General features: G+C 38.2%; 2 protein-coding genes and 1 non-coding gene across 4 annotated transcripts; all 3 read left to right on the top strand.

Annotated features, from left to right (window-relative positions):
• The first annotated feature begins 23,324 nt into the window (after window positions 1-23,324).
• IPO7 (importin 7) lies at window positions 23,325-61,854 on the top strand. The gene is made up of 25 exons (XM_050896816.1): window positions 23,325-23,456; window positions 32,663-32,744; window positions 34,371-34,524; window positions 34,874-35,032; window positions 37,833-37,989; window positions 38,630-38,719; window positions 39,150-39,244; window positions 39,345-39,429; window positions 43,738-43,872; window positions 44,402-44,501; window positions 45,590-45,666; window positions 46,025-46,141; window positions 46,927-47,016; window positions 47,561-47,726; window positions 48,426-48,586; window positions 49,478-49,606; window positions 51,208-51,274; window positions 51,353-51,478; window positions 51,793-51,890; window positions 53,332-53,427; window positions 54,438-54,658; window positions 54,764-54,969; window positions 55,883-56,089; window positions 56,454-56,570; window positions 58,876-61,854. The coding sequence occupies exons 1-25, from the start codon at window positions 23,373-23,375 to the stop codon at window positions 58,971-58,973; spliced, it is 3,117 nt and encodes a 1,038-aa protein (XP_050752773.1). The 5' UTR covers window positions 23,325-23,372; the 3' UTR covers window positions 58,974-61,854.
• LOC127017467 (small nucleolar RNA SNORA23) lies at window positions 47,231-47,412 on the top strand. Its single transcript, XR_007766601.1, has one exon. It is a non-coding gene; the product is annotated as a small nucleolar RNA SNORA23 (small nucleolar RNA).
• A 2,875-nt stretch (window positions 61,855-64,729) lies between the features above and the next one.
• ZNF143 (zinc finger protein 143) lies at window positions 64,730-109,088 on the top strand. Of its 2 annotated transcripts, none has more exons than XM_050896824.1 (16): window positions 64,730-64,765; window positions 78,302-78,420; window positions 79,229-79,321; window positions 79,801-79,884; window positions 80,094-80,174; window positions 81,295-81,491; window positions 86,031-86,105; window positions 90,540-90,659; window positions 91,690-91,765; window positions 93,575-93,700; window positions 97,308-97,487; window positions 98,638-98,865; window positions 100,953-101,101; window positions 102,817-102,978; window positions 103,779-103,925; window positions 107,100-109,088. In XM_050896824.1, the coding sequence occupies exons 2-16, from the start codon at window positions 78,309-78,311 to the stop codon at window positions 107,181-107,183; spliced, it is 1,914 nt and encodes a 637-aa protein (XP_050752781.1). In that variant the 5' UTR covers window positions 64,730-64,765; window positions 78,302-78,308; the 3' UTR covers window positions 107,184-109,088. The 2 variants fall into 2 exon arrangements, with proteins under 2 accessions (XP_050752781.1, XP_050752780.1); XM_050896823.1 differs by having other exon boundaries at window positions 78,302-78,432.
• Window positions 109,089-113,129: the final 4,041 nt, after the last annotated feature.

Genomic DNA, 113,129 nt, shown 5'->3' with positions numbered 1-113,129 from the left:
GAAATGTGGCGGTGGGTTAGTGACGGTAAATACGGTAATGCCTCCTTTTGGGAACGGCCATATGGGTATATGCGGTAATCGGGCGTGCCCTCAACAGGGGTAAATACGGTGCGGGGTGGCCCCTCAGCGCGGCGGGGTGGCGGCGCCTCAGCCCGGCGTCCTCGGCCCCGGCTGGAAATAAAGGCCGATTGTGCCTGCGGGAAGCAGGATAAAGTCCGTTTGCCGGCTTGTTTTACTTCGGTAACGGCGTGAGGCGTGGGAGCGGCTTTACATCTGTGAACAGGGGTGAGAGCTTCCCTCAGAGAGAGGGCGGCGAGAGCCCCTCAGCGGGCCGTAGGGACGGTTGGGCCTCGCTCGCGCCCCGCCGCGGCGGCGGCTCTGGCGGCGGCCGGGCGGCTCTCGGGCGGGGCGGCGCTCACCGGGGCGCTGGAACAGCAGTGGGCTTTGAGGAAAAGGGGAAACCTTATTTGATTTTTACACTTAGGTTTTTAAGTTTTCCAGCCGGTTTGTTCCACTCTTTCGAGAAGAAAACTTCAGTGCGCTGTTTCAAATGAGCAGGATTGCTCTTTCCTGGGAAGAAAGAAAACTCCTCTAGCTGTCTCAGGATTTTCTTCACGTCTCTTTCTGTCAGTAAGAAGATTTGAAATCCCTCAGAGAAGCTAGAGCGTCATGTCCCAGTGTTCACAGATTCCTTGGCATTCAAGCCGAATCTGACCTCGAAGCACCTATTTCCTCATGCAGTCTTCTGGCAATAAGACATCTCTTAACCTTTCAACTCTCCCTACCAGCAAGAAGTGTTACAGTAAGTGTTCTCCAGAGAGAACACTCTGAAACCGTGCAGACAACACACGTTGCATAAGCTTCTGGGCAGACTTGTTGGCTGAGGGAGATAGTGTGTCACCCTCTCTCCCCTTTTCCAGCTGTATCTACTTATAAATCTGTAGCCCTTCCTCAGGGTCTTTTTCTAGAAAGTAAGCTCTCATGAGAGAGCTGGACACCGTTCTAAAATTTAACTTCAGCCTCATTTATCTGAATACTTTGGCTGCAACTACCTTTATACCATAACTAAACATATCTTTTAAAATTGCTTGTACAGATAAGTAATTTTATAGCAGTAGAATTTTACAGATTGTATTTCCTGAGATCATAGATCTTTATAAAGCAGTGAGGAAGATGCAGTTCAGCACACAGCAGACCTCTTAAAAGCATTGCTTTATTGCTACACTGTACAAAAACCACTTGTGTTACAGTGTGTCTACAGGAAGTTGATGATTCACTTCAGATCTAGTCTAATATGCTATTACACAAGTACAGCCCCTGCCAAATCCAGTGGGAGGAAATAATCCAAACTATAAATTGTGATCAGATTCCAAATAAAGCTTCAACTCATGAGCAGGTTCCACATGAAGTTTTTAATTTACTCAGAATTTCTTACGTTTAGAATCAAATTATTTAAAATTATTTCATTAAATCATGTAGTTCACTATTTTAATATTTTTAATTGATATTTCAGAAATGCTAGTGCCCTGAGGAGCCAGTCAGGTCTATGAACTTGTTGCTCTGGGCATTGGTGCCAGATGACAGAATCCTTTGTTTTTCAAACCCTTTCACTAGAAAATTGTACATACTAGCAAGATGGAAATTGCTGACACTGTAGCAGATACAGCATTTTTTCCCCTATTGTAAATGCACATCATGTTTGTCATCTCTCTGATTATCCTATTGCTTCTGGTACTCCAGGTAAAATGATTCAAACACTGGGACTTCTTTCTTGTCTGGATAACTTCTGACAAAACATCAAATAGATACTAAACTGAAGAATTTTGGAAGTAAAATTGCAAATCAGATTATTATGCAGAGAATTGTTTACCAAGTCATCCTGAAACAGAGGAGAAAAAGCATATACTGAAAGATATAAATAAAATATGTATCACAATTTAAAAGCTGTAGAGTAGATTCTAAATGCTGCAAGGGCTATCTCTTATTTTGCTGTAGTGCTTTGTACAGTGGGGCATGAATCCCACTTTAGCATGTTTGTTGTTCAGTAATCACTCAGAGCCAAGGAGTCGGGCAGAGAGCCTGCTTCAGTGGATGTCTGCCTTCTAATTAACCTGCTTTGTATTGTGTAGCTCCTCTGTGTTACCCAAATGCAGGTAACCTGACAACACAGGTTAGGCTAACGTCTGACTCTTGCTAAATTCTCTACATTTCCCACTGTCCAAGACACCACTGTAAGACGTACAACAAATAACTACAGCAATACAAATTTGTTCCACGTTTCTCCTTCTATTTAATACAAGCGCATGGCCTGCAGATGGTTCCCAGGACATTGATTCTGCAGTAATCTCCCAGTGTTAGTATTTGTCTCATTAAAAATAAAGAAGATAACTCTGTTATGGAGCTCCAGCTTTCTGAATTGCTGCCAGAGTGAAATTTAAGGATTCATTAACTAGATTACTTGGAAGTTGAAACATACTGCATAAGTGATATTTGTTAGACTAGTTTATCAGAAGACTCTTAGACTGTTTTATGCTGTTCTTGGTTCCCCTCGGGGGGGATAATGCTGTTGTGAATGTGTTGGCTATTTTACTAAACTTTGAAACTGTCAGTGGTGTTTAGTATCTGCTGACAGTTTAGTCACCTCTAAAGACGTCCACATCTAACAAAAAACAGCAGAACCTCTGCATTCACTCAGGAAAAAAAAGGGATATGTCTGGGGAATGTTCCTTAGGACTCACTCTGTAAATAAAATAACTCAGAACCTCTATTTAAAACATTAAATTAGTTTCATTTACTGGAAAGAAAGCAAAGAATGAAAAATACCACTATAAGCCACATCCCTTCATGTGTTCAGAGGAGAAAGGGTTTTGGTAACTGGAACTCGGTAAGTGATCAAGGAAATTTTCAACACATGGTTGAGATCAGCACTGCCAGAAACAGCTTCACTCCACAGCGTACTGAGAACGATAGCTGTGGACTGAAAATAGATTTACTCTCTTCAAGTATTAAGTATCCTCTATACATAATGTATAATTTCATAAACAACATAAAATCTCCTCTGTCTTTGGAGCTTCTTTCTAAGCCCCTCCTGACACGGAACATATGCTGCACAATACTTTGTTCAGCAGAGAAAGAACGAGAGAAGTGCTCTGGTCTCCAGTTGGAGTTTGCTCAGTGGCTTTACCAGTGGGAGCAGCACTCTGTACTTAGAGGCTATAGACTGAATGAGGCAAGTACCCGCAAGCTTTATATGAATTGGTTTTTGGAAAATATACCTTAAACTCAGATTATGAATTCTTTCAAATTATATGTGAACCAGAAGGAAAAATGCTTTTTTGACCTGCTGGAAAGAAACAAAATATATTGTCAATTACTAGCGTGGCAGCTAAGTGGTCAGCTGTATGAAGTCACTTCCTTCCGTGGGTGGTTGGATGGATCATTTTATTTTTATCAAATTGAAAGAACAGCACAAAATACTTGTATTTGCTTCTTTTTTAAATCACGCCTAGATGGACTGATGGAGCACGTGTCACATGGCTGAGTCATTGACACTGCCGATGCTTTGTAGACTGAGTCATGCTAATTGTCAGTAAGAGGAAGGAGGAAGAGAGACTGAGAGTGATCCTACTCCTGAGAGATTCTAGCTGAAAATTATCAAAAACGGGAGCATTAATCAATAAGTTAATCATACGTATAATTTCTCGAGGAGGAGAAGTGCAGATTTAGAACTCTTTTCTCCTGCTTTCTACTATTATTTTCTTCTTTCTGACGACCACGAAGAAAACTGCATTGTTTTAACATTTTCATGATGTATAAATATGGCAAGAAATTACTCTGTTCCAACTAACAGTTTAAACTTTAGAATAAAGCAGCTGATTTTGCTTTACACAGAACAGGGAGCTACTTTGCTGGCATCTGAGAGAGGCAGTAGCTTGCAAAAAGAAGTTGTAACAACCTGAAAGGCAGATGACACCAGAGCTCACCTCCCTGCCTGAGACCTTTCCCAGGAAAGTGATGGAGGGCCCAGCTGTAACATTGAGCTGGACAACCTGCCAGGTTCAGAGTGCCTGCTATTGCCTGTGCCCCCTCATAAGCCATCGCAGAGCCTGAACGCTGTTCCAGCAGAAGTGTGTGCAGAGATGGCACGATAGGTCACATCATTCCTTACGTTTCTTGAACAGGACTTTGCATAGGTGCTTTCTTCCTGGTAGTTCCTCCCTGGCCTGGTTAGGATTGGGGTGGACAAAACCTGAAGTTAATGAGCACTCAGCATATCGTCTCTGGTTGGTTTTGAGTCTGTCACGGCTCAGTGATGGTGCCTAGTTGTCTCTCAGCATGGGTGCTGGGTGTTGCATGCTGAGGTGACAGTGACTTCCCAAACACAACACTAATCCCAATGGAAGAGAAAGTACATTGCTTGAACCAGTTCAGAAAGGAGGGTAGCCAGACGCCTTGCTCTTGGAGCACAGATGTGGAAAAAAGCTGGCAAAGAAGAATCTGATACGGTCATTCTGAGGTAACTACAAGAGGTCTGTAGTATAGCAGTACATACATGCAATACCCAGGAGTCTGCTGGAGTAAGATTGCCTTTTCAAAAGTTTCGAACAAAATTATACTAGGAGATCCATTTTTAATCAACAAAGGAATTTGTGTTCTGTGGCAGATGCATTTTTTTATTCCACCTTTGCCTTAAAAAAGATTTACAGTCCAATGAAACCTTTATCTGCAGTGTGTTGACCAATGGAGTTACACCATTGTAATTCTCCAAGTTGTGCAGATGTTCTTGCTATATTAGAGAAAGATCTTTCCTCGGCTTCATTAATATCACTTGGGAAGGAAATCAAGACAGCAAAATAAAATATACAACTACACTGTGTTAAGGGAGAAGCAGCTGACCGAGCATTCACACATCGATCAAGGAGTCACACACACACCACCCGAGACTTTAACTGCTAGGACCGGAGTCCCTTCACAGCAGGCGACTCCACTGAGCCGACGGGTGCCCCTTTCGACTCCTCACACACACACACATACACACACGCACTCACCCTCGGGCGTTTCTTCCTCCCTCAGGGTCAACCCTAGGTTCCCCGAAGCAGAATCTCTAACCAAGGCCTTCAAAATAAAAAGCATAATTTATTCTCTCTATGGCGCACAAATCTCGACACCTCGAGCTGGGTGCACCTGGACAGGGACCCCAAACACTAAACTCCCTGGGCAATTATAGCCTTACAGTCTAAATTCCTGCCCCTCACACCATAGTCTGGTCCAATAGTAATATTTGGGTCTGGGGTCGTCTTCTCTCTCATTGGGTCCTTTTTCTCATCTCCAGGCTGGTTCTTCCTCTGTTCCTGTTTTTTTTTTTTGAGGCTAGTTGTTACTATGTCTCCTTTTCCTGGCTCAAAGTGGCTCTGGTGCTTTCCGAATCTTCTTATTCCTCCAATGAGGGAATAGGTCAACGTTAAACAAAAGCATTAAGCAAGCGATGAGTTCTGCTTCATCATGAATGACTGCTTTTAAGCAGCTAAACAAAGTCCTTAAAGCCCTCCAAAACATATTAACAGCCTCTATAACTTATATGCATTCCTGTGCTATTATAGCCTCACAATTTTATCCCATTATTGCCACGTGCTGTTTACGTCTCTCATGTAGTTCAGTTTTGCCACCTTCCACAACAACTGATGTAACTGGTAAACTAATGTGAAGTACACATGGCTTTAGTGATTTTTTAACTTTTTTTGTTTACCAACTTCAACGAATTTATTTGAAGATACTATCAGTATGGTATATGGACATTGTTCCAAAAAGTTGGCATTAATGTAATTAAAGCACATCTAAATTAATTTAGTTGTATAGATGCAATGTTCATATATAAACAAGCTTTAACAAAGTTAAGAATTTTTGAAAGAGTCCACTTCTCCCCAGTTCTCTTAAGTATGGTTTTGCTGGAGTATAATTAAAAATGCTTGAGTACTGTGTAAACTAAGCAATATCTGTCAGATATTAAATCTCTAACATTTATTTGATTGTCATTCTATCCAAATTCTAATTTAAACCAAATAAACCTATGTCATTTGCAAGGAAGGGGGTTTGTGTGTTTTGATGAGCTCATACTTCATATTTTCAGTAGTTATGATAAAGAGTTTGAGGATGTAACTGGTGAATAAGCATTTGCACAGGAGACAAGGTAGGATGTAATGCACTGATTAAAATGAATAGAAAAATGTCACCAACAAGTGAGATAAATAGAAATAAGCACATATTTATAGCTGGATAGCTCTGTTTGTGTGAATGAAAGATTAGAAATATCTTGGTGCCAGAAGGAGATTTAATGAAAGCTTTTATTTATAAAACTCAGTGCTCAAGGACGGACGCTGAAAAATTAATTAAACAGCAACTGAGAGCAAAACTTGTAAGCATTAAAATGAGTTGAATCTGAACTCCAGAATCATAAATGTTCAGATTTGTTTCTCTCCTGTTTGGTTTTTTTTTTTGTAGAAGGTATGTTTTTAACTCCTATTGTCCATATTATGTACAATTGTACATTTTATGTACATACTGTACATATGTACATACAACGCACTGTACACAGATTTATGTACAAATGTACAACATGCACATTTTTAATAGTATGTACCTGTTTTCATTACTGCTTAATTAATTAGAAACACAGTAAAATAGCTATGATGTTTCTATCCCAAAAGGTAAAAATAAAAGCCAGATTCTCAGTTCTGATGCAGCTCTTCTTCCTAATTAATAGTTCATAGATCACCTTAAATAGCCAGCTACATCTTTTTTTCTATTGCGTGTGCCAATGGTGTGCATGAAATGGGGAAAGAAACTTTTCTGGTTAGTCTGCTCACATCCTATATTTGAATGCAAGAAGACAGGAATTAAAGGTTATTTTGTCTTGCTGCAAATTAAGAGTGAAACATAGTCTGTAATAAGTTTATGCCATCCCAACTAAGGGTCATGAAAGCTCCATCAGGTTCTATAAATGTAGTACCAACCTTCAGAGGCCTTACTTCTGATTCTTCTGTGGTTTTTTCCCTAGACTCGGAAAGACTTTCTCTAAAAAGACAAAGCTTTTATTAAAAATACCTGGAAAAGAGGGCGTTCTCATCACAGTACAGGGAATCTCCAGTGTCCTCCTGACAGAAATAACTAACTTACTGTTTGTAACAGGAAGAGGCTGAACAGCTCCACCTCGCTCTGTCAATTACCTCATCCCGACTCTTAGGCTAGCCTACAGCATCTGAGTTCTGGGAACAGGCTCAGGCAGAAAATATGTTAAAGAGTTCAGCCACTGTCAGCTCTCTAAGATAGGTAGCAAGGGAAGTAAAAATATTTCCAAAGCAGGAGAATCCTCCTGGCACCTTATTCTTGCTCAGTGTCTCCTTCTTCAAAGCTCTCTGCAGGCACCTGTGAAGCACAGCACAACCCACACATAATGAAGCACAGTGCTGTAGGGGGAGGCCAACATGAGCAGCAGTCCAAATCACGGACAGATAAAAGGGAGACAGCGCAAGAGGAGACTGAGTATGTGGACCTGCAAGGAGAGTCCTTGCTCGACTCAGAAACAGCTGCGCAAGACTTCAGCCATGCAGCGCTTGTCCACAGTTGAGGTATTTATAATCTGGCATTTGTTACTTGTGATAACTATCACGTCTGTAAATTTCCATGTAGAGAATGTATATGCTCTTATTCTGGGCTACACCCATTAGTTGTGATTCATATTTAATACTAGGTTAGGATTAAATGTAATGATCAAATTTATAGCCTGTCTGCAGCTGAGTTTATACTAACATGGCTGAAAACTCAAATATTCCTTCTAAGGAGGATTATGTTCCTTCAAGGATTCCTTCTAATTTATAGCAATGAAGTAGCTGGACATACCTGTCTGCAGGGCAAAAATCTAAGTTATTCCATGCTGATAAAAACACTATCTTTACTCTGATGAAAGACCCATTTTAATTTCTCTTTAGATGCCATTACATACTTTTCAGACTGTTTTTACAGATTCTGCCTCTACAAATGTGGCATTGGAGTTTCAGCTCAGTTAAACTGAGGCTTAGGATATATACTGGGGTGTTGGCAGAAGTTTCAGTCTTTTGATTCTTGTTCTTGGGCACACAAATTCAAGAGGGAGGGGGTGAATAGTGAACCTGAGCAGGGACCTTTGATATCACTGAATCATACTCTTTCTATGTTTCTTTTTGCTGGTTTATTCTTTGTTGGACTAGTTCCTGAACTGCCTTACTGTCTGGCTGGCCACAGAGTTGTTCAAAAGTAACACCGGGAATGGTATACTGGCAGAAAAAAACACTCAGAAGTGGAGATTTCCAGTGCCCATTTAAACAGCCTGTGTCTGAGGCTTGTTCCATCCAGTCTCAACCCCATCATTTACTGTGACCTTTTTGTGGGCCATATCCCTGTTCCTGATGTAACCACATTGCAGTATCCAGCCATATGGGTCCGTAATATGCCTTATCCGGAAAGCCTGGGATTCATGTGAAGGTAACTCACAACGATTGTTGGTCTGGACAGCCAGCTTCAGGCCACCTCCCAGTACTGAACACATACTGGGGTGTGTAGCTTTGACAGTGTCTAATCTGCCTGAGTAACGACAGAAATTAATGCTGCAGAGTGCAATCAGGTGTTTTTAAGCTGCTTTTTCCACTATCCTCACAAAGGCCCAAGTGGAACCACCCGCTGGAACTCACCAAGACCTGGATGATCTCCTTTTGCTGCCAGGTTCTTAAAAAGTAGACAAAGGGTCAGATCATTTTAACTGTCTATTGACATTTCCTTTCTGCATTTTGCTTTCTCACTGTAAATAGGCTAAGCAGGTTACACTATCATAAAGAAAGCTTCCTTTTATTCTAATTTGTCCTGCATTAAGGTCCTAGCTCTGTCCCCTAATGCTAAGAAAGAAGCTAGACGAGAAAATGTGTTTAAAAAAAATAATTGAAATTAATAAGATACAAAGCAGAGAGTAAACACTGTGAAAGATAAAAAATGAGAACTTGTTGAGATCTGAACAGAAACCAGTTCAGCTTCCTCATTTATTCTACAGGTCTCTTGGAATGTCGTCTTTACACAACACGCCACTTGGTTACCTGAACTGGGTTACCAGCAGAAAGGGTATGTCAACAGCCAATTGCCTAATGGTATTGCAGAGTCAAATGGTTAAATTATCAGCAATCATCTTGCATGTTGCGTTCTGAGTGCAGTTTTAATCACCCTTTGGTGTTAAGTGGTTGTTGTGGTTTAACCCCAGCCAGCAACTAAGCAGTACACAGCCACTCGCTCACTCCCCCCCGGTGGGATGGGGGAGAGAACTGGAAGGGCAAAAGTGAGAAAACTCGTGGGTTGAGATAAAGACAGTTTAATAGGTAAAGCAAAAGCCACACGCACAAGCAAAGCAAAACAAGGAATTCATTCACCACGTCCCATCGGCAGGCAGGTGTTCAGCCATCTCCAGGAAAGCAGGGCTCCATCACGCATAACGGTTACTTGGGAAGACAAACGCCATCACTCCTTCTTCTTCCCCCAGCTTTATATGCTGAGCATGACGTCCCATGGTGTGGAATATCCCTTTGGTCAGTTGGGGTCAGCTGTCCCAGCTGTGTCCCCTCCCAACTTCTTGTGCACCCCCAGCCTGCTTGCTGGTGGGGTGAGGTGAGAAGCAGAAAAGGCCTTGACTCTGTGTAAGCACTGCTCAGCAGTAACTGAAACAGCCCTGTATTATCAACACTGTTTTCAGCACAAATCCAAACCATAGCCCCATACCAGCTACTGTGAAGAAAATTAACTCTATCCCAGCCAAAACCAGCACAGTGGTAAATGCATTTGGTTTGGAAAAGGAGGAGCAAATCAGCAGTACAGGCACATAGTTTTGAAAAACAGACCAATAAAGCATAAAATTAACACTTGCTTCAGTGTTAGGAAGGATTTGCATGTCTTCTCATTAATTACCTAAATAACAGAATTACCTTAAGCAATATGACCCAGATTATGGTAATCATGCCTGGCAAAGGAGAAATTATAAAGATGGAGCTTTTCAGAAATGCTGAGTATCTGACTTCTGACCTCAGCTCCTCTGAAATTCAGGCTCAGAATGTCTCAATGTAGCACTATGTCATATGGCACTGTGTTCCTAGGGTTTTATGTTCCGGGAATACGTTTCTCTCTTACCTACATAACTTGGTAAACAATGTTATGTCACACACGGGGAACGTGGTTCTGGTCTGATGGCAGAAGCAGCCTGTTTTATATGACACAAGGCCTTACACACCATACTGGGTAGTGCTATGAGTGACAGGGGCACTAGTTTACTCATCCTTCTTCCAACCCTTATGAAATCATCAGCTTGAAGTTCTGCTGCTTTTAGTGTTGCTTCTGAATCTATTCTCATCACCAATGTACCCGCAAATCGTAGCAGGTCAGATGATCAAAGCCGTTCACTGCTCATGCTCTGAGAGACAGTTGTTTTCATTGCTGAAGAGGATCATTGCAGAGACATTAACCTGAAAGCAAGCATGTACATGTGTGGGATAAGAAGGGAAGAATATGTAGTTCATCACACAGTCATACAAATGTAGAGGCTCTTTCTCCCGCTCACAATGGGCCATTTCTCACGGCATTGATACACAACGTACAGAGTGATCAAAAATGGCTGAAACTAGAGGCAGTGCCCCTGCTCAGGAGGGAAAGTGGATGATCTCAGAGTCTGTCAGAAAGCACCTGTTGTACAGAAATACTGCAGGAGAACGGTATGGTCAGGTAGCTGAAGGTTTATTTCTGCAGTTTTTCCCAATTTGCACTGGAAACCTGAATGAAGATTTTCAAAATTAAATGCACCTTACTTTTCAGAATTGATAATTTTCAGATTTAAATAGCCTGACCAGCAGTTATTTGCAGTCGTCAATGAACTGGTGGCTGATGGCCGGCAGGCAGAAGACTGCAGGTTGGTTGATCCTTTGCTTTATTTCCAGGTGTTGCTCAAGGGTCTCAGAAGATCTGATGAAAGAGGTCAGAGTTTCTACTTTGACTGAAAATTTCTTCTATCTTAGAGGAAGAAGAGAGGAAAACTCAGGGATCTTTGGAAGTGGAGACCAGACAGACAAAGATTTGGAAAAAAAAGACATAGTGGTTAGACACATGACTCAGGAAGAAAACGTGGAACAGTTCTGATAAGGAAAGGAAGATGGAGACGTATGTGCAGGTAATACGGGAGTGTAAAACAGATTGTAGAAGAAAGAAGGTTAAGAAAAAAGGAAAAGTAGGAAAACCTGGTATTACTTTTTCCAAAAAAAGCAAAACTTCTGGTGAAAAAGTTTAGAACTTCTAATTATTTCCCATATTGTAAGGAGTCCCTGCAACCTTCAGATAAATTGCATGAATTACATTTGAGATTAGGAGGGGAAAAGTTAATAGGATGATTTTTTTTTTTCCTGTTACGATGTGTTTCACAATTCACAATTTACGAATGCATAGTCTAATCAGAATATGTGCAAATGTCATGCCATATTTTCTTCTGGTTTGCTTTTTCTGTGAGATACAAAATGTCTGCAGTGAGAGTGCCCAGTATTTCTCCTGACCTGGCCTCTAAGGTCTAAATTCTTCCAGAAACTAACCGTTCGTAATGAGTGGGCCAATAACCAATCCGCAAGGAACAAGCCTTTCACCCTTGCTATATGCAACCACACACATAGTTTTTAAGAAATACATTCAGGTCATCATTAAACCAGTATTCTACAATGGAAAATAATTAAAATTCAGAGCAACATCAAAGGGGTCAGAATGTGTTTAATTGAAACATTTTAGAAAAGCTGCCAACATTCTGAGAAATGAATTGTTGTACGTGTGTATTCCTATGGGAAATTATTAAATTAATGGAAAAAGCTATAATATGACTGACAGCACTTACTATCATAATAAATGAGCATCACAGAGTCAGTTGTTAATCAGGATTAGAGATTAAATGGGAACAGTCTGATAAGTATAGACTGTTTTCACCTAAGGCAGTTCTGTGAAGGAAACCTCCTCATTTCAATCTTGAACATTATGCACCCAGTCCTAGACAAGTTTCGTGTCAAATAGCTTGACGGAATGCAGAAATCCAGATCTACAAATATCTGTGATAAGGAAATTTGCACACGTTTTCTACTGCACACAATACTAGTTCCTTTTTGCCTGTGGACAGACTACAGGATCAGCTTTTTAGCCCACTTCCCACAACAAAATAGGCCAAAGCCAATGACTGAAGAAAAGAAATGTGAGATGCTTGTGTAAGACATTATTAATTAATATGATGTAATAATTTCTGAATAAGCAAGGCTAGTACAGAGAAAATAAAAGGAATCCACAGGAAGACTGATAAGTGGTTTTATAAGAACTAAAAAAAGCTGGTATGCCATTATTCTGTAGAAATCCTTATTGTAGCTGAACCAGCATGTTTGCTTTTTTATGTGGAATTACTTGCTGTACTGGTGATACAATTTAATGCAAATCCATTAATAAACTTTCAGCTTGAATTAGCTGTAGCAATTCATTATTTTATCTTGTCAACCCAGCAGAAACATGAATGAAAATTAATTTCACATTCTGAAGCGAGGAATCCTGCTCAGGAAAGACCAGGAGTAGAACAGCAGAATGCTGGCAAGCAGGAACCAAGGTGTACGAGGAGCGCCCAGGGAGGAAGCTGACAGCTCTTTGTTATCCTGAGAACACGATGTTGCCCTGCATGCATCATTCACATGCGTTCAAAAGGTGAAATGAGGGGCAAGTGTCTTCCCCTTTGTTAGTCCACAAAACACATGGAAAGACACGGAGTCTTGTTCAGCCAAAGACATGGGCATTGGCAACACGGTTCTCGTGTTTCCACACACATTCCCTGCCTTGCTGTTGCAGCTACTGGAATTAGCATGCAGCAGTCATGAGGTGTGTTTGTCCCACAGGCCAGACTAACTGAGCTAATTTTAATCTAGCTGTTGGTTACTAAGAGCCTGGAAGCCACAGGAGCACAAATTTCTGGGCCAGCTCTGTACTAGCTCCGCTAGCCTCAGTCAAAGATAATGCTAATACATCTGGGCTGCTGCTCATGCAGAAGCTAACTAAGATAAAGCTATGTGTCCTATGTGTTTGTATGTCACAGGCAGACACCCAGCTGTAGCACATACACACCCCAGCTCACCCACCTATTATTCCACATAAACAGTTAGTGGTGCACCAACAGTCATCAAGAAACACATACATGTGCCCACAGGTAGAGTATAAAGTTGAATAATACCAATTCATCACTTGTTTTAATATCTGTATTTCTTTAGCAATTTACATACAGGTCAGAACGGGTCCTATGTTTACCCTTCCTCAGCATTATAACCACTGTTGTTAAATAAGAAAATACTAGTACTTAAAACAATATATCCCAACAGAAAACATATTCATCCCATTTGGAGAGCAATACTGAATTGTAAAGACTTGCAAAGAATAAACACTATGAGTCACCTAATAAAAGTGCTAATCAGATAACATCTAAAATGCAAGTAAAAGAAGGAAATTAAAATAATTTGGTCTTATAACAAAAAAATGTATTTTTAATACACTCAAATTCTGATATTTATCTTTGTTCTATCTAGGAAATAGACATCTCCACACATTTCAACCCTAATTTTGTTATTTGTTACTCTTTTAACATAAGCAGCTACCTAAGGCTTATGATCTATAGAGCCATTTCTAATAGAAAAGTAATTTGGTGAAGGAGTAAGGTACTTTTATGAAATTGTATTTATTTTTAAAATAAGTATCAAAAGTTGTGCTTCTCTTAGTATATCAGGAATCAAACAGAAAGGGGTAATATGTTTCTTTTAGTACTTGTAAGTAAACTTACCAGCTTATTTGCTGCTCACAAACTCTGTATCTAATCTTAGTTTTTCTCCCAGTCAGCTGTAAGCACTTCATTGCCTGCCTCTGGTATTTCTTTGATGCCTCTGTTATGCTTCCTCTCAAACAGACAGAGAATTCACCAAGCAACAGTGAGTCTCCTTTATTTGCAGTCAGACCCAAAGAAACGCACTTGGCCGTGTAGCTCCAATTCTTCACCTGCCCTGCATGGGGCCTCTGCTTTTAACACAGTTCTGATTATTTCAGCTATATATTCCATAAAGGAACCAAACTGGTTTTACGTTTTTCCTGCATAAAAGGCTTCTTTTCTATCTACCTGCTTCCCCTGTATTATGCAGAAATCTGGTAACTGTACTCTCCATATACTTTACTTTTCTAAAAGAAAAAATGTTTACATACCAAATGGGGAAGGGAGTAGAGACAATATACGTAATTGCCTGGCCTAAATTTTAATCTTAAAATTTTGGCATAGAATGGATTTTAAGGGTATCTGTTTGGCATTGGACAACTGTCATCCTGAACTTGCTATTTATGAAAATTAAAGAGGAAGGTTTTAAAAGGTTCAATTTAGTCTTTTATTTAAAGATAAACTATTATTCATTATATTGACTTAGTAGTATACATAACTGTCTCCTCAAGTTTAGAAAGGACAGAGGGAAAGGTAGATCTGAAAAGCTGGAAAAGTAAGAAAAAGGAATATTGTAGCATGCCAGCAAAAACAAAATATGTTTTCTTTTTTATAATAAATATATAATACATCCCAAATGTGCAATTAAGACTGTGGTCATCACTAGAGGTCAATCATATTTACTGATTTCTCATCCTTGGATGAATGTTACCACAGATATTTGATGTCATTCATATTGCATAGTCATAATAGACTTCTTGATCAACTTCATCCTTTTTACCTCTACCTCTTTTCTTATACCTTCTTTTCCTATATCACTTCCTTCTTTTCCACCTCTGATACTCTTTCCCTCTCTTTTCTCCTTTTGCTGCCTCCATATTCTTCTTCTTCTCTCCTCTCTCATATACATCCTCACTGCTACTGATGACATCCATGCTGCTCACCATCTGTGGAAAACTGCATAATCTAAATACCTACTGGCAATTTAAGGTGCTTGAAGGAAACCGAGCTTCCCAACATACTGGCTTGTGGTGTCACCTCACAGTAGCGTTAGGAACTGATGGCCAAGGGTGTGGGCAGCTCTGAGCACACCAGAGGCTCCTCACCATGGCCTTGACCACCCCTGGCTGCCTCACAGCCTCTCTGGCTGCCAGGACTCTAGAAATGCTTCATAGGCAATTATGTCTGCTGCTGAGGAGCCATGCTGGCATGCTTTCTAAACAGAGATGTGTTATGGAGGGAACTGCCTAGAATTGTACAGACTGGAATGAGTTAATAAACTGAATGCTATGTTCCTAGATTACTAAAATTCTTAATGTGTGTATGTAGTTCCTTGCAAATGAAAAGCTTTTCCTACCTGCTGAGAATTTGAGTGAATTTTTAATATAATAAAATCCTAGTCCTGTTCTACTGTACTGTCCTGTTCTACTGTACTGTCCTGGTTTTGGCTGGGATAGAGTTAATTTTCTTCTCAGCAGCTGGTACAGTGCTGTGTTTTGGATTTAGTGTGAGAACAATGTTGATAACACACTGATGTTTTAGCTGTTGCTCAGTAGCGCTTATCCTAAGTCAAGGATTTTTCAGTTTCCCATGCTCTGCCAGCAAGCAGGTGTGCAAGAACCTTGGAAGGAGCATAGCCAGGGCAGCTGACCCGAATGAGCCAAAGGGGTATTCCATACCATGGAACGTCATGCTCAGTATATAAACTGGGGGGAGCTGGCCAGGAGAGGCGGATCGCTGCTAGGGCATCAGTCAGCGGGTGGTGAGCAATTGCGTTATGCACCACTTGTCTTTTCTTGGGTTTTATTTCTTTTTCTTTTGTTATATTCCTTTTCATTACTACTACTATTATTATTATTGTATTTTATTATTAATATTGTTAGTAGTATATTTTATTTTACTTTAGTTATTAAACTGTTCTTATCTCAACCCATGAGTTTTACTTTTTTTTTCGATTCTCCTCCCCATCCCACTGGGAGTGGGGAGGAGTGAGCGAGTGGCTGCGTGGTGCTTAGTTGCTGGCTGGGGTTAAACCACGACATGTACTCATTGTTATTTAATCAATTTAAATGGAAACAAGATATGATTATAAAGACTAAAATTATTCTAAACAGGACTAATTGGAACTCTCTCTCTTATTAAATAGAAAGAAATATTATACTTTGATAAATGTACATATAGCTTGCATAAGCCTCACTTGAACACATATTTAATAATACAACTAAAGTTATAGCTTAAATATACTTTTTTACTCTTAGGAAGTTTCAGAAATTTTTGCCTGTTCCCCAGCTTGAACATTTTCACAGCTATTTCTGAACAATTTTAGTTTATGCTGCGTCTTGGCTGTAAAAACTGCATTAGAAAGCTTGTGTTTTAAAAATCAGCATCCACTTGAACGCTACTAAATCATGGATGCACATCCCTTATACTTAGATTTTCTATAAATTTGCTTCTTCAAAATTTAAAGTCTGCATTACATTTGATCCACAGGTGTCCATTTTAGGAACAATCATAAAAAATAAGATGAGCTTGGGGTCCTACTTAAGGAATGGTAAGGAAAGGACATACCTGTTTTTTTGCAAAAATAAAATAAAACCATGCCCATAATGCATATAAAGAGAAAACATTCTTGGAGAACACAGTGATCACAGTCATTATTCTGAGGACATGTTGTATTCACTTGCAGCAATTCTGTGATCTTCAGCATGAGTTTTCATTTCATAATAATATAGCACATTCCATTCAATGCATTTCTAACTTCTGTAGTTGTGCAACTGAATTAACATGAAAAGAGCATAAACTGTTAGTGCCATTTTAGTGCCGCAAGTACCAGTTACTATCTCCTGCTTATCTCTCCAGAGTGTCACACGTCCACCATTCTGCAGCTTTGTAAGTTTGGCATTTTCCCAAAGGGCCATGAAATTCAATGTTTTTGTGCACAGAATTCACCATTTTCTAGTGTCTGACATTCATTGTCTGTATCTATGTGCCACTGAGGCTTATTTGAAACTGCCTTTTTCTGTTTCATTTTGCCTGCATGAAGTGAAGTACATTTTTGCACAGTTTAGCAGGGGGTAGAGTTACAGAGCTGGACTCCGTATCGCAATAAGGGAAAGCTAAAAGCATAGCTGCATATACAAATATAAATGTACAAGCTGGAAAACAGTGCATGAGGGAGGAGGAGGCAAAACTGCTGTAGCTGCAGACACTCTTGCTCCACTGCCTGTTGCACAGAGCCTGAAGCAGGTTCTGGGCTGGGTTAGCTGGACTTCCACATTGTGGAAACGGAGCCTTCAGGAGCAGATAGATCTAATGTGAAAGCGAACAGCAAAAACCAAACCATCATGCAGTTTATGATCACATTATCTAGTCCAACATCCTGTATAGTACTGGTAATTCAAGTTTTATGCACATATTTTTTATTAAAGCCCTAATCTTGTCAGTTTGACTGAAGCACAGCTTGTGTTTTTACTAAAACGTATCTTCCAGAATGGCATCCAGTCTCAGTCAGAAAACATCGAGAGACAGAGGACTGATTACTGCCACTGGGAATTTGTTTCAGTGATTCTCTAGTTTCATCTGTTAGACATTTGATCCTGTTACATCTTTCTTCACTGAAAAGCTGTTCAGTACCCAGTATTTTCTTCTTGAGGAGATACTGTCGCTCTTTTTTCCCAGCTTGCTGCCCAGAGTTAACTGTTAAAAGTAAGAATGGATAAGGGATTCCTGCACCTTTGAAGAGGTATTTATAAAAAAAAAAGTTAGAAGTCCATTTTTTCTGAACTCAGAAGAATCATACATCAGAGTTTGTTGCCTTTTTTTTTTAAATAAACCATTGGTCTAAAATCTCTATAAAAGCTCTATCTCCTTGGCATTTACTCAGGACCTTAGTATCACTGGCTCTATTACAGTGACTGTTTCTTTGCTGCTTCATCTCAGCATTTCTACTCCTGCTGTTCCACTTGCATACACTTTCACCAGCCAATGACCAAATCTTGTTTTCAGCCTCTGTCCCCTGGGAAACCTGTTTGAATATGGGGTTTAGCATCTGCTCAAGTCTTGCCATCTGGCTGGAGGGGGTGGGGATGGCTTGTGCTTTTTTTTGGTGGGGTGGAGTGACTATTGAGCTCATGGCTACATAAAGGAGCGTAGTGGCTTCTTTACATCCTTCCTGAACAAAATTTCAGCAAAGTTTACCTTAGGGGTGAAGCCAACTCCCAGCTGACTAGGGGGGATTAAAGGGAGCTGTAGGGGTGAAGCCAACTCCCAGCTGACTAGGGGGGATTAAAGGGAGCTGTGCAACCACAGGATGGGCACGCTATGGCATCCTGCTCTCTCGGCTAGAGCCAACCTCAGAGCAGGGACTCCGTAACGAACCTCCCTTACGCTGCCCACTAAATCTCTGCTTTATCTCATCATAGTAGTGACATACAGTAATCAAGACTCTTCACAACTTTTGTCTTAAATCTAACTTGGACATTTCAAATAGGTCAATATGAAAAGAATAAACTCTTTTACCTTAAATAATTTTTGTGGCTATTTTATACAATCCAGTTTGTAAATACTTAAAAAACGTAAATGCTAGAGCTATTTTCTGGCAATGTAGCATCTGTCTCTCCAGCACAAGGGAGGGACAAATCACTTCCCCACTCCCCCTTTTCAGACCTCTGTTTTCAACTCAAAGATTGTACTAAGCCTTTTGCCACAACATCCTGCTGGGAGCTCATGTCAACCTGCATGCCCACGGTATCCCTGACAATCTTTTCAGTCTACAGAAACCTGCCTGCATTTTCTGTTCTTAAATGTATAACTTCACATTTGGCAGCATTAAAGTGCATTTCTGTTTGTTGTTCAGGTTACAAGCTTGTCCCATCCATATAGGACTGTTTTGCTAATCTTATGTCATCCTCACAATGATCTGCAGTGATTTTTATATTTATTTCAAAACTGCTTAAAGTATCAAATAGCAAAGAGTCGGCTAGTGGTATCAGTAGAAATCCAGTAGAAACCGGTCCCTTAAATAATCGCTCTTCACTTATCACCTTTTTACCGAGAACTGTAATTTAGCCAGTTCCCAATTCCTTCAATGTGTGCTCAGGGTTACAGCCTACTATGATATTTTAAAGCAAAGAAGTCTATTTATTCTGCACCATTTTCCCAGCCAAACTAGAGAACTCCTCAAACAATTAATCACCTTTTTTTGACGATTTTACACCAAATCATGTTGACTATCATCGGTTCTATTTTGTAGTTTCATATTGGGATCCCATTTGAGCTTTTTCTTTTAAGACCAGTATAAATAGTTATTTGCAAACTTTGCATATTGGCACAATATTTCTGTGCGTACTTTGTTCTTCCTATTGCCATCTTTGATTTAGCAGAAGTAGCTCCAGCATAGCTTTGGGTGCTGGTGATTCATCCACTCGCTCCATGTCCAAACTCCCTTTGGATTTGTGGCATTGGTACGTACCTTCACATGCAAGTATTTTTTTCCAAATCCTGGCTTGATATTTTGAATGCTGTTGATGCAGGAATACGCTGTCTTTGCATAGCTGGAGTCGATTTGGCTGCTGTCAAATCTGTTCTGGCAGAGAACAGCTGATAGCAGCATTTATCAGTTACTATCTTTTTTTGGAATATGTAGATAGCATAAAAATTTATGCAAAATTTTTTAGAAAGATCTGGTGAAAGCACCCAAACTTGACGAGGCTCAAGAAGAATCTCCGATAGCTGTGCTCCCTTTATACACAATTTTTGGCTTCTAGCTTTTCATTTACTGTAAATAGAATGGTACCCCAGAAAGGCATACATGCTAAGCAGTGCTCAGCAGTCAGCTCCAAGGGAGTATACTACTTTATTAAAGCTAACAAATATTGTCTTTGTTACTGTTCCAGCTTTCCAGGGAAAATATACATGACTGCTAAACCCAAGACAGTCTATGAGAGTATGTTTATCTTCAGGAGTATTTGTGACTGATTTGTATCCAATGTTCGAGGCCTGCGCAATACCACATCTGCCTTTTATGAGATAACTTGTGAAGCTCAGTTCTTCCACAGCGGCCTGAGGTTGTCTACAAAGTATTCATACACAACAGGGAACATTATCGGGCAGGTAATCTCTGCAGCACGTATACATTTTTTACTGTTCTGAGACCAAGAATTTGATGAGGCTTGTCTGGCTAAGGGACACATTTCTTTCCAACGTTAACTCTCGTGATTTGAAATTTGACTTAAAAATTGAATTCTTATATCAACTCATCTGTTGCATCTTGCAAGATATTTATTTATGCTTTGGTAGGATATTTTTTGCCTCCTTTGTTTGCTAAACAGTTTTGGCCAAAGTCTTCACTAATTGCTGTGCTGTAATGGCTAGGCTTAAAGTCTCTTTTGTCCTACTAGTACTATTCAAAGAAAGTATCTGACAGAAGTGGGTATATTTATTTAATCCTGACAAAATTTCAGTGTTCAAGATGCCACAGCTCACCAGTCTCTTGTACTCTGATGTCAGTTGTCATCTGTTAGGTTGCTCCACTCAAACTGCTAGTATGTCTGTTTTCTTTGATCTTTACTATTTCATCTCCCTCTTTAACACTAAACTACCCGTGGCAAATGTAATCCATCAACAAAATGTTCAGATTTGTGATAAATTCTTTTTTAACTTTATGGATGTTTCTTCTTAAAGCTGGTGTTCAGTCTACATGAAATGTCCATCTTGACTGAATCTTGCATTTATTAATTTCTGTGAATCATTTATGCAATTAATCCTGCTGTGAGGTTAGTTATTGTTATTACTTCTGGGCAAGCAAAGATGTGAATGCAAACATTCCTTGACATACAATGTTTTCTTTTCCAGAGTACTCAGACTGTGGACAATTGCTTACACATTCTTCTGCATAACTTTTTTTTGTCCTTCTCACTTTTGTATACAAATGGTAACAGCTCTGGCGATAAGCTTCTCCAGCCACAGCACCTCTGCTGACAATGGTTTGCATCCCGTTGTGTTTTTCTTTCCAGCATTTCGCATCTGTATATCTGACAAAGAGTATTATGTATGACCAGCACATCATGAGCCCTTTGTCCTTTGAAGTACTTATTTTCCTTTTTAGAGAACATATATTCTGTTTTATAAGTTGTTGGATCAGCTTAGCATCTATGTTCTCTCTGGTTAGAGGTGTTATTGCTTTGCTCCTTTGATACAAAGAGCATTGAGATTTGATCTTGTTATCTGTGCTGTGACACAAAAGCATGGAAAAGACTTTGTTGTAGCATTTTTTAATGGTATTGAATCTACAGCATTTCACCTTTTTTTACATTTTGGGCTACATCTAGAGTTGGAGTGTGACTGCAGATCTGGGCAACTTATAGAAGAACATCCTATGACATCATGTCCTGAAATTATTCTACATTGCCACTTGGGTCTTCTGGGTCCGTATGTCTCCTGGGCTTATTTAGAAAGCCAGTCGTTCACTGCTGCTTCGCCATTTAGTTTTATAAATGAGGCACTCATTTTCATACTTGCCATAAAAACAAACCAAACAAAAACATGTATGTAATGTAAATCACAGTTTTTAGCATTATGTAAAAAAAACCCACCAACCAACCAGTAGTAAGAGAAACTGAAAAATACAGTTTTCAGTCCAGCAACAATCGTGGAAAAGTTACTAATTTGGAAAATGTATATACAAAAGCAAGTCTGTTAAGCTGTTTCATATATGAAAAGACATTCTAGATAAACCTGACTAGTGCAGATTTTGCCAGCTGAGATGGTACTGGTTAGCCTGCCTTAGGCCATTCTCTGGGACAGTGGCCAACTGAGAGAGGATGGCCTTCAAAACCCAAGCTGGCTCCATCTATGTAACATCTATGTGTTGGGAATGGCCTGTGGCCCACGCTAACTCCATGTGTGGGAAATGTTTGCAAGACCACCAGCACAGTAGGATGGTAAATGGAATCAAGTTTTAACGTGGCATTTCCCGAAACTGTTTAACTTAACTAGTAAAGAGATAGTGTCCTTTATCAATTTCTAAATTGCATCACTTTCAATTTATATTATTTCCTATACATATTTGCATTTCTACTTTTCTATTTGATATGCAGTTTCTTTATTAATGTGCCTTCATTTCAGAGGTGTTGCAGGATGGGCTGTTTGTGAAACTTTTTTTCTTGATTGCATTATCTGACTGTTCAATCAACTCCTCTCACAAAAATAACTCGCAAAATTTCAAGTACATCACTGCATGTCATCCCCCAAATGAAGACATGACACTGAATGACTCTCTATACTACCGATTAAATTTTACAAATCACTATGCACCTAACCTATAAATAGTGTTATTTTATTGTGACTACTCATGTAAGTGAAATTACTCCAGTGCCTAAATGCTTGTAGGATAAAGCCTGCAGAAGTGACTTAACTTAGGCAGTCCAATTCTGATCTTGTGACTGAGTCAACCCCTCCAGAAATGACAGCTCTGCTTATACCGATTTTCTGACATATTTCTGACACATCGAGACTTTTTTTTTCTTTTTTGCTAAAACTAGCAGAACAAAACGCTGGATTTTCCCAAATGCTTCAGAACTGTTTCCACCCTGTGCCCACTATAAAGCAAGCGCCTTTAAAGGAAACCCATGCCTCCACGCATCCCTCCTTCCTCGCCAGCCATCCAAGTCGCTCCGAAAACGGAAAGCGTACGTGGTAAAAGGAGGGACTTTCGATAAAACAACGGGTTCCACTTAATCTTAACGCCGCTGATGAGTTCAGGGCAGTGCGTGTGCCGGCCTCCCCTGCCCGCAGAGGCCGGCAGCCCAGCCGCCGCAGCCAGCGGTGCCTACCGCAAGGCCGAGGTCGCCCTCAGGCCCTCTCCGCAGGCCAGCGCCGCTCCCCGGGGTGCCCCGAACACAACACGCCCCCCGAGGTGACAGGCCGGGCACCGAGCCCTCACACGGAGGGTGAACCAAGCGGCGGACCCTTCTCTCCGTCCCTTCCCTCCCCTCCCCTCAGCGTGCGGGGGCGGCGGGGCGGCCTCCCTACAAGTGCGCCTGCCGCCGGGCGCTTCGGTTTGGCGGGGCAGGCGGCGGTTGGGCGCGCGGCGGCGACCGTTGGGGTGGCCGCTAGACTACAGGTCCCGTGGCGCCCCGCGGCGCGGAGGCGGGGCGCGGGCGGCGGAAGGGGCGCCGCTCCCTGGCGGCGGCGGGGGGCAGCTCTATCCGGGCCTTTGGCGCTTTCCCTTCCTTTCGCGCCGGCGGCCGCTGCGAGGCGGCGGGTCCATGTGCGCACGGCGCGGCGCGGCCCCGGCCCCTGCCCTCCGCCTCCTCCTGTTCCCCCCGCCGCCGCCACCATGGACCCCAACACCATCATCGAGGCCCTGCGGGGTACCATGGATCCGGCGTTGCGGGAAGCCGCCGAGAGGCAGCTTAACGAGGTGAGGGGCCTGGGCCGGGGCCGCGGCCGCCGCGATACTGGAAAGCGGGGTGGGGTGGGGGGGACACGGCGTGGGCGGCGGGGTCGGGGCCGGCCTGTGTGAGGGGGAAGCGGGGCGGGGGCGGCGGGAAGGGGCCGAGGGCGCCGGGAGACGGGGCTGAGGGAGCGGGGGGCGGTTCCACACCCCCCCACCCGCTCTCTTAGCCCCGTCTCCCGGCGCCCTCGGCCCCTTCCCGCTGCCAGGCCCTGCCTGGTGTCACGGCGGCTGTAGGCCGGGCCCGGCCGCCCGACTCGCATTGTCCCCGGCACATGGCAGCGGGGCCTCTGGCCGGGGCCAGGCCAGGCTATGCCGTACCGGGCGGGGCTGCTCGAAGGAGGGGGGGGGGGTGTGTGTGTTTAGCGGCAGAAAGCGGTCGGCGTTGGAGAGGAGGCCCCCGTTGCCTTTACTGTCGGTAACAAATTATTTCCATTGTCTTCCTGCTCAGCCGAGGAAAGGGTAATCTATAGAGGGATGCTTAAAATCGTCGGTGGCGCAGGCTCCCGGTGGCTCAGCGGCTGGACCCAGTCCTGCCTGGGACTATCTAAGGGCGGTCTTTGGATGTGGAAGGCAGTAATTTGTCAACGGGAAAGAAGGTAGCAAGACCCCCATCACTTTATAAGTAGTGCAGCCTGTTAGCGTAAGAGTGGCCTGGGCTGAGTTCAGAAATAAATCTGATAGCCTGGCGTTATTTGGTGTTCGTACAAATTCTTTGGACTCCGAGTTCGGCAGTGCTGTCGAGGTAGGTGTGCTTTCTGGGTCTAGTATCGACATGTGCCCAAAAGACAGGGGAAGACAGGGTTCCCAACCCAGATATGCCATCCGCTTAGACTACATTCATGTGTCACATTGGGATATAACAAAACCAACAGGTCCTAGTTCCACAGGTTTCAATTTTGGAAGAAGGTTATATTTTTGTTCCGCTTAACTCCACCCGGTAGGTGAAAACTTTTCTTTATTGATGAGACACAGCCACGAGACTTTTAAACATTTGGAAAAAAAGGTTTTCTAGTGTTTCACTGAGAGAAAAGGTGATAGTTTGATGGAGGAGGTAAAGGATAAGCCTGTGTGGCAGCTCTTGAGGTGCCTTTAGTTGGCCTTTTCCGCAAACGTATTTCTTTGTTGCTCTTAAGCAGACTTTAGGCCTGACAAAATACATTTAATGCAACAGATGTTCAGCAGAGCTGAGATAAAGGTGGGCCAAATGTTCTGCTGGTGGTAGAGAAACTTTCAAAAACTAAAGGTGTAGCTTCTCATATTATTAAAAAGTGTAATTAGGCTGAATTCCTGCATGTCATTTAATAAATGAATGGCAAATAAATAGTAGGTGCATTTGAAATAGCTGTAAAACTACTCAACGTTTAATTGAGGTTTGTATAAAGTCATTGGTTGTCTTTTCCATATACTTTTGTAAAAAGTATTTTAGTGTTTCTTATTTCAACCAAAAATGAAAATAATGTAATTGCCTATAAAGACAGTAGTATATATGAAATCTTAAGCTGGCCCCAAAATGCAATTTTTTGTGTTCTATGCATGTCAATATCTATATAAATCTATTTTAGCGATTTTCTGCAGGTATTGAGTTGCTGAATGTGCAGGAAATTACGTTCTCTGCCAGTCGGGGTCTTCAGCAAATGGCTAACTCTGTTGCCTGAAGGATCATGCTCACCGGCAACTGGCTTTTGTTCACACCTTTGAATCAAAACATCATGGTCTATCATGTATTACACAAGTATTAAGTTGGTATAAAATCCAGATATCAGTGCTCCTTTAAAAACATCAGACATTATTGAACCAGTGTGTAAGAATTCTTTATTGTTGGAAATGTAGCCTTGCTGATCTTTCACAGACCTTTTGTGATAAAAATATTTGTTAAACTCTAAATCTGTGAGCACTTGTACATATATGTAGTTTTAGTCACATGCATCGTCTTGGTTTTGCATAGCTTTATTGAAGTCAGTTATGCATTTGCTTGCAGGATACTGGTCTAAATTTGTTAACCGTTAAGGCAATTGTGTTACCAGTTAATATTTTATTTCAGGTATGAGGGTCTCTTTCTCTGTAAAGATGAAATCATGCAGCAGTGAACGCTATTCTTGCATGCAGCCAGGCATACAAAAGTGTTTTTATAATTTAAGTTTAATAATTGTCCTTGGTTGACCTTTTAGTTTACCTTTAATTTGTCTGAAGTGCCTCTGTTGAGCTGATGAGACTGGTTTTCAGTAGTATGGTCATTTTACCTTATCAGAAAAGAACATGCTTCAGTCAGTAATTGATATTCCTAATTAATGGAAGAGTTAAGTATCTAGATCTGTCTTCATCATACCCTATCAATCAACAGAGTTTCCACTGACTGGAGAAGGGAACCGGAGTGTATGATTCTTGATTTGTCCAGGCTTTGTTATTTTTCCTTTGACCTTGGCTAAGTCATGAATTGTTGTATGCTTTATTTCTTCTTTCACTAAGTTTTATCAGGTTATATTGCCTGCACATAAAATGCTGTGAGAACTTTTAGAGTTGGGATATGCTAAAAAAAATGCAGGTATTTCAGTCTCTTTGGCTTTATTTCCTCACTGTGAAAATAAGTTATAGGGAATGATACCACTAGCTCTTGTGTCCAACAGCTTCTCATGTAATTTCCAGCTGATGATGTACCCTGAGGTGTTTGCCCATCTGTGTCCCTGTCTTAGAGGGAAAAGCTGTGTTTTACAAGGACTTAAAACCAGACTCTTCAAGTAAGCTACTGGAAAGCAGCAAGAAGACGTTGTTGCCTTTTGAAACAGTCTTTGTACTGCGTGTATAAAGTGTTTCCCAGAAATGGTGATGAAAATAGATATTTTTAACTAGGCAGCTATGGAATGACACTGAAAATAATACACAGTGTTGTTTCATCTTTTAATATCAACATATTTATAAAGGCGCAGTTGTAAGATAATACTTTCCTTGCAGGTTTCTTTGTAATTCCAGGGAATTTATAATTTAACTGCTATGTATGTCTTATAAGTATCCGAGATTAACCCTGGTGCGTATGACAGTGTGTATTAAGACATCTTTTTGGACTAACAACCCAATTTTTGTGTCTGAGAATGTTTTTAAAAAAAAAAAAGGCAATCCCCAATAACTTAATTTTTTTAAGTCAAAGCTTAACAGAGTTTGTTTAGGAAAATGTAATCCTGTTGCTCTACTTAAAAAGTGCCTTTCAGAAATTATGTTTCAGCTTTTTCATGTTCTAATATAAGTGACAGGGAAAGGAAAAATGCTTTAGCTTGTTGACTAGTCACCATAGCACACCGTCGGTTTAACAGAATGCAGTAGGGCCTAGTTCAGTGTCTTTTATTGCCTGCTTAATAGATACAAACGTCAGAACGATGGAATGATTAAATTAAATGATTGGACTCTTAACTACTGGGAGCTTTGGAGCGAAAAGTTGTCATAGGGGAAAAAGCAAGCTGCTTATTACGTGGTGCCTTTCACCTAGGAATTTCCAAATGCTGAAATGCTATGTTTTGGATACTTAGGGGTAGGTGTTTATAGTGTTACCCCATCTTTAATTTTTTTTAACCTTTTCTAACACGGTCTTCATGTATAACACCTACAGCTATATACTGTAGTGTGAGTAAGAACAAGAACAGAGCATGAGTTTCCTGGCTCTGATTATCAGATCATGGGTTCTCTTTTAAAGTTGTTAGTATGACATTTTACCGAGAGTACTTGATTATTTTCACTTCCCTTATCTTCCATCTATGTATTTTGGTGTGTGCTAGATGAGAGATGCTTTGGGAAAGGATGGTTTTAAACTGTATGTATCAAGGCTAGTCCAACACCAGAAATCCCCTTGGGGGCAGCAAGGAACCAAGGGAGCTTTGTCTTCATTAGGGAGAAGTTACGTTCTTGGTGCATATTAACCAATACAAGGTAAAATCCTAGCAGACAGGGTGACTTGCCACTTTCTCATGACTTAACAGGTAGTTACTGTGTGTGCTTAGCTAGCCTTTGCTAAAAGCACATTCCTTTTTCCTCTGCGAACAGAAGAGCAAATAGGCTTCAGAACTTGCAGACAGTATTCTGATGAAATGAGCATCAAGGATGTTTGCAAGATCTGATAAGTGTGTGTGTATTTTTTGTGGACCTTAAACTGGATTTACATATACACTGTAGATGCATAAGAGGTGGCAGAACTAGCTTGCAAAAACCTGTGGTCAGAATGACTTCCACACCTGCTGAGTTCTTAAAAAAGAATTGAAAGAGTGCTACAGGGCAGTTTGCTGATTCAGCATGGCCTTACAGTTCCTGACCTTACCTTTCTATAAAAAACCCCAACTGTTTCATCTCAGTGTAGTAGTTGTGTTCACCTAGTCCTGTTATGGTCTAGATCAAAAATTGCATGTACATTTTTTCAAAATGGGAATGGGGGAGATGTGTTGAATTTGTATTTTTTCAGCTCCTTTAAAAATGAATTGTAGCCTTTATTTAAATGTGTGCTACTTTGAATAACTATGTAAATAACCTAGGATTCTAGTTCAGCAACGTATAGTAAGTATTACCCTTCTGTTTTGCTTTTTTGATAACAATAAATGAGGTACCTATGGTGTGTCTGTTACGGTACGTTAAATTCTTAATGTCTAAGAATGCACGGAGGTCTTTACCTGAGATGAAGCTTCTTGTTTTTATCATTTAGTGGCATGCAGGCTTTGTGTGAGGCATGAATAATTATAGTATTAAAGAGGAATGTAACTGACTTTAGTGAGTATCATTACTGGGGAAAAAGTGCTTCTCTGTATCATAATTAACTGTTGATAGTTAATATGCCATGAACTGGTCTCTTTAATGTTAACTTCAAACTTCATTTGTATTTCAGATTATGTAGCTGGCATGACACTTCGAGAAAAGTGTGTTTTACCACATGGCTAACAAACTAACTCTGCTAGGAAAAACTGCGATGAAATATGCAAGAAGATTGTATGGTCTGGAACAGTGATTGATATTAACAGACAGTGGTGCAACGTTTGTGGTCTGATAGAATACATTCCTCAGCTAGTGAGGCTGCATAGCAAAGATTGCTCTTGGGAAAAGTCCCTGAATTCTTTGGCTCTTAGACAACAAAGTCATACTAGTGACACGGCATGTTGGAGGATTTGTAAGGGGGAAGGACTTGAGATGAGTTTTGGTTTTGTTTTTTTTAAAATGTTGAATTACATGTTGAGGAACAGACTTTGACTGTAACAACCATTTTTTTTCAGTTATCATTGTAGTTTTCTAAATATTTATTTTAAAAGGGTATTTGTAAACAAGGAGCAAGAGGATAAAAGACAAAGTTTTACTGATGTCAAAACTTTAAAGTCATAGAAATTGTTTCTGTTCTCCATGCAGTTTAGGGTATGTGGTAGCAACCATTGTGAAATCCTGACTTTAATTCTTGCATGCGGGAGCCATGGGACTTCTGCGTAGAATGACACGACTTGCCAGTGGCTTTCACTGAAGTGGCATCAGTGCATGCGATTCTTCTGGAGACTGAGGCGCGCATGGGCCAGCATAATCCTCTACATTCAGATAGCTCCCTGATAGACCTTTAATGAATCTTCATTTGAAGCTCACCTTTTGTATAGTGAAGTATTCTGGCTAATAGCATGCACTAAAACCAAAAGCTAGTATTTGTATAGAATAAGTACCTAAAATAGGTGTGGTTTTTTTGTTTGGTTGGGTTTTTTTAGCAGTGCTGTCAGCGAAGAGGAACATGATTCCTGAGAGGTAGCCATCTTTGAAGAGTAAAAATACTGAAGATTAAAATAGCTGAAATGGATGTGTGTTCAGTATTTTTTTAATGCTGTAGATACAAAATCGGCACCTATGTGGTGTCTTATTTTAAGTTCAGTTCTTTTTTCAGGGTGCCAATAAAACATTGTACGTTGTTTTTAATAGTAAAGCAAAACAAGGGAGCAAGTGACAGGTGATTGTAGTACGTGGGGCTTTATTTGACCATTCAGTACACACATGCCTTCATGTAGCTCTCCTTACTCCTCCCCACATTTCACTTTCTCTGGAATCACCTTCCTTTCAGTGGCATGGGGAGGGGGGCATTGTAAAGAGTTTGGAAGTCCTTTATGTTCCATAAAGAATGCATAGAAGTGTTAATGTAGCTCTGTGTGAATTTAGTTATGAACTGAATGGATTAAGAGGAGGCTTTGTTTGGAAAGTACAAGGTATTTTACTTATGCTACCTTGTATTAAAACCACAAATTATTTCTAGTCTGAATGTCTTTTTTGAACCAGTAAAGGTGATAAAGTAGCTAATCCTCATGGTTGCTTGGTGTCTGGTGCTTGAAATGTTAATAAGGAGGATACTTGTAAGATTTAAAAAAACAAGATAATGGTATAGATGTTTTGGTCCTATCCTTTAAAACTTGTTATAGTTCAAAGAATCCAGTGAAAACGTATTAATCCCACATACTAATATAATTGACATTTCTAGGGAGCTGCTGTCGCTTGCTATAGGTATAGGCTCAGTCTTGTTTTTTCTAATGAAGAAAAGATTATTCTTTGGTATTTTATTAAATTTCAGTGTGTGGCAGTTTTGTACACTGCTGTCTATTTTTTGTTGCTTTTTGCTTTTAAGACACAACATTTTTGTATTTAATTTGTTTTGTTATTCCCATTAGGTCCTTGATAGTTCTTAAGCAATTTCCGTATTTTTTTATTGAAATGGATAGTTTTTATTAAAAGGTTAGTTGTCATTTATTGTGAAAAATGGAAGGTAATCCTTCATATTTAAAATTATAGGATTAAATGCTTTTCAATTTCCAAACATGAAATACATTGCGAATTTTCACTATTGAAAAGGTAGCTGTTAAGTTTATCATAGTCATTGTGGAAAGACATCAGTTTGCACTTTTAAGTCCATTTTATGCAGACTGTAATAGGACCTTATTCGTAGGTGAGTTAAAGGTTATTGAAACTGAAAGCTTTCTTCAGCAAGTTCATAATAACACGTTTAAGTACAGGAGTACTTCCGCTGACATTAATGTTAGGCATATAATTGAATACTGTGCTGAATTAGGGTCTAATGTCATTTGGTGTGTGTTGCAGGGGAAGTGTGTCTATTAATGTTACTTAAAAAAAGAAGGAACTTAACAGACCGGAGCTGTAGTAGAAATTAATACCAACAAGTCAATTTTGGTTTGAATGTATTTATTCAACCATTACTTGACAGTTAAACACAAATACTTTTTTTCATTTGAAGGTGTATTTTCTTCTTCAGGACTTTGGGGCTATCAGAGGAATGTGGGTCAGAAAGATGCATGCTCATATTGCGGTGTCAATTACTCCCAATTCATCAAAATGCACTCTACAAATAAACATTTCGGTTGGACCAGATGCAGGTGTTGCTTCTGTGAGTTTTCTGTAGCCTGTAGATTTTTAGTGCACAGGATGAATATGTACAACAATGTTTTAACATTTTGGGGAGATTCTTAAGTTCATTCTTCATTTAAAATCAGTTTTAAATAACAGGAGATAGAAAACAAGCTACACTGATCAAATCTTAGTACAAATGCATGAACAAATGTCATGTCCCAGGCTGTCCCTTTTACACTTGTTTATACGCAAATGTATAGGAGATACTTGCTAGAGAAAGTTAAAGTTGGAGAGAAGAACTTGGTGCTGTAGGAATGAGCTGGGCAATGTTACACACTTAGGAGGAATGTTGACATCATTTCATACTGTCAAAAGAGCTTTTGGTCCTACTAAAAGAATAGAAAGATAATTTCTGATTATTTCACTTTGATATTAATTTCCCTGCTGCAGTAACTGAGACAATTGTTTGTTTTTGATAAATGGATAGTGTAATTTCAATGGTTTTCAAAGTATTAATTTATTTGCTTTATGTAGGGGAGTAATAACCTGAGTAACAAGTAGGTAAGAGGTGTTTTCCTAAGAACTTAACAAGTTAAGTTATGTAGGTCTATGCAGTTGTCTTTGATAGAAGTGCTGCAAAGAATGTATGAAACAATATTGACATGTAAGTGAAGATAAAGCAGAAATATATCTTGGCAATTTGAATCATGGAGTAAGTAGGTTAGAAGGGACCTCTGCAGGTCATCTGGTCCAGCCCCCCAAAGCAAAGCTGTTTCAAAGTTAGATGAGGTAGATCGAGACTTGTCCAATTGAGTTCTGAATATCTCAAAGGATGAGGTCCCACAGTCTCTGTGGACAGACTGTTCCAGACTTTGGCCACCCTTGTGAATTTTTTTTCCTTTTGTAAAATAGGAATTTCCCTCACTGTAGCTCATGTCCATTGACTCTTGACCTTGAGGAAAATGATGTTGTTTTCCAGTTATGAAAAGTAGACTTTTTTTTTAAAGGATTACAATTAACTTTTCCCAGCAAAATTCATTTAATGTCTTGAGTTTTTTGATGCTTAGGAAAGGTGGGTAAAGGATGCCATAATAAGGTTAGTGTCCTTGTATTGAAAATACAATATAGTATTTAGTGTATCAATGACATTTCTCATTATTGTAAGAAAAAACACATTTTGTTTTCTTTGTAAGTGAACTCTTGCAAATCCTTGCAAAGTTGTTACTGTGCAGATGTCACTCCATTTAGGTCTCCATACTGTTTGTTTGCTATTGTATAGTTACGCTGACAGTTGCTGCAGTAGTGCATAAATGGTCACTTGAAGTTGTTTTTTCAGAAAGATGAACTATGAGTTGGACAGGCTTGCTTAAGGCTGGGCTTAGTTTTAAAACATAGTTGCCATCTGTTTCTTAGATTATTTTATAATGAATTCATACCTTGTTACAGGTCACTGTAAACGTGCTGCGCTTGGGTTTTTCTGGCTATTCAGATATTCTTCTTCGAAGTAAATATTTGTTCTGAATGAAGAACATGTTTGGTGACTGTAAAAGGCTGATTCCTGAAGCCTGTTTAATGATTTCTTCAACTCTATTACCTTAAACGGTAGGGTTTTTCCTCCCCCATGCTGTCTTCAAAATACAGCAAGCATGAAACTTTGGAATGCTTTGGTTGATTAGCTGACTACTGTGAAACTGTCTGAATTGCTGGTATTCTATTGATGGCATTACATCATTATAAAGATATTGTAAAACCTAACGGGAGCGTTCTAAAACTTAACAAACTATCACTAAATATTGTTATTGGTTTTTTTCCCTCTACAGGCTCATAAGTCAGTGAACTTCGTTTCAACTCTGCTTCAGATCACTATGTCCGAGCAACTGGATTTACCAGTGAGACAGGCAGGCAAGTTTGCAAATCTTTTTTCATTGTATCTACTTCAATGGTGCATACACACAAGTACATATGCAGATGCTGTTCAAGAATTGTAATGGTTTTAATCTCAAATACTCAAAAGTTGGGAGTCGCTAGAATTACAGTCATCGTGAACTATATCTGGCACCATAGACTGTTAGAGAAGACAGAAAGAAAAGGTAGCTGGCTCTTCAGTGGTTGCTCCCCTTTAGTGAATAATGGTCTTTGGGGAAACAGAATGGTTTATGATGCTAGTACAGTTGGTCCAAGGAGGTAATTTAACGTTGTACTAGTAATGCTAATGTTTCTAAACATTTTAAGTGGAAGACAAATTGTCTTTTGGAACCCTGCTGATTTGCACATGAGCCATCAGTAAAACTGGATATTGAATATTAGTAACTCCAACCATCACCTTAAAGCCGCTATGATTACTTGATAGAGATTTCCAATACGATACTTCAGTGGTTTTTCTGACAGTTCAGGAAGTGTGATCTTGATCACTTATTTGGATCTTCCACATAGTAGACTATTCTAAGTTGTAGCATAAGCCTAAACTTGCGTTTTTATTTTATTTGGGATACCATTCAGATGATGACTCAAAAAAGTTACTGCTTAAGATGTATAACATGCAAAAAAGGGGGAGGTTTGAAAACAGCCTCTGAAAATTCACCCTCAGTGTAAGCCAATTAAAAACCAAAGCAGTCTGTAGAGAGTGGAGACAACTCATGCAACGTGTGGTTTACAAACAGGGCATGTTTTGCAAAGCAATTAATGGCATGATAAATCCCACTGAGGACAGATTGAAGTCTGCATCACTTCAGTCTTGTAATAGCACGTATCTGCTGAGTGTTTCTTACCTTTGCAGACCCTTTCAGAAACCCTTTGGTTTCTGAATCTTCAGAAGGTGCTCATGAAATTTGGGAAGGGAGGTTGCTTTATGGATTCGTCCATAGAATTAGATTAATAGTAACTTTGTTATTAGTTTGTCATTTGAGATTTCCTGTTACATTTTGTAAGTCCTTTTCTTTCCAAGTCCTGTAATCTATATTCTGCCACATAAGCAGTTTGGATTTGGTTGTCAAATTGTAAATGCAGGCATTTGTGCCAGCAGCCCGATTGCTACAAAGTGCTGTGGCCCGTAACCTAGGTATAAAGGAGCTCTGTTTCTCTTTAGTATTCACTCCTGTATCACAAACTTAATCCGATTTTTTTTTTTTTTTGCTTACAAGGGGTATTTTAGATAGTCATTAGTATTGATCAGCTTTTTTTAAATGAAAATACTGAGAAAATTATAAAGGATTTTTCAGAAGTTTGTTGCTAAAATGTTCCACAACTATTTATCTGTAGCACAGATACAAGCAATATGTTTAGTATTTTTATATGAAAACACTTTCTTTACAGAACTAAAAATACAGACATAAATGGGTAAAAGAGTCTCAACCTAGTAAATTATTAGGTTAATTTGCATGGTTTATGTATTTTGATTTACCTACTCAGAAGTGGTCAATGAATTAGTAATTTCAATCAGTTTTGCTGTAAAATGGATTTGTTTGCAAAATGCATGTTTGTTTTGCACTTTGAATGGCTGTCAGCTCATTTGCCACTTTTGTCTCACAGGGGTTATCTACTTGAAAAATATGATAACCCAGTATTGGCCAGATCGTGAAACTGCACCAGGAGAGATTTCACCTTACTCCATCCCAGAAGAAGATAGACACTGTATTCGTGAAAATATTGTAGAAGCCATTATTCACTCTCCTGAGCTGATTAGGTATGCAGTTTTAACCTGTTTATGAATTGGCTGTGATTTCTGACTGTTGGGTTTCTTTTTTTTTTTTGCACAGCTGAAGATCACCTACGTGCTAAGCATCATTGTCATACACTGTGTATCCTAAGCATGGAATTAATGTAGATGGAAAAACAGTTTTCAGCTTGTGCAGCATGTAGAAATTTAAAGTTCCTCAAATGGAGAATATTAAGCAGAAAGTGCAGAACCTAAACCTTCTAAACAAAACTTGAAATAAGTCTAAGTTTGGGCAATATTAGCTGTTTCAACACCATAAGAATATTATTAAAATAATAGTAGTAACTTATTTAATCATTGTGCATTTGATTTCTAGAGTACAGCTTACTACTTGCATTCACCATATTATCAAGCATGATTATCCTAGTCGCTGGACTGCAGTTGTGGAGAAAATTGGATTTTATCTTCAGTCTGACAACAGTGCTTGTTGGCTTGGAATTCTTCTTTGTCTTTATCAACTTGTGAAAAACTATGAGTAAGTTTTTTCTACCATATAGAACAGCAGAATTAATATATTTGTATGTATTTTCTGTATTCTGTATGTATATTGTAACCATGTAGAATTGCGTGTGGGATTGCGCAAAGGTGATAGAAATCTAGTTTTAGAAAATATACTTGAATACCTGCTATGCAGATATTGGCTCATATATCTTCTGCACTGAGAAATTACAGAAAAAATGCCTTCATTAAAGGTTTGAGATCAGAAAAAAGAGGGTGTTTTAAAGCCTTAATGTGGTAGCTGTTTTTTATGGATTGATAGCAGTAAGAGAGTCTGCTCAAAATTATGACTTTTGCAGAAAATGATTATTTATTTAAATCAGGTTTAGACTCTTAAACAATTTGTGCTCTAGGTATCAGTGACAGTAAACATATAAAGGTTTCAAAGTGTGAAATTTTGAAGGTCAGGAAGTTCAGAATTAGTTGACTGACTTTGATATGATCATTTTGATAGCCTCATCCAACCCATCATAGGAAATCTTTATCAAAGCCCACTGTTCTGTATGCAAGGCATTGGGCTAGGATACAGGTGAATGTTCTTTGCTCTGTGTCTGGTATATTATGCTCAGAGCTTTAAAGTTGAGGTTGCACTTTGAGAAGTTACGTGGAGCTTTGCTGCTGCTGGCGGCACGTAGGAAGCTCATTTGAGCTGGGTCAGAGAAAAGTGCAAACCTGGAGTCAGGGAGTTGTGGTAGTGGAACTGATGGAATCCACAACTTATTCTTTTGAAGCACTGTCATGCATAACGTTTTTGTTTCAGGTACTTGATTTAAAATGTCGCATTGAAAAATTTCACTGTCTAATTCCATGAATTTTATGTAAATTAGTGTAAAACACGTGAATATCAGTTTCTCAACAATCCTTTTTTACAGGAATGCTGTAAAGACCTTTGTAATCCCATGTTGGAGTTTTTTTGGTGGCTGAAAATTGCAAGTCCTGCCAGGAGAGGAGAATAATTTCTCATTGGATTTTCAATTTAAACCTCTTTAACCAAATATACAGCAGAGATCTGTGAGATATAAAACATGAAGTGTTCACTGGTAGTGTATTATGATTATAGCAGTCCTTGTTTAGGGAAGAATTTTGATATGAGCACAGTCATTGCGTGATTAACTAAGGTAACAGGTGTGTTCATAATCTTAGTTGATCAAACACTTTAGCTGAGGCTAGCACCTGCTCATACTTGTTTAGCTTTATGGTGAAGTCAACAAGGGTTGATTTCTCAAATCATGTAGGAATATGCATATTTCATTGTGTAACAATATGGGTGCAAGCAGGTCTCTAAAATTTGTTAAATTACTTATGTCAGTTTTTTGGGGGGAAAATCTGCGTAATGTTACGACTTTGATCAAGTTTTTACTGCTTGAGTTGTAGGAATATTTAGCTATTGAATTTTTTTTTCTTAATGTGGAAAGTAAATATCTTGGAGCTTTTCAACTTTTTTTTTTTTAACCTCCAAATCCAGCCAGCAAGATCAAATGGCTGCTCTTTGCATAGTCATTTTTTCTGGTCTTTTTCAATTGTGTCTTTTGCGGAAATTAGAAACTGAGTTTTCCTGAGCGACATTTAATCTTTATATTTAGGTTTCTATTTCAGAAAATATGTGGAAACTATATTATTGAACAGGATTTTGGAGCTCAGTGTTCTGTAGTAGTTTTTACAGAACATGCCATCTGGCAGCAGATTGAGTAGACTTTATCTTATATTTCTGCAAATTGGCACTGTTTTAGAGGCTGAGCATTGATATTTAATATTAGTGAAAAGTCTACCAAAAACGTATTAAAAAACCCCCACCAAACCAAAACCAAATCCTCCAACCCAAAAATTTCCCACAAAAGTCCAAGAGTATTATAGTATTAATTGCTTAATCAAGAAATAAAGCTGTACAGTCTTAAAGTGATATTTTACTTTGTTCTTATTGTCATCACCAGTATGGACAAGATCCTATTCTGCTGTAATAACTTTTGAGTCAATAAGGACTTTCTTCTTTGTAAGTTAGAAGTTGGGGGGAAGATTTCAAAATGCGGCTTCATTTCCTTTCAGGAATTCAGAAATGTTTTGAGAAAGGAAATGGAGCCTTGTTTTCAGCATAGGCAAACTGGTGGACTGTCACCAGCATGGGAAGGTCTGAGGCACTATTTCAAGGGGGGTTGCAATCGAAGACTGCTCAGAGTTGGCCACATAGCCTTGAAACCTACATTCTCTATCAAATTGTTAGATTTGGGCAAGTTAAATGGTAAGATGTGAGACACATGAATGGTAAACTGTGAGAGACTTCACAGTTTACTTTCTTCAATGTCAGTGAAGTAATCTAGCTTCTGGAAATACTTTGATAAATTGTGAACTCTGATAAATGTCTTTCTGGAATTTTACTGACTAGCCCAGCATCTGCCATTCTTGGCAATAAATGTGTACCTTTTGCTTGCAGTTTTTGTAGTGCTCTGATTGCTTTTCACTATAGTACCGGTGTGGCTGAACATGATGTAGTATTCAAAGTGAGTAAGTTGGCAGGAGTGCATTACCAGCAGAAAACTAATGTGAATATATAGTGGAGTAATGGACGCTCAGCGGTTTTCTAACATGCCTTTTAGCTGTAATGTTGTCTGGCTATAGCTTTATTTCAAATTCTGTAACAAGAAATGGCTAGGGTTTTTTTAAATCATATGTTGTCATGAACTGTAATATAACCTACTTGTGTCTACACTGGGGAAAGGTGGACTTTTAAAATTCAAAAGCTACCTGAGAGATCTACAAAACTAGTTTGTTCTTATCTAAAGGTACAAGAAACCAGAGGAGCGGAGTCCTTTGATAGCTGCAATGCAACATTTTCTACCAGTTCTGAAGGATAGTTTCATTCAGCTCTTGAATGATCCATCTGATCAGTCTGTCCTCATCCAGAAACAGATCTTCAAAATATTTTATGCCCTTGTCCAGGTAAAAAATAAACTTTGTATATACTTGATCAGTAATTTAATTTGAAGCATTATGCTTTTCCTTAAAATAGTAAATGACGGAAATATTAACAATATTAGATTACATCTGAATAATTTCCCTTACTACTCAACTGTGGTATGAATTGCAGGTTTTTAATATGCTTGATTGTGCTGTACTTTTACTTTTGTATAGTGCTATTCATGGTTGGCATTAGACAGAACTTATGCATGCCATCCTCTAAGGTAGAGTGTTTGCTAGAAAACCACTTAGAAAATCAGGTTTCTAATGACAGATTGTGGAGGCCAGCCTACAAAGAATTACCACTGTAAATGCAGCAGTTTGGAATATAACTGTTAATATGCTGTTAATTGCTTCAGAAATTAGTGTAACATCCATTTAAGTAGTGTCTTAGCATTGCATAAGCAGAATGAATTGGAATAAAGACCTCTAGCACCTTTGAGGATATTGAGGATATAGACTAGGTTGTGTTCTTTAGCCTGGTTTTCGAAGTCATTTGCTAATCTTTCATGGTAGCGAAGTGTGGACAAAGATTTGAAAGAGCTAAAATTCGAGCTGTAGAAGTAACGTTATTTTCAAATTGCTTTGTAATTTTTTTTTTTGCTTTGTTTTTTTAAATAAGTACACATTACCTTTGGAGTTGATAAATCAGCAAAACCTGACTGAATGGATAGAAATCCTGAAGACTGTTGTCGATAGGGATGTACCAGCTGTAAGTGGCTTTTGGCTATTTATGTCTTTAAGCTTAAATATTTTTCATTCATTAAAATGTTAAAAAGTTTAACTCTTTATTTCTGTATTTTTTCTCAATAGATGCCAAGAAAATAAATTTTTAAGCTAAATAGGATGTTTTAAACAGACTAGACAAATTTTGAAAATATATAGCTTGTATGGGAGTTCTGTTGTTTTCAAATTATAGCACAACTTATTTTGGCTTCTTGTTTCAAGAATTTGTTGACCATTTATGCAGAATGTATCATGGGATTTATTTTTAGCTATGCTGTACTTTATACTTCTATTAAGCTAGCAGTGCAAATGGCAGGTTAAAAGCAAAATATGCTGTATAGTTGTTCAAAACACATATAATTTGAACTCTTTGTGAATAGTTGGTAAATAATCTCTTTTTGCTTTTTTTCCTAAAGGAAACCCTTCAAGTTGATGAAGATGATAGACCTGAGTTGCCTTGGTGGAAATGCAAGAAGTGGGCTTTGCATATCTTAGCTAGACTTTTTGAGAGGTATTTTTTTCTTCTATTATTATTTTTAAAAAACCAAACAAATATTCAAGTCAATAATATTGCTGCACCCTTGAATTTGCATACTTGCTTCTAATTCTAGGTATGGAAGCCCTGGTAATGTTTCCAAGGAGTACAATGAGTTTGCTGAAGTGTTCCTCAAGGCATTCGCTGTTGGTGTTCAGCAAGTAAGAAGCACTGAATGTGGGGGGTATTAGGATAAGTTTAGAGTTAGTAGTGATTTCTTATTTCATTATTTTCTGAAAAGGCTTCTTACTCTTCTTCACAATTGTTTTTTAAGCACATTGGTATGAAAAGCACTGACGTCTGTGGATTAAAAGAAAAGAATGATTAAAAAAATATTAATTTGCCACGTAGGACAATCCACTGAAAATAGTCTATGCAGCATTGATAATCTGTAGAGTAAATAATCTCATATAACAAGCCCTCAGATGAGCTTTAGATAAATGCTATCAATTTTTCTTTTTCTGGACGAGATACGTATAATGTTTATGTGGTGTAGTTGACCTTACCTACCCTTTTAACTCTGATACAGTTCTTCTTTGACTCAAAGTCAGTAAATACTAAGCTTTCTAGCCTTTTGCAAAAGCCTGATCAAGCAGAGGCTCGCTTACAAACAGGTAAGTCTGATGGTCACTTTCCACTCATCTCCCTGTCTGGGGGTTGCCACTTCTGCAGGGTCTGTTATAGGCAAAACATCTTCTGGACTACAGCAGTTTCTAACCTGATATATTAATGTTATGCCAAACTATCCTTGATTTATCTTTATTGGAGTAACTTCATGATTCAGATAGTCCTACCACATGGCAACAACCTACAGGTTTTCTTGAAGGGACAGAATGGATTGGTGGGGCAGGAATTGTCATCTGCCTCTCTTATAGTGCATGTGTTTATAGTCAGTAATTTGAACTTTTTGAACTAGCAAGAAAATTCCCATGAATACTTGGAAATTCTTGGATCTGAGTCTCAGCTCCTGACTGTACTGCTGACTTCTGTTCTTTTGGAACAAGTTTATTTATTAAAAAAACTTCAAGTAGTTTTTGTAAAATTTCCTTGTATTGGCTCATAAATCTGTTTATATTAAGGTGATTAGGTTGTAAATGTAAACAGACTATTAATTTATGAAAAACTCAGGGAGCAGAATGTTTTCTTCAAAGCCTTTATTCTAATCAGGAGAAGAACAGTTCTTAGTTCAGTTTCAGTTTTCTTAGTTTTCATTCCTAATGAAATTATAGTGAATTACAGGATTTTAAAAGAGGAAAAGTGGGGAAAGTATCTCCTAAATGCATGTTTTTTGAAGGTCATCCAAAGTATTGAAAGGGAAAAGAACATTTGTCACATTGAGTGTTAGGAAACATATCCCAACATTCTACTCAGACAGGTGGAGTCAGCATCACCTTCTGAGGTGCTCATCTGTCACCTGTAGATGACATCAGACAGACAATTATTACATGTTCTTGAAGACCTTACTGGTTGCTTTCCATTTCCAAGATAGAATGAAGTTCTGACAAAAGACTGTATGGGCAAAAGAAGTCTTTGAAAAGATAAATTTAAACAGTTCATCAAAATACTTTGTGTTTTTTATTTACATTTTCTTTGAATCAAATTTGATCCTTACTGTTATTGCATCTAGGAAACACCAAGAATTCAAGTCTTTAAAGAAAATTGCTAAAAAGCAAGACTTCAAAATGCTTACAGTTTCTTCCTATACAATAATGTAACTTGTTTAAAAATACAGATTATTTTTAAGGTGCTGTCCTCTTATTTCTGTGCAGAAGATAAATCTTGGATGTGTGCTCAAGAAATTGAATCCTTCAGATAAATGTTATGGAAGATTTTTGAACAGGATATATTTCTTTACAAAAATTGGAAATCTGTGAAATACTGAAGATGACAAATTCTGATAATATGCTTCACTGAGTTCTTTTTACTCTCCAAAGTGTACGCACCCTTTTACTAAAGGAGTAATAGATAAATGTATGGTATGGGATTACAGGTTGTTCAAGTATAAACTTGAAACATACTGCTGATGTTATTCTCATAATTACTTTTCATTAATTATTCTTTTTATCTGCTCTGTATCTTCTTGTCACATGCATGTCACCAACCTAAAAAAAAAAAAATCCAGTATATTCGGCATTAGTTCTAGCTAAACTTTCTTAAGCTTGGCCAAAACAGGCTGAGCTGCCTAGCTGGAATACCTTGATCTTATCTCTTGTGTTAGCAGCTGTTTTGCTCAAGACATTTCTCATTTTGAAAGACCTGATGAGCCAGAAATAAGCCCTGGTTGAACACTACTGCCTGGTTGTTCCTTGGCACAGTTGCAGAATTTTCTTTATTTGCCCTGGAGCCTCCATCCCACATCCTGCTTTTCCTCACTCCAATTCTTAAACCTTTTGTTAATCTTTTTAGTTTCTTTACGTACTGCATCTGAATCATGAAACTGCTTAGATTTGTGAAGAGAGAGGACCAAAACACTTGTCCTAAGTAGCATGGCTGCAAAGACCATTTGTTAGGCCTCAGCTTTGTCTTCATTTCCAAAGACTATTCCCCCTCCCTTCATTGACTTTTGATGAATTTAGGCTTTTCTGTGTGCTGTCCTATTACATTGGAGAATCTCTCTGTCAAAAAAAAAAAAGAAACTTCAGATCCTTCTAAAATTCAAATACACCAGCAAAGTGGACCTTCTTGTATAAGCTTTTCCACAGAGAAGATTGTATTACTATGTTAAGTTCTAGTTTGCTGGAGAACCAGGATTACTACTTTTGCCTAGAACAAACAACCCCTACTTTATATTAAATCTTTCCTGAGCTGGCACCATGGTGTGACTTAGGCCATGGACCTTGTCTCAGATCCATGCATTATAAAAGTTCAGTATACGATGTTAATACAGTGATGGTCATTTCTTTGTTGCTTGTGTTGAAATTTATAAAGGAAGCCAATCTAGAATGTTATAGACTCTGTAAAACCGCAAGAAATCCCCGTCTGTTAGTTTCCCAGTTACTTCTGGAAAGACTATTTAAGGCATACCACCAAGGAAGTAAAATATGTTGCAGAGTTGTTTACATGTTTTAATCAATTTTGTTACCAGTTTGTTAGACTCTTTTTAATGATTAAAATGCTTCTTAATTGTTCTAACTTCAAGAAGCATGTTAGTCTACCGTGTAGTTGTGTTTTACTGATTTTGGAAGTTACAAACATCTTTCACTTAAGGTATTGTTTTTGCAGAGAATAATTTTCTCTTTTAGTTAATTCACAAGAGACTAGAAAGGAATTTTGACATATGTGTTCTTTGATAATCCTCGAAACAGCTGCAAGTCTGAACGTTTGCTCTCTTTTCCTTTCCTATCCTAAGTCAATATCTGATGCCACCAAAGCCTTGTACTCAGGTGAGGGTAACAACCAGTAATTTCCTTCTTAAGTCCAGGAGGCTTTTAAACATGAGCAGTTAAACTTTGAGGACTGATAATGCATCTAGAGCATAAAATCGTTTGTAAGGCTATGAATTTCATGGTGAATGAATGCATCCTCTCTAAACTCAAGTGCGAGGCATCTCCTTTGGGACAAATGCTTCAATGCTTGTGTAATATGTTATGAATGGAATTACTTTTCAGAATAATGAATCTCGTTTTCCCAAAATGTTTTCTTGGTGATATTACAGATTGATAGATATCTTTTCAGTTCCTTCAGTTTTGGATTTTTTTAAAAAGTTGTTTTATGTGAAGAATTAAATGAAACCCTGGAAATGGGATTTGTCATTTCTCTCCAGTTGGTGCTGCTGCTCTTGAAGGTGCAGTGTTGCCACTGACCTGGATTGGGCTACAAGGAAACCCCCTTGCATTACCAATACCAAACTTTCCAGTGAGCTGGAATTTAATTACTAGTAATGGTCCCATGTCCATTTCATGTCCTTATTCATGGAGAGCCATGGACTTCAAGAAACGTAAATCCCTGTGAATAGTTCTGAATGCCACCTCAGGAGAAGAATTGAGGCCAGAAGGCCAAAGGGAGAGGCTGGTTCATCAATGTTCGTACACATACATTCTTCATACAGCGTCATTACTGTAAGGTTGCACATAGGCAAGAATAAGTAGACTGTGTGAGTGTAGGGAATTTTACTAATCCAGTCTTTGGGCATGAATTTCTGCCCCCAAAGAGTGGCAAGATGGAATAATAAACCTCGGAGGGAAAGGTCCCCTGGGCTATGTTGGTGATGAATTAGCATGTATGTTTTGTCTTGTTAAAGGATTGTATTTTTAAAAGATGTGCAGCACCTGATATGAGCCGCAAATTGCCTTATAAAATTAACAAGGACATTTAGTAGAAGGATTAGTCAGTACCCATTTTAGTCTAATGAATAAACAGGGGGGTTTTGTTCAGTTTAGGAGGGTTCTTATGTAGGATTGTGAGGGTAGAATTCTGGTTAAAGTGGTCTGTGCTCAGTATAAACTATTGACAAGATCTGATTTTTCTAGGTGTTGCTGAAGGTGTTGTATCAATACAAGGAAAAGCAGTACATGGCTCCTAGAGTTCTGCAGCAAACACTGAATTACATCAATCAAGGAGTGTCACATGCAGTCACCTGGAAGAATCTGAAGCCTCATATTCAAGTAAACCATTTTCGGGGTTTAATACTTAAATCACTCATTAGTACATTAGTCTGTTGTATGTTGTTTCTAGCCTGGCTAGAAACAAGTTTTAGGGACCTCTGTTATAAATTGCTGGTGGAAAGAGTTTAAGCGTGTTTGGTGAAGGTTACCTTGATACATGAGCAAAGCTAGCTAATTGCTTTTTTGCTGTCAGTCCTTTGTGCTTTAATATATTAAAGATTACAGTTTAACACAGCAGCACAACAAATTTGGAGATGGTGTTAACTACTGGATTTATGGCATTGAATCATCTCCACATACCATTATCGAAAGCAAATGTAATAGCTTGTGCTGTATTGTAGCTCTACCTTAAGTTAGAAGATCCCTTTTTTGTAAGGTAGCACATAAAATCCACTATGTCCAAATACTTTTAGAATGTTACCATATTGTATGAGAAGTGACAAGATGGACAAGATCTGTGAAATACAGGACAGAGTATAGAGATTGATTTAGTAGTGCTAGCCTGTTTTCAACTTTTTTTTTATTGCAGGGAATTATCCAAGATGTTATTTTTCCATTGATGTGCTATACAGATGCTGATGAAGAGCTTTGGCAAGAAGATCCATATGAATATATTCGCATGAAATTTGGTGAGAATTTGAAATCTACTCATGTTAAAATATGACTTCACACAAAGATGGGTTTTTTGTAGTTTTTTGTGAAAATAGATGGCTTTAATCTTTAAAAGGGGGGAAAAAAAGATAAAAACAGTTTGTATTACCCAAATAATATAACTTCATATAGTTAACTTTTGGATATACTGGTGGAAATGACAGATAACGTATGACAGTCAACAGTGACACAGGTGTTGCTGCACTTGAAAAAGTAGCTAATTTTGACAGTTACAAAGTTTTTGTTACAAGTCAAACAGTCCAGGTCTTGCTAACAATAATTTGATAAGTGTAATGTTCCTAAAAGTTTATGCTTTACAACAGCTAATATTTCAGGCCCTGGAGTTTTTACAGTCTTAAGGAATTTCACACATGGCACAGTTCAGAACAGATCTACCGTAATGGTAAATGAAACATTATGAAGTAAGCCTAGCATTCCAGACTTGTCTAATTTCACCTCCTGTGGCTTGCTACTTAGTTGTTGGGGTTTACTGTAAGTCTATGCAGTCCTTTCAGGCTGGGGAAGAAAGAAGACACTTGAGAATTCCTGAACAAATTCTTCCCTCCACTAGGACTTTTATTCCTTTTTACAAGGAATCTTGATGGGTTTGGGAGTTTCTTATCCCTCAGGTCAGAGGCAGATCTGTAAACAGTACAGGTATTATACAAGGCTTTGATAATCCTCTTCGGCAGTGAAGTAAGAAACTGAGCATTTTTAACTCAATCAATTATGAATGCTTGCCTGTACAGCGAATAACATATCTCAGAAATTGACTGCTGTGTCTGCTTCTGCTGTTACAAAAGATTTATCTTAAAAATAAGAAAGACATACAATTTCAAATTAAACATGTAGAGCCAGTGGTCATGAAAAAGGTGAAACATAGTGTATCGGGAATCTCCAGTCATATTTGGTCTTGAATATCTGCGGTAAGAAAGCATGATTAATCACCTAAGAAAAAAAGGAAAATTGTTGCTCTTTTGTTTCATATTAAATCATTAGATTACATTAGGATCATGAACTGTAGTAAAGGACCAAAATTTATAGCTGTTATTTGTTTACTTAATAGATGTATTTGAAGACTTCATTTCTCCAACAACTGCTGCTCAGACGTTATTGTTTACATCATGTAGTAAAAGGAAAGAGGTAAGTGATTCAAGGATTTTGCTTAAGTACATTAGCTAAATTTAGTTTATAGTCTCCATTTGCTGAAAGAACTACTAATAAAAGTTTTACTTTTCTGCTGTCTGTCATATTGTAGTACACTAAAATTTATCATTGCTCTCGACTTTATTTTGCACTGGTCTCTTTGTGATTTTTCTATTTGCCGATTCCCCTAGGACCCATCTATCAAGAACGTTGTGTGTTTATAACAAAGACATAAAACATTATCCAAATTCCAGACTTGGAGCAGATGATTAGAGATTTAAGCATTTCAGAGCACTGAGAATGGTACCTGAGACGATTGATTGAAATACTTTGACTAACCTTACATGTAATCTAGGTCTTGCAGAAGACAATGGGCTTTTGTTATCAGATCCTTACGGAGCCAAATGCTGACCCTCGTAAGAAAGATGGTGCTTTACATATGATCGGTTCTTTGGCTGAAATTCTCCTAAAAGTAAGCATAACATATCTGGTGGTTCTTTTGGTTCTTTTTTTTTCCTCCTTTCCTTTCTTTCAGATGTAGTGTCTTAGAAGAAATGGGAATAGCTCTTTGAGTTTACAAGCTTTTGATTCACTGCCAGTTTTTTTTAAAGCTGTTAAACTTAATTGTTTTGGTTTTGTTGTCAGCTTAATTACACAAGTTTTATTAGGTCATGTTCAAGTTCAGATTATTGTTTTAAGTTCCTTTAAGTTCTCTGCTTCTAGTAAGAATTGCTACACCATTTCCTCTGCTACACTTAACTACATTCCCTTTTTTTGTGGAAGGAAGGAAAAAAATCCATCCAGTGAGAGGCTGTTGATTTAATGAGATCTTTTCTGTGTATAGAAGAGAGGAAATAAAGTGAAATTAGCAACCTTGCTCAATTAGAATGGTAGCAAAAAAGATGCAGGGCATGGACTTGTATTTGGACCACAGCTCTGAAGTTTCCCTGACCGCTTTTGGGTTCGATACCAGACTAGTGTACTGGCAAGCAAAAGGTGTCTCTAGGAGTCAAAAAATGACAGGAAAAAACATGTCACTATTTTGACTGAAAATTATAAAAGTCCATGTAGGATCCAGGTTTAATTACTAATATGGGATTTCATTGTCGCTTAACGGACTTTAATAAAGGGGGAAGTTAAAAGTCTGAGGGTTTTGTTATGCTGTTCACACTTTTATATGTGATGATTTTTACTGGATTAGAAATGCATTTTTATACAAAGTTTTAAGCTGATGTGTTTCTATTCATATTCTGACAGAAGAAGATATATAAAGATCAGATGGAATATATGTTGCAGAATCATGTGTTCCCTCTCTTCAGCAGTGAGCTGGGTTACATGAGAGCACGGGTAAGAAAGTTTAAGATTTCTTGTTAAGACAATAAGTGTTACTGTACACTGTCTGTTCCAACTGAAGAGTTCAGGAATATTCTTTAAATTTTTCCCTCTAACAAATGCACTCCTTTCAGCACCTTTTCTGGAATAAATTGTATGCTTATTTAAGAGATTACTATCAGTCTTTATGTGTGATTATAGATAGTTACTGTGTAGTTTTAAAATGGCTGCAGAACTGTGTGCATAGTTTTCCATCTGTGTCTGGTGGTATAGTCTATTTGTGTTTTGCATTTAGACTGTACTGCTCACACAAAATCTGCGGCCAAAGAGGAACTTGAGATCATAGTACTGGTCTAGTGATGTCTGAAAGACAAGCCTCCCACTGGCCAGCCTCCACACTCTCAAACATCTTCATCTGTTAAAAAGTTTTCCAGTATCTTCATTCAACAGTAGTTGTACTTCAGATTTAATAATTTGTGTAGGTTATGGGTATATGAGTAGTCAATAATCCTGCTTGTAGGTTTTGTAACTCTAAATTTGTTAAATGTCTTTTTTTCAGGCTTGTTGGGTTCTTCATTATTTTTGTGAAGTCAAATTTAAGAGTGACCAGAATCTCCAGACAGCCTTAGAACTCACAAGACGGTGTCTGATAGATGATAGGGAAATGCCTGTGAAAGTGGAAGCTGCAATAGCACTGCAAGTTCTGATAAGTAATCAAGAGAAAGGTAGCCATCTTTTCTTAAAGCTACAGCAAGCTTTAATGAAATGGGCATTAATATCGTGATGTTCAGGGAGACTTGTTCTCTTCTTTCCTGATGTTAATTTACTTCTTGCAATTGCAATTTTTAATCATTTATTGTAATTTTCCAGCTGGAAAATTTTGTATTTTTTATAAATAACATTATCATAATTTCATGGTACAATAAATCCAGTTTTACAGCACGTAATCATTGAATCAGAAATACAGTGGCAATATAAGCATATCTGTCTCAGGATACATTCATTCATGTTAAAATTTATTTTTTTAAAAAAGTTGTCTTTATCCTGGTAGGCTTTACACTGGTTAGTATTCCTGAAGCTGGCATAAAAGCCACAAAGCAAACATAAATTCTATATCAGGTACTTTAGCTAATTTGACAAAAATGCGTAGGCACCCATTCCTGTTCAATTAAAATTTGCATTGATAAGTAATCTTGCATTCCATAAAGACTGTATAACTCTGGTTTTCATACTTCAGTTGTGATCCTTTCGGTATACATTTATTAAAAAAATTGTTCTGAATGTTAGTATTGCTATAATGATTTATACTACCCATGGTTTTGGCATATTAATGCCAAAGCACTAAACATTATATATTGGCTCTCTTATACTGATACTGTAGTTTTGTAAGAATGTCAATTCAAATATTTCCACTTGTTTTACAGCTAAAGAATATATTACTCCATTCATTAGACCTGTAATGCAAGCTTTACTTCATATTATAAGAGAGACTGAAAATGATGATCTTACGAATGTGATTCAGAAGATGATTTGTGAATATAGTGAAGAAGTTACCCCAATTGCAGTAGAAATGACACAGCATTTGGTAAGACTTTCTGGTGACTTAGGAAGATGTTTAATATGTGAAATACTGGTATTTAAAATTAAGATAGTTGTCCATCAATCGATAGCTGTTGTTACTCCAGTCTGCTTGAGTGCATTTGAGACAAGTAATTTTCTTGTACATTTACACTGTTTTTTCTCAAAAGTGGCTTCATAACTTGAACTAAATGGAAATTTCTAAGAATGATTACAGAAATGTTTGAGAAATCTTTGTACGTATTTTCTCCTGATAGTGTTGTTAATGACTTTTGGTAGCACATTTTAGGTAGTCTCTACAATGCGATGTAGGTTTTCTGTTTTAAAATGGGAAATTAAAAGAGCAGATTTTTAATAAAAAATACGGTGTGAAAATAATGTTATGTTGTATGTAATGTGAAAATAAAACTGAATCCGCAGGAGAAATTCACAGCTTGCATGGCCATATCTAGCAAGTTGTAGTAATGGTTTCAAAAGCAGAGGTCAGCTCAGTGCTTCCCTATTAAAGGCCCTTGCCTTGGAGTTAAAACTAAATTGTTTGCGTGTCCTCTCTGGGAATGCCTGCAAAGTGGTCCAGTCTAGTTCAGCTACCAATTAAACCTTGTGTCAGAAAAACTTACTCGTAGAAAATGTATTCTTTTGCATGGAAAGCAATGTCATTTATATCTTTCTATTCACGAATGGATACAGGATGACAGCTCAAATGGCTTAACATTCAAATTTTATCAATCTTGAAAACAAACTCTGGAATGGAGCAGTCACCTTCTAATATTCATACATGTTTTCTTAGCAGAAGCCCTCCTTAAATTGTGTAGAATGACTTGCACAATTGTTCTTCATCTCCAAGCATGTCCTCATTAAATGACATATTTATGGGTTGTTTTGCTATTACATGCAGGCAATGACATTTAACCAGGTGATCCAGACTGGACCAGATGAAGAGGGCAGTGATGACAAAGCAGTGACAGCAATGGGAATCTTGAATACTATTGATACGCTTCTCAGTGTAGTTGAAGATCACAAGGAAGTAAGTAAAAATTACTTTAAAGCTAATATGTGTTGTCTAAGACACTGAAAGTCTTTTGTAGTTCCAGTGTTCCTGACATTGTTATCTTAAAAACTGTCCTTTCAGCTAAAAATATCTTAAAACGGAAAACAGTGAAGTACTTACCATGCAACAAAGTTGTAACAGTGGGTCACATTTCTAACACAATACATGTAATAATAGAGCATAAATGTTGCCACAGTATTTCCCATAAGAATCCAGGTTCTTGTTCAGATAGGTGGAAGCAACTTGTCTCTAACAGATGGAACTGTCAGCTCAGCTGGAAAAACCCATCTGATTTGATGAGGTCTGTCTTTCAAAGAAAATAGATAAAACTTCAGTTAGCTTTGAACATTGACTCTCCTGACATAGTTTGCTCTCTGCAACAGAATCAATGTCTGTGAATACAGCTGTTGTGGCTATGCTAAATGGTAGGGTTTTTTACCTGCCTAATCTGCACTGTAGAATTCTCCAGCGTGGTGATAACTTTTGTTATTTAGTTTTGTTGTACTGAATGAACTAACTTCTGTCCAGCGTAAAGCTTGTTCAAAAGATGCTATTGCTGATTAAAATCCTTCTTGACAAAGTCAGCTACTGTTTTTTGATAAATACATTATAGCTTTTTAGTGACTGAACAGTTCAGTAATAAATTCTACTCTCAGGGCTCTGAAGATTTTACTAAGGAAACAGCATACGAATTCTGAATGCCCAAGGGCGGAGTCCAGTGTTGCCATGCAATAAGCCAAGGACCAGTTCGGCTCATTTACTTGTTGCTAAAGCTGCTCAGCAAGCTTTTCATGTACTTGTTTTTGTCAGCAAATTCTTGCTATCTAAATGAAAAGTTTGTGTAACAATATGCTAGTTTTGAGGAACTCAGTTGTAAAACATTGATCAGTAACATTTATATTTAGAGACATCTCACACAGCATGACCAGTGTTCCAAGAGATAAGGTATTTAGCTGGTTAGTTTCAAATCCTGTTCTGCATAGCTAAGACCAGAAAGTCAACCCTTATTTGTCCCTATGCAAGGTAAGTGCCCTAAACAGGTTAATGACTGTTTTGTTAGTGTTCCATGGACTAATAAATGCTAATTGGGAAGAGCGTCTGAATCTGTAGACCAGCATTTAGACTGATTGTCCACATACCATATGAACATCCTAAGCTAGGTTTGGGAGGTGGTTTGGTATTTGTTTGGTTTTGGTTTTTGAAATGTCACTTTTCCGAAACAGGCAACTTCCATTGCTTACCCCTTTGATATATACATTTACTTATTGTGTTTTAACGGAACTGAACCGTTGCATAGGGTTACTGTCAGGCTTTTCTTTTTAAAGGATACCCTATAATGAGATTCTTCTAATATTCAAAGAATATTCCAAAAACATCTCATATTAAAAGCTATCTTACAAATCTTTAGCGAAGAGTGCTGCTTTTATACATTTAGTGCTCTAAAATGTGAGAAATTTTGAATTGTTTTTAGAAGACTATGTTGTACAAATAGAAACTGCTTTGAGTAATTTTATTTTAAAATGTGTTTAATTTCAACTCCAAAGTATTGAAAACAGTCATAAATCTCCTTTTTTCAGATTACCCAGCAGCTGGAAGGGATCTGTTTGCAAGTGATTGGAACAGTTTTGCAGCAGCATGTATTAGGTATCTGTACTTTTGTTGGCTTATTTTTTTAAGTGTATGGGATTGGCATTAAGTTTACCTAGATTCTGTTTGTTTTAGAGTTCTATGAGGAGATCTTTTCCTTGGCTCATAGTCTGACCTGTCAACAAGTTTCTGCACAAATGTGGCAGCTTCTTCCTCTTGTTTTTGAAGTCTTTCAGCAGGATGGCTTTGATTATTTTACTGGTAAGTAACACAATTAAATCAGAAAGCCAAATGGCTTCACATACATGATTTCAACCATACAATGAATTGCATTTTGATTGAAATGTTAGGAGAACACTGAACTGAGATTATGCTTGAAGTGTTTTATTCTGCTGTTGCTGCAACCAGACTTGTTTTGGATGCAAAGGCATCCATGACTAGATGCACGCTTATCTTGACAAACTTTAAGTGAGAACTATAATTAACTTATTAATACATAGATTTCAACCTGATTTTAACAGCTCGTCTAATAAAACATGCAAACAATATCTGTGATCATTCTTCTTTTAATACAGACATGATGCCTCTCTTGCACAATTATGTTACTGTTGATACAGATACACTTCTGTCAGACACAAAATATCTTGAAATGATCTACAGTATGTGCAAGAAGGTAAGTAGATTCCTTTGTGATAACAAAACCTGTGATCTCTGAAGTAATACACTGTTAAACTGGGTACTTTTTTCCACAACAGCAGACGGTGAAACTGGAGAATTTTGACATCTGCTTTTAAACCATTATGCTATTTAACATCCTCTGTGATTCCACAAATTACTTAAGTTATTGCAGAGAAATTTAAAGAGGTTGCATCAAATTTCAGATGCATGCTTTTGCTAAAAGGGAAAAATAAATCATACACAACAAAAGCAGATTAAACAACCCGGGTTTTGTGCACGCATGTTTTGTGTAATACACTTTGTGCATACGGGCATGCAAAACGCGTATGCATACTGCAAAAGGTAGATGGTTTCTTTTTTCTGAGGTTTGTAGCCTCACTATGGCTAGGATACCACATACCATATGTATGCTAAAGGTCTTAAATCTGTTAGCTGTAACAAGTGGAGTAGGGATGGAAAGTAGAGGGATAGGAATAGGAAATTATTTTCCCAAGTTCATGCCAAGTCAGTGATGAAAGCTAGAAGCAGAATGCAGTTGTTCTGACTCAGTCCAGTCCCTTTTGGGCAGTGTTTCTGTACTTAACTTAGCTTGTCAGCCCCTGTGTATTATAGGTAGCTGCCAACTGGGCTTTCTGTATCCAATCAATATGTAGAATGCAAAGCTTTCCAGAATGTTAGCCCTATGTGAGGAAATGAATATTTCTTTATAAGATGGTGTTAACATTTTATAATCTCTAATAGTAATCTGTGGGGATTTCAGTTTTCCACTTCTGGATATCATGTGTTGTGTCTATATAAGAACTATGGTGAACTGTCAGCTGCCCTGCCCATGGTATTTCCTGAATAATTCTTCTGAAGGTGTTTAAATACTATAGTGAATAACTGTTGCCAGCCTTTATTTGAAAACAAGTTGCAACCAGCCTGATTAGGCTGATTGTAAATACTTGAACATTTTTTATATAGAAAAAAGGAAATTAGCCTTTTATAACCTCTTAGTGATGAGTGTTTTATTAGCTGAGCACAGTGAATCTTTAACACAAGTTTTAGGTGTTGCATGGTCTCCCACTGGATATCCCAAATTTGTAAATATAATTTTTACAAAATTCAGTACATGAATGCGTAAGAAAGTTTCTTGTTTTGTGTATGGAAATAAACCTTTGCAAAATGGCAGCTGATGCTTATACAGTTGTTGTAAGCTTTGCGTCCGTAGAGTTATTGAATATTTGTACATGTAGATTAATTTTACCCGCATTCAGCAATGTTTCAGTCTCTAGTTGTGATACTGAGCCATTGCTCTAGATTTGGCTGCTTCACTGATGGATGTTTATGCTAGCATTGTAATAAGTGGGTAAATTTATATCAGCTTTTCAAAGCAAAGCAGTATATAGAAAATACTTCTTGAAGGGATATCATCAACAGTAATTGTTATTTTTCAGGTCCTTACAGGAGTTGCTGGAGAAGATGCAGAATGTCATGCAGCAAAACTGTTAGAAGTAATTATTCTTCAGTGTAAAGGGCGTGGCATTGATCAGGTTGGTAACAACTTTGGTTGCCATAACTAATATTTTTAAAAGATTTTATTCTCAAATATGAATTGATTATGTATTAACATGAGTTCTGTTCTGAGAAATTTGTGTAGTGTGACTAATAATTCTGTCTTCTACTTCAATGTTACTCAGTTAACAGCACTGCAGAGATAGTTATTGCACACTTTGTCTCCAGAATTTAGGACACTGCAAAACTCAAGTGTTTTCGTGAATCTGGAAGAGTACTGTTTTAGGAGCATCTTGGTTCTGAAAGTTGATTAATTATATTCTAAGTTAATTCTAGTGAATATTTCATGAAAATTATTCAATCTGTCAAGTTAATAGCCTTGAAATAAATAAGAATGAAAATGAAGTTCCTAGAATCCCAATTAATGTCATAGAGGAACCAGGGACTTCATTATGCACATATGGAAGTTGGAATTTGAGAGATGAATTTGTGTGCTTCCACTGTGTACATGACAAGCACTGTATAATAGCTGTTTAAACATTTTGTGCATGCTTTTTAATACTTGCAGATATGGTCCCTGGAAACTTTAATTTTTAATTTATTTGAAAGAAAATCTTCTATAGCGAATTTTTTTTTTCAGTGTGGCATCTCTGAAGAGACTACTCCTTTGAATAGCTGTTTTCTTGGAATGTTAGTAATATCTCTTGACTTTGTTGTGGATATTAAAAAAGACTAAGTTGATTTTTCTGGACTTTCTAGTGCACACATTTTCTCTATTTTTCATTTTTAAAACACAAGATTCTAGAACCAGGAATTACATCTGCTGTGCATGTCACAAAATCCATGTGCTTGGAGTAGATTAAATCTTTTCACCTTTTCATTTCATCTTTGTATATGACTTCTGCTGGCAATTAAAAATTATTTCCATTTTATACCCTCTGTATTTATGCGCCAGACTGGTTTTATGCCATTTCTCAACTTCAGTGTGAAATACAGAACTACAAAATTTATCTTGATCACTAAATTTGTAATGGTTCTCACTCTTCAGTGTATCCCCTTATTTGTGGAAGCTGCGTTAGAGAGATTGACCAGAGAAGTGAAAACAAGTGAACTGCGAACAATGTGCCTCCAGGTTGCCATAGCTGCTTTGTATTACAATCCTCATTTACTATTAAATACATTGGAAAATCTTCGTTTTCCCAATAATGTGGAGCCTGTCACTAATCACTTCATAACACAGTGGCTTAATGACGTGGACTGTTTCTTGGGGTAAGTGTTTCTAATTTTGAAGATTATTCTCTGTGATACACCTCTATATTACCTGCTTGTAAATCATAACAAAACTTGTGACTTTTTTACCCTTTTGTTTTGTAGACTTCATGATAGAAAGATGTGTGTGCTTGGTTTGTGTGCTCTTATTGATCTGGAGCAAATACCACAGGTTTTAAATCAAGTTGCTGGCCAGATCCTGCCAGCTTTTATCCTTTTATTTAATGGATTGAAAAGAGCATATGCCTGTCATGCAGAGCATGAAAATGACAGCGATGATGATGATGAAGCTGAAGAAGATGAGGAAACAGGTACGGAAACTGAAACATTGCTGTTACTTTGTATTTTTCATTTTTTCTGATGGAGATGCTGAGTTCCTTTATGGAATTCTTCAGGGTTCCCTAATTCCAAAAATCAAAAGCTACAGTAGAACACTGGACATCTTTTAACAACTTTCCAGCATATCTGACTTACTTTCCAGTCCCTCTTAAACTAACTTCCTAGGCTGAGTTTCTTCAAAGTTACATCAAGCTAGCTTTTGTGTGTGGATGCTGTCATTGCTGAAAGGAGTTATTACTGGGGCATGTTTCCCATTTGAGTGAGGGGTAAGAGTCAGTAGAAGGAGTTTTCCAGGAATCCTTCTAATCCATTGTACAGTTTGGGCTATATATTACAAACTGTCCCATGAGCTGGAACAGTTTTCTACGCTCAAAGGAATATCTGTTGGCTTTCATCTGTCTTAAAGCCTAGTTTCTTTTTGATCTCTGCTGTTGAATTCTGGACTCTCCAGACTATTTTCATTATACACCATTCATACTATTACGTTTTGTATTTCTCAAGCATTCTTTTCAACAGCCCTTTTGAATGCACCTTTAAAAGTGTTTTCATCATTATTTAAAACTTTCTTTGGAGCACAAATATTGCTTTGCTTAGTTTTATCACGTGCTGTTCCAAACTATCTGTATATACCTTTTTCTACATACATTTTTATGACAATGAAATTTTCCTTCCCCACTTACACAGTTGGTGTGAGGGACAAGTGTCTGGGGGGGGGGCGGGGGAAGACCATGGCACTAGGAGAGGAGTTAAATGAGCTTCCCCCTTTCTAGTCTGTACTACACTGTTATCAGTTCCATTGCCTGTTTTGCATAATCAGCCATCTTCCTAAAGAGTTGTTCTTACTGTTCTTGAGACGAACTTTTTTGTGTGTGATATTTAACTCAGAGGAATTGGGGAGTGATGAAGATGACATTGATGAAGATGGTCAAGAATATCTAGAAATTCTAGCAAAACAGGCAGGTGAAGATGGAGATGATGAAGACTGGGAAGAAGATGATGCTGAAGAGACTGCTTTGGAAGGCTATTCCACAATTATTGATGATGAAGACAACCCTATTGATGAATATCAGATATTTAAAACAATTTTTCAGAGTAAGTAAATTTATTTCTTTTCCTGGCCCACAAGTTGTATTTTAACTTAATTTTAGTGTATACCATTGTAAACCAGAACCTGTTGAAAGCTTCCAAACAGGCTTTCCGATATGCGCTTTGAACAGGTTCTTTCTTTGGAAAGGGGAAGCTGTCAGTAAACTTCTAGAGCAGGGGGAGATGCTTAAATGAATTTATGGTGGGAGGGAGGAGGTCAGAGGTTGTATTAGTGTTTTTAAATGTCTTGAATTAATGTAACACTAACAGAATATTACTCTGATTAGAATGGTAGTGAGTTAGTAAGCTTTGAGTTACAGAACATTTTAATGAACGCTTTCCTTTTGCTTATGTTTTCTTTCTCTTGCAGCAATTCAGAATCGTAACCCTGTGTGGTACCAAGCTTTGACACAGGGTCTTAATGAAGAACAAAGAAAACAATTGCAGGACATAGCAACTCTGGCAGATCAGAGGCGGGCAGCACATGGTATTTTTCCCCCTTTATACCACTAATTGCTGCTTTTGCTGTTTGAATGCTGTTTATGTGCTCAAGAAGCATAATACAGAAAATGCCTATAATTCAAGCCTGATAATGTCTTCATCAAAGCAGGGTTGGTTTACACTCCAGAGATGTTTGAAATCTCTTAAGATTGTCGGGTCACAAAGCCTCAATTCACAAATTGTATGGCATACCACAGGTGTAAGGAATGATAGAAACATCTTAATGAAATGGCCAAGTAAATAAAAGCATATTTGTCATAATTGCTTGGATTTGAAAACAATTTATTTGATTACCTGAAGGTGGATGAACTCCAGGTATGGTAACAAACACATTAAGTGGCTGATAAATTATTTCCTGATGTGACCTAGTCCAGCTGGGATAGACAGTGATTCTATGGGTGGGAAAATACTGAATTATGGAAGTACTATCCATCTGTAAAGCTACATCATTAAGCCTATTAAATATTTCAGATTGTTATTCTTCAATACAGATAATACAGATTTAAAAATATAGGGAAGTGAGCAGATCTTCAGTTTTCTTCTTTTGTTTTGCAAGTTTTCCCAGGTGTTTGAGAATAAGCCGATATAGATCACTTTCTGAAGTCAAGGCTGAATTTTGAGTGATCAGTCCAGTCTCGTATCCTGCATCTTATTGAGCAATTACTACAAGATGTTTCAAAGTGGAAGTTCAGAAACCTTTCAATAAAAAGACTGGGGTAGTAAGAATGCACATTTTATAAGTAGTTTTTGTCAGAAAACAGCCTAAATTACCTCACAAAGCTTGTAAGCGTCCAGAATGATCCACTTTCAATGATTGTAAAATACAGTTCCACTGTGACCCTGTCAAGCACTAGACATCATACTGATGAGGTTACATACTACTTGTGCATTTGTTTTAAAAAGAATGTTTGGAGTTTTTTCAGCTGCTTATTCATAGAGCAAGTTAGGTTCAGATTGTGAAGTTTAACTTAAGCAACTAGATCCTTACAGTAAAATCTTGCAGACTATTGGAGCATACGGATGCTCCATGTAGGCTACTTACCACACATGGGGACATCCTGCTAGAAGGATTTGGAATATAATTATCTCTCATTAATGTAGCTAAGAAGAATTTCCATAAGCTAAGAGATTTGTTGTCTGTGCACTATGGAGCCGGGAGGGAACAAAGTGATGCTCCCCAGGTCATGTTCTCCCCCCGTCCTTCATCAGCCATGGCAACATTTTTCTGGCCTGTTTCCAAAGAAACAGAGACAAAATGCAGATCCTCTAGATAATACGAGCTGTCCTGTATTCCCAGAAAGAGGGAGATTGCAACTATTTTGAGGTAGGAGAAAGCTCTTAGACTGGAAATAAGACATTAATAAGCATTGTTATCTTAAGCTGGGAATAATGTAAACCGTTTTCTGCATTATCTAGATTGTAGTAAAGGTAGACAGAAATACACATTTCTATGTGTAGATAGAAATGTATAGATGGAAATACACATTTCTATCTGCTCTTTACCAACCTAATTTTCAGTTGTCCATGTATTAGAGCTTGTAAAAACCAGTCTTAAGTAATCTTTGAAGGACAGAATATGCAGCTAGTAAAACCAGACAGCTTAACTATCACTTTTAGTTACAGCAATGGATATGTGGACCTCAGATGCCTAAAGATCTTAAGGTTTGGTTGAAAATGAAAAGTGAGACTGGTAGTTTTCTCTCAGAATTATGTTACAAGGTCTAGTAACCTAAACTCTAATTAAATTATCTGCTTGGGTATGGGGGGGAAATGTGTGTATACTAAAAGGTATGTTTCTGGTGTTTCAGTGGCTATTTCTGCTTATATTGTTGAATTGAGATAGGAACACTGAAAATTTAGCTAATATCTGTGTACTGCTTTTCTGTACATGTGCTCTGTTATTGATTTGACTGAAAAGTCTATTAATGTTAATCAGAAAGAATTGGGTGCCTGTTAGCAAGTTTAGAAGTCCAGCATTCATTCAGGTCCTGTTTCTGAAATGTGAAAATTACATACTCGTGTCCAAAAGCTAAAGTGTGGGCTTTTTAAAATATAAATTAATTTAAGCATAGCTATAACAATATTGAGAAATTAAAATAAATAAATAATTCGTCCATCTGTTGTTTGGGGCTTGGCACATTTCCACTTTGTAGGTGCTGATTACTTTCTTGGGTAACCCCAGGTTAAATCTGTGTCTGAGAGACTCAAAATGGTCAGTCACAAAATCTTAATCTGTCTTCCCCCCCCCCCCGCACTAAAATATCTTCCTTCTGTTTTTTGTTTTGTTTTAGAATCCAAAATGATTGAAAAGCATGGAGGATACAAATTCAATGCTCCAGTTGTGCCAACTTCATTTAATTTTGGAGGCCCTGCCCCAGGAATGAATTGAATTATCACTTTTCCTGCTACTGTGTGATTGTAGTGAAGAGCTTGTGTTCCTCCCAATAGTGGTTCCAGAACTGGTTCATGTTATCTACAACTCACTCTAAACTAATTGATAAATAGATTGGACAAAAGCCCCAGAAGTGGGACCTGATCATGCAACCTAATACTGGAAAGCAAACCAGAGGTCTTTTTGAAGATAGGAAGAATCTGAATTTAAAGCTTCAAATGACACACTTTGGAAATCGGAAATCAAGAGGGGATGTCATGAAGGCAGCTTTTCTTTTTCTGAGGAAAAAAAATAGGCATGGGCTGCAGGACTATTTAAAATGTCTCATTTACAGTGCAAGCTAGAAGGCAGACTTAATTTTTACACCTGTGGCGGTATGAGTATTTGCCCAATTTATTTCCCTTTTCTCCCTTCCTATTGGGTGTCTATTCTTTTAATGTAAATAAGATAAGGTAATCAGATAGCCTTACTTAATCTTCATCATTTCCATTTATCAAGATTGTTCATATGTAGAATATTGGACACTTAATGTAGCACTACATAACTGATAAATCTGTAAATGAATTAGCACTTTCATATTGAAACAAGCCTGCTAGCCTATGTACAAAAATAGCAAAATGTTTGCTGTTTATAAAAAATAAAAATAAAAAACAAGGGATGTATTGGGGAAAATAATTTCGAGTTATTAATTTAAAATGAACTAGCAGTTTTGTACCTGGTGACTTTGTGGTGCAGTCACCTCTGGTTGTGACTTGAATTCGGTTATGTAAAAAGGGGTTAGTGATATTTCATTGCTGCTAAAAAAAAAAAAATAGCAACACCCTCTGTGTCCTTTGTTTTTCTTAAAGATCTCACTGTACAAGGTGAAATTTGGATACAAATGTGTACTGTAAGCACTGAGGAAAAACTTATCTTCTCTAAAGCAGGTAAATAAGATGTGAAGTTCTGCTCTTAAGAGTCAACTGAACTATGTGGATGAAACATCTATATATGCAATCTATTAAAAAGACAACAATTTAATTTGGCTAATCTGGGCTACAATCTATGAATGCAATTGTTTCCCCTAATTTTGCAAAATATTCTTTTTCCAGCACATGTAGTGCAGGTGCACTACTCTTGCATTTCATTCCCCCTCTTTTTGCACTCCTAGCATTAGTGTGTGCTGTTGTCTGCCTGATCCAGACAGTGTATTTGAAGTTTTGCCAATCTTTCATTTCTGAAGCCACAATTTTCTTCCTTCAAAGTTGCTATAGTAACTAGTATTTTAGCTGGAGAGGCAAAATACAGTTCCCTCTGGGACCACTATCAAAACCACTGTTTGAAGAAGCCAGCAGGGAGATGCTGTGAATGGGTTGGCTTAAACGCCCCCTTTTTCTTTTCTAAAAGCAAAAATCCATAGGTTTTTGATCTTGCCTTGAGATCATTGGTGTCAGGTCTTTTAAATCAAATGTTTGTTCTTTTTTTTTTTCTTTTGGCTGTTTTTATATAAAAATGTCACCTGCTGTTACAATTGATATTAAACAAGCTACCTTAATTTAATGTAAGCCTCCAAAATTTAAATACAGGTTAAAAATAAACTGAGTTTATATCTGTAAAAAAGAAATGCACATATATATATTATGATACTCAAAATGCAGTCTTCAGAAAATTGGTTTGTGTGGTGTGGTTTTTTGCATCAGCAGAGTAGCAGGAATTCGTGGTTTGGGGTTTCCTTGATGAGCTGACCAGCACCATGCTCTGCCTTCCATTTGTTGCACAACTGCTAGCGCTTCTCTGGGCAGGTGTAATGGGTTTTTCCAGTCACTTCTCTCTGGTCTGCCTGTCTTTGGCAAATACAATTACCTGCGCACAGAGTGCTAATGTGAGAGACTGAGCCAGGACTATAATGCCACGTTGCCCTAGCCAAATACCAAAGGGATACTTTAAAAGCAAATTCTGGACTTAAAAAGGATGGATATTGCACCTGATGTGAAAAAGTCTAAAAAATTAAGCCTTGAATCAGAGTAGCCATTATAGTAGTGGTATGAGAACCACGTAGTACTTTTGAATCTTTAGCTGACTGGCCAAGTACATATAGCAGAACTGGTTTGTTGTGGGGTTTTTTGAATGTGTAACTCATGAGCATGTACCATGTGTACTCCGGCCTCAAGATAATCTCTAGACAAGGTTTTATTTTTGTAGAAAAAGGTGACAGACATAATTACAGCACGCCTTTTCCTGTGCATTCCTTGACCTTGAAAAATGCCCAGTTTAACATAAATCATGTCTGAACATCTGCTTGTTGGGTATCTGCTTATCTTGTTACGCATCCCAAAAAATTTAAGAGAACCTTTTAGGACAGATGAGACGCTTTTGCCTCATGGCAGAATACATGACAGAGCAGCAGTGACAAGGCTCTATATACAAAGCAGATGAAAAAAATGAGGGGAAAATAACCAATTTAGTGCCATTGTCATTTCTGGAACAGTTATATTTTTCAAGTCACAAGTCAAGGGAAGAATTTTATCTTGGTGTGAGGAATACAGTCTTACTTCAAGGGTGCTTTTATGTGTCGCTAGACTGGGTAGCAAGGAGCATCTTTTTTAAGAATGGATCTAGAACTTTGCTTTCCTTTGCTCCAAGAAATGTATTTATATAAATTGCAAAACAATTTTGCATTGTTGTTGGTGGTGATAGCGCATTTTGTGATGCAATATATCAATTTCAGTGATACACTTATGTCAAATTTAAAATTGATCTTCCTCCTAGAACTTGCACTTATCCATTCCATTTTCAAGGATAATGCAACTCTAAAGGAAGAGCTGCGAAATTTAAAGCCTCTGTTTTTTCTATTATGGAAGATCTCCTTGGATTAATAAACATCTAAAGCAAATCCTTATCTTCACTTATTTCAGTGTGGTGTCTTGAATGTAGCTGTATTCTTACAGTACTTGGGAGTCCTGTTCTAGTTACATAGCTCTAAGGTTTGTATTTTCCTTTCTAAAATACTTCTTCAAGCAGAAATGTTAGGCACAACCACAGTTCTCTTAACTGTGTTAAATACAAAAGGGTTATGTCATAACACTATTTTTAAAAATGTTGACATACTGGGTAAATTTAATACCCTTTTTTCCTAAATCACTATCTTAAAGTAATTATTAATAGGTGTCAGCATCGTACAGCAAAGCTCTGTTCAAATCTCTTGTAGCCTAGAATTACTACTGCAAGATTCAAGAAGTCTGCAGTGGATTAATTACAGAATACCCAACAATAAACATGCAGATGGTTTTAATTGTGCCTAGTAATGGATACCTCATAAGTTTTATGGGTGGTTGTATTTTTCTAAGGGAAATTTCCGCCTCATGCGACTATCAGTTCTTGACGAGTAGAAACATCATGAAGCTTCTCAGCACATTTTATCTTTGCACATTTCTGTCAAGTTCCCTTTCAGTCCTTCTTCGTACGTACTTTCTCTTGCTAACCATTTTCGTTTCCTGGGCCTGAATTTGTCCCCCTGTAACTCCCTTGAGATGCTGCTCAGAAACTGCAAGCACTTTGTATTTAAGCAGTTCATACACTTGCTGATGCTGTGTGTGTATTCAACACCAAGACACATGGATGCATCCTTCTCTGGAGTTTCAGCAGTGGGACTGATGCTCGCTAATGGCTCCAAGCAGCACAGCCGAGGGGATGGCTGTGGTCCCGGTGGAAGGACGTGGTTCCAAAGTCAGTATTAGTGGCCACTTAGACCCAGCGTTGTCTACACATGGGTTTTGATTTAACAGACATGGCCAAGATCCGGTAATGCCGGTCCAAACTTTGTATGCTGGTTAAGACTTTACCAGTCTTCCATGACTTCAGCTACTAATTAAGTTTCTATCTTTGGTATATGATCAGCAGTGGAAGAACACTGCTTCTGAAAATCTATGCAGAAGTGGGCATTTTGTTTAATTTAAAAAATATAGTTGGGAAGAGCACTACAGTTCTGCATTTCTGCTCAATCCACTATTCAAGTTTTAACCTGAATGCAGTAGTAAAAAGAAAAGAAAAAAAGGTTTATCAAAATTTGAGAAAAGCTTGGAAGGTCCAAGGCTCTCTATATTATGCTGTTATGGACTATAAAAGCAAGAGTTGAGTTCCTTGAGCCGAGTTTTTCTCTTCCCTGTGCTCTGTGGGACTTTCCACAAACCCAGAACCAGGAACGTGGAAGAGCTTCGTTTGTCTGGTGGCGTGGCACCGATTATAAATTACTTTGCAATCAATACATAGTTTATTTAGCTTTAATGGTGTCATTGGTTTGTGTATTTCTGCTTTTTGTAACCAGATATTCTTGGATGTTGATGCTTGAAACAGCACTTCAGAATGGGAAATCCTGAGTTGTAGGATTTGACAGATGTTAACAAGTAATCTATTAACATAAAGGCGTTGGTAAACCCAAAATAGTTTTATGTTGGGTATTTCACAGTTACTGTACCTCAAATCAAACTGATGGCTGTAATTTGTATTTTGCATGAAAATTTCCAATTAAGAAAGAAGGAAAACTTGAAACTAAGAAAGGAAAATTACTCTGTATTAGGCCTGTTTGGGAATAAGCTATTTTTGGCTGTTTGTATGACTGCAAGAATTTACAACTGTAATTCCAGAGTTTCAGCCAAAAAACTTAAATGCTTTTGTATGTCATGTTCAGAAAGGTCAAGTAAGCCCTAAAGAGCTGGGCTTGCTGTTCTGTCAATGGTGATAGCTTATGTTAACTGCACAGTTGGGTTTTCCTGAAAAATCATCTGCCGAATTAACTGGAATACCCTTTAATTGCCTGTGGAGTTGTTGTTGGACTATTACACGTTTCTATACCTAGAAATCACCTAAGGATGAATATTCTCAAGCACACCTTTAAGAAGAGAGTCCTTATCCGCAAGAGCTGGGCTAAAATGGCAGCAGAATAAAACGCACCTCGAGGCTGGGGAAGGGCAGGGTGCTCGCTCCCCCCAGCCCTGCCCCGAGCGGCCCCTCCGCAAGGGCACCGCGCCCCGGCACCCTTCCAGCGGCCTCCCTCCCTCCGGCTCCCGCACCACCAAGGGACGGAACCCCGCGCACCGCCTGCCGCGGGCCCGCCCGCCTCCGCGGGGATGGCGGCTCCCCGGGCTCAGCAGGACGTGCCGGGGCTGTCTGTGGGGCCCGCGACGGCGGGGCCGGAGCCCGCGGGCAGGCCGCGGCCGAGCCAGGAGTCCCTCCCCGCTGGTGCCCGGCGGCCCAGCTCCAGGCGCCCGCCTCCTCGGGCCGCGCCGCTCCGTCCCCGCCGCGGGGGGCCGGCCGCAATGCCAGGGGCAGCCGCCTCAGGGCGCGCCCAGCCCCCCGCGCTCCCCTCCCTCGTTTCCTCCCTCCCTGCGGCCCCCGTCGAGGGGCCCGCGGAGTCCCCGAGCGCCGCTGCCACCGGGCACCCTCCCCGGGGAAGGAAATGGCGCCCGCTTCCCTCACTCCCCCGCTGACGCACAGGCGCCTCGCTCCCCGCGGTACAAAATGGCGGCGGTGGCAGCCCCGAACCCAGCATAACCGAGACGCCATGAAGCTGCGGGGCGGGGCCGCGGGTGCCTAGCCAATGGGCATTGGCGCGGGGCCTGGAGGCGGCCAATGGTGAGCGGAGGCGGTGACGCGCGGCGCGGCGCGCCCAATGGGAGCGGTGGTAGCGGGGGGCGCGAGGCCCGCCCGCGCGGCTCGGGGCGGTTCTGAGGCGGGCGGGCGCTGAGGCGGCCGTTTCCTGTCCTGGTGCATGGTGGTCGGACGGAGGAATTGTTGGAAAATTTCTCGGCGAGGTTAGTATATAAATGTGTTTTTACCCAGTGTGCCTTATTCTAACCACCGCCATCTCCGGCTGGGGCCGCCGCGCCGGGCCGCCGGGCCGGGCCTCGCCCTCCGCGCCGCGCGCAGGGAGGCGGCGAGGGGCAGCGAGCGGGGGCAGGCGGGCAGCGCCGGCACCGACCGACACGAATAAAGCCGCGGCTCCGCCGCCCGCCCGCTCCGCGCGGCCCGGCCCCTCCCCCTCCCGCCGGGCCTGCCCGCCGGCATCCTGCACCACGGGGCATGCTGGGCCGGGCATCGGCCGCGCTCCCCGCCGCCCCCTCCCCGCCCCGGGCGGCGCCCCGGCCCTCGGGGGGCCCTGAGCGCCCCGGCCGGGCCCGCGCCGGCCGCGCCCTCGCGGGCCCGGGCGCGGGGGCGCCCGTTAGCCGCTGCGTCACGGGCGGGGGCTGCCGGCGGCGGGCGCGCTCTCCGCGCGGGCGGGCGGGGGGGCGGCGGCGGGCAGCGCTGCGGGCGGGGGGGGGGGGGATCCTGGCGCGCTCCGTGCCCTGCTCCTGCCCCGGGGCGCCCGGCGGTCGCTGCTGGCGCTCGCCGTGTATAAATCGGGGGTTCAATGTATTTTTACATTTTCTTTTCTTTTTTTTTTTTAACGTGATATTTACATTTTGACGGAGGGCGAGCTTCCAAAGCGGCATTAAAACAATTGCCTTCAGAGCTCTCTCGGCCTAACGTGCGGCTTGATACGCGCGTGTTTGGGAAGAAATAATTCGCTATTCTTGCACTAAGTTGCTTATTTTTAACGCTGCTGTATTGTAGTGCCATGAGCGCGGCTGTTGCCGTGCTAACACAGGAGAAGGTCTTTGCACGGAGCTTGTGAAATCATCTATTTTAGTTTGTCTCTTTCAGCTCACCAAAATACCATGCAAAATCATTTTAACTGTTTTACAGCTTGCTCTCTTTTGTTTCCTTCAGCTTTTCTTGTCTAGAACTTATAATAGAACAGGATAATGAGAAGCTACTTCTCTAGAAAAATTACCTGCAATAACGCAAAGATTTTTTTTAATTTTCTGAGAAGTTCTTATTTGCGGTGCTTGTTTGTCAAAAAATGACATGACTTTCATGCAAGTTAAATTTTCTGTTAAGCCTAAGGTTGAGCAGCTCCAGTTATGCATAAACTTTCTTAAGGGTTTGTTTTGAACTGTCAAAGAATTACATTTGACATTATATGCAGAGTGATACCAGTACTTTTAAGGAATGTTATTCCTGTTTCCAGTGATACAGAAACTTCAACCTTACAGTCTTTCAAAGAAAACATTTGTCATACAGTTTTCTCAAGGTTCTGCTTCAGGTGTTGTATATCTGTTATGCCTTAGAGGACTACATACCAGATATTTCTGTTGTAGCTTCAAGGTGGTCGTACTTGAAAAATTAAATTTGTTTGTCCTTAACTAGTAGCTTTTTAAGAGAAATAGTATGTGCATAGTATATTTTAGCTTCTTTGTGTAAGTGTATTTGCCATACAGCTTTAGAATGGCAGAGTACAACATAAACATGTTTTCATGGCTTGTTTCTTTGTATTTCATGCATTAAAGTCTTGAGCTTTCAAGCTGTATATATGTCAGAAGCTATTCATCTGAATCACTGCAGAAAATGAAACTCCGGAATACGTAGTCAAATAATAGATGGTTGTTTTGGTAATAGATTGCAGCTTAAATGAGATGTAAAAATAAACATTTTAAACAGTTTTGAGAAATGTATTTCAAATTGATTGCATAATTTACATAAACTGTTCTCATTATTGTAATGAAATAACATTTCATTTCTAGTATCCTATCTGAGGAAGAGTTATTTTGCCCTATATTAAAGGCTCAAATAAAGCAAATGCTTAAGCAAGTGTAAAAGTTTCTTTAGCTAGAAAGTCACACGGGCTTCACTCTGTCTTCATGCCTGCGTAGCATTTGATGCTTAAACATCAAAATACTTCTGTCGTGAGCTGGCAATCCCTTTTCTCAGTGGAGATGGGCACAGCGGTAATAAAGCGATGAATATTCCCTGGTAACGGGTGCCAAAATTAGGCTGTAACTTTGTCTCTAGAATATCTCAAATTATGCACTGCTTCAGCTCAGCAGAGTGCTGCTGGCCCACATTTTGTTGTCCTGTACTATCCAGGAGAAGGGAATTGGTAGGAGTTTGAGTAGTGAACAGGGTCTAAGCAGCAGGCTGCTGCTGCCGTGCCCGCTCACAGCTGTGCTTCTGGAGTGCGGACTGCCTTCTCAGCTACAGTCCTGTTGGATGTGCAGAGGGATTAGGCTGCGGGCTCCTCAGCTTAAGTTTGGTGGTGGTAATGGTCTCTCCCTGGACACCATCTTTTCTGGGCATTCCTTAAAACATCGTGGTGGGGGGGTGTATTCTTGCAGACTTATGTATTGGCCTTAATGTATGGGGTTTGTTTTAAAGCTAAAAAGATGACAGTTTTGAACTGGGTTGCTTCTCTTATAGTGTAATTTGGCTTCATTTAGAGTGTGGGATGTTGATCTTTCCTTGCTGTTGCATGTAAGTCTTGGCCTTAAGACTTTTGGATTAAAACGTGCTTAGCATAGGTGGAGTCTTTGAGAAACACTGTTATTAAATGCTGAGGAGTCTTTAGTTGGCACGTGTGAAACTATTTGTTTTCCAAAGCGTAGGGCTCAGCTGAATTTGGATGAGTTTCCACACACAAAGTGAACAGCACATCCCTGATAATCAGGGCAATTCCTCCAGTTTCAAGGATTGTAATGGACAGAATGCAAATACTCACGAGGAAGATCTAACTTGTGTCAGTGCTTTTGTAGTCCAATTCCTTCATTACTCTTTTCCTGTCTGCATTTTGACTTGTACCCTCTTCCTTGATCATCCCCATGGTTTCTGCTTCCCACACTATCTTTTGTAACTCCTGCTGCCTCTGACGTGTACTTACATACCATAGCATCCCAGGCCAACCTTTGTTTGCCTTTCCTTGCCACTGGCTTTTTTCCTGTATTGTCACATCTCTTGCACATTTCTACAGCTCAACAGCATGCTTTCTGCTCTTTCTGCATTAATAGGTGGGCAGTTTGTTTTTTCATCTGTTCTGTGCTGCAAGGAAATTGGTGCACCTGGTAAAGAGAGCATGAACTGGGTAGCCTATTCCTGTGCCTTGTGCCACAGAAGATCCCAAAAGACTGAAGGAAGGTTTCTGCTTAGCTTATGGATCCCTAAGATGGATCGTGATCCGAACAGATGGATCCTCTTCTGGAATCTGAGAATTCAGCTCTGAAATGCAAGTTCCTGTAAATAGCGGTGTGCATAGGTATTGTTCTGAGGATGGAGTGAGGAATCTGAGGGAGGTGCCTGTCCACGGACACCACGTTTCTGGGGGAGGAGGGGAAGGAAGCCTTAGGACCCATCATGGCACAAGGGGTTTATGGGGTTCTGCCTGTACCTTAAGTCTGTAACTTGATCTGCTCTTAGTTGTATTTCCTTAAGGAAATATGGTTTTGGTCCTCTCACTCTGTGCTCTGCGCATCAGGAATTCTTGATCAGTTACTCAGAAATGGAATTGGACTAAATTAGTGAATGCTTCTAGTGACTTGGTCTGCTAAAATTTTCTGTGTTAAACTGTTTTTTTTATTGTATAATGGGATTGTACTTTGCTCCACCAAGATAACACTTGTTAAACAAATGAAGTTCTCAGTTTTGAAGGGAATTTACAGTTCCAGCAAGTTCTGTGATACTCAGAGTTGACATCAGAGTTACACTTACAACTACTCAGCACTTCCCTCAGTCTGTATTTTATTGTCTGCTGAATGTTTTCCTCTGTATACACTTCTTGAGGGGAAAATTGTGTTATCTGCTTAATGCTCTTGGACTTCATTTCTGATGACAGACTTCTCCAGAACTGGAAGATGGGTCTGTATTTGCAAGTTAGTTGGTGTTGCGCATATCTTAAGTATATTCATACTGAGCTAACATGGTATTACAGAGTTTCTTAGAATATATTTAGATGTACTGTTTTTCAATTTACATTTGTCATCTGGTTTTTGGCAGTTCAGGGTAAAGGTTGGCAATTCAGTAGGCTGTCGGTTCCTGAAATACAAGTATAGACTGAAACACTGCTGTTAACTGTCATGGCTAATACTGATACATCTGTAATGTAGTTATCAGATTACTAATTAACTCATAACCACACAAAACAACCCACTCAAAATTCCCTGTTTTGTTGGCAGTCTCAGCAGATTTGCAGGATTTGAAGGGGCACAGCCAGGTTTAATTGTTTTGGTGATGTAAATTAGACACTTTTGTGATTTCTTGACAATTAAGAGAGTTAGCAGTCTGTTTGACATGAAAGTAAAACATTGATAGAAATAGTTGGTCTCAATTTCTTTCAGATTTTTAGCCCTTAAGTATTCCCCTGTTCACCAGATGTGCCTTATTTTATTTAAAACACTCGCCGATACAACCGGAGGTTTTATGTTTTAAGGATTAAGTAGTCTCCTGAAGCGCTTCAGAAGTTAACTGTATCTTTTTTTTTTTCTTCTTAAAAACTGCAGATAAGCATCACTGCTCGTTTCTAGGAGTCGTTTGAATACAATCCTGACATGCATCATCTGAATGCCTTCTTTATATAGCCAGTATTTTGTATATATATACTTGATGGTAAAAACAAACCCCAAAAGCCAGTAGTTTTAAAAACACATAGGTTCTTTAGTTAAGTGTTTTAAGTCTGTTTCTCACTTTGTGACTTCCAAGGGGAAAATCCACTTGGAATGAAATCTAGTGCTTTATCTCACTAACGTGTGCTGAAAAATTATTTAAAGGTGGGGGGTGGGGGGGGGTCAGCTTTGTTAATCATGTTCTAAGTTTTTCAAGTATAAAACAGAAAACTAGATGACTTACCATATGTTCAGCTTTTTTCTGATCTCTGGCCCAACATTCAGTTTCTGTCCGTGCACATTATAATTATTTATCCTTTTTTTGACTAGTAAAACAAAAATAATTTATTACCAGTTAGTCTGCAATAAAGAAATGGGTTTTTTTTTAGAGAAGAAGGTATGCCTGAGCGTTGATAATACAAGTTTGGCCGGGAGAGAAGAAACGTGTCTTAACTTTGAGAAAGGAACACCATCTGAGTTGAGAGAAACTTGCTGGCTTGTTTTGGTAGGCGAGTTACGTTGTTCCTGTCGCAGTACACCTGCAAGCCATTCCATGCACACACACAAGTATTCCGAATGATGCATAGGTGTTTTCAGTCATATTGAATTTGATGTTTTGGTACAGATTATATGGCCCTTTCTCATGCTAAACCTATATGGCAGCGTACTAAGAACTGTCTCATTAGTGCATTGATCATTGACCAGGTGCATTAGTATACTTTTTTGTATATTAATAAAGCTTTCAGAATCCTGGTCTCTGTACCTCTGCAAACAGTGCTGTATGGATCTCAGTTGCTTGTTACCTTCCGTGCGGGATTTTTGGAATTGGATCTCTCGGAAGACTCCCAAGCCTGTTTCAAATCTCTGGCTCAGGAAGCTGTGCTGGTCATTGGGGTAGTTACTTCGAAGCAGTGCTGTTGTAATAGTGCCGCCCAAGGCAAATGTGATCATTGAACTAAGCACGTGCTGCTTGTCCCAGAGCTGCAGCATGAGTTTAATTAGCTTTCTGTCAGCACTGCTGAAAGTTAATATACTGATGAAACTACTCTGACCTCCATTGATTCAACAGTACTTTCTTCTCTAATATGTTCAAGAAACATGCGAAGTTAGCAGTCATATTTGGGATCAACCTGAGTCTTCTCCAGATGTGTAGGACTTCTTGGTGGGTGGCTTTCTGATCTCCCTGTGTTTTTTTAAGTGCTATACATTTGAAAATCATAGCATCCTTGGCACTCCCACAGTGTGAAACTGCACACATATGCATAATCTCGTCATATTAAAGATTTGTAAACATTCTTTATTTGCACTGGTTAATCCAATTTTTTTTTTTTTATGAAATGCAAGTGTCGATCTCTGACAATACTTTTTAACATTCATGATTTGTAGACGGGATTCACAGTGTAAACTGAATGTATAGTGATGACTTTAGGGGGAAAAAGACTGCTGGAACATAAAGTAATTATGTGAGGCTAAATGTGGTTCTCACTGCTCACACTGAAGTCAGAAGGGTTGTGCTTGGTTATGGCAGTGATAAATTTCATCTTGCATTTATATGTTATTTCTGAAGAGATACCAAACTGGCAGTGAGTTAATCTTGAACTGCGTTATAATCAAGCTGTATCTCTGGTGGAACAGAAAGGTTGAAATACTGCAAAAAGACTAAACAGGAGCCTTCAGTTTGACTGCAAACCTCTGCTTTGGGCAACATGAGTCTCTGCAAGTTAGCTGTGCTGCCACTCGGAGTGTATACGTCATGCTTATGCAGTTGACAGTGCTGTCAGTCTTGATTAGGTTCTTCTCCAGGGCCAGGGTTAGAGCCCGTGGTCCATAAATCACAACACTTCTTTGCTATCTAGAAAATAATTGTGTAATCTGCTATTAAATTGCATATCTTACCCCTCTTATCTGAATCCAACTATTGTTACCAGATTCTTTAGTCGAGGTTTTTGTTCTGTATTGCAGCCTTGTTTCCATTTTATACAGGATGATTAATGTGGTGGAAATTGCTGTTTAATTATGTTTTGCTTGCCTTTACAAGAGAGTGGAAAAAATACAGTAAAAGAAGTTAAGATTATAGGAGAAAGCATGTAGAAATTTAGAAATGCCTAACATTAAGTAGTTTGTTACATTTATTCACTAAAAGTCAATCTGAGTGATTATAGCATGAAATCAATGTTTCAGTGCAGTGGTAAAATTCTGAAAAAGGTAAGGGCTGTTGATGAAGAAAGAAATCCATGTCTCATCTATTGAAGCATTTGATCAAAGCATCCACAGGATCTAGATTTCATTTCTAACCCTGCTACAATTTTCTAGTGTAATACTGTAAAAGATTATCATACAGGTACATATGGGAACAGAAGTAAGATTTTAGAGACCCTTAGTTCTGCTATGTTTTTATTTCTAAGCTTACAGCTGTCAAATGACTTTATGTAATTAGTAAGCTATACACTTGGGTCCTCTAAAAAAAACTTTGTCTGGACTAGTAATTTTTTTCAGTCTGTGTCAGTCATTTTTTGCACTGAGACCCAGAACGCTGTAATGCATATTAATTATCAGTTGAAGTGTATTTACCCAGAATGTTAATTGTAGGTACTAATTTTGATTTTTCACAAATGTTTGTTAATCAGACTAGTTTTGGGAAATTACTGATATTTGCAATCATATCAGTTGTTAAGGACCCTAATGCAGCCAGTATTTAATTCAGAAAAACCGTAATTATGTTACTGTGCTGACATACTTGAACTGATTTTGGGATCCAGCTTTGTCAAACATGGGAATGCAGTTTCCTAAAATTCTTTAATGAAAGTTTCAGTATTGTGGGGTTATGTGTCATTTGCTATTTTAGTTTCCTGGATTGGTTTTCATTTGTTGTTTTTATAAGTTTTATAAAATTACAATGGTTTTGTACATTATTTAGAAGTGTATTAAAAATAAAAGTGATGTTTCTTTTCAAATTAAATAAATGGATATTATTTAAAACTTCTCAGTGCTGTCTGTGCAAGGAGGGTAAACAATCACAAGGTTGCTGAATGTCTGGAGTAGCTTTTTTCCTGACTTTTCTTCCCAGTTCTTTCTTCCTGCACATTCTAGATTGTATTTTATAACCATAAGTTTTCTTCCATGACTGCTATTACAAACTTTATTCCATTTCCTCTTAATCATCCTCTAAGCATCATCTTTTTTTTCTCTAAGGAGCTTCTGCTACTGTTACTTCAGGGTTTTTCCTTTGTCCAGCAATACAGTGGTATAGTCGTTCTTTAAATGGCAAATTCCTGCTATTTTCCAGCTGTTATTTGCCACATTCTTCACTACATGGGGTCTCCTCTCAGCTGCTGGAGTTCCCAAGTGCCCCAAACCCACTTTCTGCTCCATAGGAGCATGCCCTCTACCAGCTCTTGCTTTGCTTTTCAGCTGCCTAAATCCCACCTGCTGTTTCTTAGTTGTTCGATTCCTAGTTTTCAGCGGAGACTCCTGTTTTCAGTTGCTAGATCGAGTTTACACAAAAACTTCTCTTTTAACATTGCATCTTTTCTCCAAAACAAATGACAGCACCCAAAAGATTCTATTTGTTTGAGTATTAGTGGAGGGAAAAATACAGGAGGTGCTCTCTAGATAGGCAACTTGATGAAGTCTTCATGAAAAATCCTGTATTTTTAACCAACTTCTCCCCCCCCCCCCCCCCCCCATCCTTCTGGTTTCTGTGTTGAGAATTTAAAGCATACTTGAGTTCACAGTTTTTTCTGTTCAGAGAATTTGGGGGGAGGGGTGGGTTGGTTTTGTTTTTTAATAAAAAATTGCACCTATGTACCCTGCTGGGTGGCATATTTTATCTCTCAAATGTTATACTGGGGGTTTACATTGCTCGTGCAGCTTTTGTCAAAAAGCATAATAAAGTCAGCAATGCGCATCACTAACTGCTTTTGCTTTGTAACTAACAGTGTGAGACTTGTTTCAGCACCACTTCTTGCAACTGGCTGTTGGTTCCTTCTATCGGACACTATGTTCAGGGATTTTTCAGTCTAATCATTTTCTGTCGCAGGCTGATTTTTTTGTGGGAAGTATTTTAACCGTCTTAAAGAATGGTAAGATTTTCTCTGCATGAATACCATAGGATTATTTCGGTGACTCATCATTTCAGGAATGCAATATGCATTACTGTCCCTGTGAAAGTCTTCCCAAATATCATTAACGTGCCTTTGAAAATTACAACTTGCATATGATCTGTGAAGATTTGCAAGAGTTCACAAAGTCAAGTCTCAAGTTTTCACTTCAGAGAGGACCTCATGACTAAGCCTGTACTTGTGTCTTTTCTGTAGGACAGCTCTTGAGATTAAGTAGAATACACATGCATCAATCTTGTTGAGCAGCTGTGCAGGCCCCACCCCAGGGTTCATGTATTTTCCTGAAAATGGATGCTTTCAGCTGCTTTTTAACTAATGAGGTGCGATATTTGAAGTGGGTAAAGGAAATCTTTCTTTCCCAGGTTCATGCTGGCAAAATTCCTGGCAGACAGGAGGTTTAAAGAAAAAGTTTAGTGATGCAAATGCACAGAAATAAAAGCAATGAGGTGGTTTAGGGAAAGAAGCTGGTGAGATTTGGATTGGAAGAAGGATGAAGACAAATTTGCTGGAAGCTGAGGAGAAAGCAGCATATAAGGCAGTTAGCAGAAAAGGGAGGGAAGAGAGTGACTAAAGCTGAGGTAAGAGAAGAGACTTGAGTTTGATGAAAACAGACTGGTTTCAAAAAACCAAGGCAAATGAGTAAAAATATGATAGGAGACTAGATTTGCAGGGTGGATGATGTACCAACAGCATGGTGATACTGTCTTAAATGTATGCAATATCAAAATGATTAGATATCATAGAACAGTTTAAGTTGGAAGAGACCTCCAGAGGTTATCTAGTCCAGTCCTGATCAAGGCAGGTCTGATTAGACCAGGTTGCACTGGGCTGTGTCAAGCTGAGTCTTGAACACCTACAAGGATGGAGAGTGCATAACCTTTCTTGGCAATCTCTTCCTGTATTTGACCACTCTTACAGGGGAAAAAAAAAAAACCAAGAAAGAAACACTGTACCAGCAATATCTCTGTGATAGCCTGACCCGTTTCTCTACAACATAGGCCAACTTTTATGTCTTCTTTAGTTCTTCCCCCCATGAACCATCTGGAGACAGAGGCAGGAAGGTGATAGACAATGGTGTGATGGACATGTAGAGCAGACCAGCAGTAAGAGAAGACTTGGGGACTAGTTGCAGATCAAGTTGGTGTGGACATGGGAGTGTTTTAGATTATTTTGACAAGAAGGATGGGATTATATTTGGGAAGAGGGACGTGCTGGAAATTTGGTACCATGATAGGACTGGCTGAAGAAGGAAACTGGTACTTTAAGGAGAAGGGATGGAGCTGGGGATAAGAAGCTAGTGGAAGGACAGAGGACTGGGAAGAGGATGTATTGAAAGGCGTAATTTTAAAGGAGTTGGAATTGGGAGAAAACAGCAACACAGTCTGTGTAAGTTACAGCACATGATCATCCAGATCATCTGGAATAGAGGAAAGCAGTGAATATTGTTCTGCTGTGTGCAGCAGTTCACTCTGATTTTTTTTTTTTCAGTGTGTGATAACTGTTAATCAGCCACACTACAATAACAAACACTGTAAAATAATTTAAACAAATACTTTTGCTCCTTTGGCCCTTGAATTTATCTTGCATTAGATTTCTTTTTCTTCCAAAATAGCCATTGACTCTCTAAGCAGTTGGTCTGCTCTGACTCTTTCAGGACTTTGCAGTTGTCTGTGTTGACTAACTTCCTCTCTACTTCCCCGAAGTTGAGAGAAGAGGCATAAGCTCTGGAGGAAGGGCATTATTCTATTTTAAAGGCAGATAGTATATTAAAGATGCTGGGGGCTTCTTAGAAGATACTTTGTCTGAGAGGGAATACTCTAAAGTAGACCTGAGATGAAAGCCCTTTGACATGCAGTCCCTGCTGGAATTGTTTCAGAATATAGTTCTAGTCAAAACCAATGGTTGTGTAGCCTTTCTTCTCCCATGTGTGAAATGGTCTAGCTGCTTTGCAACCTACTTCCATGAGGTGTCCTGAAAATTGAGTGAATAGAAAACATTGACAATACAGAACACAGTTAGCAGTTAAGAAGACAGACAAGCTCTGTGCACCACTAACATCTAATACCATAATTAGTTAATTTAACTTGCTACAAGCTGGCAGTACCTCCAGAGAAGCAGTCCTTGCAAACTGGTCTGGAATAAAACTGGTTTTGGTGCTAGTTTATTTTTTTAACTGCATCAGTTTTCTGATCTTACTTGCTGCACAGTACGTGAATGCTGAGGGTAGGGCCACTTCAGTGCTTGTTTAAGCTGATCCTGTAGCTACAGCATGTTGTCCCATTTTTGGTTTACAAGCAAAGTGCTGTCCAAGTAAGCGTTTTGTCCGTATTTTGAGATAGGGGAGATGAATGAGTAATAGGGAAAGAAGTTGCTAGTCCGAAGTCGTCAACGTGGAGATGGCAGAGGAAGGAGTTGAACTAAAGATCTCTTATGTCCTCGTACAATTCCTTGTCCCTTAGATTATAGTATCCAAAAAACCTTAGCTATTTCATTTTCTTGAGAAACATCTAGTAAAAGTGCAATTTATTCTGGATGGCTTCTCTGCACTGGCTCTTTCTGTTGCATTACATCTCTTTGAGAGACCTCATTTTCTGTAAAAGCTTCTTTTCTTGAAAAGGATGCTGGAAACAAGAATTTTCCATCTTCCCTTGGATGTTAAAAAATATCTCACACCTCTTTTGAATTATATTTTGGTTTCTATCTTAACTGTATCTTCTTTTTGATGCTCAGAGTTGTTCAAGGTTCAAATTCTCTATTACAAGCCTATATTTTAATCTCTTTAATGTTCCAGATAGATGTTATGTAGGACTTTAACCTTGGAAGGCATATTTTTTACTGAATTGTGAACTGATCATTAGTAGTGTTTTTTTCTTATATGATTTTCAACATAGCGCATGAAAAAACTTGCTTTTTTTACAGCTTAAAACCTTCCTAAAGCCACCCCTTCCACTTCCTTTACTAAACTGTATCTATTCCATTATCTGGGCTCTTAACAGTTAACCAAACTGTCAATAATATTCTCATACATGCCAAGGTGATTCAGACTCCAGGTCCAATTTCATGAGGTAATGTGGGTACTTGGTATAACATCACATTAAAAGTTAGTGGGGCTTGCACCGTAGCGACACATTTGCTTTGTGCACAGCACTCAGGTTAAAGCACTTCAGACAGCAAAAGCAGCAGAGCTGCAGCAGCTGCGTGTGGGTTGGCTTTTTCTCTGCTGAGACTAGGAAACTTATGTAGTTGCCCACCTCTCTAGGAAATAGAGTCTGGTTCAAAGTCACTTGGATGTATTTGGAAAATATTACTCAGGTGTAATTTTCAACTACTGAATTAGTGTACCAAACCTTTTAAATACTGCAGGCATGCTGGAGTACCTAAATGGTCTAATTTTGCTTTTGTTATTCTTTAGTTTTGACGTAAGCACGAGTTTCTCAGTGGTCTTTGAGACCGTTGATGAATTGCTCATTCAAGGGCAGATTTCTGGATTGTAGAGGTAAAAATAGTTTAGTTATTTAGAAATGTAATCATAAGTAAATTAAAAAACCTAGATTATTCTTCTCAGCCGTGAATTATAAACCAGCAGGTCATAGAACCATACTAAGATTAAAAGCTTTGATTGTTTAGCTTTGATTGTAACCTTTTTGTGAGATTATCTAACTGCTTCTTATTGTAAGAAAAAGTCGTGACTATCAAGAGGTTGGGGTGGGGGGAAAGTTGCTTTAATGCTGTGTAGCCTAGATTGCAATTACATGTGATTCTCACCACCCCCCCCACCGCCCCCCCCCCGCTTCATCCACATCTAAGTGTATGTTACATTAACTAAAGGGCTTGCAGAACTCAGTGACTCTTTTTTGGTTGTTTTGGTTTGGTTTGGTTTGGTTTTCCTCTGGTGAAAGCCAAAATCTGAATTAATAGAATGCCATGTTATGTATTTCCTTTATAGCTTCTTAATCTAGTAATACTGAGAATTAGTAATAGCCTTTCAGATTCAGTAGACTTCTTAATCTCCCATATTGAAACATGCCTGGGTAAAAAATCAGTATCCAAAGGGATGGCTATATCTGGTTCTATGAGATACATGCAGAGTTGTGGCTGTCACTCACTAATCGCTACCCTGTTGTCTTTATTAATACATTTTATCATGAGATACTTTATTATTTTCAAGGAGGGATTTTTTAAATTTTTTTTTTTTTTTTAAATAGAAACCTTCCTGGAAAGTTTAGGGAAATAGTTGGATCATTCAGTCAGACTTACTAATGAAGTGTGTATTTCCCAGTGTGTGATAGATTCTAAACCTCTTACTGGCACCAGAAAGATGTTTAATTTATATAGTTAAAGCCCAGCTGTTGTCATGGGTGACTGTGGGTGAATTGTCAGCTTTATTTTAATTCTGGGGACAAAAAGATATCATTACTTATACCGTCATTACCACCATTATTCTTTATACATTGGTTGAATAATTCATATTTAACTGAAATCTAAATGTGGTTGATGCACTTCAATTTAGTAACTGCTACCTGAAGTTCTTAACAGCATAGTTAATTGAGGTAATAATATTTACCTATTTCAAATAACTTTTTTTTCCTCTGAAGTATTTTCCAGGTAAGTCAATCATTCATTGCATCTTCTTTATGCGGAAGGTAACATAAAATATTTGTAGCAGCTGTAGAAAAATGTAATTAAACTTGGATTGTCTTTAACTAGTTCTGGTTCTGTATTTAAATCTTTTATCTATGTTTTGTGAATACTTTCTTTCTAGGTAGACAATGTTATTAGCTCAGATAAATCGAGACTCTCAGGGAATGACTGAATTTTCTGGAGGAGGAATGGAGGCCCAGCATGTGACTCTTTGTCTAACAGAAGCTGTAGCTGTGCAAGGTGAACCTTCAGGTTAAAATATCTCTACATTATTGTGTCTTTTCTGTTTGAAATTCAGATAAAACTCTAAAACTCATGTAGTGTATTCTAAATGAAAAATCTAACAGAAATTATTCTTAGTTAACTGAGATTGATTAAGTTCACTAATTTAATTCTGAAAGGAAATGATCGCTTAATTAAGGTAATAGGAGTGTAAATGTGCCAAAATAGGAAATATAAAATCTGACTTTATTCTCAGTATACTTTTACTGTTTTATACTTTGTAACTTCAGTTTATATCTAAGTATGTATTAAACAAGTTGAGTTTTAAAATAGATTGGTGATCTAGGACTGGTTTAAACTTGATGTTTTCTGACGGCTTTGTTATGATTTTACGTGATTAAAATCTTTTTCCTAAATCTGTGTTTTACTCTAAATAGATTTGTTTATATTAATGACAGGTAGTAGTGTACAAAACAAAATTATCAATTCAAGTATATATGTCATTATTTCACTGTTGACACTCATGACCTAATTAATATTTCTCCTAAAACCTCAGCTTTGTAGTTATTTATTCAGTGACATTGTAACTTCTTCAGTTCAGGAAAATAACATTCTGGCTGTCATGTTTACAGAGTAAAATCTTGAACATATGACCCTAGTATATGTTCAAGGTTCAAAAACCAGAAAGCAAGTAAGAACTATTTCCTATTATTATTTCTGAAATCATTATGCTTTAAGGGGATGTAATCATTTATGGAGGTGGTAAAGTTGTGATTTTTAGGGTTTAATGCTGGTAATAGTGAATATGAACTCTTTTCCTTGCTAGATGGTGACAACTTAGAAAACATGGAAGGTGTAAGTTTGCAAGCAGTTACCCTTGCTGATGGCTCCACTGCTTACATACAGCACAATTCTAAAGGTAGATAAATGACTAGAAGTTGATTAGTACTGAAATCTTATTCCCCTTTTTAACCCTGTCTTTGGATTGTAAATCCCTTTGGATTGTAAAGTCAGGCAAAATATGTACAATGTTTATGAAGTTCCAATTCCAGCTGGGAATTACAGGTGTTACAGTAATACTATAAAATAAATATTTATTTCTGCTACTAATAAGATGCAGGTATCAAATGCAGAACATAAGTCAAACAAAAGTGAGATGATCTTTACACTTCAAACCCAGATGTCAACATTCTGCCTACTGGATAGGACATCAGGCGTTTTCCATCTTTTTATCCTAGAATTTTAAAACCTCTGTAGTCATACTGTGCTTACTCTCTAACAAACATTATTTCTTGGTGATATTTTATTGATATTTTAATCCAGAAAGTATCAAGTGTGTGTTTAAACTGTGATGTGTCATACAGAATATTTTTTAAGAATTCTAATTGTGTATTTCAGATGGTAAATTAATGGATGGCCAAGTGATTCAATTAGAAGATGGTTCTGCTGCTTATGTTCAACATGTACCCATGCCTAAAAGCAGTAAGTGTAATAATACAAGAAATATATTCTAAAATAATGTATTACTGATAAATATTGATATTAAGTAATTAACGGTCATTATAATACCTTGATTTCTTATTTTAATGGAAACGGTTGTGAAGAGATCCTAGGTATTTAGTGTTTAATCTTTCCAACTAATGGATTTTTCAAACTACTGTTGAAGCATTGTAATTCTCTCTTCCAAACAGGGGACAGCTTGCGTCTGGAAGATGGACAAGCAGTTCAGCTGGAAGACGGAACTACAGCATTTATTCATCACACCTCAAAAGGTAATTTTTTTTTGAAGTGTGATTTATTACATTAGAGTTCAACAGAACCTCAGCAGTATAAAACATGGTACTCTTTTTAGACTATGATGTAATTTAGTGTGATTCCCAGTGTAGATTATTTGTTGCTTTTACTCTGTGATGTCTGGAAATTGTTGAAGTGAGACTGGTTCAGTTCCTTATTTGGGCCTCATATAACAGTTATAAACAGAATCAAAACCAGCATATTTCACTTTTTTAGCCCAGGATCACATTAAAGTAAATATATGTCATGTTAGTAGAGAATGTATGCCCTTATATAGATTTCAGCAATAATTGCATGTGCAAATGAGAAGAGAAAGCAGGTAAGAATCAATCAATCTCTTTTGAGCTAAAGAATGTAGAGATTGACTTAAATTTTAAAGATCATGGTATTGATGATTTTGCCATTAGGTAGTAGGGCACAAAATGTGACAGCTGACAGTCAAGAATGCAAACATATTTATTTTAAATGCTAACTTAGATTTCTGCAGAAGGTGATTACACCAGTCTTGGAAATAGTACTACTGCTCTACAAAAAGTGAACAAGTAGATATTTTAAGTCTGTTTAAACTAGCGTGACAAGAATTACATTCTACAATCAGCAATACTAAGAGGAGAGAATATAATAAAGAATGTCTTCCTTAAAAGTCATCCTATATTTTATGTGTTTCTTTTGCACGTTTGCATGATTCTGTTTTTAAAATGATCAGATTTATGAATTCTAAAGTCTGAAGTATTGACATCAGTACATGTGTTAATTATTTTAATTTTATTATGAGTGGATACGAAATGGAAAGCATATTTGTGTTCCTGGTTTCCTTTGTAAATAAAGCTAGACCAATATAAAGTTGGTTTTGCACTTTTATAAGTGTGTAGAAATAAAGCTATGGGAAGTGTTGTCTTGAAAAAAAATTCATTAGTGGTATTCATAGTAATATTTTAAGTGTTTATATTTCTCATATAGTAGTGGTTATATTTCTCATATATTTCATACATATGTATGACTTTAGGAGACATTTCCTAAACGGCAGTAGTTTGTCCTGTAACATGCAGACATTGCTATTCCTTTTCTTTCATAACACTTTGTAATACTATTTCTCAGACAGTTACGACCAGAGTGCATTACAAGCAGTCCAGCTGGAGGATGGAACTACTGCCTACATTCACCACACAGTGCAAATGCCACAGTCAGATACCATTTTAGCCATTCAAGCTGATGGCACAGTGGCAGGTCTTCATACAGGAGATGCTGCCATTGACCCAGATACCATCAGTGCTTTGGAGCAATATGCAGCCAAGGTATTGCTGAAAGACGTTTTCTCTACCCATAACGTTTTAATGTAGCCTCACAAGATATTTGGCAGCAAAAGCCAATTGTGATCTAAGAATTAAAATAATTAAAGAGAGTCTTCAGACCCTTAGAAGAGAGAACACCAAATTGTCATGACAGTGCTTCACTGTCATGAGCAGCTCCAGTGTGCAGTGTTGCATAAAAAGAACAGAAGATTGAACACTGAAATGATGTGGAGTCAGGCTGATTTGGAAAGTGATTTAGACAACTAAATAATTTTCTCTAAAATATAGCATTGGGAGGACGCTGTTCGGAAAGAAGGACAAAGTTAAATTATTCTTGTTCAGGCACTATTGCTGGATTTCATTTTTTTTTTAATTTTTTTTCTTGCATTGGGAAGAGTAGGGCCTGGTGTACTGGGCAAGGACAACGCATGGTATGAGGTGTAAAATAGACAATTAGACAGTTACTGAGTTTGGAAAAAACTTCTTTGATCCATACTTTCAATAGTAAAGTGTAGTATGATGCTCAAAATTCATGTTGTCCACTTTACTGGACTTCTGTAAAGCATGATGTAACTATAGTAATGGGCGGTGCAACTTCCATGACTATATAGTTTAGCAGTGTCCCAGTTGCTGGATGGTTACCATCAGTGCTTGTTTTGCTCTGGAAAAAGAGTGGAATAAATTTTAAAATCTGTCCTCTAGCGTCACTGAGAGTTGTTGTATTTTGGGAGAAGGCCAGTTAGGATACTTAAATGGCTTTTACACTATTCTTTCCATTATGCTTCTGTCTGTTATAATGGAGAGATCCTAAGAGAGCCAGTCAGGTTGTGTTGTGTTTGGCTATGCCTTAACATTTCATAAAAGAAAAGTTAATTCAAGGTTAGTTGAGCTGTAGTGACAAGCTTTTACACATTCCCTAGCTACGATTTAATTTAGGTTTAAATCAGTCATAACTTTGTCCTTCTTAACAAGGAGCTAATTTATTATAAGTTTCTGTTTTGAGAAGGTGAAGAAGAAACAGAAGAAATGCAAATAAATTTGCATTTTTGTCCTATTTATCTCAACATGTGTTTTTTAATTCTGTAATGTGAATTTGTTTTCTGTAGTGTACTTGTGTGTGTCTAGGAAAAATTCTATTTGTTTTCTTTAAGCTTTCATCTCAGCACCTTATACTGAAAGGTACTGCTAGAACTTCTCAGGGAAAGTCAGTAGAAGTGAGTTTCCAAGTATTGCACCTGTTTTACGTACAAAAGCAAATAGTAGCTCAATCATCACAACCCTGTCTTTCTCTTAAAAGGAGAAATGGGCTTTTGTCATTCTACTCCATGTCCATGTACGCTTCATAGTGAGGCAATGTATACTTTTCATAGCAGCTGGTATAGGAACATTGAAAAAGGTACAGGAAGGGGCAACAATGATGACCAAACATACGAAATACATGAGGTAAGTATATGATAGGATTTTATAAAATTTTAAGTGGCACAAAGAGTAGTGACTTGTCATTGTCTTTACCAGTGTAAGAACTGGGAAACATCAGATAAAACTCTTAGGTGACAGGTTCAAGAAAAACAAGGGAAGAATACTTCTTCAAACAGCACAAAGTTAAGCCATGGCACTACTTGTAGGATATTGTGGATGCTAGTATGACCCTGGATTGAAAGAGTAATTAGATACATTCATAGAAGAAAAATGTATCCAGGGCTATTAGGTAGGAACATGTAACTTCTAGTTCAGGAAGTTCCTAAGCCACAAATTGCTTAGAGGTTGGGAGAATATTTCTGGGAATGTATCACTAGATGCTTGGCCTGTTCCTTTAGTCTTCTCTAGCATCTGCTACTGGCTGCTGTGGAAACAAAAGGGTGCACTAGATTGACCTTTAGTTTGGCTCAGTACAGGTGTTCTTATGGTCTTAATTGAAGGCAGACTAAATCTTTCTTTAGAATCTAAGACAGTCTTTTAGGAGGAACTCAAAGATCTTCCTTGGAATCCTTCCAGAATTCTCCCAGTACTGCAAAAAAGAGGTTTAAAATTGAGTGTCTTGCTTTTTTTGTTAACTGTGAAGGTTTTCTCTTCAAAACCTAAAAGGGCGCAGAAAATTTTAAAGGCAGATTTGGAGAATGGTGATTCTTCTCTATTCCCCTGTCCTACATAACAGGCAGAAATAGCAAAGATCAGTAGGCTGCCCAAGATCAGTGTAGAAACCCTGTAAGAGAGTTCATACAAAGACATTCAAGAAGACTACAGAGAAGCTCGCTGGAAGTGGTGGAACACGTTGTCGTGGTTTAACCCCAGCCAGCAACTAAGCACCGCACAGCCGCTTGCTCACTCCCTCCATCCAGTGGGATGGGGGAGAGAATCGAAAGAAAAAAACCCAACAACCTCATGGGTTGAGATAAAGACAGTTTAATAGGACAGAAAGGAAGGAAAAATAATGATAATAATAATATGACAATAATAATACTAAAAGAATTAGAATGTACAAAACAAGTGATGCACAATGCAGTTGCTCACCACTCGCCGACCGATGCCCAGTTAGTTCCCGAGCAGCGATCCGCCCCTCACAGCCAACTCCCCCCAGTTTATATACTGGGCATGACGTCATCTGGTATGGAATATTCCTTTGGCCAGTTGAGGTCAGCTGCCCTGGCTGTGTCCCCTCCCAACTTCTTGTGCCCCTCCAGCCTTCTTGCTTGGCTGGGCATGAGAAGCTGAAAAATCCTTGACTTAGTATAAACACTACTTAGCAACAATTAAAAACATCAGTGTGTTATCAACTTTATTTTCCTACTAAAGCCAAAACACTGCACTATACCAGCTACTAGGACGAAAATTAACTGTGTCCCAGCTGAAACCAGGACACACATACGTTTTAAATTGTCCCTTGCTTCTTCTTTAGGCATATTACTACTTTCCCACATCTTGCAGAGCACATGCAGAGACTTAGCTAGAGTCCTCTTAATTTTGGCCTAAGTCAATGCCACCTTCCTCCCAAAGCAACTAAGGAAAAAAGAGATCATTGCTCTCAGTGAACATAAAGTCAGAAGATACGTAATGGAGTTGTGAAGAGGTTGCAACACATACTTTTCTTCCATAAGCTGTTTTCCTGCAACATCCCAGCTGCTGGAAAAGTACAGTTCCTGGGATTTGTGTATGTGTACACACATTGCACGCACATTCTATTTGGATCATTTGTTTCCAGTGGTGGTGTTGAACTTTTAATTTCATGTCAGCGGTTCCTTTCTCAGCCAACAACAGGAAGTTCCGGATGAAGTGATTCCAGTTTCCTTTCTGTGCAGGTTCTTTCCCTTCCCTTCAAAAATTCTGCAGAAGGTCCCAAAATGGCTATTGTTTCCTTTTAAAAAACCCACCTGAGAATTACCTGCTTGCAGACTCTCTTTGCAGTCTCTCTGTAATGTAAATTTGCTGTGCTTGGGCACTTTCCTCTTCACTGTTTTAGCTCAGAGTTGCCAAAAATATATTGCTCACAATCATCTAATTTAGAAAGATAGTACAGTCTGAAAACCTCTTATGGGACAAGTTCATCTTCAGCCACCAAGCAAAAATGTTGGTAGCTGATGCTTTGAGCAAGATACTGTACACAAGCATTAACATTCTCAGGAGCCTGCTATGACCTCCTTAGTGAAAGGGCATAAGCATACCAGCTGAGGTAGGGTTCCTGCCAAACTATTTTAGGGAAGAATAAAATCACTTAGACTAGATTTAGGTGCATCAATCTCAGCCTTGAGTGTAATGGATGCAGAGAGTATTGTAAATGCCTGTGCTCAATACAGAGGCAATTAAGGAATGGGAAACTACATAAAGTATACTTTAAAGTAGTTTTTTCTACAGTGACTAATAAGATGCTGTTCTTTGAGTTGATGTATGTGAGAGAGTTTGGTTTTTTATTTTAAACTGGCCAATTATATTTTTATTTAAATAAAAATTACAAATTAACATCTAATACTCTCTCAAATATTTTTATAAGCTCCTTGGAAAGCAGCAATACCTTTCTCCTCCTGTAGACTGTTTTTAAAAATAAATCTATGGAGCAATACACAAGTCTTTGCTTAGCTATTGTAATTTGACTATTTCAAATTGAGATGTAACACATTGTCTTAGGTATTTTGATTCCAAAGGAGTTGTGCTGTTCGAAACAAGTAAATTCTGCTTAACAGGGAGCGAGAGATATATCCCTATTATAAAAGAAGTAAACGTTGTTTTTTTTTTTCTGTCAGAACTCAGTATTGTTAAATTTATTAATTTATTTTAATACTTTTGTCAGTCTATTAATTACATACTTGGTTCTTGCAGTCTTTCCTACCTTTACCTAACTTTGAGATGCTCACTTTACCTATTCTGTAATGAAGGTGCTACAAGCGGTGATTTTCATGTAAGCTAATGTACTGTAGGATGACCATGTTTCAAGAGGGAGCTAGAGAGCTATGAAATAATAACCCCTCAGGAAATGTCTATAATCCTCTGTTTTTCAGATGAATAAAAATAACCTGTAAATGTTTTTCCCATTTCAACTTCGTTTTTCAGGTGTCTATTGATGGAAATGACAGTGTTAGTGGCACAGGAATGATAGGTGAAAATGAACAAGATAAAAAAATGCAGGTATGTAGCCCAATACAAAATAACTAAATATATCTATTTCTTCTGTCTTCTCTGCCCAGCAATGTGCATGATAGGTAGTCCTGTGTAGCCGTGAACTAGGGTCTACTGCTACCGTTCAGGAATTTTAGATCTCAGACCTATACAGATAGGTCATATTTCTCACTTTGTACAATATCCTTTCACAGGATTTTAAAAAGATCTTCTAACACTTACTGTTTTCTGGGTTTTTTCTGTTAAAAGGTAATTAAAAATTATGTTGGATTTCTAAGATTTTTCAAGCTGACCCGAGTATTTCATCAGTAAGGTTGTAAGTATTTCAGATGTTTTTTTCCAGAGAATGAACTGACTTTTTATAGTCCTTAAAGCAGAAGGAATGCTGACTGAATTAATGAATTATTTTCTTCTCAAGAGAGACAATTCCAGGCATATGTCTGGAACTGTTCTCTCTTTGGTGACTTATTTTCATTCCACTTGCCCTGTTAAAGTCCCTGACTTTTATTGTGGGTTTTGTAAGTAATCACTAGATAGGAGTGTTGCTCCTAGTGAACGCTTAGAGAAGCAGAAAAATACTTCCATTTCTTTTTCTATATTCATGTTGTTAGTACGTAGAAAAATAAAAACCTTTTCAATGTGAAAATATTAACTTAAAACTTCAAAGGGCAATGGAAAATACAGGTGCAACTTACTAAGTCTCAAGATTTTTTTTACCTGGGATCCGTAAAATTATGTAAGGAGAATGGTATTTGTCATCATAACATATTTTATTAAAGGAAAAGACAAAGCAAAACGTATTCTGGGCTTCAAAGAATTATGACCAACAACAAAAATAATAATAAAACCCCTATACTCTCACATGTTCAAACGACAAAATCAAAAACGGAAAAGTCATTGCATTGATAAAGGTTTGGTCAGAGAAGCCCTGTTTTTCCTTTTTGTTTCATTTAAGAGATAATGAACTAGACAAGGAGTAAAAATATCTTCCAAGGTAAAATACAGTATCTGTGAAAGGAAGAATTATAGGCTCACCTCTGACAGTTACCTCAAAGTTCTCTATTCTTAATTGTTTTAAAAGCTAGGTCCCACAATATTTAAAGCCACAGACACTCCACTGTTGCCTGTGTGGCATGACTGTGAAAGGAGAGAATAGCTAATACATGCATTATTTATGGCATTGGAATATATTCTATAAAATGAAATCAAGAAATTTAGAGGTTTTGCACACTTGTAGGTTGGAATAGGGATACAACTCCAACAAAATGCAAAATTCAAGGAAGAGTAAGATAAGATCTTGGTTGGTTTTACTTGGAAGTAAGAGCCTATTAAGCAAAATGACCTGTAACTAGTATCCAGTTACATGTTGATTTCAGCCTCAGCCCCAAAACAAAGTGAATCTGGAGGTTGTTTTATCTTATACGTGTATGGCAACATATATGCCATATGGAAATGTGCCAATCTTATGGAGCATTATATGTTCCAAACAAAAAGCAATCTGATATTTCAAAAGGTATTGAGGCTTAGTCTCAAATTCTGACCCCTATAAGGTGACTTCAGTTGGCCAACTGAAGGGTCCCAAAGCTATCAATTATGTGTGAAAATCTTAATCATGTTTATATCTTGATTTAAGTAGATACCTACTTGTAAGTCATTCTGAAATAATATATTATTTGGGATAAAACAGTCTTATATTTAGATATAGTATTAAATAAGTGTATGTTTATAAACCTTTTAAGTCCACAGGTAACACAAGAACAGAACAGATGTCATGCTGCTAAGTAGTCATTCAAACTTGCATGTGGTTAGGTTTTTCACCAAAGAAAAAAGCATAAAACCTCTTTGTGATTTCTACATGTGAAAACAAAAGACTACGTGTGCCCAAATGGATATCACACACTATTTTCTTTCAAACCTGTCATACCCATCTGTTCATAATAAAAGCAGAATCATATGACTGAAGTTTGTATGTCACAATATAAAAATCTTATCTGAGATCTTTGTTATCTTTGTTGTTCTCCTGTGTTACCTGTCTGAACTCAGGCTGCATTTGTGATTTCTTTTAAAATTAGGGTTTTTTTTTAATTTTGGCTATTTAAAAGTATTTTGAAGTATACAATCCCTCTCAAGAAGTTTCACATTATTATAAAGGTGCTTTATTTGCTATGTTCTTCTGATTTTGTGCCTCCTAATATCTGAGTTTCTTTAGAGTGTATTATCTTCTAAGAACAGTAATTTTAATACTATATCTGTCCTTGTTGAATGATAATACTAACTGAATTCGTAATAATCCTCAAGTCATAGCAACTAATGTATTGTGAAGAAACACATACTTCTGCAAACAGTTGTTTGAACAAACAAATGCTCGTGATGTTCAACTGATTTTTTTCCAAAGTGTTTTGTTTGTTTTATTTTTCCCCCCCTCTTTGTATCAATCTTAATATTGGTAAACTTATGTCTGGTTATTTCCTTACAGATATTAGCACATTGATTATAGAACTGTTTTAATTTTCTTTTAAACTTTTACATACTTCAGCTTTATAGCGGATCTTAGCAACTCTATACATATTTTTATATGCTGAAACAACAAAGAAATACTAGCAGGTTTCCTGAAAGAAAAAACAAATTAATGCTTAAGTGCAGGTGCTTGACCAAGCATCTTCTTCATGATCCTTAATGTATTAAAGTGATTTCTGTGATCCATTATATCATAGATTAAACAATAGTATTAGTAATGGGTTTCTTGATTCATGAGGTTATGTTTTTCTCCATAGTTCCAGAGAAGCTTTTCTGAAGTGGTGGAGTTGTACATTTCAGTTGATTAAAAATTTCATATTCAGCTTTGCATCTTTAGTCTTAAGAACAGTCTGAAGATAACAGGGGGCATCCTCCCTGAAGAATCCGTAGGAAAGTTGTTCTTAATCAAATTTCTGATCTGAATGAGGAATTAGAGGTCTATGCACAGTTGCAGGGCCTCAGTCTTGTTGGGATGAGGGAGTTGTGGTGGGATACTTCAGATAACTGGAGTGCTGTGATGGACGGATACAGGCTCTTTAATAAGGCCAGGCAGGGAAGGAGAGGAGAGGGAGCTGCCCTTCATGTGAGAACAGCAGAACAGCACAGTGCTCTGCTTTGGCATGGGTGGTGAGCCAGTCAAGAGCCGACAGGTCAGAATTAGCTGGCAGACCAGTGTGGGTGGCGCTGTGGTGGCTGTATGCTACAGAGTGCCTGATCAGGAAGAAGATGAGGCCTTCAGACAACTGGAAAAAACCTCATGTTCACAGGCCCAGGTCCTCATGGGGAATTTTAACCACCTCTGATCTGCTGGAAGAGCATCACAACAGGGCACATGAAATCCAGGAGGTTTCTGGAGTTCAGGGGTGGCAACTGGCAACCTAAAGCAGGTTATTGAGCAGCTGGAGAGGTGAGACACTTTGCTGGACCTCATACTTACCAAGAAGAATTAGCTGGGAATGTGAAGGCTGGGGGCAGCCTTCAGGAGTCTCCATCCTAGGAGATACTCAGAACCCATCTGGATACTGCTGTGAGCAACATGCTGCAGCTGACCCTGCTTTGAGCAGGGGGTGTTGGACTAGAAGATCTCCAGAGGTGCCTGCCCACCTCATCCATTCTGTGAAATGTTCTTTTGACAATTCAGAATAGAATTGGATCCATAAGAAAAAGGGAGTGGTTTAAAAGAAGGATAGACCTTTTAAAATAGTCTCGATTACTTTGCATACAGTTGTATCAAAATGTTTACATTTGGGCTTCTGCCTCTTTCTTCAGTCTGTATGAATATTTCTTGCATATTAGTGTATGAAGAAGCCTTTAAAAGGAGTTTAAGTTGCATTGTAAAGCTATTCTGTATATGTTCCTGTTGTGTCACACCAGAAAGGAGAATAGAACCTGGCTCAAATTGCTCCAATTAGTTTGATCAAAACACATGCATCACTGACAAAGTACAAAATGCTTTCCTTCATTTTCAAAAAGTGCTCATTATAAGTGCATTTAATTATTGTTTGGCCTTTGCATGAACTTATCTTTGAAGGTGGTCCGATTTATGGCTTATCTCCTTTAGGAACGGATCCAGCGCCTTAGAAGTAATCTAAGCCTCTTCTGTCTGCTAATTTGGTCATCTTACCACTGGGCTTATGTTTCGAATTATTTTGTCTTTGTTGTTATTTGGCTAATTAATGCATGCATTTAAATTTGCTAGCTACAAGTAAATATGTTTTACAGTTTCTCTCCTTCCTTTCATTAGAACTTATGCTTTTTAGTTATTTATTTTTAGGTTATTTATTGAGGACTAAGAAATACATGGCATAGCAAAGAGACAAAAGAAACCTGTCAGAATCAGCTCTGGCTTGATAGCAAAATAAAGTGTGTGACTTTTCTGATCCGTTGTGGGGCTTTTTTTTAATGGTGTTTTTTTTTTAACTTAAGATTGTCTTGCAAGGACACGGAACAAGAGTGACTGCAAAATCTCAGCAGAGTGGAGAGAAAGCCTTTCGCTGTGACTATGATGGCTGTGGAAAACTGTACACAACAGCTCACCATCTTAAGGTGATGAGATGTAAAATGAGCATTGTTACTTAGCAGGCATGATTTTTTTGACAGATTATGTGGCTAAAAGTAACAGAAATTAACAGAGAGCCAGTCACAATGGTGCTGTTTTGTCAAATGTTTATTGGGTTGATTTTAAATAATTGGTGGTCCCAGGTGCTCAGCTGATTTTGCTTAGTGTTCTGGATAGATGCAGGTGTGGGATCATGTTAGGCTCCTATATTGTCAGCATGTAAGAAATCTCTTGTTGAGATAGTTTCTACCAGCAGTATCACAGAAATTCTGAAATCCAGTGGTCACTTTATCTACTTTACGTGTATGCATGATCATGCAAAAATTCCGATTTTTGAAAGATTTTACCATCGTAATACAAAGTCTAACTTCAAAACAATCCAGCATTCAAAGTGAAAAGCTGGAACATCTTTTCTTTACAGGTGGCAACTCCTTAATTCTCTTCCTTTTTTAAATTAAGTAAAGGAATTACTGAAACAGTAAGGGTGTAGAGCTGTTCACATTCCAGTTTAGGCTGAGATAATCACTTGCTGATGAGGTAAACTCCTTGCAGTGCTGCCTTGTCTCTGACAAAACACTCTGGAGTCAGCAAGTAATTGACTCTATGGATCATGCGTTAAAATGGTATCCTTGCCGTAGAGGTTTCATGCAATGTAAGAGGATCATTAGAAGCGCTCCGTGGAGTCAAAAATCAGATAGAGAGTGGGTTCTGATGCATATTTGCATACTGTCTTTAATGTAGTTGCATGATGGCAACTCTGCGTGTATTTACAGAAATGTTTTTTGCAAAACTGACTGAAAGGATCAGGTTAGACCTTGGAAAGAGACATCTTTAGTTTTAGGGAAAACATCGTTACCATATTTCATTATTTTTTTAATCACTGATTTAAAAAGAAGACAGTTGAATGTGAATCATAGGAAGAGAAATAAAATATGTTGTCTTTAAGAATGAACTGTTCTGTGTTGAAGTAATCAGATACAACATTTCATTAAGTCAGTGTATTGGATATCTTGACAGGTGCATGAAAGGTCACACACAGGAGACAGACCGTATCAGTGTGAACATCCTGGATGTGGCAAAGCCTTTGCAACAGGTAGTCTTTTGTAGACTAGCTCCTCCTGCTTGTTAGTGTTTGTCTCTGTATAAAGTAAGTTTTTAATATTGCCTTTTTTAAACTGCTAAGTAAAGAACTTGGTTGGGAGAACTGCAAAAAAAGTCGTCATTTCAGCATATAGAAAGGACAGAGGATTTAACTTTTAGTTAGAGGAGGAATGAGGTGAAACACTTCATACTTTCCCTTACTCTAGCCTGTTGGCTAGAGGTAAATACCTGATCTTCTGTTCCAAATTTGAAAGGGACTTTGATGGAACATGCTGTTTTAAGTGTTCTTTATTGAATTTGTATCAGAGAGTGACATTTCTCATGAAGTGAACTCTACATTTCATGCAGACTACTCTGTTCATAAATGATGCTCTCCCTGAGATTGAATTTGGTCATGCAAAATGCAATTATGAACAATGAAACATGGAAGAAAATGAAATAGCAAAACTTGTTTCAAATTTTATTCTTTTATTTTGAATGTAAATTAGTATGATGCTTAGAAAAGTTAGGCTCTATTTAAAAAAAAGGCCTAAGATGTTTTTAAAATAACGTTATCTGATCTAATACATTTAATACTGTTTCTTTGAATAGAAACAAGCAAAAGAAATGCTGATGAGAAAGGTCAAAAGGGAAACAACCACACTTAAAGGGTTGCACCTAAGTTTAATTGCATAGTGTTTGTAAGGGGATTTCAAAACTATGTAATGAAATATTCTCTTCCCTTGCAACAGGCTGATGTATGGCTATAAACAGCTGTTTGTCTATTAATACCATATATTTGGTCAGAGCCATTGTACCACTGTAGTTCAGCAATCCTTGATAAATCCTTTGATAAAGTTCATTTTAAGTACTGAATGCTCTCGGTTTAAATATTAAGAACTCTCCTGGGTTGGATCATGAAATTGAGTTTATTTTAGATGTAAGAATGAATTAATGCTCAGCTTGGTAGACATGCTTTTTTAAAAACATCAAGAATAGGGATTTCACCTGTTTTGGGGAGAACACACTGTGAAACTAAAGCAGGTGCCATCTTCTTACAGACTGTTACTTTATTTTGTAGAAATATATACATCACTTGTGGACAGAAGTAAAATTCAAGTTCGTTTTCTAAAATGGCTGTTTCAGGGTTCTTTAGTCATGATCTTTTCAGGGAAGTGCAGAAAGAAAAGTCTTGGTAAAATGCTCTTTGCAAAATAATTTACAGAGGGCTTGATCCAAAGCTCACTTTAGACTGGTAGTTTTTGATGACGATGAGTTCCTAAAAGTAATTTTGAAGGGAATGAGTGTCCATGACTGCTATCAGCTGGCACCTATATATGTGATGATGCTAATAATATGGTTTAAAATAATTAGAGTTTAGCGCCTGGATAGCAGTAGAGCTTTTACTGGTAACTTCAGTAATGGTACTGATTTTTCTATGAACGAATAATTAAATGTCATTTTGATGACAGTAGTGGTAAGAGATAAAAAGTAGATGGAATACAGAGCATACAGCTTCCTCAGAAGACAGAATAAATATTTGTCCACATTATAATCATTACAGTTTATCCTTTTGAAGGGAAGGAGAAGCATTATGGAAGTGTACTTTCTTCATAAATGAAGGATGAAAGAATTTCTAAACTGTATCTAGAGTTCTGCTGCTCTGTATGGTAGAATGAAGAGCTTGTGAAGAGTGAAAGAGAAAATTGTACTCATCAGAGAGCTTCCTGATTGGAATGGCAAGCGCAGCTTTTGATGGTGATGGTTTACGAGTATCCTAGTTTCGTGTTTATACTATTACAACATCCTTTCTGATCTTCAGGGTATGGGTTAAAAAGTCATGTCCGAACACACACTGGTGAAAAGCCTTATCGGTGCACAGAAGAAAATTGCACCAAATCATTCAAGACTTCAGGAGACCTGCAGAAACATATCCGAACCCACACAGGTACTATTTTCATCCATTATTTTTTCTGTTAATTCACTTAGGTGGATTTTTTTTTTCTCTTTGATCATTCTGTGACTTTATACTTATGAAATCAGCCTGTGTATATTCTCTTTCTGAAGCCCAGTGAGCTGAACAGCATTTCAGCATGGTAAGAATTTACTGCAAATCCAGCATGCTTTTCTTGCAAAAGGTGCTTAAGCATTCACACTGCTATTGCAAATGCACTAACTTTTAGCAATGCATCACTTACATTGTCACTGAGTCACCTGGTGCCTTTACAGGTTCATTTGCAGCTGTAACAGAACAAGGAACTTTTCCTGAATAATAGCTCGCCTTTTAGATATGGCATCAGTGTTCTTAAGTTTTGGTGCTTTAAGATAACTTGCATGCCAGCTTCACAAAGGTTGATAGTTCTGAGCTTGTTATTATCCTGATTTCATTTCTCTTCTTGCAGCAGAAAAATGAACAAAAATATCACAGAAAACCAACTGTTATTAAAACTTCCAAATGCATAAAAAATAAAATCATATGTTTTGTCTAAAAAAAGATTCATTTGAAAGCCAAAACACAAATAAATTCTAGACAGCATACACTACACTCTGCAAAACTCTATGGGTGCACACACATGTAAACAAGTTTGCACAATGTCTCCTTTGCTCCTGAGATCTCCAAAAAAAGAAAAAAAAAACGTAAATGCAGGAAGAATAATATATCACTTACTAACCTATTCCATTAAGTATATTTACTTGCCTGCTAGAACACCGACAAGTTTTTCCACTGAACTTTCCGAATCTTAGAGAGTAAAAAAGAAATAGTTTTTTCTCAGATTAAAAAGAGCAAGGGGGGGGGGGGGTATAATAAGCATATTATAAAAATTATAAAAACTCAAGATTACATTGAGATAATTCTGCTTTCCTGGACTTCCATATTCAAAGACAGTCTGTTGGGATTAGTGCTGTCTTGATGTTAAATTGGTCATCAGGATGAAGACATAAAAGTGTCATTTGTTTTCAGTTTTAGAAGAGAACTGTTTGATGTTATGTAGTACATCAAGTACAGACTATGAACTGAAAGATTTCTGTAGTATGGACAACAACTTGATTAGCTGTAGACTGTTTTCTGTACTTCTTTGTGGGCATAGAAGTTGTATGGTAATTTAATTGGTTTAATCTAATGTAGCAGTTGAGACAAAAGACTTGAGCCAGGCCTATGTAACCATTTACCCATTTGAACAATATTAATAATACAATCATAGACTCCCAGCAGTCCAGGGACCAGAGTTCAGGGATGTCTTTTTTTAGATTTATGAGTAGTTGCAGGAAGCCAAAGAATGAGAAGAAAATTACACCAAGTCCTTTGTGCAGATGGATGGAGTAGTGTATGCTCATACCCTATGCAAGCTGCAACAGTGCACCCGATGGAGGCAAGTCTGGGCTCTGCCCACTCTCTCCCATGGCTCTGAAACCCTTTTGTTCCTTTATCATGTAGAGCAGGGTTAGTGCTTTCTTCATTTTCTGCCTGTTTTAGCCAAAAGTGATTTTTCCTTTTCTTTCAGTGGCAGTCCAGTCTCACTTTCTGTTGCCCTCAAATGCTTGCCTCGGGTTCCTCCATGACTTCCCTAGACATATGTCCTGGTTTCAGCTGGGACACAGTTAATTTTCGTCCTAGTAGCTGGTATAATGTTGTGTTTTGGCTTTAGTAGGAAAATAATGTTGATAACACACTGATGTTTTTAATTGTTGCTAAGTAGTGTTTATACTAAGTCAAGGATTTTTCAGCTTCTCATGCCCAGCCAGCAAGAAGGCTGGAGGGGCACAAGAAGTTGGGAGGGGACACAGCCAGGGCAGCTGACCTCAACTGGCCAAAGGAATATTCCATACCAGATGACGTCATGCCCAGTATATAAACTGGGGGGGGGGGGTTGGCTGTGGGGGGCGGATCGCTGCTCGGGCACTAACTGGGCATCGGTCAATGAGTGGTGAGCAATTGCATTACGCATCACTTGTCTTTCTTGGGTTATATTTCCCTCTTTTTGTTACCTTCCTGTTCATTACTATTTTTTTTATTATTATTTCAGTTATTAAACTGTTCTTATCTCAACCCACGAGTTTTACTTGTTTTCGGTTCTCCTCCCCATCCCACCGGAGCGCGGGGGGGAGGAGTGAATGAGCGGCTGCGTAGTGCTTAGTTGCTGACTGGGGATAAACCACGACAACATACTATTCTGGTATCAGAAAAGCTGGTGTGGATGGTTCCTCATAGCTGCTGTGGAGTAGAGCTTGAAGGCTTCTGACTTGCTTTGCATTTCCAGTGCTAGAAATCTCAGTCACCTGGAAACAGGTCGCTTTTCTAACAAGCACATTAGAAACTTAAAAGGCCGGCTTCACCAACCGGTCGGATGACATTCTTGCGGGCATTCTTTAAAAGGAATCTGTTTTGGTTTCTAATGCAGGGTCTGTTGTTGGGCGGGGTTGACTCTGCAACCCTGTTCCTTTCAGGCATGATTTTGAGGTCCTGTGCTGAAGCAAGGATTAGGGGAGCCATGGTAACACAACACTGAGGCGTGTACGCTTAATACAAACACACTGCCTTGGCAGGAAGCTGAAACACCTTCCCGAAACAGCTGCCCTAAGGAGTGAGTTATAGTTTCCTCTGCCAAGGAGCTAACTACCTTGGAGTTTCGTGGTATTAATGTCTCCATCAGGACTTTGTTTTTTATTTCTGTCTCTTAAGTACTTAATGTTTTATCTGTAGTGGTAATCTGCCCTCTCTTGCTCTCAGATTCTTCTCTTCGGTAAGCAGTACAGTCGGTGGAATGTACTTAGCTCTAGGAAGTGTGAAATTACAACAGGACAGCATGTCAGGTGGCTCGCACTTCTCCAAAGTTAACCCCCTTCACTCTCCTTGTCTGTGTACATTGATAAATCTGAAGGGTCGGGGTATTGGGGTATTAGACAGGGGTTGGCCTTATCTAGTGTTCATGGTGAAGTGTTTTGGTGCAATGATGTACGTTGTTGTGCTTAAATTTATATTACACGAATAGAATTATTTTTAAAAGAACCTGTATTTGTGATTGCTTTGGTTTTGGGGTTTGAAACTTGAGTTTCAGGGCTGTCTCTCTTTTAAAAAGTTCGTTCTCATGTAAGGTTAAGTGCTTTCTATAATGAGTTTTACTAATCCGTTTGTATCTTGGTTATATGCTAAAACATGAAGGTATTTTTTTCATTTTATGAATTACAATTGACAAATGTACAAATGGTATGATACACTTGTTTTGGATAATGTATCTATGGTTGGGGAGGGTGTTAAATACATGTTAGAATAGGGACAATGTGGAAGCTAATCCAAGCAACTGAGTCTGTTTTATACATCATAAAGTACTAATTAAATGCTTCATAATTTAGCTTACAGATTGTATGATTTTCCTGAATTTTGCCAGTTTTGGCCAAACGGTAGAACACTCCACAGTGGCATGTTCATGGTATTTCTGACTGAGGGACTCAAAGAGAGAATTAGGTAGCTTTAGATTCCTACATTCAGTCGAAGTGTAACTTAGGATTTTTGTTCTTTTATAACTTTTGCATGTGTACCTTTTCTTTTTTTTCAGGTGAAAGGCCCTTTAAGTGTCCGTTTGAAGGATGTGGCAGGTCATTCACAACATCTAATATTAGAAAGGTTCACATCAGGACACATACAGGTGAAAGGCCTTATTACTGTACAGAGCCAGGATGTGGGAGAGCTTTTGCCAGTGCAACTAATTACAAGAATCATGTGAGAATACACACAGGTATATGAGTGATGTTTTGTATTTTGAAGTACAATCTGCTTGGGAGAGGCTGTGTCGTTCTCCTTGTGAACACTGTTTTGGTGCATTGTAATTGGGTATAGTCATGTTTATATGACCTGGCTTGGTACTTTGTTTGGGCCTCGTTTCCCTTCAGCTGAGGATAGTTAAGCAGTTAGGTTTCCTGCCTTGCTTTCAAGGCAGAATAATTTTGGTTTGGATACAAAGTTCTTTAAAACAAATGCAAAACCTTGTCTTCAGTGGACATTGGGCTAAATCGTTAATATGGTTCTAGGGCTTGCCTCTGTTGTGAGCTGTTTCTTAAATAAATAACAGTACAGCACAAGTCTGAGCTTGACTTTGGCTCACTGTTGTGAGTGACCCTTTCATCCCAGCTGTATTTTCCTTGCTGCTGGAGTGGTGGTCAAAACCTTCTTTTTATAGATGGAGGTGAAAATACTTACCCAACTTGATTGGCAGGGTTAGTCAGCAGAAATAATTGGCACAAATTCGAAACTTCTAAAATGTAAAAGCCAGCGATAGCATATCATCTTAGTAGCCTTATATGTTTTATAGAAGCAGACAAGTTTCATAGAGTTACATTTTGTATCTCACATTCTCTTTTTAGTTTATAATGTAATTTGGACATTTGTTTCATTGATTTTTAAATGAAAGGTGTTTTTATATGAAACCATAATTGTTTAAACATATGCTTCCTATAGATTTCTTCAGAGCTTAAAGACTCAAAAGTAAGTGAAAACGTACTAGTGTATCAACATACCTGATCATTGAGGGAAAGTATGGGGCTTCCAGTAATAAAAGAACAAAATTCTCAATACGATGCCAAACTGACATCACAGCTTTCAGCCTGTATCCTTCTGTCTTCATCAGAAGGATGTTTTAGATGGAATGATAGGGAGAAAAAAGGGCCCACCTTTCACTGGCAGTTTAAAAAAAAAAAACCACAACAAAAAAAACCCCAAAAAACAGTGAGAGGCTGCATCGATAAACTTTGTGGGCTTGAGCTTCACTGTTGGTTTTGAAATTGAAGTATGGTTGGTAATGAAGCTGTGTCACTAAATATAATTTGTTGACAATTTTTTTTGTGCATCCTGGATAAAGTTCTCTTTATCCCTTTTGTTTTTCCATACAGGGGAGAAGCCCTATGTCTGTACAGTTCCTGGTTGTGATAAACGTTTTACGGAGTATTCCAGTTTATACAAACATCATGTTGTACATACTCATTCCAAACCATATAACTGTAATCATTGTGGGAAAACATACAAGCAGATTTCTACACTTGCTATGCACAAGCGGACAGCACACAATGACACAGAGCCCATTGAAGAAGAACAAGAGGCTTTTTTTGAGCCACCTCCAGGTTAGAGTTTCACTCTTTGAATCTCTTGTTAAAAAAAAAAAAAAGGGCTGGATAATATTTTGCTGTTTTTTTATAACCAAGGAAATGAAACCATAGATAAAAATCTGAAGTACTTAATAAAGGTATTTAACTTCTTTGTGTTAAGGGAGAAGCCGCTGACCGAGCATTCACACATCGATCAAGGAGTCACACACACACCACCCGAGACTTTAACTGCTAGGACCGGAGTCCCTTCACAGCAGGCGACTCCACTGAGCCGACGGGTGCCCCTTTCGACTCCTCACACACACACACATACACACACGCACTCACCCTCGGGCATTTCTTCCTCCCTCAGGGTCAACCCTAGGTTCCCCGAAGCAGAATCTCTAACCAAGGCCTTCAAAATAAAAAGCATAATTTATTCTCTCTATGGCGCACAAATCTTGACACCTCGAGCTGGGTGCATCTGGACAGGGACCCCAAACACTAAACTCCCTGGGCAATTATAGCCTTACAGTCTAAATTCCTGCCCCTCACACCATAGTCTGGTCCAATAGTAATATTTGGGTCTGGGGTCGTCTTCTCTCTCATTGGGTCCTTTTTCTCATCTCCAGGCTGGTTCTTCCTCTGTTCCTGGTTTTTTTTTTTTTTTGAGGCTAGTTGTTACTATGTCTCCTTTTCCTGGCTCAAAGTGGCTCTGGTGCTTTCTGAATCTTCTTATTCCTCCAATGAGGGAATAGGTCAACGTTAAACAAAAGCATTAAGCAAGCAATGAGTTCTGCTTCATCATGAATGACTGCTTTTAAGCAGCTAAACAAAGTCCTTAAAGCCCTCCAAAACATATTAACAGCCTCTACAACTTATATACATTCCTGTGCTATTATAGCCTCACAATTTTATCCCATTATTGCCACGTGCTGTTTACATGTCATTCGGGTGTGGTCTGCATGCTCATGTAGTTCAGCTTTGCCACCTTCTACATTTGTAGGACTTTTTAGTGTGGTAGGCAACTTGTAAACAGAAACAGAGAGAGTAATTGACCAGATCATAAACTCATTTATAGCCGTTGTGGGGATAAGAGGGAAATTTGAGTTCCAGTCCCAGCAAACCTGCTATAAACACGAATGTGGGAAGGGACCTGTGAGAGTCTATAATGTTTATGTTTGCAACCTGCTGGATTTTTCTTAGGGATTTTTGTAAGAGTATATATAACACCATGGTTGGGTGACAGTATTTTGTGCAGGAGTGAAGGCACTGCCTTGAGAAAAGGAAAAATGTGTCTTTGCAGCACCCTGATACTGTGCAGGTTTTGCTGTGGTTAATAGCAGTTTCTGTAAACTGTCCTAGAGGCAAAGATGAAAATAAGCTCATGTGCTGCAGTACTCCTTAGAATATGTTTTTCATGGTATCATGACTATTGAATTCTATGACTATAAAAGATCAGACTGAAGGAAGTACTGTGATAGGACAAACATCACTTGTCAAATTGTGATTTTTTAGATGTGACTTAAGATGGGAAATACATGCGCAAACTGTTTTGGTCAGAAAAGTTGTTTTACTACATGTATGTGGGAAACTGCACTGAATGTGCCTCAAGCAGATTTGCTTTAGTCTGTTTAATTCCTTCTTTTAAGGGAATGATAAGATTCATTTGCTGAGGTTAAACATTTATTAGATAATGAACTTACTTAAATCTTCACACAAAGGCATCACTGTGTTCTTCTGTATGTTTGTTAATTAGTAACTCTTAAAAAGCTGCCAGTTGTGTTTGCATGGAGCCTCTTGTATGGAGAGGTTAACATTTAATGAATGAATTAGAAATGTTTGTCACCATTTTAATATTTGCTTATAAACTAAATGTATATTTTCTTTATGTGTAGTATTTATGTGTGTTAAAACTCATTGCTAAAAGGTTATACCCTGTGTTCCCAAAACAACAGACTTTCTGACTTGCTTTTGGTATCTTTCCTTCTTTTATTTTTCTCAACTTTCCATTGGAATGTTAAAAACCTTCAAACCAGGCTGGCACTTAATCTTTGTCATTTGCTTTCCTGACAACATTTAGAGTATGTAAACTACCCTCTTGCCTTCTTTCTCTCAAATAGGTCAAGGTGAAGATGTTCTCAAAGGCTCTCAGATAACCTATGTGACAGGTGTAGAGGGAGAAGATGTAATTTCTGCACAGGTTGCTACAGTTACTCAGTCAGGATTGGGTCAACAAGTAGCACTAATATCCCAGGATGGAACCCAACATGTAAGTAACCACAGTGTTAAAGAGCTGACAAAAATATGTTGAGAATTGAGGCAGGTGTTTGCAGATACTTCATGTGCTTTCTAAAATTAGGATTCTTGATAAATATGTACATGAGTTTCTTAAGCAAAGAAGCTTCTTTGGAGCTGGGTCAGGATATGTTTAGGGTTGGGCCTCCTCTGGAATACCTAAATTAAACCACATAGTCTGACATCTGAAACTGTATTAATACAAAGCTAGATTTTTTTGGCTATCCTTGTTATCTTTGTCACTCTTAAAGTAGGCACAGGCTATTTTAACAATTGTTACATATATAGCCTAGTTTCTGAGGTTTCTCAGAATTCCCTGATTATTAAGATCTGATGGTCATCTTCACTGTTGTCTTGTCTGCACACACTTTTTTTTGGAGGGAAGGGAAAGAAATCTTTCTAGTCTAGGTGCCTGCTTTACAAGCTCTTTGGTAGTGTGCAGTTCTTACCATTTCTAACATGAACAAGAGGATAAGGAATGCTTTGATACTACCTCCACTTGAAAATTCCTATGGATATATTTTTTAAGGATTCCTATGGATATATTTTTTAAGGATTCCATATGAAATTTTATTGGGAGGGGATTTCAACACAATTCTTTTGTTTAGCTGTGGCAATATATCGAAGGCATATGGGGAAAAGTTGGTACCTCAGCTGGAAAGGTAACTGAAATGCCAGTAGCATATGAAAGATATCTTCTAAATTCAAATTGGAAATTAAATATTAAAGGGGGCTGTTATATTGCCAGCCCTGAACATTGCAGCAATACTAAGTAACTGGCATTTTTACCCTCTAAAATGAAGGCCTGTAGAAGCCTTGACATTGAGTTCTTGCATTTATTTAAATTATCCTTCAGCTTGACTTTAGTTCTGGGATGTTTTATTACCTTGTAAATCAGACATCAAATCACGTATCTGATGCCCTAATGCATTTATACTGGAGACATCGGTAATTTATATCATTAATTTTTTATTAATTGTTTATTCATGGTTTAAATTCTAAGCCCTTATAGGCCTCTTTAGTATTTCCATTAAGATAAAAGTATGTCAGGTGGTACTACCTTGAGTCACATTGTCCATTTTGTAAGACACATGCATAGATAATCTATCATGCAGTTATTTGGGATATGATCTGATTAACATAGAGTTGTAGACTCTGGGGGCAAGTATGCATCCTTTTTCTTATTACTGAGAGCCATAATTTTATTTCTGTAAACAAGTGTGTCTGAAAGGCCATGGAATATTAGATCCCAATCAGTAAGATGAACGCGATGAGGGCTCTTTGTCCAAGACGGGGACTTGGCCAAAGTGTGATGGTGATTCTCAAGGAATGCATGAGCATGCCGGTTAGGAAGTGGAATAGCAGCTACTAGATCTTTTGGCCAGTATGTTACTTGTGAACATGTCTTAAAATATTTTTTCCTGCTAATTATGAACAAGTTGCCTTTTTGTTCTGGATTGTTACACATTTTGTTTCAAATGAAGAAACTGAACTAGCAGGAGTATTCCTGCTGAACCAACTAGCAGGAGTTTGTTTGATAAATGCTGTTACGCTTCAAATCCATATCATCGTTTTTTTTCAAACTTTACTTAAAAACATATGTTATGTTGCCAAAAGGTAAGACTCAGGTATGACCTGAGCAGCAATCAAACCTTCTTTTTTTACTTCAGGAATTATTTTCTGTTTCAGGTCAACATATCCCAGGCAGATATGCAGGCCATTGGCAATACTATCACTATGGTAACACAAGATGGCACCACCATCACAGTCCCTGCCCACGACGCTGTCATCTCTTCTGCAGGAACACATTCCGTAGCGATGGTTACTGCAGAAGGCACTGAAGGACAGCAGGTAAAATATTATCCTGAGTACATGTGTCATCTTCCTTTATAAGATGATATAAAATAGGTACTTAAGCCATCACAGTTCTGTCATTCACATAGATTTATCTAAGTAAAGCAGTTTTCAACACCTGGCCATAGCATTCCCCTCATAAGAGTATGATGTGTTCTACTCCAGTGCTATACATCAACATATGGCAGAATGTTTTACAAACAATTGGGCACCAAGAAAAAATTCTGAGGTACCTAAAAATGCTAAGCGTTTTCCCCAAAGTCACATAGTAAATGAGTGACAGAGCTAAGAATAGAATCCAATATGAACTGTAACTTTATCACTTAATATTATGGGACTGTAATTTACTTGGCAGAGAGGAAACATTTGTGTAAGTGTATATTTGCAGTTTTGTTTTTAATATACAAATACAACAGCTAACTTTTTAGTAGAAATATAGTGATATAATTTTTAATCTTGAAGTTAAAATGCATTCCACTGTTCTAAAAATGCACGACATGTAAATGAAGATACTTATTAATCACCATGTTCTGTATGTATAAATAATTACAGGCTTATAGGCACATTTATTGAACTTCTGTAGAGTTCTTGAGGATATTTCTACTTTGAGAGCTAACAGATAACTTTGAGAACACAGTGATGGCAACCTTTCTTAAAAAATTTATCTTTTGCACAATAAAATTATGCTCATGAATAATCACATGAATTTAACTTTAACTTTGAAGATACCCGCTGTATGAGGTCAGTAACGGTAACAGATCTGTCATCCAGTTGATTCTCTTCCTTTGGTCTTGAAGGTTGCTATTGTGGCTCAAGACTTAGCAGCATTTCATAGTGCCTCATCAGAAATGGGACATCAGCAACATGGGCACCATTTAGTGACTACAGAAACTAGACCTGTTACATTGTTGGCTACATCTAATGGAACACAAATTGCAGTACAGGTAAGACAGTGATAAATGTTTTTTGGAGTGTTTCTTACTTCTAGAGCTAGAAGCTCCTAGTCATGTAACAACATGATTGGAATAAGCTTGGCTCCCCTGAAAAAATAGTCCATAACCATATGATCTCATATTTTAAATAATATATAGGATTAGGAAGAGGAATAATAAGCACCTGATTTTCCAAATCTGCTTGTAGAACTTCCAAAAAAGGGGGAGATTAGGGGAGGGCCAAACTTCAGGTCAACTGAATCGTTCATGGAGTCACAGGTTTTCAGTGGAAAAGTGCTTTCATTCATCCTTCAGCATTACATATAGAGCTGATATATATAGCCAAACTCTCAAGGGTAAATTGCTATGAACTTACACAGATAAAATTACTGAATTTATGTTATTCGAATGTTGAAATGCTAATAGCGAAAAAGCGTAAACAGTTATATAGAAAGATGAATAATCAGAAATCTCTGGAAATAGTAACCTTCTGTTTATGTGTCAAACCAGCACAGTACAAGCAGCAGTCTCTCTAGATAGTTCCTCACATTGTCCAAACACTGTAATGAAAGAGTAATTTCTAGGTATGAAAGTTTAATTTAAATTGGACTAATGTAAAAGAAGGAAACCAAGCACAAATTAAGCTTTTATCTAGAAAGTAACCGAAAACAAAACCTAGACAAGTATTTTCGTGAATAGTTTATTCAGAGGGAAGCTTGGCTTGACTGGAAGGTTGAACGAAACTTCTAGCGCAAATGATGGCCAGTATGCTACCTTACCCGAACATTAAATTAACTATGTGTATATTTTGTTTTTGTTACATATGATATGATGGTAGGTTAATAGAAGCTTTTGGAAATTTTAAATCTGGAAGGTTTAGTATATTAAAAATTCATCTCTTTAAATGACATTCAGTCAAGGGTCAAATAAATGACTGAAGGATCTTAGGGAAATTGCCACTCCAATGACAGAAGCCAATTTTAAACTCGAAGTAAAGTAAAAGGAGTTGAATTAGTTTACATTTTGGGTTGTGCAGTATCACTCCTGCAAAGTGCCTAATACTTTTGGTGCACCTCATAGCCCTCTTGATTTTGTACTTAACTATGTGCATAAATAAGAAGTCCAGTGGGAATGTAATGAAGCTACTTTTGTATTCAAATTTACTGTGGAATTGGGACTCAACACTTCGTGGGTTTGATCCTGTTGTTGTCTGGGTATCACCACAGACACACATTTTGTTCTACAGAACATGGAAAATCACAGGAACCATACATCCTGAAACGGTATACAATTAGGAGGAGGATAATTTTCATGGATGTGATACACCCTATGAATTTCAAAGGGAGTTGAGTATATGCAACTGTCTTGAGTATGGTTTGCATGATGGGCCTTAGCTCTGACAAATATAAAAGAACATCAGTGTGGCTATGCAGAGAAGGAGATGCTCAAAAGAGTTTCTAAACAAATCAGTATTAAGCAGTGTAAGTTAATATGTATTCTTGGAAGGTTCTTGGAAATATCTTCAAGTAGAAAAAGAAATGCAGAAAATGTATTCACAAATTTCATTTCCAGGGGTAAAATACACCTGCATGTGGAAGTAACAGCAACTTAGGTCTGGTTCCTTCAAACTGTTCATATTTGCTGAAAGTAATATGAGATCAAAACCGTTGAGCATTTGAGTCTCAGGATTAATGCTGCAGTCTAAGTGTATGTATGCATGGTTCTCTCTTAAGAGCTCAGATTGAAAGGAATTGTGTTATTATCTTCAAGCAGAAATGAGAGATTGTTATTTTCCCCTTTGTTAAATGGAAAATAGCAGGTCAGATGCTGATTGAAGAGCAGTGAAAGTTGAGAAGCTCTTAATTCTGAATTCCTGTCTTTTGAGCTAAGTTGGCAGTAATCAAAACTGCATGTAAGAGAAAGCATATCAGAAGGCAATTGTTTGCATGAGAGGAAGAAAAAAAAGTAACTTGCACTCTCAGCAGTGTGTCCTTTGAATGAAAGGAAAACATAGGCACTCTCTGCACATTCCCCTCTTGTTACCAGCAGTGAAGCTTTTGGTGAAGTATCTTTATATTAATTAAACTTAAAATATACAATACAAATAGAAGAGAGAGAATTCAAAATTAAAATATTATTGATTATTCCTGAGTTCTTGATTGTTTCTCTTGTGTACTTTGATACTAATAAACGAATCCATTTGGTTTCTAAATACTGATAAAGCCAGTAGCTTGATAGCCAGATTGAAGTCCTAAGGAGGTGGTAACAGAGCTCCTCTTGATTTGAGTTACTCCAGAATGTGACATCCAGTGACCGTAAAAACAAGTTACAAGCGGTATTTAGAACTGTCCCATTAGGTCTATCCATCTGTCAAATAATCTGATTTACTTTTCACACTCTCATACATCTTTCTCCTAAGTCAATAGGTAATGGCCGGCTTTACGTTTTTGTTCAGTTGAGGTTGTCTTCAGTGTTCCCATCACTGGATGTATGTGCATGGTATACATATTATAAAACTCCATGGATTCTTTCCCAAAATTGTGTCCAGTTGTCTTTATTCGGGGTTGGTTGATGTTGCTTCTGCAAGTGCCAGATACATTGATGGCCTTGTAGTTGCAACTACAAGATAATTTCCTCTCTAAACTATTGTAGAATTAAACAGTGTCATCATGACTGCTTTTTTATACAGTCAGGATTCTGCAATAAGTATACACTTTTTATATATATTAATGTCATACGGTGTTCCAAAGAGCCAACTTTCTGAAAGAGAGTTAAGAAAAATGAAGATGTTTGTTTACTTTACCAGTGTTAAAATGTAATTCAACAGCCACCATGACTTTTGAAAGCCTTATCTTAGCTTTGTTATGTCTGCCAAGTTGGAATATTATCTACTTTGTGTCATGAAATGTGTTTACCATGCAACAGTTCTTTGAAGAGAATTTATTCGGTAGATACATAGAAACTCAGTTTAATCTGCTATCGGAAGCTATCTTAATTGTCATGCTGATTAGATAGCTGCTAGTATATATTACACAGAAGAGGTGTGACAATACTGATCACACTTATTTGTGCTAAAGTATTGATCCATATCTAGATCTTTGGTTTCATCTTTAATTTTTTTTTTTATACATTTATATCCATGTGTAACATTTTGGATTTATTTATGTTTAAATGCATTTGTTTCAGCTTGGAGAACAACAGTCTCTGGAAGAAGCCATTAGAATAGCCTCCAGAATACAACAGGGTGAAACACCAGGGATTGATGATTAACTTCTAAAACTGCTACCAGAACAATAGAGTGAAAGGTATTTTATTTTCAATCAACAAAGGTCCATGCCAGCAGCAACCCATAAAAACTTTGAAGTTCCCCGCTCATTGATACTGTGTACACATTTTATGCAAGAGCGAAGAACATTTTGTAAGTTTTGTGTACATAACCCTTCGAATGGACTGACATCATCTACTTCCAACAGTTGTATATTCAGGAATATGGAATTAGGATTATATAGTAAATTTCCTTGTTATCCTTTCATCAGATTTCAGACTGGTCTGCAAGCAAGGGAAAAATTAAATAGAAGTATTGCAATTAATTTTTAATGTCATGTACAAATAATGAAGGCATTACTGAAGATTTCAAATGTTTAAAATACTATTAAAAATCATCATTTCAGGAACCCTTACAAAGTAATAAAGACGACACAGCCTTTTAAATTGCATTCCATAAATGGAAAAGTCTTGGATTTTGAGCCTACTGTAAATCTTCATATTTTGTTTTGTTTCATACAGATTTGAATACTCTTTAGATTATCCACCCCATCTCATTCATTGTAAATACAGACTGTTAATGCTGGAAGTGCTAATTATATTATCTTTAAATTGGATTATGTACAAAGGAGAAACTTTGGTTGTTCAATATTAAAGGAAGTAAATCTAATGATTTTGTTTCTTTACATATTTTACTTAAGATGTTACTCTCAAATTATTATGCAATAAAATATAGCAAGATTGTATTGTCTAGATAGGATGATATTGTTGTGTGACGTACTGTTTTACTTTTTAATGAGACTGAAGTTCAAATTATTTATTTACGGCCTTGTATAAATTTTTCCAAAGTTTATTTATCATAAACTTAAATTTTTGACATATTAATTTTGATCATAATCCACTATAGTGTATTAAGTAATTAGTGTTAATAGTTATTTTAAACATTCTAAAACACTACAAGAATGATTAAAATAGTAATTAGTCAACCAATTTTGACTAAACAGTAAACTACCTGTTTTCAAGAGGAATATTTTCAAATGGTGCATTTGCGGCATAAGTACTAATAGTCTGTTTTCAACAGTTCTGAGTGCCTGCTGCTACCATTCAGTACCTAGGATATGCTGATAATCAGTGCTTTTGAAAATCAGGACACAAGTTACTAGAAAAAAGGGATTAATTAATGATGATGTAAGTACAATGCTCCTCTCCACGTATCATTCTGTAAAGGAAAAAAATGCGTTGTAGATATGTCTAACACATACAGTAAAACATAACTTCACATTTTTTTATATGAAAAAGTGTCTTTACTCTTGTCTTGTTAGTAAGCTTGTTAAGCAAGTTAAAATTTTTTGGCTTCATGTTACATGAGCACTTCTGAAACTGAAGCCTCACCTTTTACCTTCTCAAGGGAAGGATTAAACATCTTCTGGATGAAGTGTTAATCAAGTAATCATTTTATAAGTATTGTGAGGTACACATTTTACATAAAAAATAAAGTCCATAACTATGTACCTTGAGGTATTTGACCTCAAAAAGGCCAAGTTTGAACAGAATGAAGCTAATTTATTGTGAGTTACTGTATCAGTGTGGGTTGCAGCCTTTTATGTTTTTCATACAGATGGCCAACTGAAAAGTGCAGTGAAAGAGTACAGTACTGTGGGATAGATGTGGACAAAGCAAAGACTATTCTCTGGGCCCATTACAAAGTAAAACTTGGAAACATTGAGGTTGTCTGTAACTTTTGTATAGGATTGAGGCTGCTTGCTCACTTAGGTGCCAGTTTTCCTGAAGTGTTGTAATTCTTAATATGCCATGGAGATAAATGTACTATGCAAGGAGGATTATTGCCTGTCAACTAGATCAGTTTCTTAGTACTTACCACCTTTTAGAAATTAAAGATGTATCATTTGACATGACCGTTCAAGGGTTTTTTTCTTAAATTTCATTGCTAATAGTTTCTGGAAACGGTGGCCGGAATGGTGGCTTTGACTTAGCAAAGAAGTAACTTCAGTTCTTACTTCTTGTTTCCCAGGACATTTTCTGACCACTGTACAAATGTGAGTATTCTTTCCTCTTTCATACTAGTTGGTTTGCTGCAAGGCATTCAGAACTAGCTCAGTCAGGAAAAGCTGCAGTATTTGTTAAATTATTTCTCTTACTGGTATCTTACCAGTTACTCTTGCAGAACTCCCAAGTCAAAGGTTGTGCTTCCATGTTGTCCTAGCTACCCCTATAAAGGAAAACATACTTACCGAATAAATAAGCCAGACTGACTTAGACTACTTAGTGTTTAAAGAGAAGCTGGGGTGATTATATGTGTCTTAGCTGTGAGGCCTGTATTCATAAGACTTGTTTTCAGAGTGGAGAGACCTGTGTGATTTTTCTCACCCTGCTTCCATTCAGACCAGCGTGGAAGGAGCTGTTTCGGTAAGTTGATGCTGCGTGTTGGTGTCAGAAGGACCTGTAGTGTTGATCAGACAGGACGAAATGAGGTCAGATAGGAATATTGGTGAAAAGGATTTCAGGAGGAGGAAACAAAGAATATGACAAAAAGAATTGGGCGTTTGGCAATAGAAATCTCTATTCCTTCCCCATAGATTTTACTCCTTTTTGAAAGTTCTGTCTCAAAGGGAATGCTTTGGCACACTAGAAGGAAATAATTTGTAAAAGAGGAATCCTATAAAGTAAAGCAACTCAGTATATCACTTCCTCTTACAAATTGGCTCCCACCTTTCCAGCATTCCCAGTCACAATTTTTCTTTCAGATTTGAATTCCAGGCCTACACCAACTCCTCCCTTAACAGAATAAAACCAAAGCCTCTCGACTTTGCAGTCAACTTTTTCCTTTTAAATGTTTCTACAGATTTTCACCACTGTGGGCTTTGCTTTTCTTTACTGTAGTTCAGTGCCTCCCCTGATAGTAAAAAGAGAGAGGCAATTATTTTCGGTGCTCCAGGCTGATGACCTATTGTGCCAGACACACTATGCATAACAATGGCACAGTTTTTACCCTAAAGAGCTAATGCCAAAGCACACATGAATAGGCTGACGCTGGAAGAGGGTGTTTTTATAAGAGTAAATCCTGAAGCCTGACAACAAAGTTGTAAACAGCCATAATCCCTGATGGTATAATTAATCTCAGCAACCGATCAGCTGACCGATACCAGAGATATTCAGGCACAGTGTGAGAGAAAAGGCATGTGGTGTCTGCTTAGCACACAAGAGAAGGACAGAGCTGATAGTCCAGATAAACAAAAAGTCTGAGCTTGGAAGTCAGTTCTTTCTAAACTTTACTCTAGTTCCTAACCCTCATAATCCCTCAAGTACTGCCGGGAGTAATTTGTTTGACGGGATGCTCTGGTTTCTGTGATGATCATGCTGTACAAGAATACGGAAAAATCACTCTGCATGCTGTGTACTTCTCAGAGTGCAGTCAAGGAGCCTTCCCTAGGGACAGGAAGCTATTTAATCGGTATTTAGCCACCAGGAAAAGATGGTATGGAGTAAGGATGTGATCAAGAGTGTTTCTGAATCTGGCAACTTCAGCACTGCAGCTGTTGAGGTTAGTCAGGTTTCACACCTTAGGTTGACAATAGCTTCTACTTACCAAGGTGCAGAAATGCCCTATAACAAACCTATTCCAGTCACTCTTAGTTTGTCATTGAATGAAAACAATTAAATGTTCTGTAAAATTTTCTGTGTAATTTTCAAATATAGCACAGATGAAATTTCACTAATAGTTGGGTGGGAAGCAAACTGATTTTCTTAAGATGTAAGGCGTTAAGAGACTGGAAATGAAGGGTAACTTGTATCCTGTTCAGCTATTACTTTACAGTTGTTTGGAACTTTAAAAATATATTTATTCAGCCTGCATAATTTTTGTCTTGAAAAAGATAGAAATTAATACATGTCTTGTCTTTGCAGACACAAAAATTCAAACTCCAGCTGGTTGTTGATAGCAAGGTACTCCTATTTTTTTGCACAGCAGTATATATGTAAACACCAGGTCCCCCAAAAGTATTTTGCTCCATTGATAAAAACCTTCCAAAGCTTGGACCCCTATGACAAGAGACCAAAAAATCAAGAGCCACTTTCAGTTCTTGTGTCGTAAATAGTAAACTACACTCCAAATAAGGCATAGAAACAATAATTTTTCCTTGTTGTGTTAGGTGTATTTTAAAATGTAGCTTAGGTGTTGCCAGCAGTTTGACATTCCTTTGATGCTGTTTTTCATTCTGCTAGTAAAGTTCACTTGGCCAAAGGAAAATCTAACCATCTAATTAGACCATCACCATTAGCAGTAAGTGTTTGATACCTAACCCTATCAGGAATGTGATACCAGACTTTTTCAACTGAGGGTTATATTTAAAGCAGACTTTAATTATCCTAATAAACATACAAGCTTGTATCAACAAGCAAGCATTTTGTCCTACACAGTCTGTGTTTTTCTCTCTAATGGAAATGTGACCCCCTTAAATCCCATCCAGCAGTAAGAGATTTTATTTGTATTATTTTTGTTCTGTTTAGATTATTTGAAGCATTTTACTCAAAGGAATGGCAAAACATTTACACTTTCAGGGCCCAAGTGATTGTGCGTAATTTTTTCTATTAAAAAAGAAGTGTCTTATGTTACTGTCAAAACCCCAGCATTTTACTCTTTGCTTTGTTCAAATCCCTCATCAGCCTTTAGGTTGACTGGCTGCTATATTTTACTTATTTTTCTGGGGAGTTTTAGACTCTCCATCATGTTACTGCTTGATTCTGTAGTATTTGGCTGAGAGGCTTCTGAGCAGGTATCTTAGTGAGGCAAGACAAGGAAAAGAGGCTGACTTCTCCTAACATCTGGCATGTCTGCTGGCCTAACAGAAACTACCACATGGCTGTAGAAAGCTCCTGGAGAAACGACAGTGTTCCAAAGCTACATCTCCAGTGGGCTTTTTGCTTTGGTGTAGAGGTAATTCAGATTTAAATATAGGTTGTAATGACTGAAAAATCAGAAAGTACAAGAATGGTTTGTGGGACAGACAGGATTAGCTGCTTTTTGTTTTTAAACAGATATATGCAAGACAGTAAGAGACACATTTTTTTAATGTATATAGGTTCCTGAGGATGGTGTTAGTGGGAAGAAGGTGGCTGGGCTTGAAACTCTTACTAGGCTTTTATCTGCATCTCTAAAAAATGTTTGCAAAATGTCTTACCTTAAATGATATGCATAAGAGATTATTAAAATGAATAGTAGTAAATTTGAAAAAAGGCTGAGTACCTCTTTTATGGTTTTGCATGTTCCCTGAAGAAGAAAAAGGAAGAAGGTTTGTGATACTGGTAAATTAGTAGTGACTATTTAGTTTCTGTGCATTAGACATTTTGAGGTTTTTAATTGCAGATACAAAATCTTTATTTCTGTTCTATTCTGATCATTTTAACTTCACTTCAGTACAGGAATGGGACATTCTAATTGTACCTGTTTTCAGTCATGGCAATCATTCTGTCTCCTCAACTTTTAGGATGTTTTGGAGGAAATTTCTGATCTGAATACAACTCTCGGGAACAGATTCTTTTGCCATTTTCTTCGTAAGCAGAGATTTCAAGCGTTAAGAGGCAGACATACAGGCAAAAAGGGAGTCACTAAAAACTGTTAAGAGTGTGTGCTCTCATCACAGAGAAACATTGAATTGCACGTGACTGCTTGGCAAAACCTCTGCTTTTTTAATGTACCTTGTGCGTTATAACTTTTTCCTGAGTATCTTCAGATCTTCCCTTAAATTCCCAGATTTTGGGCCCAGAAGTTGTTCTTTACTTTGGGAGGCATCCTAGGTGCTGTCAAATTCCCCATTCTGTTCTCCACCTTGTTCTCTGGCTCTTATTATTTACACTTCCTGGGTGAATACATCCTTGAGAAATGCTCTATCTGCATGCAGACTATAGGCTAAAAAGAGTAAAAGGACTGGCAGC

Source organism: Gymnogyps californianus, chromosome 5 (genome assembly GCF_018139145.2).
Source record: "Gymnogyps californianus isolate 813 chromosome 5, ASM1813914v2, whole genome shotgun sequence".
NCBI lineage: Eukaryota > Metazoa > Chordata > Aves > Accipitriformes > Cathartidae > Gymnogyps > Gymnogyps californianus.
Note: the sequence above shows the minus strand (reverse complement) of the source record. Positions and strands in the feature narration are given on the sequence as shown.

Bases quoted from the DNA above. Each gene is read 5' to 3' on its own strand.
- IPO7 (XM_050896816.1), top strand. From the start codon at position 23,373: ATGGACCCCAACACCATCATCGAGGCCCTGCGGGGTACCATGGATCCG. The intron at 44,502-45,589 runs GTGAGAATTTGA...TTTACTTAATAG, and splicing joins ATATATTCGCATGAAATTTG to ATGTATTTGAAGACTTCATT. The intron at 56,571-58,875 runs GTATTTTTCCCC...GTTTTGTTTTAG, and splicing joins TCAGAGGCGGGCAGCACATG to AATCCAAAATGATTGAAAAG.
- ZNF143 (XM_050896823.1), top strand. From the start codon at position 78,309: ATGTTATTAGCTCAGATAAATCGAGACTCTCAGGGAATGACTGAATTT. The intron at 81,492-86,030 runs GTATTGCTGAAA...TTCGTTTTTCAG, and splicing joins TGGAGCAATATGCAGCCAAG to GTGTCTATTGATGGAAATGA. The intron at 97,488-98,637 runs GTATATGAGTGA...TTTTCCATACAG, and splicing joins TCATGTGAGAATACACACAG to GGGAGAAGCCCTATGTCTGT.